This window comes from Peromyscus californicus, unplaced genomic scaffold (genome assembly GCF_007827085.1).
Source record: "Peromyscus californicus insignis strain IS unplaced genomic scaffold, ASM782708v3 Scaffold_21__1_contigs__length_65335640, whole genome shotgun sequence".
NCBI classification, from domain to species: domain Eukaryota; kingdom Metazoa; phylum Chordata; class Mammalia; order Rodentia; family Cricetidae; genus Peromyscus; species Peromyscus californicus.
Window position 1 is genome coordinate 43,373,415 of NW_026294514.1, and position 144,179 is coordinate 43,517,593.

Here is a 144,179-nt window from a genome sequence, read left to right on the forward strand (position 1 = left end):
TTTGTTCTCAATTGTGGGGTCTCTGACTTCAAAGGCAGGTGGTTCCTTGTTGCTGAGGGTCATGCCTGACTAGAACAAGACGTGACTGGAAAAACAAGGTCAATTCTCTCACCTAAGCAAGGGATGGAAAAGGGATGTGAGGCCATTGTGCATAGGGAACAAATGTCCTGATGGAATCTAATGTGATGATCTGCTTCCTGGCAGGGGGACAAAGGTCAAGGCTCTAAGGGGCCATCTGGAGATCTCCCTGCAGTTCAGATGGACAGACAAGAAGTACTGAGTTCTGACCTGCATTCTGATAGCACAGTGTGGGGCATCAGCCAGGTCTGGTCACAAGCATCTGACGATGAAAGTCTGGATGCTTAATATCTCCTGCTGCATGTCCAGTCCATGGAACACTGGGCAACCCAAGAAGTCATTGTGATTGCAGTGTCACAGGAGTCTCCATAGGGAACTAACTCCATTCTCAAGCGCAGAGGATACTGGGAGAGCCATACAAAGCATCTGATGATCAGGCAAGAAGCACTGAGGATGTCTTCAAGCCCTACATGCCAAGAAGAAAATAAACTCATTCTCATGGTACACTAAAGCTGGCCCCCTTTCCCCTCCCTTCCTCTATGTATTCTATGTCCAATCACCCAGAAGACATTTCCTTCTGACAGTCACAGTAGAACCCTACTCCAGATTTTGGAGAACACAGTTAGGATGGGGATCTGAACCTCTCTGTCCTTCCATGTCTGTATGGACATTTAGGATGTGTGCAGTCTCTGGATGGTCCTGTGCCAGCTGTAGGCTGGGCTGAGCTGGGGCTTTGTCACCATCTAATGCAGAAGCCCTTGTGCCAATATGTGATCCTGTTGACAAGGCTGTTCTGCCCGTCAAGCCAATGGGCTGATTCAGCTGTCCCCATATAAAGACAGCCAGCATGCCCTTACCGGGTGCTACTGTCACTATGGAGACACTAAGACAAGAAGGACTGTGACAGTACGAAGTGGGATGGGAAGACATTGTGAGGCCCAGCTGTATCTGGGAACTAGACAGAGAAACCACCGATGCCCTCTTCAGACCTGCTTTCTCTACTACTGTCCTTGTACCGAAGCTCTGCCATAGAGAAGGCAACAATTTCTCCCCGAATCTCCTTCAGCCTTCATTCTGAGTCTTCTAGATGTGAAGAACCTGAAGCAGGGTCTCTCCAGATTTGTCAGAGCGTGGCCCTGTGACCTGGGTCACTGCATCTCTTGGGATTTTGTTCCAGGTGTGGGATGTCTGACAGAGCTAGGCTTACAGCTCTAGCCATGCAGCCTGTTCCTCACTTCCTGGCATGTGCCTGCTCCAGTCTCCCTGTAGCATCATGGGAGCAGTTCTTCCTCTACAGACCTGACCCCATTCTTACCTACAAGGAATGAGAGAGAAGACTGGGTCTGAGGTTTGAGCCCAGCTTCTGGGCTGCCTTTGTGCAATGATCTGAGCTGTTCTTTTGTCAGTTGACACTCGATGGACACGGTCGTGTGCCAGGCCCTCAGTAGGGGCTGGATCCCAGGATCAGTAATCTGGTGGCCACGCCGACCACAGGGATCTGGCACTCTGGCAGAGTCCAGGACAACCAGGAAGACAAAGGTGCTGAGGTAAGTCCACATGAAAACAGGTAAACAGAGTCACGGACATCAGAACGTGCATGGAAGGACAGGGAGTTGGAGGAGACTGTCTTGTGTGAAGGTCACAGCTGGGCAGACCCCGGGAGGATACAATGGATGAGACAGAGGGCCTTGAGAGAAGCCATGTGGCATCCTGCCAGCCTGGATGGCCGCATCTCATGTCTCTCTGTCATAGTGAAGTGCTTATGGGCACTGAAAACAAATTTCTTGCCATTGAACTTTTGATGAAATGGTGTTCTGGAATCTCTCCTGGCTCTCAGGCCCTGGGAGTGTTGGCAGTTCCAACAGGAACAAAGAACTGTAGTACGTGCTGCTCTTTTGCTGGTGATGGAAAAGGCAGGTGAGGGGACAGAATAGTGGGATAAGAGCCCGACGTCATTCTGAGAGGGTAACTGTGTGGACCCCCAGTATTAAGAGGCCATGTTCCTTCTGTGGGACCCCACCATTCTTCACATATACCTGTAGGAGTTTCAGAGTCAGTGATCATTCCAGGTAAAACGTCACCAGGCAGCCCTCCTGGACCTGGGTGATCCCTCAGCCCCTGATGCTGTTTTCTGTTCCAACCAGACCCTCAGTCACCTTGAGGAGACCCGTCACTGTCCAGGATTTTCTCTTTCTACTCCGAAAAGAAGTCCCTGAGTGGGGCAGGTGGGATGCATCACAAATCCTCTCTGCTCTGACCTGCTGTCACTGTCTTCTTTGTGGATGTCACCAGAAACAGCAAAGCAGTCAAGCATCATGAGGCGTCCCTGATGGAGACGTCCCAGGCTGAAGCCGCAGTCAACTGTGCACCTAGGTCCTTCCGTGTTGGTGGCTGGGCAGTCTGAACACAAAGTCTTGCTGTGTCCGTGAGGGCCCGGGCCTGGGACTCTCTACCTTCTTGCTGTAATTGTTGCTGTGTCTGAAGCTCCTGCTGTCAAAACCTACGTCATGGATTTGAAACCATGAGTTTCCAACCTCAAACCTGGACAGTTCTACGTCAGAGAGGACAATGTCTAGATCTGAAATGGAAGACCAGGTGAGGAATGTGGGAAGGTGCCATGAGGCTTTCTCACCTCCATTCCCCATGTTATATGTGCCCCAGTCTAAACTGGCATTAGTTGTAGGAATGAATAAACCCCTGGTGTACTGATGGGGAGTGAGGGATCCCTGGGTGGATGTCTCACGCAGAGTCCATTCAGATCCCTCTGGGTGGTCCTGTTCCTCTTCATTCTTTGAACATCAGGGGGTGTGGACTCTCTCACACTCATTGTCACTTTGCACAGCTGCTCACCAACCACTTCACTTACATGCTCCCAGTTGGTGTTAACTTGTAGATCCCAGCCTCCTTTTCTACAGGGAAGGTTTATTGTGGTCAAACAGGGAATCCCACTAAAACAGTGCAGTGAGTAGCTGGACTTCCCTGATGTCTAGAGCCTGCACCGGACAGGGCACCTGGATCTACACCAGCTGTTTCTCTCCCCAGCAAAGGCCTCGTGATCATTCACTAGCTTGGAAATTTAGTGTTCTCGGGTTCCATCTTCAGTTACCTTGTCTTTTCTGAATGGCCATTGCCTAACCCTAGTGTGGGCCTTCATTATCCAGGAACATGAGGACAGCCTATAATGATGTCTCCTGTGCACTCTCTCTGCTGTGCTCTCCCTCTGAGCACTTTGTCCCCTGAGACTCTCTGTGTGGGCGATTCATCTGTGTTCCCACATCTTCCTTCAGGAAGTCTCTGTTCAGTGTCAGGGCCTCAGGAAGGGATGGGCTGGTTTATGTTGGACTCCTGTCCTTCTCAACCTATGGCTTTCTATCCTCTCCCTCCTCCCTTACAAGTCCTGGTGCATGTGTCCACCTTTCCGGCCATGATCTCTGTCTGCAGGACAGGAGGTCCCAGTTGCTAAGTCAAACAGTCTCATCTGCATCATCACAACCATCTGTAGCAGGGAGGTAAACAGTGTGTGGCCCTCTCTCATCCCCTGCCTGTCACTGTCCAGAGTGACACAGTTCATTCCTTTCAATGCCTAGACCTAGAATTCCTCTGAAGATGGGGTTTGGCGAAGGGCCACCTGAGCAGAGGTCCTGTCTTTTCAGGTCCACCGGTTATTCCTAAATGTGAGAAATCTGGGGATCTGTTTTTTTTTTTCCACATCGGGTGCTTCAAGAGACTACACAAGAGAATCATGGTTTGCCTATAAAAAATGTGCTGCTTCAATCACAAAAGCCCATCCTAGGATTAACAACAAAGTGGTTCCCCTGAAAGAGGCAGGGTGCAGAGAAGAGTGAGGAAATGGGCATGCAGGTATGAGAGGGTACATGTGTGCTTTGCATTTTATTTTCTCTGCCTTTTCATCCAAAAAATAAGAAATATGTATGCTTGTTTTGTGGGGACCAAAGGGGTGTTCAGATGTATTTCTACACCAGCTGGCTTAAACCCTGCCACTTAGCATACCTCCTCAGGAAGATATCCTGCTGGAACATACTCAGGTGGTGTCCGATGTAACTGAACTAGCAGTAGACAACAAAAGACTGTGATCCGAGTGGGGTGGGTGGGGGGTGTTGTGATGTGGAACTGTTGTCCACAGGGAACAGATGTTTATATACCAGACTCTCCTTTGGGATGTAGTACCTTGCAAAATGGCTATGGTCAAAGCCCAAAGGGCCACTTCAATGCCTCCCTACAGATCAACTGGACAGACAGAGTGTGTCAAGACCTGTGAGGCCTGATGTCACATTGAGGAGGTCAACTGTGGGAGGCTGAGCTGGATCCCAGTTCCTGCATACCCTGAACACCCAGTCTAGACGAGATGTCTGCAATATCACAGGACTCTCCACTGTGGCATTCAAGGAACATGCCCTCAAAGGGCAGTGTTGCTTACAAAACATCCATCAGCTTTCCAATCCTCGATCATTCACATCTGAGGAGCCTGGAGGAGGGGACTCTTCTGATTTTTTCATGGCAGCCATGTGACCTAGGTCCTTGCTTTACCTGGGCATTGTGATCTCAATTATGGGGTCTCTGACTTCAAAGGCAGGTGGTTCATTGTTGCTGAGGATCATGCCTGACTAGAAAAAGACTGGACTGGAAAAACATGGTCAATTCTCTGACCTAAGCAAGGGATAGAGAAGGGATGTGAGACCATTGTACATAGGGAACAAATGTCCAGATGGAATCTAATGTGATGATCTGGTGCCTGGCAGAGGGACAATGGTCAAGGCTCAAAGGGGCCACCTGGAGATTTCCCTGCAGTTCAGATGGACAGACAAGAGTACTGAGCTCTGAATTGTATTCTGATAGCACAGAGTGGGTGGGGCATCAGCCAGGTCTTGTCACAAGTATCTGCAGATGAAAGTCTGGATGCTTAGTATCTGCTGCTGCATGTCCAGTCCATGGGACAACTGGCAACCCAAGAAGTCATTGTGATTGCAGTGCCACAGGAGTCTCCACAGGGAACTAACTCCATTCTCAAGAGCAGAGGATACTGGGAGAGCCATACAAAGCATCTGATGATCAGGCAAGAAGCACGGAGGGTGTCTTCAAGCCCTACATGCCAAGAAGAAAATAAACTCATTCTCAAGGGGCACTAATGCTGGACCTATTTCCCCTCCCTTCCTCCATGTACTCTATGTTCAATTATCCAGAAAACATTTCCTTAAAACAATCACGGTAGAACCATACTCCAGATTTTGGGGAACACAGTTGGGACGGGGTTCTGGACCTCTCTGTCCTTCCATGTCTATATGGACATTTAGGATGTGTGCAGTCTCTGGATGGTCCTGTGCCAGCTGTAGGCTGGGCTGAGCTGGGGCTTTGTCACCATCTAATGCAGAAGCCCTTGTGCCAATATGTGATCCTGTTGACAAGGCTGTTCTGCCCGTCAGGCCAATGGGCTGATTCAGCTGTCCCCATATAAAGACAGCCAGCATGCCCTTACCGGGTGCTACTGTCACTATGGAGACACTAAGACAAGAAGGACTGTGACAGTACGAAGTGGGATGGGAAGACGTTGTGAGGCCCAGCTGTACCTGGGAACTAGACAGAGAAACCACCGATCCCCTCTTCAGACCTGCTCTCTCTAATGGTGTCCTTGTCCCGAAGCTCTGTCACAGAGAAGGCAATAATTTCTACCCGAATCTCCTTCAGCCTTCATTCTGAGTCTTCTAGATGTGAAGAACCTGAAGCAGGGTCTCTCCAGATTTGTCAGAGGGTGTCCCTGTGAGCTGGGTCACTGCATCTTTTGGGATTTTGTTCCAGGTGTGGGATGTCTGACAGAGCTGGACTCACAGTTCCAGCCATGCAGCCTGTTCCTTACTTCCTGGCATGTGCCTGCTCCAGTCCCCCTGTAGTACCATGGGAGCAGTTCTTCCTCCACAGCCCTGATCCCATTCTTACCGACAAGAAATGAGAGAGAAGACTGGGTCTGAGGTTTGAGCCCAGCTTCTGGGCTGCCTTTGTGCAATGATCTGAGCTGTTCTTTTGTCAGTTGACACTCGATGGACACGGTCGTGTGCCAGGCCCTCAGTAGGGGCTGGATCCCAGGATCGGTAGTCTGGTGGCCAAGCATTCCACAGGGAGCTGGCAGAGTCCAGGACAATCAGGAAGACAAAGGTGCTGAGGTTAGTCCACATGAAAACAGGTAAACAGAGTCACGGACATCAGAACGTACATGGAAGGACAGGGAGTTGGAGGAGACTGTCTTGTGTGAAGGTCACAGCTGGGCAGATCCCAGGAGGATAGAAGGGATCAGACAGAGGGACATGAGAGCAGCCATGTGGCACCTGAGTAGAGGTCCTGTCTTTTCAGGTCTACCCTTTCTTCCTACTTGTGAGAAATCTGGGGATCTGTGCCTGTCACCTGGGATGCTGCTGCAGACTTCTCTCAGTGGAACGCTAGTGTGAGAGCAGCATGGAGATCCTTCCACCCTCTCTTCTCATTATAACTGCTCCTCCTCGGAAGGTCGGTTTTGGTTCAGTGCTCAGGGCTTCCGAAAGCGCTCCTTTGCTGTCATCTGACATTTTGCATGCACTAACAGAGATTCCCTCACCTCCTTGCCGGGACTCCATAGAGGATTCTTACATTGTACTTGGAGGTCTGAGAATCAGTGTGATTCAGGCAGTGTGCGCCGGATTCCTCTGAGAATGAGTGGAGAGCGGGAGCTCAAAGATGCTGTCGGTCTAAGAGAACATCTGCCCCCTGTTTTCCCTGGGTGGTCAGTGTGATTATCTGGAACAAGACGGTTCAGGTTCATTTCCACTGGGGTGATTTTGACTTACACTTCCGGATTGTAGTCCATTACACAGGGAACTCAGGGCACAAACGCATAGTGGCTAGTCATATTATAGCCACAGTCAAGAACAGACAGAAATAAATGCACACAATTGAGCTTGCTTGCTTGTGTCCACTAGAGATCCCCGCTCTTGTGCAGTCTGGAACCCAAGTCCAGGGAATGGCCCAGCCCTGGAGATGGCTCTGCCCATATCAATTAAGACAATGCAATAGCTCCTCTACAGACACGCTCACAGGTGACCCTCTTGAAGATGATTCCTCAGTGAGGAGTCGAGTCCCAGGTCACTCTGGGCTGCACAAGTTGTCAGTTCAAACCAAGCAGCACAATTGCTCCCAGTGCTCACCACAGCTCCCAGCATTGAAAACTGTCAGCTCCATGACTAGAGGCTTCACTCTCTTTGCTTTGCCTGGGTTCAAAGCTGACACCCAGCAGCACATCCTCCCTTGCCCTCTCAGCTTCTCCCCCAGGATAACTGACCTTCTCTGTGCTCAGCAGACATCACTGGGATGTCTCCACTGTGTCCCGGCCCGATGCTCCCTAGACATAGGTTATTCCCCAGAAGACCGTGCTGCCTCCAGGCTGAATCTTTCCTCTCTTTCCAGCTCTGCCAGGCTCATCTCAAGTTGTGACACCCCTCCTTCCATGAACGGTTAGCGACTTTCAGTCCTTGTTCCTACTACTAGCCTAGGCTTGAGCAGCGTCAGTCGATTTCAGCTCCATCGTGGTATGTATGTTGCCTGCAAACCTTAGCCTTTTGTAGACAGATGGTCTATCTCTGAGAGCCTAGGACACCTTGTCAAGCAGTTAAAATTATTCGTATCTTGTTTCACTTACTTGTCTATTTATTTCCTCCTCTCACCCTGTCTCCTCTCCTTTCCTCTTTGTTGTGTGTGTGTGTGTGTGTGTGTGTGTGTGTGTGTGTGTGTGTGTCTGTGTCTGTGTGTGTGTGTGTGTGTGTGTGTGTGTGTGTGTGTGTGTGTGTGTGTGTGTGTGTGTAGCACCTATGTGCTGTGCCTAGCATCTGGAGGTTACAGGATAATCCTATGGAGTCATTCTCTCCAACCACTTTGAAGGACACAGGGATTGAACACTGTTGCTTACTCCTCCAAATATTTTTGCAGGTGGGGAACCTAATGGACAAGAAGCAGTGTCAGAACTTGCTGGAGAACTCTATGACTGCTCTGGGGAAATGGGAGCCTTGACCTTGGCCCACACTTGTGCTGTTCTCCTTCTTTGGATGCCAGTCAGGACAACGAGATCTCTGTCCCTCAGAATTGCCTTGGTTGTTGATTTAGGCAATCTCCAACATCTCAGCTTAGTTCTCTGGGTTTAGATCTTATTGAATCTTAGCATTCTAGATGATTTGCCCCGTTCTTTATGCCCAGTTTACTTTACCAAACTTAATGTGGCTGTAACAGTAAGTATGTAACGTTTTAGGACATGGCTACCCCCATTGGCATACTCAGAGCCTTTGCCCAAGGGTGCTCTCATTTACCTGTGAGGAGATCAAGTCAGGAACTTTTATCCCTACTCAGGGATGAGAAAAAACTAAATTTCAGAGCATGACTGCCACAGTGTGGTCCCTGAGCCTGGTAGCTCCTGGCTCCACTGGTCAAGCTTCCTTGTTTATTCTGTGTTGGGACCTTTTCCATCCCTTACTTGGTAGTGTCAACAGACCCTTCTATAAAAACTGGAGTCTAGAAAGCCCAGGACAGGCTTTCCAGCAGGATCTTGACCCATGTTGGTTCTCCTGGCTTTCATCCCTGCCTTCATCAATAACACACTCATATCTGTCCTTAGAGCTCTTCTGCTCCTGTGCGCTGCACTCAGTGAGGAGGTTGGGAGCAAGTGTAAAATGAATGAAATACAGGCTCTGGATTCTCTCAGAAACCTGCATCACACCCCTGAAGCTCTGAGAGGCCGACAACCAGTTCAAGAACAAATATTCTCTGAGGACATGAAGACAAGGTAGAGAGTGGGTACCCCAAAGACGTGGGTCAGAGGTCTCCCTCCCTGCCTTACTCAAATCCTCTTTTGTAGGGAACACTAACAAATCCATATAGTCCTATCTCCCGGAAGACAGGTCAAGCTGTTCCTGTCAGAAGGGTGGGTGATATGAGCCACTCAGAACTTCACTATGAAACAGAAAGCCAACGCTCACATTACCTTTCCCACAGTCTTCCTCAGGCTGGTCTTAGAACTGAAGATCACCCAGGACATCCTCGTTTAGCTAAGGTAGGAAGGCCAACTCAGAGGCTCTTAGCTTCTGATGCTAGCACAATGGGGTTCTGAATAGCTATGAGGGGAGAGGGCTGACAGTGCAGCTCTGTCCTGGGGCACATGCCTGGCATAAGTGAGGCCCTGGGGAAATGTCTATAATCTCTCAAAGGGAAGTCCCCACGCAGTCTCAGGTCTCAGGGTCTGTAGCAGAGGCTTTGGCTGCAACCAAATCCTGCCCTTTCCTGAATCGAAGCAGAGGAGGGGTGGATTGAGAGTGGGGGACAAACAGGATGAAGGGGAGAGACAGGGAGGAGAGGAGGGAGGGGAAACTGTGGCCAGGACATAAAATCAATAAATTTTTAAGATGCATACATACTAAAAACAATCCTAAAGCAAATGACCAGCAGGAACCTTCTCTCTGCTGTCCATGGTAAGGGGCTGGTGAAAAATGCTTACTTTGCATACCTAAGCACAAGAGGAGACTCCATTTCCACCTCAGATCTTTCTGCCTCCCTCCTGCCAGCCTTTCTTAGGACCTGCTTTGGGAATGTGATCCAAGGTCCGTGGGTTAAGGTTAGGAGGGTAGAAACATGGCTGCATATGCCCAACCCAAATCCTCTTGCTGGAGCTCTTGTGTGGGATGGTCGCCTCAGTCCTTTCTTACCTTGCGCCATCCAGGTGTTGCTGGAATCATAATCCAATGCTTCTAAACTTTCAGTATGAAGAACAGGGTACTTAGTGTGTTCGGGACTGCCCGGGAAGGGATGTCCATGTGAGGAAGAAATCTGACCACCAGGTGGAAGGCACTCAAGTGACCCCAGGTAGCTTGAGCCATCTTTATTTATACTTCAACAGAGATTTTCTCCCAGGATACATGAACAGTTTTATTACTGTCTCTACTTTTTGACTTTTAAGAAAACATCACATTTTAAGAAAGACATCGTGGTCGTTATATAAGCCCTCATTGCTTCACTTTATGATTCCCCAAACACACTTTCCCAACCCCCACACGACTTCATTCTAGACATGGAGTTTAGCATTTTTGCAGGCTTAACTAAATATCCAGCCACACATATCCTGCTCTCACAGTACTCACAGCAGCTACTTGTAGTTCCAAATTAAAAATTAATAGACATGGGTACAATGCTTTAAGGACAACAGTATCCAAGCTCCAACAAGTATTTCATGACTGTAAGATATGCTTTGAAATAGTTCCCTTTTCTACAAGAGGGTCCCAAGTGTCAATCTCTGTAAAAGGCAGACTTTGGTAAGGCCCTCTTTTCCTGTACTACCACACCACTTTTCTTTCACCAATAGAAGCTCCTGTGTATGGTAAAAATGGAAGCATTCATCCCACATTTTGCATTGCATTTTTTCCTCCTGGAGCATACCAGATCCTACCATTGGCTCTATATGCTTGGTGTCCAGGGAACTTACTCTCAGCAGTTGTCACTGTGTGTGTTTCTGAGGCTTTTTCCCTAGTCTGTGGTAATCATGCCTTACCCTCCTTTCCAGAACGGTAAAATTAAAAACCATCGAAGAATCAACAGTACAATGAGAGAGAAAAGAGCCTACAAGCTGCATGAATTCAGCCAAGTTCTGCAATGCCTGAGGTCCACTGTTCTTTGCCAAGTGAGAGACCATCTCTACAGGCTTTGCCATGCAGAGACCCCTTGGACAGGCATTCATATGCTGATCAGAGACTAGGCTGCATGGCTCCCTACACTGAACACTGTGCCTGTGTCTGAGACCGAGTTAAGGTGCACTGTGTCCTTGTGAGAAAAAGGAAAACAAGGCTGAATAAGGCCTCTCCTGAGGGTGAGTACCTGGGCCACACCAACCAGTCAAGGCTCCCAGGAAAGAGCCGTTTTTATTAGCCCTACTGGACATGCCCCAGACCCGGGATCTCTCCCCCATCCTGACTTGCTTTTCAGAACAGGCTCCCCATCAGACATATCCATTTTAGTCATTCTCACGGCTACCCCCTGGACACACAGTCCTGACCTCAGTCACCTTTCATACACCTCTCCCTTGGTGTGACCCATCCAGACAGTTGCCACATCCAGTGTCCTAACACAGCTCTAGAGTGACCCAGCTCTCACTGCACAGCTAGGTGGCAGGCTTGGCTCTGCAGCCTTGCAGCCAATCTTTTCTCTTCCTTACACTTTCTTAGAAAGTCAGACCTAGGGGATGTTATCCCAGGATGACCCTCCCCTTGTAAGCCTTCACCGCGTCCAGGACCACGTCCTTGGCATTTGGAGGGGAGCTCCGGCACCAACTCCACCCACTGCACACAGCAGCTAAACCACATCCTTTATGATAAACTTATAACATTACACCTAACCACTTATAAGAACATGTTTTGAGCCCACAAACTCCCTTTCTGACTTATTCCAGGCCTTATCTGGCCCCACCTCCTCTACTCACTCCCCTTTTGGGTAGGACATGAAGATGGCTATCACTGCTGCATGTACTTAGATTCATTCCCTCAGATTAGCCTAAAGGTTCCTCATTTGTAGAGTCTTCTCCAGGACTCTGGGAGAAATCTCCTCAGGGCAGGCCCCCAAGGAAATTTTGATATTTGATAGTACAGTATGTCATGGTGGGGAAGCAGGGTAAAGGAGTGAGAGAAACTGGTCACATTGTGTCCACATTCAAGAATCCCAGACAGCTGAATGTTGATGCTCCTGTTGGTTTCTCCATTTTTTTTTTTTTTTTTTTTTACAGCTGGGGATGCAGCTTGAGGAAACATTCCACACAAAACATTTAGGAGGGTCTTACTACCTCAGACACACCTCTCCAGAAACACCCTCAGATATGTGCCCAGTTTTCTTCCTCTTAAGCAAACCTAGTTCCTGCCACAGTACCTAGAATCTAGTCTCAACCTCGGAAGTCATTATTCAGGGCCCTGCTGCCCACAGGGCCTTCACATTCCGGCTGTATTGACTGGTTCTCCAGGAAGAGGTGGATCTCTCTTGCTTGACTGCTGCTCCTTCCTCAAGCCAGGGGACCTCTTTGCTTCATTCACCTGAGAAGAGGCCAATACCACCACACCTACCTTGGCATGGGCAGCAATGCCAGCAGAATTATTAGACTCTCAATGTGACTATTTTAGAGTCCCTCTGAGTGATACCAGGGCATTTTTGGCTATGGAGAAATATCCCTCCCTCTGCAATAGTGACCCCAGGTCACCTCTATATGGGACCGAGAAAAAATGCTCTACTCCCTCAGACATTCTGTCTCATTGCTGAGACCACCAGGGCAGGAGAACAAACCACGATCTGCTGAGCCATCTGCACCTGGCAAGGTCACACTTTCTCTACAAAATAAAGGGCCCTGGAGTCGCCATTGTTTAGTGTGTGTGTGTGTGTGTGTGTGTGTGTTCTCAGTTCTAACAAAGGTAGGCAAAGTACTCTGGCATGGCGCAGGTAAGGCAGTCACATGAGGTAGTGGAGCTGGCACATGGTATACACAGCCCCAGGACATCAAAAGAGGTGAGGCAAGATGAAGGGCAGTTGTCCAGCCACTCGGCCCTCTGTGTACAACAGGAACTTTAGAGGTCCACTTGCCCAGGAGCCTCTCGGGCTGTCCCTGCTGGAGTGAATGAGGAAGGCCCTCTCCTGCCTAGGGTTGTTTACTACAATTAAAATCACATCTTTGTTGGGCACATTATTCTATTGGGTCATAGATTCAAATGTTTGGACATAACTGGTCATGGTTGTCAGTGAAGCTTCCTAAATGCATTTTGTCTTCTCTGAATTCAGACAGGGAAAATTAGACCTGTACCTGTCCTAGGGTCCCCAACGTCAATCAAAGGAAAAGAAGCCCCGATTCTCAAAAAGAGAATGGTTGTTTTGAGGGTGTTCATTTGGAATTTCAGAACAGAGAGGAGACTTAGCTATCAAGATTGTGAAGAACTCTTAACATGAGGGATTCTTTGAATAGAGATTTCATTCTTGTCCTTGGAAAATCCCTCCATGAGTGAGCCAATTGTAGGGAGATCCAAGAGTTTAATCTCCATCCCACGGTGATGCCCAGGTTATCTCAAATAAGAAAAGTTAAATAAAGTACATCTCTCACCAGCTCCCTTCCTTCCTGTACACAGGGCATCTCTCACTGGTTTCCTGCTTTTTTTCCTGTACAAAAGCCCAACTGGAATATGACTTCTCTCTGGGGCCAAGACGTCTCAGACTCAACATCTGTTAAGGAATAAGATCAGGACAGGGTGCAGTAGAAGTTTGGATCCTTCTGTCTAAGTGCTTACTGGTAGATTTTCCAGTTCTTTTGAGAGGGAGATAAAGGTGTGTTGATATATCTTAGAGTTTCCTGTGTTCAGAGACAGGGAAATTTCCTGGACTCTGTAAGTTCTCTCCAGTTCCTAGGCACCCTACATAGCTAACTAGGAGAGTTTCATGGTGTGAAAAGCATTAAAATAGGAAGAAGGGGTGGGAAGCAACCAATAAATTGTGAATATTGCCATGCACTTAACATTTTGCAGTGTTGTGGAATATTTGTTTAGGGTGTGTTACATTCATCTATGCTGTGGAATGTTTGTTTAAGGATGCAAAGATGTGTTGCATTCTTATTCTTTTTTGTGTGTGTGTGGTGCAGCTGAGGATCGAACCCAGGTCCTTGCGCTTGCTTGGCAAGCACTCTACCACTGAGCTAAGTCCCCAACCCCAAAGAGTGTTTTTTTTGTTGTTGTTTTGTTTTTGCTTTTTGGTTTTTTGAGACAGGGTTTGTCTATGTAGCTTTGGTGCCTGTCCTGGATCTCACTCTGTAGACCAGGCTGGCCTCGAACTCATAGCGATCCCCCTGCCTCTGCCTCCCGAGTGCTGGGATTAAAGGCGTGCCCCACCACTGCCCGGCGTGTTGCATTCTTTTTTGTCGCATTTGTTCAACTCTGTGAAGCTGTGTTACTTTGCCTGCCTAAAACACCTGATGGTCTAATAAAGAGCTGAACGGCCAATAGTGAGGCAGGATAGAGGATAGGAGAGGCTGGCATGCAGAGAGAATAAACAGAAGTAAACTAGGGTCAAGAGAAGAAGGGGGAATGGGCAAAAAAGGAGAGGAGGATGCCAGGGGCCAGCCATGGAATAAGAAGAAAAGAAAGATATATAGAATAAAGAAAAGTAGGAAGCCCAGAAGCAAGAGGTAAAGAGAACTGGGATAATGGAAGTCAGAAAAACTGCCAAGAAACAAACCAGGCTAAGGTCAGGCATTCATAAATAATAGTGAGTCTTTGTGTATTTATCTGGGACCTGAGTGGTGAGCTCCAAAAGAGTTTTGTTTATTTTTAAAGAAACAACTACAATACAGGTTGATTTTATTGCCCTATTTAATCTGTCACCAACACTACCTCAGCATATAGGTGTTGGACACTGATGCTACAGAGTTAAGTAACTGCTGGCTGGGGACATAGCCCTTGCTTAGCAGCAGCCCTGAGCTCACTCTCCAACAGAAAGCTGTCGGGGGTGTTAAGGAGGGGAAACATTCATTACTCTGAGAATCACAGATTTAACCCAGGTCCATAGAGCTCTGCTTCGGTCAAGCTCACATAGGTACTATAGAACTAGCAAGATTAAAAAGGTGATTTCCTGGAATGATGCACTCGGGGGTGAGGAATGTCACTGTCTGGGAACCCCAGGAACATGGGTGGCAGGCAGACTGGGACTCCCTGCACATGAGAACTGCAAGTTCGACTGGACTTCAAGACAGCCCAGGAACCTCACCACGTATATGCTATGGGCTGTCACTCTGCTCAACGACTCGTGGAAACTACAATCTTCACTTTGTTATACATTTTTTTTTATTTACATAAACCTTGAACTGGAATGGCCTTTTGAGCAACCGCTCCCTTTTGATTTCAGCTCCTACTGCCAAGGACAATTCCTCAAGTTCCTTAGTTCTAAATCTCAAGTGAACACCTGATTAATCTTACCTGTCTGTTTACGATAGGTCGCTAGTTGCTGTCCCCGTCTTGGAGCTGGAGAGAACACCTGCTCCTTTCCTTAGTGTCTCCATGGTTGTATCGGTCCTGAACCTTTGGTGAACTTAGCTATCCTGTACTGCTTTATGACTACTTTCATACAACAACACAATGACCGTTTTTGGTAAAGTTTCTCTCCTTTATAAATTATACACAAATTAACAGAGATGTGAGTAAAGTGGGTTGAACCCAAGAAATGCACTCTAACCCACCCATCTATATCTGTCTCTCTAGTTTCCATCCTTTCTCTCCCCCCCTTATTTTCTCTCTCCCTTCATCCTCCCTCCTTCCTTTCCACCCCACTCCCAAACCTTTAGCTCTGGGGTTTTCTGTCTTATGCTCATGTCTCTCCCACTCTGTATGAGGGGAAATACCAGGTTCCTCAACCTCAAAAGGATCATATGACAAAACTGTGTATTATTTCCTTCCCATACTCCAACTGTGATATTTATGCCAACCCAGTCAAACCACGCTTCGCATATGATCTCTAAAGTGCCTTGAGTTCACCTGTGCAGCAGACACCACTCTAGAGAGAGCTTGCCTGACCTGCTGTCCATACAGAGCTGCCCTTATTCACATGCTCACCTGGTCCTCCTTCAGCATCCTCACCTGGTCCTCCTTCAGCATCCTCACCTGGTCCTCATTCAGCATCCTCACCTGGTCCTCATTCAGCATCCTCACCTGGTCCTCCTTCAGCATCCTCACCTGGTCCTCCTTCAGCATCCTCACCTGGTCCTCATTCAGCATCCTCACCTGGTCCTCCTTCAGCATCCTCACCTGGTCCTCATTCAGCATCCTCACCTGGTCCTCATTCAGCATCCTCACCTGGTCCTCATTCAGCATCCTCACCTGGTCCTCATTCAGCATCCTCACCTGGTCCTCCCCATCTCCATCCTCCCGGTCCTCATTCAGCATCCTCACCTGGTCCTCCTTCAGCATCCTCACCTGGTCCTCCTTCAGCATCCTCACCTGGTCCTCATTCAGCATCCTCACCTGGTCCTCCTTCAGCATCCTCACCTGGTCCTCCTTCAGCATCCTCACCTGGTCCTCATTCAGCATCCTCACCTGGTCCTCCTTCAGCATCCTTACCTGGTCCTCCTTCAGCATCCTCACCTGGTCCTCCTTCAGCATCCTCACCTGGTCCTCCTTCAGCATCCTCACCTGGTCCTCATTCAGCATCCTCACCTGGTCCTCCTTCAGCATCCTCACCTGGTCCTCATTCAGCATCCTCACCTGGTCCTCATTCAGCATCCTCACCTGGTCCTCCCCATCCCCATCCTCCCGGTCCTCACTCTGTGTAATCAGAGTCTGAGGCAGTGTGGGTTAGAGGAAGATGGCCAGGATTGAGATCTAAAGTTCTTGTCAATAAACCTGTGTCTCTCTGCATAAAGAGATGGGGACAGTCTTACCTGGTTTCGGCTCAACAAAAGGATCCCCGAGGAAGACACACATCCCCAAAGCAATCAACGTGAGACTTATACTTTCTTTGATTGTTTTAATTAAATTTATTTATTTATTTTACATCGCAACTACAGGTTCCCTGTAGGAAAATGACTCCCATTACCTTTCATAATAAAGAGAATCTTCTAAGATACAAAGAACAATAAAGTTCCTGATCTTCCCTTACTGTAGCTTTGTCAAATTTTATACTTCATTCAGAGTTAGGAGTCTTTGGTACCCACCACTCCACTGCCTTTTGGAATTGCCCTCTAAATGTTTCCACCAATGTATTTTTGATCTGCCTTAATTTATCTTTTTTCTGGTATTACCCTGAAACTTCTTCCATGTGGGAGCATGGAACCTGAGGTAATCCGAATCTGTATTTCCTGGGACGTATCAATCAAATTTTGTTCCAGAATTAACTGTCTCTCATTCCCTTTGAGATTAAGAGCTGTAATTTTTGCATTGCTAGAACAGTGACGACAGGTTTTTGGGGCAGAGATGAGGAATAGAAGCCATGGTGCAGGAGCAGGAAACCTTAAAATGCTTGCTGGAAACGACCTGGCCTATCATTGAGTGAGGTGTGGGGTCAGAGTGCCAAGGGTCAGACAAAGGCATGAGGACATGTTGCTATAGCAGCAAGTCCTGGTGCTGCCCTTCAGGCTGTGCTCAACTCTGATTGGTCCATCGGTGGCTAGAAGCTGTGCTCTGAGGGTCTGCTCCAGGGCAGTCCACTTGAAGGAACCTGAAGTGACACACTAGCAGATGCTGGCCACTGAGTTCAACCACACTGGTGGCAGCCATGATGGCCATGCCAGAGGAGGAAGATGGTGGCGTTCTGATCTGAGTTGACTAAACCCTGGGTGTGGAACTCAGTCAGAATGGACCCTAATACCGACCTGAACACATGACATGAGTGAAAAGGTAGGAGGTGCCTCAGGATGGAGAATCTGAGGGTACAGACTCTCTCTTAAACAGAGTTTGTCCAGGCTTGTTCCACAGGGGGCTGGAGAGAAAGCTCACCAGAAGTGCTTTTGCCATGGGCTAGGACACCAATCCCCAGAGCCCCTCATGAGTCATTTAAAGCTAGAGTGAACATTTGAGTACATACTATGTGAAGTCATCTACCAAGTCCATATCCAGGCAGCGGCCACTGGCAGAAACCGTGGAACACAGACCATGGAGCAAGACTCGGCTGCCTCCTGCCTTCCTTAAGTGTGTGGTCAGAGGCATTCCTTGGACAAACATGGAAAATGTCAGTGTACCCCAGATCCGATACTAACATCAGCCTGAAGAAATTATTCTACCCAAGTCGAGCTTGTTCAAGCAGTGTGTTTACTGGAGCTCCTTGCAGAGGTCTGGGTCGGGATCACTTATAAGAAGGTTGACTCAAGGGCAGCTGCATCTCCCCATGCCTGTCCCAGCACTGGCCTCAGCGTAGAAGAGCTGCGTTTCTGGAGCTCTCTGACAAACTGGATATCTTGCCATGCTGGTCATTGTTGTGGTGCATAGGCATCCCAGCTGGGCAGGACTATTTATGCCTTCTTCCTCAACAACCTCCTTCTTAAGCCTGAAATGATCTGAGGTACTCAGCCGCAAAGGCCCCTGACACATCATACTGGCTTAGACTTCTGAATAAGTAAATATTGGCCTCTTTGACCCACTGAGGCAAAAACTACTAAGGTGTCTTAGTTTTTTTTTTTTTTTTTTTTTTTTTTTTTTTTTTTTTTTTTTTTTTTTTTTTTTTTTTTTTTTGCTGTAATAAGACATCATGATCAAGGCCAAAAACTTATAAAAGAGTGTGTTTAATTCAGCCTCACATTTTACACAATTAGTGTCCATGATGTTAGAGCAAAGACATGGTTAAGATCAGCTAAGAGTGCACCCACACCCACAAGTAGGAGGCAGAGAGGGAATCACTGAGAAAGGCATGGGCTTTGGAAACCTCAAAACCCACCCCTAGTGAGACACCAGCTCCAACATGGCCACTCCTCCTAATCCTTCCCAAGCAGTTCTATGAATGGGGACCAAGAAATGAGCTTATGAGCCCAGGGGGATCATTCTCATTCAACCATTCTGTAGATGCTTAGCATTATCATAGGAGAAAAACGGTCCTTGAGGGAAACGTAGAGACAGCTACTGTAGGCTAATTTGAGAAGTGTGCTGTCTATTTCTTGTTCACATGGAGCAGTTGTGAGTGAAAAAGCAGCAGCAGGTAGGTCCGTGGTCTGGGTAGCAATTTTATGCCTATATTCCAGGGAGCAGAATTTTGCAACCTATGGGACTCAGATGTACCTGTGTTGTCTTGGTTTTCAGTTCATGGGTTGAGATTTTCCAAGTACCTCTCAGAAGAGGAGCAACGTAGGGCCTCAACCGTACCACTAGGCCTGCTTGTTCAGAAGGAGACCTCAGGAGTAAGCATGTGGTGCTTCTTAATATAGTTGGGTGGACAACACTCTGAAAATTAACGTACTCTGTCCTCACAGGGTCCCAGGGGGCACAAAATACCTATCCTGGAAAGCACAGAGAAGCATCTGTACTACATTTTTGTCGGAAATGCCCCTTCTCCAGAGGTAACAGCATCCGAATGCAACCTGCCTGTCCCACATCATGATATCATCTGTTTTGACTTAATATCTGAATGTGCTGAGGAGGAAGCTTGATGGCTGCAGGAAGAAGAGGCCCAGACATAATCTGAACAGACCAAAACAGTGATCAAATACTGCCACAAAACAAGGCCTAAAGCACCCACTTGGATGCAGACAGCAAGGTTAGAGTTGGACACTAGGCCTGAGCCCTTCAATGCTCCATAACTCTTTCTCAGAAAAGGATCTGAGGAGAATGATGGGTGGAGTCTGGGCAGGATGCTCCCTGAGTTATGAGCACTGACCACCTCCCCTGCTTAGGGAACACCACTCATAGACGGCAGGACCACATCCTAATAGTGGTACCCGTGATTCCTGGTCATGTGTCTGGGCAGCTGAAAACCCTCAGTCACCAACTTTAGGCAGTTGCACCACAGAAGTCACCCGCTACAAGATATCAGAAACACCCATGGTCCACCAAACATGAACAAAGTTCACAGACTCTTCCAAGTGAGACCTGCCCAGGACACACCCTCTTAGCTGTGTTCTGTGACCTTGGATGTGACTGGAACATCATCTGTGCATCGGTGCAGAAGAGAAATTCTGAGAAAAACACGGGCATGTTTCTCACCCTGAAAGGTTCTGCAGAACCTTAGGCTTATGTGAAGGACCTCTGTAAAGATTGGGACCCTGGCCATAGACCTTCCAATACCACACAAACTCCTCCACTTCTGCTTTTCTCCATAAACCAAGAGCCAGTGATCCTGCCCTTGACCTTTCAGGCATCTTTTCTCAGATTGGCACCTGCCTAAGGACACGTCATGGGGTAAAAGTGTCTTCATGGTTTACATTTTCTTTTGTTGTCCCAAGAAGAGCCACCAGATTGTACCCAGTTCCCCTGAGGCCACAAAAGACTGTCCTTTGCATGAGATTCAGCAAACTCTCAGAAGCAATGCCCTTGCCACCTGGGCAGCACCCTGATTTGCAAACTGCTTCTACATTGAAATAGTCATTTCAGAGGCAGAGGAAGAGAAAGAAGGCATGCCTTTCAGGATTCTTTTGCCACCTGCAGCTCAAAAGAGATGCATACTGGTATCTTCCCCAGATTGATATGGCAAGGCTCTCACACCTGTGTGATAGTGTTTAGAGACAGGCCTTCTGTAGGGAGGCAGGGACAGATTTTGTCCTGAGGGCAGGACTTTCAGCATGCACTTAGGTCCAGCTAGAAAGAATTCCCCAGTATATGGGGACCCAGAGATGGGCAGCCTCTGCAGAGCAGGAAGGGACCTCACAGGAACCCCCTCATCTGTTACCTGATGAATACTAACTGTAAATGCTTTCTCCTCCAGTACCTGAGCTACAGCTGAGGGGCTGAAGCCCAGAACACATCAAAGAAGGGAAAGGGGCCCAGCACAAAGCCGGGACTCTCTCAGAAGAAGCAGGACAGAGGGTAGAATACAATGTTTGACTTTGCAAAACAAGTTTTCCATGTGCTCACAGTGATTCACTGGCAGAAAAAGGCAGACTCCTCCCAAAAGACAGAAAATTATAGGTTCCCTTGAAATGACAATGTTCCCAAAGCTTAACTCAGGATTATCATCTACTTGTCCTAGCTGTTTGAAACAACACCTGAACAAGTCTACTTAGTGACCTAGTAGGAACAGCCTGTTAGCTGCAGTCCACAATATCAGCACCGTAGATATTTGTCTGGAATCAAAGTATAGAACCAGGTCCACACTGCAAGGGCAATGGGGAAATGCAAATGAAGAAAATGGATGGAACTGATCAAAGAGTCCTACAGCCTGCATACCAAAGAGACCCAGAAACCTTATTTGTTGTGTGACCTCAATCAAGCCACTTAATGGGACCTAAACTTCTGAAATTGTAAATAACTTGTCAGAATGCTTGTGCTTCCTCCTCTTGAGAGCTGCAGGTAGAGGATGTCAAAGAGCTTATTCCATATAATTCTTTGTTTAAAATAAAAGCTAGTGTGTATGTGTCTGAGTATCTGTGTCCATACTACAACACAGAGGTCCAAGTGCTCAGCCTGGAAAACACATTCACTCCATGTCATCCATCCCTCCCACTTGTCCCCCAGTGCTGATAGACAGCATTTCAATGCAGGATTCTTCTGACTGCAACCTCAGCTTCCTGAAATCTCTCCACCTTGCACTACTGGGGGTTCAAGCTGAACACAGGCTTAAAGATTGGCCAGGGACTCATCTCACTGCAATTTTGCTTATGCTGTGAAGTACAATGGAATGCTTGGCCTGGGTATCATGCCTGTGTGTGCATATGGAACCCTTTCAGCCTGCCTATGCCAGTTAGCTGGACCCTCCCCAGATCTAGAGAGGCCAGCCTGCAGAACAGGCTTTGACTGCTTTGGTGCTTTGGTGAGGTTTACTAACTTTCCCAAACTCTTAGGTTCCCAGTTATATGTGAAGACTGACTTCAGTGTTCCTCAAGGGTGTATTGGGAGCAGTAGAACCCTTGTGGATTGAATCAAGGCAATAGATGACTCAAACATCATCATGCAGGTGTGCATGTGATAAAGAGAAACAATGCTTAGCTGCAGAATCAATGGGGATTCCAGCAGAAGGAAAGAAACCTCAAAGTGCAGAAGAGTCAGCATAGCATCTTCCTTGCTTGGTGCTATGGGAGGCAGCCATCTGGCCAAGTAAGTGCCATAGCCATGAACCAGGGCATTGAACACAGTGATTTGAAGTCAAAAAACATTCTGCTACAGGAGGCAGGAACAACAAAATGGGTGACTTTGGAGACCAGGCTCTGGACCAGGAGAACCTGGGGACATTCTAATCCCATTCTCCTTCTCCTGAAAGACAGAGAGAGAGGGAGAGGGAGAGGGAGAGAGAGATGGAGAGAGAGAGAGGGGACAGGGAGAGAGAGAGAGAAAATATGAATGAATATGTGGTATTGAATAAGTGATGAACCTGAGGTGGACATCCCAAGTTAGTGTTTTCTTCTTGCTTCAGCAACATTGCCCTCTCTTAGAGGGACCACTTTTCAAGAGTTGCAGCAGAGGACTCAAAGGATGTTTAAAATATTTCCATCTCATCTCCTCCAAAGTAGGAAGCATCTTCCACTGACTGTTAACTGTCCTCCCGAGGTGGAAATCTACAGTGGAACTTCTGAGGAGGAACAAACGTCTGATGATCAGTGACAAATGCTCACCATGTTTTTCTCTTGAGAAAAGAGCCGACTAGGCAAGCAGCACATCCCAGTCCTCTTGACTGACAGTTAAAATGTTCATGGGACCCAAGCATCCTGATGGAATGGAGTTCCATCCAGCCACGGCTGTATCTTGCTGCTCCACCACACACTAAGGGCTCACTTCAAAGTGCTGCCAGCTGGTACAAATGGGAGAAAGATCATCAATGTATTGCTATCACGTGATGTGTAGAGGTGGCAGTAGGCTGCTCCAGAAAGCCCGGATTCTTCCAGGGCTAAAGGAGCCATGGAAACCTGGCTCTTTTGTTCACTACCCTACTCTCCCTCTTAATGCCTGCTACACTCCAGATGAGGAATGAGCTCCTTGGTAGAAGTGTCCTGACTCCTTGCATTTCATCTTTCTGCTTAAAGGGTATCCTAAGTCTAAACCTGGCCTCTAACCACTAAAAGCACTTGCTAGAGGCTGTAAAAAAGGCTCAGTCCATCAGCTGTACAGCAGAAGAGCTCACAAGTTGGAGAGCCAGGTTCATTCACCCAGGACATTTTTAGCAGCTCCTTCTGCAGTATGTATACTATGATTGCCAGGATTCCCTGAGCCCAGATAGATATCATGGTGGAATCCAGCTCAGGTTTTTATAAAGTGCAGTGTCCTGTTATTTCCAACATTATGAAATGAAACCAAGAGGGATGGGTATGCATAGTGTGACAGGGACCTCCTTGTAAGTGACCCCCATTCGAACACACACCAGGCCGAAGTGATGGAGGGAGCTGTTCCCTTGGGACACTGCACATTTTTGGAAACTGCTAGCGGACTCCTGGAGAGGATAGAGTGAGACAGTGGAGGGGAAATGTGCCTGGGACCTAAAATGGAAACAGTCACAGTGTGCTATATATAGCCTACTGTGATTGGTCCATTTCTTGCTCAGACCTCACTGTTAGGGATGAGTGTCCTGTATATAAGGCTGTGGACTGGCCTGCAGTTCTGTCCCTACAGACCAGGGAGCTGATTTCAGTAACCTGTGGAACTTTTTCACTGCGATCTAACTTGTTAGTTGTTGAGTTGCGGCTTCACAAAGATCTGTCTACACAGGAGCACAGTGACCACCTAGCCTCATGGCCTGCCTCTCCTAAAGAGGAACCTGAAAAGTCCATAAAGGGTTCTATTTATTATTGGCAAAGATGCTTTTGGCTCTGTGAAACTGGCCCATCATTTCGTCACAGGCACCCTCTGGCCATAAAATTTATAGACAATGTACAGAAGCACTTCTGGTTCACCTGTCAGATAACAACCCTGGATAAACTACACCATCCTAACATAATTTGCCTCTTCCAGATTCTTATAACACCACAACATTTTTTGTGACTGAAGAAACTTGTTCCAACTAATATTGGAGGAGGGCAGGTTGCAGGAGGAAGAGGCACAGAAAATATTCAGGCAGATCATTTCAACCATCATCAAGTTTTACCATGACTTTGACATTGTCCATCGAGACCTGAATTCTGAAAATATCCTTCTAGATGAGGAGGGCAATGTCAAGCTGACAGACTTTGGTATCACCACCAGCTGTAGAACTGGCACTGTACTGCAAGGGCAATGTGGGACCAAGACCTTTAATGTCCCAGAACTGGTACTAGGAGAGGGCTATGCTGAGAAGAAGGTGGATGTGTAGAGTCTGAGTGTGCTGCTCTATTTTATCACCACTGGGTACCACCCCTTCCAAGAAAATACCCTAGAAAAGGTTGAGGGAAATATCATAAAAGTGACCTATGACATTCCAGCTCATGTCTCTGGGCAACTTGAAAACCTAATTCACCAAATCATCAGAATTACCCCACAGAGGAGGCCCTCGATTGAAGACCTTCAGCAACATCCATCCCTCATGAATGAGAAGAAAACATCCCAAGAGACACCTACTTAGATCCCAATGTCCTAGACACACTGTCATCTTGGCTTTAATATGAATGCCATCTTGTAATCCTTTGTAAATAGAAAACACAATGAAATGATGGGGACATACCTCATCATCAAAGAGCAGTCACACAAGGAGCTGGGGTTTTCACTAGGCTGCACCACCCCAGCCAATCCTGTGGACCTTGGAGTTGTGCCTCCCCCATCACGAATACATCTATGTATGGTCTTCACCTAAAACAAAGGGCCAGTGAGCCTATCTTTGGCCTCTTCCACACCCAGGCCTCACAACAGCACCTGCCTGTTGTTCTGACATCACCATGGCAGGTGACTAGAAGTGCCTCCATGCCTCTATGGTGTCCCCAGAAGAAGAGCCCCACTTGTAGCTATGCCACCCATTCAGAGCTGTGGCAGCCCCAATACCTACAGCAGCATATTGGAAGAAGAAATGTCCCGGCACTTCGGCCAGACTCTGATATGTAAAAGGCATCACCCCTACTGAACATCAGGTGCTTCAAGAGACTACATAAGAGAATCAGGGTTTGCCTGTCAAGAGTGTGCTGCTTCCCTCGGTCTCCAAACACACAAGCCCATCCTATGTTCACCAATGAAGTGGTTCACCTGAAATAGGCACGCTGCAGAGCCTAGTGAGGAATTGGGCATGCAGATATTGCCTAGGCTGGCTTTCCCAGTATGCTTTTCTCTATAGCATCATTGTGTATCAGACTTCATTTCCCAAGCTGCCTTTTCTATTTTGCCATGCCACTACAAACTACCTTTCTCATAGTGCCTCTCATGTCAACCACTTTCATTTCCCTTTACATGGCTAAAGTTTCTAAGTCACATTTCAGCTTTAACATGGGAGGTTTGAGTCAAGATTTTTGCTTTTTCACCACAGGATTAAGGAGATGCCTGTTCTCCCAGGGCTGGCTTTGTTATATGTTTTTCTTTGCTGACACTTTCCCCATGGTGAGTGGTGTCTATTTGAGGAAGGTGCTTTTGTGCCCTAAGGAAAAATCCCTGGGGACTTGCTCATCTCCCCAGGCTAGTCAGTAAAAAGAAGTGAAAGCTCTTTAAAAAAAAAGCGTTCCTACAGTTCCTTCAGAGAGACTCCCTCCCAGACAGCTCTTGGTTTGGTCCCAGCTCATCCTTTTCTTCACAAACAGTCCCCAACACCACAGTGGTGGCTTTGTTCCTCTTCTAACTGCTTCTGGAGGTAGGGGCTTATCTCCTTGAATCTGCCTTAGTGTCCCCCCGCCCCATGCCCTTGCATTCACTGCTCGGAAAACAGACACTGATTTTTCTTTTTGACTTAGTAGGCTTGCTTAGGTCCAGCATGTTTTGGGGAGGAATCTGTCCCTTCCCCATCCTTTCCTGGCTCAGATCCTCCCCAGACAGAGTCCTTTACATGGCAGCACAGGTGCAGACGCACCTCGGCTTTATTGCTTCCTCCTCTTGCACTTTCCCACGTGTATGGCTAAGTTGTAGCTTCAGAGGGATTTCTGGATGCTGTTTTTCTAATATTAGCTTAAAAGAGACAGTGCTAGCAGAGCTATTTGTCTAGTTCCAAGTAGTCTTTTTGTTTTATCTTAGAGTGAACCACAGGTGATTTTTCTGTGCATATCATTACAGGTGTTTCTAATTTTATTCTCACAGAAAGAGAAACTGAGAAAGAAAGTTCTGAAAGGCTTTTTAGTTTTAGAGAGAGATTATGAAGTTTTTCTCAAGAAAGCTTACAGTTTTTGAGAAAAATACCACCAAGTTTCCCCCAAACTTCCTGTTCTCTAAACTTTGGCTTCAGTGGTCAAGAGGAAATTAAATCTGTTGGTACGGTGTTGTACAAGCTTCCTCAGGCCCGGCTGACTGAGCGGGGGTTTCTGTTTCATCTGCATCCACCTCAGAGAAAATTCTCACCTCTGCCACTTGCGACCTAAAGCTTCCCACAGGAATGTTTTTCTCCCTGTTAAGCTCTTCTTTGTTAGATATTTCCTCTGATTTTTCCCAGTTTGCATTCCTAGATCCATAGTTAGAATATTCAGGACATGGTTCCTCTGTGTTGCTGTTTGTCTTTTTCTAAGTTTTACTCTACATTATATTTCTACATTCTACTTTCCTAAGTTTTTCCTACACTATATACTACACTCTAACTTCCTTATTTTTCACAGAATTTTAAGAGAGAGAAAAAAAGAAACGTTATGAGAGAAATCTGTGCTGTAGCTTTACTCAGGGGTCTTTCAACCCCTCATTCTTCCTCCCGAGAAGAAAAACGCCCACATTCACTTTCACTACAAAACCAGACCTGTCCAACTGCTTCAGACATCAGAGATAGGATGGTCATAAAGGCAGGCACTCACCAGAATCCCCAATTGGGCATGACTGTTAAGAGGATAGTGCATTCCATGCTGTAGAAGGGGAGTTGCTTGGCCTCTATCTTCTGTGGGTGTGGTTGTGGGACCTGTTCATGCTAGGTCTTTGTCTGCCTTCCGCAGGTGGAGGAGAGAGGCCATGTCCTCTGTATCTTGTGCAATGTCCTCCCTGAAGGGCTAGTATGCTTCTTCCCTTCCTATGAGTACCTATGCCAGGTACATGTGCACTGAGACAAGACTGGCCTGCTGGCAAGCTTGTCTGTCAAGAAAGAGGTGAGTGCCCCTTAGCCTGTTTATGAGGACAAGGCTACCTGCGACTCTTCTTAGGGTCCCTCAGTTTTGTGGAATTGGCATGGTCCAGAAACTCCCAGATCTAAATCTACCAAGTCTAGACCTGGAACACTGGCCTAAGGGATTCCCCAAAGCTTGATTACATGTTCCATGCTCAGGCTCAAACCCCAAACTGAGGCTCAAGACTCAGTCTTTTGAAGCCTTTTGCTGGGTGGCCTTCTTCCTACAGCTATTCCAAAAGCCCAAGAAAGCAAGCCAGGTGGAGCAGGTGCTGACGGCGTATTCCAAGTGCATGGCAGTGAGAGGTGGAAGTGAGGCTGGATCCACAAGCCCTCTGTGCCTGGCAGCTGGGAACAGCTGTGATCTCCCAGGTTTGGCTCAGGCATTGTGGTGTGGCTCTCCCCCCACAGTGCTGCATTCAGGCAGGAGGCCATCTAACACGGGCCTTGCTCCTCTCTGTGCTTGGAGGGAAGATGAATGAAGGGATCAGCTTCTGATGACCTGGGCTGGTAGGTGTGATGTCCTCTTGTGTGCTGGGGCTGAGGACCTTGGGCCCTACCTGGTGAGCTGTGCCATAGGTTCAGTACCAATGTTCCCTGCTTAGGGTCTGTAGGGTGTGGGTGGAGTGTCTGAAACCTTTCTCCATCTGACTTTGTAGAACATCCAAGTGGGCAACCATGACTTGTATTTACACACAATTAGTTCAAAATCGCAGGTAGTTGATCTCATGTGGATGATGAACCCATGGGTCTTTGTTACTTATGCCATGGTGATTATGGTGATTCCATACCCCAATCGTAAGTCTCCAGAATTGCAAGAGAAGCTGGTCTAATTGGATTAGACCCTTGTGAGTGTCTGTAGTGTTTCAGAAAATTAAAAGAAATGTCTAGGGCAGAAGTGGTGTAGAAAGCCCTGGATGCAAGGACTGCATTCCAACAGCATATTGTACAGATGTTTCATTCCTCCTTAGAGGTTTTAGAGTATACCTCTAGCCACCTTGATCTTCTCCATGAAATATCCTATAGCATGAGATGTTGACTCAGACCCATGCAACCTGACCTTGATCCAAAGCCTTGGATAACAGGCAGGAAAAAGTTGGTTCTGATCTTCCATGTTCTGATTTTTTTTCTTAGTCTAGCACACAAGGTCAGGCCACTCCAGGGAAGTTGTTGGTGGAGAATATGTGTATGAAGGCTGTAAAATAATCCATAGGTGATCTGGGCTGCTGTTGGGGCAGATGGATGGGTTGAGGGAGGAGGGATTTTTCTGCTGCAGTGTCTATTTGAGGAGCAAATGAGGGAGGAGACCCAATGGACATGCAGTATTGGTAGGCAATTGAACTCAAGAGTCCCATCCTGTGTGTGTATCCACGCAGGGCCATTAGGCACCAGAGGGACTTCGCCAGAATTGTGCTCCTGGATCATTGCTGTTCCCACCCTCCTGTCCTGGTGAAGCTGCCAGCCTGGATCTGAGACTGTGTGGAGGTCAAAGCCACATTTGTCCTGCCTTTGCTGCTATGCGGAAGGTTAGGTTTGCTCCCGGTGTCCCAGGCTTCCACAGCGAGAGATGAAGCTTTTCATGGCTTTTCTCTCCCTGCAGTTTCATCGAGAGAAGTCACACCCCTGTCTGGTGTAGGATCCTCTTTTATTCTCGCTGCTTGACTTGACCTTTGCGTTTGGCCTAAGATGGTCAACAGCATATGCAGACTGTGAAGTCTATATCAGCCTTCCAGAGGCAGTGGATTCCAGTGTTGTGACTTCCATAGAAAAGCCACCGGAACAAACGAGTTCATCCTGAAAGAACATGGCCTGAGGTACCTCATTCCCTTGAGACTGATTTTCTCCCCAGCACCTAGCTCAAGTTCAGCTTTCTCTTGGCTTCAGGAGGCTGTGCAAGCAGCAGCTCCCTGCCCTTTTGTGAGACAAGGCCCACCCTGCCATCATCCTGTCTAGGGACAGATAGGTGTTCTTGGCCTTTATATCAAGTCTCAGCCTCAGATGTCCCTATTCAGGGACGTCCTGTCCACAGAGCATCCACATTCAAGCTGTATTGACTGGGTCTCCAGGAAGAGTTAGATCTCTCTTGCTTGGCTGATGCTCCTTCCTCTAACCAGGGGATCTCTTTGCTTCAGCCACCTGAGAAGAGACCAATACCACCACACCTACCATGGCATGGGCAGCAATGCCAGCAGAATCATTAGACTCTCCATGTGACTATTTTAGAGTTCCTCTGTGTGATACCAGGGCATTTTTGGCTATGGAGAAATATCCCTCCCTCTGCAATAGTGACCCCAACTCACTTCTTTTTGGAACCCAGAAATATGCTCAACTCCCTCAGACATTCTGTCTCATTGCTAAGACCACCAGGGCAGGAGGACAGCCCACGATGTGCTGAGCCATGTGCATCTGGCAAGGCCACCCTTTCTACTAAATAAAGGGCACTGTTCACATGGACTGAGGCCTGGAGTTGCCATTGTTTATTGTGTGTGTGTTTTCTCAGTTGTAACAAAGTTAGGCAAAGTACTCTGGGGTGGTGCAGGTAAGGCAGTCACATGAGGTAGTGGAGCTGGCACATGGTGTACACAGCCCCAGGACATCAAAAGAGGTGAGGCAAGACGAAGGGCAGTTGTCCAACCACTCAGCCCTCTGTGGACAACAGGAACTTTAGAGGTCCAATTGCCCAGGAGCCTCTCAGGCTGTCCCTGCTGGAGTGAATGAGGAAGGCCCTGTCCTGCCTAGGGTTGCTGGTCTACAATCAAAATCACATCATTTTTGGCCACATTATACAACTGCGTCATAGATTCAAATGTTTGGACATAACTGGTCATGGTTGTCAGTGAAGCTTCCTAAATGCATTTTGCTTTCTTTGAATTCAGACAGGAAAAATTGAACCTGTATCTGCATTATGGTCCTAGGGAAACCAGAGTTAATCAAAGTGAAAGCAGCCCACTTGAAGGAGCCCAGATTTCCAAAAGAAGGATCGTTGTTTTGGGGGTGCTCATTTAGGAATTTCAGTATATAGAGAGGACCTAGCTATCAAGACTGAAGAACTCTTAACATGGGGGATTCTTTGCATAGGGATTTTATTCCCGTCCTTCATTGATCCCTTCATGATTTTGCCAATCATAGCTCGAATACAGTTGTCTAATCAGCACCTGGAGAATAGGCCCAGATTATCTCAGATAAGAGCAGTTTATTCAACTTATTCAGGGCCATCTCTCACCAACTCTCTCCCTTCCTTCCTCTACACAGGGCATCTCTCACCAGCTCCCTTCTTTCCTCTACACAGGGCATCTCTCAGGAGCTCCCTTCCTGCAGTACACAAGGCATCTCTCACCAAATCCCTTCTTGTACACAGGGCATCTATCATGATCTCCTTCCTCCCTGTACACAGGGCATCTCTCACCAGCTACATATTTCCTGTACACCGGGTACCTCATATTAGGTCCCTTCCTCCCTGTACACAGGACACCTCTCACCAGCTCCCTTCTTTACTGTACACTGAGTATCTCTCACCAGCTCCCTTCTTTACACGGGACATCTTTCACTGACACCCTTCCTCCCTCCCTCTACAAAGGGCATTTCTCAACAGCTTCTTTTCTTCCTGTACACAGGGCATCTCTCACTAGCTTCCTGCTTTTCTGCCTGTACACAAGCCCGTCTGGACATTAAATTCTCTAGGGCCAAGACATCTCAGACTCAACATCTTTTAAGGAATACTCTGATTAGATGGTTAGCCTTATCATAAGAGGAAAAAGGTCGTTGAGGGAAAAGTGGTGACCGCTACTGCAGGCTAATGTGGACAGTGTGGTGTCTATTTCTTGTTCACATGGAGTAGTTGTGAGTGAAAAGAAGCCGGTAAGTCTGTGGTCTGGGTTGGAGTTTCATCCCAATGCTAGAGTAAATCGGTTTTTGCAACCTAAGGAACTCAGATGTACCTTTGTTATCTTGCTTTGCAGTTCTTGGGTTCCGATTTTACCAGGACCTGTCAGGAGAGGAGAAATATAGGAGCTCAACCTCCCTCACTTCTAGGTCAGCATCTTCAGAAAGAGAGCCTTGGGAGTAAGTATGTGGTGCATCATACTATAGTTGTGGGCAACTCAGTAAAATTAGCCTACTCTGGTCTCCTAGGGACGGAGCGGTCACAGATTTTATCCTGGAGGGTATGAAGAAGAATTTGTGTTAGTTTTTTTTTTTTTTTTTTACAGAAATGCCCCTTCTCCAAAGGTCACAGTGTCTGAATGCAGCCTGCCTGTCCCACATCATGATAGCATCTATTTTGACTTAATAACTGAATGTGCTGAGGAGGAAGCTTGATGGGTGCAGGAAGAAAAGGCCCAGACACAATCTGAACATGAACAGTGATCAAATACTGCCACAAAACAAAGCCTAAAGCACCCACTTGGATGCACACAGCAAGGTTAGAGTTGGACACTAGACCTGAGCCCTTCAATGCTCCATAACTCTTTCTCAGAAAAGGATCTGAGGAGAATGATGGGTGGAGTCTTGGCAGGATGCTCTCTGATTTATGAGCACTGACCACCTCCCCTGCTTAGGGAACACCATTCATAGCCTGCAAGAACACATCCTAATGGGGCATCCGATGTTCCAGGTCATGTGTCTGGGCAGCTGAAAACCCTCAGTCACCAACTTTAGGCAGTTGCACCACAGAAGTCACCCACTACAAGATAATCAGAAATACCCATGGTCCACCAAACATGAACAAAGTTCACAGACTCTTCCAAATGAGACCTGCCCAGGACACACCCTCTTAGCTGTGCTCTGTGACCTTGGATGTGACTCAAACATCGTCTGTGCATCAGTGCAGAAGAGAAATTCTGAGAAAAACATGGGGATGTTTCTCACCCTGAAAGGCTCTGCAGAACCTTAGGCTTATGTGAGGCACCTCTACAAAGATTGGGACCCTGGCCATGGACCTTCCAATGCCGCACCAATACCTCCACTTGTGCCTTTCCCCAGAAATCAAGAGCCAGTGATCCTGATCTTGTCCTTTCAGGTGTCTATTCTCAGATTGGCACCTGCTTGAGGACAGGTAACGGCTTAAAAATTTCTTCACACTTTTCAATTTCTTCTGTTGTCCCAAGAAGAGCCACAAGGTTGAACCCAGCACCCCAGTATTCAGAAAAGACTGTCCTTGCCTGAGATTCAGCAAACTCTCAGAAGCAATGGGCAGCACCCTGATTTGTAATCTGTTTCCACACTGAAATAGTAATTGCAGAGGCAGAGGAGGAGAAGGAAGGCATGCCTTTCAGGATGCTTTTGCCATCTGCAACTCAAAAGAGATGCATATTGGTATCTTCCCCAGATTGAAATGGCAAGGCCCTCACACTTGTGTGATAGTGTTTAGAGACAGGCCTTCTGTAGGGAGGCAGGGACAGATTTTGTCCTGAGGGCAGGACTTTCAGCATGCACTTAGGTCCAGCTAGAAAGAATTCCCCGGCATATGGGGACCCAGAGATGGGCAGCCTCTGCAGAGCAGGAAGGGACCTCTCCAGAAACCAACTCATCTGTTACCTGATGAATATTAACTGCAAATGCCTTCTCCTCTAGTCCCTGAGCAATAGCTGAGGGACTGAGGCCCAGGACACATCAAGGAAGGGAAAGGAGCCCAGCACAAAGCAGGACCTCTCTCAGAAGTAGCCTGACAAAGGGTAGAATACAGTGTCTGAATCGACAAAACTACTTTTCCATGTGCTCACAGGGAATCCTCTGGCAGAAAAAGTCAGACTCCTCCCAAAAGACAGAAAATTATAGGTTCTCTTGAAATGACAAAGTTACCAAGCTTAAATCCCAGGATTATCATCCAATTGTCATAGCTAATTGAAACAACACCTGAACAATTTTACTTTGTGACTGAGTAGGAACAGCCTGTTAGCTGTAGTCCACAATATCAACACTGTAGATATTTGTCAGGAGACAAAGTGTAGATCCTGGTACACACTGAAAGGGCACTGGGGAATTGCAAATGAAGAAAATGGATGGAACTGATCAAAGAATCCTACAGCCTGTAGACCAAAGAGACCCAGAAACCTCATGTGTTTTGTGACACCATCAAGCCACTTAATGGGACCTCAAGTCCTTAAATTGTAAATTATTGGTCAGAATGCTTGCTCTTCCTCCTCTTGAGAGCTGCAGATAGAGAATGTCAAAGAGCTTATTCCATATAACTCTTTTTTTAATATAAAATCAGTGTGTATGTGTCTGAGTATCTGTGTCCATACTACAACACAGAGGTCCAAGTGCTCAGCCTGGAAACCATGTCATCCATCCCTCCCACTTGTCCCCCAGTACTGATAGACAGCATTTCAGTGGAGGATTCCAGGCCCTTTTCTTCAGACTCTGACCTCAGCTTCCTTAAATCTCTCTACGTTGCACTTTGGGGTTAAGCCTGAACCCAGGCTTACAGAATACCTGGGGACTTATCTCATTGCAATTTTGCTAAACTGTTAACTACAGTGTAATGCTTGACCGGGGTATCATGCCTGTGTGTGCATATGGAGGCCCTTTCAGCCTGCCTGTTTTGCACAGCTGGATACTCCCCAGATCTAGAGAAGCCAGCCTGCATGATAGGCTTTGGCTGCTTTGGTGAGGTTTACTAACTTTCCCAAACTCTTAGGTTCCCAGTTGTATGTGAAGACTGACTTCAGAATTCCTCAAGGGTGTTTCAGTAGCAGTAGCACCCCAGTGGATTTAATCAAGGCAATAGATCACTCAAACATCATCATGCAGGTGTGCAGGTGATAAATAGAAACAATTCTCAGCTGCAAAATGGTGGTTCTAGCAGAAGGAAAGAACCCTCAAAGTGCAGAAGAGGTCAGCATAGTGTCGTCCTTGCTTGAGGCTATGGGAGGCAGCCATCTGGCCAAGTAAGTGCCATAGCCATGAACCAGGGCATTGAACACAGAGATTTGAAGCCAAAATCATTCTGCTACAGGAGGCAGGAACAACAAAATGGGTGACTTTGGAGACCAGGCTCTGGACCAGGAGAACCTGGGGACATTCTAATCCCATTCTCCTTCTCCTGAGAGACAGAGAGAGAGAGGGAGAGGGAGAGAGAGATGGAGGGAGATGGGTGGGGAGAGTGAGGGAGTGAGAGAAAATATGAATGAATATGTGGTTTTGAATAAGTGATGAACCTGAGGTGGACATCCCAAATCAGTGTTTTCTTCTTGCTTCAGCAACATTGCCCTCTCTTAGAGGGACCACTTTTCAAGAGTTGCAGCAGAGGACTCAAAGGATGTTTAAAATATTTCCATGTCATCTCCTCCAAAGTAGGAAGCATCCTCCACTGACTGTTAACTGTTCTCCTGAGGTGGAAATCTACAGTGGAACTTCTGAGGAGGAACCAACGTCTGATGATCATTGACAAATGCTCACCATGTTTTTCTCTTGAGGAAAGAGCCAACTAGGCAAGCAGCACATCCCTGTCCTCTTGACTGACAGTTAAAATGTTCGTGGGACCCAAGCATCCTGATGGAATGGAGTTCCATCAAGCCATGGCTGTATCTTGCTGGTGCACCACACACACTAAGGGCTCACTTCAGAGTGCTGCTAGCTGGTACAAATGGTAGAAAGATCATCAATGTATTGCTATCACGTGATGTGTAGAGGTGGCGACTAATGGCTCCACAATGCTCAGAATCCTGCAGGTCTAAAGGAGCCATGAAAACCTCCATCTCATGTCCACCACCCTGCTCTCCCTGTGTAAGCCAGCTACAGTCCAGATGAGAAATGAGCTCCTTGGTAGAGGGGTCCTGACTCCTTGCAATTTGTCTTTACGCTTGCAGGGGATCCTAAGTCTAATCCTGCCCTCTAACCACTAAGAGCACTTGCTAGAGGCTGTAGGAAGGGCTGAGTCCATCAGCTGGACAGGAGAAGAGCTCCCAAATTGGAGATCCAGGCTCATTCACTCAGGACATTTTTAGCAGCTCCTTCTGCAGTAGGTACATTATGATTGCCAAGATTCCCTGAGCCCAGATAAATATCATGGTGGGGTCCTTCTCAGTGTTTTGTAAAGTGTGGTGTCCTGTTATTTTTCAGCCTTATGTCTCAGAATCGAGACAAAGAGGGACAGTTTGAAGAGTTTGAGAGGAACTCTTTCTAAGTGATCACCATTGGAGCACACACCAGGCTAAAGTGATGAAGGGAACTGTTCCCTTGGGACACTGCACATGGCTGGAAGCTACTAGGGGACTCCTGGAGAGGACAGAGTGAGACAGTGAAGAGGAAAGGTGCCTGGGGCCTAACATGGAACCAGTCACCATGGGCTATATATAGCCTACTGGTTTTGGTCCATTTCTCACTCAGACCTCACGTGAGAAATGAGTGCCATGTATATATGGCTGTGGGCTGGGCTGCAGTTCCATCCCTCACAGGCACCCAGGTGGCTATAAAAGTTGTAGACAAGGGAGAGCAGGACATTTGGTTCATCGTGTCAGATGGTGACCCAGGATAAACTACACCATCCTAACATCATTCGCCTCTTCCAGGTTACAGTAACACTACAACATTTCTACTTTGTGACTGAGATCACCCTGGGAGGAGACTTATTCCAACTAATAATGGTGGAGGGCAGGCTGCAGGAGGAAGAGGCACAGAAAATATTCTGGCAGATCCTGTCAGACAACAAGTTTTGTCATGACCTTGACATTGTCCATTGAGACCTGAAATCTGAAAATATCCTTCTAGATGAGGAGGGCAACGTGAAGCTGGCAGACTTTGGTCTTGCCACCTGGTTAGAGTTGGCACTGTATTGCAAGAGCAATGTGGGACCAAGACCTACAATGCCCCAGAACTGGTACTGGGAGAGGGCTATGATGGAAGCCCTCCATTGAAGATCTTCATGAATATCCGTGGGTCATGAAATTGGAAGAAAACATCCCAAGTGACACCTACTTAGATCCCAATGTCCTAGATACACTGTCGTCTTGGCTTTAATATCAATGCTGTCTTGTAATCCTTTGTAAAGAAAAAAAAAAAATGATGGGGACATACCTCATCATCAAAGAGCAGTCACACAAGGATCCGGGTTTTTCACTAGGCTGCACCACCTCAGCCAAGCCTTAGGACCTTGGAGTTGTGCCTCCCTCCATCCCCAGTACATCTCTCGATCTCTAATCTTCACCTAAAACAAAGGGCCAGTGAGCCCACCTTTGGCCTCTTCCACATCTAGCCCTCACTACAGCACCTGCATGTTGTGTCAATAGCATCCAGGGCAGAAGGTGGCTAGAAGTGCCACCTGCCTCTATGTTGTCTCCAGAAGAAGAGCCCCACTTGTAGCTCTGCCCCCTATCCAGAGCTGTGGCTGCTCCAAGTATCTACAGCAGCATATTGAGAGAGGAAATGACCCGGCACCTTGGCCGGACTTTGACATGGAAAAGGCATCACCCCTTCAGATCATTGGGTGCTTCAAGAGACTGCACGAGAGAATCAGGGTTTTCCTGTCAAGAGTGTGCTGCTTCCCTTGGGCTACAAACACAAGCCCATCCCATGTTCACCAATGAAGTGCCTCCCCTGAAAGAAGCAACCTGTAGAGCCTAGTGAGGAATTGGGCATGCAGATATTGCCTATGCTCTCTTTCCCAGACTTCATTTCCCTACACTATATACTACACTCTACCTTCCTTATTTTTCATAGATAGAACTTTAAGAGAGAAAAGAAACACAGATAAGAGAGAAATGTATGTTGTGAAGTCACCATACTCATGTGACTCTCAGCCCCTCATTCTTCCTCCTGAGAAGAAAAACCCCACATTCACTTTCACTACAAAACTGGACTTGTCCTTCTCCTTTGCATGGTGCTTTCTCCCTAATTTTTCACCAGCTACTCTGGTCAGGCCCATTTTAGGCACCATTTGAGGGAGACTCCCTATTCCTAAACTCCCCAGGGTACTCTTGAATAGGGAGTAATGAGGAATATGCAGATAGAAATATAGAGGAGAGAGAGACAAGTAGAAAACACAGGATAGCCATGGGAGGGCCTGGGTCCAAACCCACAATAACTTTCTGTCTCTACTAAAGGGCTTTTAAACGAATGCCAAGGGATGAAAAAAAGACCTCCCCCCACTCTAGCCAAGTGTAGGCCATCCTAGGTACTTGGTGACCATGCATGTAGTCTTGCCATCCCATAATGCAGCCCTGCTGTATAAAGCAAGCTCAGATCTCACGAGGAAACATTTGTGGGCTCTCACACTCTCCTTAGACTACTACATATTTTCTAAAGAGCTCCCAGCATCCCATTAATGCAGGATGGAAGAAGGCTAACAATGGGGGGGGGGCTCTCGCTCCTTCCCTGTATCCTGGGAAGGATGCATTTTTGGGCACATCTCTTATGGCATCTCAGTGTTAATTTGTTCTGGATTGTGCCCCTCATGACACTGGGACTTAGGGAGATCTCAGTTCATACCAAAAGTCTGGCTGATTTCTTGGTGCCAGAGATGGGTTGTGTCATAAAGGCAGGCGCTCACCAGAATCCCCAGTTGGGCAAGTCTGTTAAGAGGATTGTAAATTCCATGCTGTAGGAGGGGAGCTGCTTGGCTTCTATCCTCTGTGGGTATGATTTGGGACCTATTCCTGGCAAGCTCTTTGTCTGTCTTCTGCAGATGGAGGAGACAGGCTGCATTCTCCGTATTTTGTACATCATGTTCCCTGGAGAGGTGGTATGCTTCTCTTCCTATGAGTACCTGAGCCAGGTACATGCGCAATGAGACAAGACTGACCTGCTGGCATGTTTGTCTGTCAAGAAAAAGGTGAGTGCCTGGTAGTCTGTTTATGAGGACATTGCTACCTGCAACTCTTCCTAGGGTCCCTCAGTCTTGTGGAAATGGCATGGTCCAGATTCTCCCAGCTTCTAAATCTACCAAGTCTAGGCCTGGAACACTGGCTGCAGGGATTCCACAAAGCTTGATTACATGTTCCATACTCAGGCTCAAAACCAAGACTGAGGCTCTAGGCTCAGTGTTTTGAAGCCTTTTGCTGGGTGACCTTCTTCCTTCAGTTATTCCAAGAGCCCAAGAGGGCAGGCCAGGTGGAGCAGGTGCTGATGTTATATTCCAAGTGCATTACGGTGAGAGGTGGAAGTGAGGCTGGATCCACAAGCCCTCTGTGCCTGGCAGCTGGGAACAGCTGTGATCTCCCAGGTTTGGCTCAGGCACTGTGGTGTGGCTCTCCCCCCACAGTGCTGCATTCAGGCAGGAGGCCATCTGACAGGGGCCTTGCTCCTCTCTGTGCTTGGAGGGGAGAAGAGTAAAAGGATCAACTTCTCTGATGACCTGGACCAGTAGGTGTGGCGTCCGTTTGTCTTCTGGGGCTGAGGGCCCTAGGCCCTACCTGGTGAGCCATGCCATAGGGTCGGTACCCATGAGGCCTGCTTGGGGTCTGTAGGGTGTGGGTGGAGTGTCTGAAACCTTTCTCCAGCTGACTTTGTAGAACATCGAAGTGGGCAGCCATGACTTGTATTTACACACAATTAGTTCAAAATCGCAGGTAGTTGATCTCATGTCGATGATGAGCCCATGGCTCTTTGTCACTTATGCCATGGGCCATGTAACCCACTTCAGGTGTGTGGTGATGGTGGGGATGCCGTACCCCAACCTTAAGTCTCCAGAGTTGCAAGAGAAGATGACCTACTTGGATCAGACCCTTGTGAGTATTGGCAGTGTATTAAAGTGGACAGGAAATGTCTAAGGAGGGAGTTTTGTTGAAAGCCCTGGATGGAAGGACCTGCCTTATGACAGCATAGTGTACAGATGTTTTCATTCCTCCTCAGAGCTTTTAGAGTATACCTCTAGCCCCCTTGATCTTCTCTATAAAATATCCTATAGCATGAGATGTTGACTCAGACCCATGCAACCTGACCTTGATCCAAAGCCTTGGATAACAGGCAGGAAAAAGTTGGTTCTGATCTTCCATGTTCTGTTCTGTTTTTTTTTTTTCCTTAGCCTAGCATACAAGGTAAGGCCCCTCCAGGGAAGTTATTGGTGGAGATTCTGGGTATGAAGGCTATAACCAATGCATAGGTGATCTGGGCTGCTGTTGGGGCAGATGGATGGGTTGAGGGAGGAGGGATTTTTCTGCTGCAGTGTCTATTTGAGGAACAAATGAGGGAGGAGACCCAATGGACATGCAGTATTGGTAGGCAATTGAACTCAAGAGTCCCATCCTTTTTGTCTATCCAGGCAGGGCCATTAGGCACCAGAGGGACTTTGCCAGCATTGTGCTTCTGGATCATCGCTATGCCCGGCCTGCTGTCCTAGGGAAGTTGGCAGTTTGGCCCTGCCTTTGCTACTATGCGGAAGGTTGGGTTGCTCCCAGAGTCCTAGGCTTTCCCAGAGAGAAATAAAGCTTCTCATGTCTTTTATCTCCCTGCAGTTGCATCGAGAGAAGTCACACCCCTGTCTGGTGCAAGATCCTCTTTTATTCTCTCTGCTTGACTTGACCTTTGTGTTTGGCCTAAGATGGTCAACAGCATATGCAGACTGTGAAGTCTACACGAGCCTTCCAGAGGCAGTGGATTTCAGTGTTGTGACTTCCATAGAAAAGCCACCGGGTCAAACCCAGTTCATCCTGAAAGAACATGGCCTGGGGCACCTCATTCCCTGAGACTGATTTTCGCCACAGCACCTAGTTCAATTTCAGCTTTCTCTTGGCTTCAGGAGGCTGTACAAGCAGCAGCTCCCTGTTCTTTTGTGAGGCAGGGCCCAGCCTGTCATCATCCTTTCTAGGGACAAAGAGAGCTGTTCTTGGCCACTATATCAAGTCTCAGCCTCAGATGTCCCTATTCAGGGCTCTGCTGCCCACCCGGCCTTCACATTCAGGCTATATTGACTATGTCTCTAGGAAGAGTTGGATCTCTCTTGCTTGGCTACTGCTCCTTCCTCAAGCCAGGGGATCTCTTTGCTTCAGCCACCTGAGAAGAGGCCAATATCACCACACCTACCACGGCATGGGCAGCAATGCCAGCAGAATTATTAGACTCTCCATGTGACTATTCTAGATTCCCTCTGTGTGATACCAGGGCATTTTTGGCTATGGAGAAATATCCCTTGCTCTGCAATAGTGACCCCAACTCGCCTCTTTTTGCACCCCAGAAAAAATACTCAACTCCCTCAGACATTCTGTCTTATTTCTGAGAACACTAGGGCAGGAAGACAGCCCTTGGTGTGCTGAGCCATGGGCACCTGGCAAGGTCACATTTTCTCTACTAACAAAGGCAAGCAAAGTATTCTGGGGGTTGGATCAGGTAAGAATGTTACATGAGACAATGGATCTGGCACATGGTGTACACAGCCCCAGGACATGAAAAGAGGTGAGACAAGATGAAGGGAAGTTGTCCAGCCACTCGGCCCTCTGTGGACAGCAGGAACTTTAGAGGTCCACCTGCCCAGGAGCCTCTCAGGGCTGTCCCTGCTGGAGTGAATGAGGAAGGCCCTGTCCTGCACAGGTGCTGGTCTACAATTAACATCACATCTTTGTTGGCCACATTATGCAACTGGATCATAGATTCACATGTTTGGATATAACTGGTCATGGTTTTCAGTGAAGCTTCCTGTATCCATTTTGCTTTCTTTGAATTCAGACAGGGAAAACTGGATCTGTACCTGCACTGAGGTCTGAGGGATCCCAGAGTCAATCTAATGAAAACATCCCTCTTGAAGGAGCACAGATTCCCAAAAGGAGGATGATTTTTTATTTGGGAAGGGTTGATTTAGGATTTTCGGAACAGACAGGCGACTTAGTTATAAAGATTGTGAAGAACTCTTTTTTTTTTTTTTTTTTTTTTTGTTTTTCAAGACAGGGTTTCTCTGTGTAGCTTTGTGCCTTTCCTGGGACTCACTTGGTAGCCCAGGCTGGCCTCGAACTCACAGAGATCCGCCTGGCTCTGCCTCCCGAGTACTGGGATTAAAGGCGTGCGCCACCACCGCCCGGCGTGAAGAACTCTTAACAGGGGGTATTCTTTGTATAGGGATTTCATTCCTGTCCTTGTAGATCCCTCCATGAGTGAGCCAATCATAGATAGAACACAGGTGTCTAATCAGCACCTCGGGTGAAGCCCAGATTATCTCAGATAAGAGCAGTTGAATAAAGGGCATGTCTCACCGACTATGTCCATTCCTGTACACAGGGAATCACTCACTGACTCTCTCCCTTACTATACACAAGGCATGTCTCACCAACTCTCTCCCTTCCTTCCTGTACATAGGTTGTCTGTAACCAGCTCCCTTCCTTCTTCTACACAGGGCATTTTGCACCAGCTCCCTTCCCTAATGTACACAGGGCTTCTCTCAATAGCTTCCCACTTTTTTGCCTGAACAAAACGCCCAACTGGAACATAACTTCTCTCGGGGGCCCAGACATCTCAGACTCAACATCTTTAAGGAATAGTCGGATTAGATCCTTAGTATTATCATAAGAGGAAAAAAGTCCTTGAGGGAAAAGTAGTGACAGCTCCTATATGCTAATGTGAGCAGTGTGGTATCCACTTCTTGTTACATGGAGCAGTTATGAGTGAAAAAGAAAGAGCATGTAGGTCTGTGGTCTGGCTTGGGGATTCATCCCTGTGCTCTAGGTACTCAGGGACACCTAAGGGACACAGATGCACCTGTGATGTCTTAGTTTCCAGTTCTTGGGTTGAGATTTTCCCAGGACCTGTCACGAGAGGAGGAAGGTAGGAGCTCAACTTCACTTCTAGGCCAGAATCCTCAGAAAGAGAGTCTTGGGAGTAAGTATGTGGTGCATCTTACTATAGTTGTGGGCAAGACTCAGTAAAATTAGCCTACTCTGGCCTCTCAGGGACTCAGCAGGCACACAAATTCTATCCTGGAGGGAAGGAGAAGCATCTGTGCTACATTTTTGTCAGAAATGCCCCTTCTCCAAAGGTCACAGTATTTGAATGCAGCCTGCCTGTCCCACATCATGATAGCATCTATTTTGACTTAATAACTGAATGTGCTGAGGAGGAAGCTTGATGGCTGCAGGAAGAAGAGGCCCAGACACAATCTGAACAGACCAAAACAGTGATCAAATACTGCCACAAAACAAAGCCTAAAGCACCCACTTGGATGCAGACAGCAAGGTTAGAGTTGGACACTAGACCTGAGCCCTTCAATGCTCCATAACTCTTTCTCAGAAAAGGATCTGAGGAGAATGATGGGTGGAGTCTGGGCAGGATGCTCCCTGAGTTATGAGCACTGACCACCTCCCCTGCTTAGGGAACACCATTCATAGACTGCAGGAACACATCCTTAAGAGTGACATCTGATATTCTAGGTCATGTCTCTGGGCAACTAAAAACCCTCACTCACCAACTTTAGGCAGCTTCACCACAGAAGTCACCCACTACAAGATATTCAGAAACACCCATGGTCCACCACACATGAACAAAATTCACAGACTCTTCCAAATGAGACCTGCCCAGGCCACAACATCTTAGCTGTGCTCTGTGACCTTGGATGTGACTCAAACATCATCTGTGGATCAGTGCAGAAGAGAAATTCTGAGAAAAACACGGGGATATTTCTCACCCTGAAAGGATCTGCAGAACCTTAGGCTTATCTGAAGGACCTCTGTAAAGATTGGGACCCTGGCCATAGACCTTCCAAGGCCGCACCAATAACTCCACTTCTGCTTTTCCCCAGAAATCAAGAGCCAGTGATCCTGCCCTTAACCTTTTAGGCATCTTTTCTCAGATTGGCACCTGCCTAAGGACATGTAAGGGGGTAAAAGTGTTTTCATGCTTTTCATTTTCTTTTGTTATACCAAGAAGACCCATCATGTGTTCAAAAAAGTCTGTCCTTTGCATGAGATTCAGCAAACTCTCAGAAGCAATGCCCTTGCCACCTGGGAAGCACCCTGATTTGTAAACTGTTTCCACACTGAAATAGTCATTGCAGAGGCAGAGGAAGAGAATGAAGGCATGCCTTTCAGGATGCTTTTGCCACCTGCACCTAAAAAGAAATGCATACTGGTATCTTCCCAGATTGAAATGAAAGGCCCTCACAGCTGTGTGATAGTGTGATAGACAGGCCTTCTGTAGGGAGGCAGGGACAGATTTTTGTCCTGAGGGCAGGTCATTCAGCATGTATTTAGGTCCAGCTAGAAAGAAGTCCCCATTATATGAGGACCCAGAATTGGGCAGCCTCTGCAGATCAGGAAGGGGCCTCTCCAGAAACCGACTCATTTGTTATCTGAAGAATATTAACTGAAAATGCATTCTCCTCTAGTACCTGAGCAATAGCTGATGGGCTGAAGCCCAGGACACATTAAGGAAGGGAAAGGGGCCCAGCATAAAGCTGGGCCTCACTCAGAAGTAGCCTGATAGAGGGTAGAATACAATGTCTGACTCAGCAAAACTAGTTTTCCATGTGCTCACAGGGAATCCTCTGGCAGAAAAAGTCAGACTCCTCCCAAAAGACAGAAAATTATAGGTTCTCATGAAATGACAATGTTACCAAGCTTAAATCCCAGGATTATCATCCAGTTGTCAAAGCTGATTGAAACAACACCTGAACAATTCTACTTTGTGACAGAGTAGGAACAGCCTGTTAGCTGCAGTCCACAATATCAACACCGTAGATATTTGTCTGGAGACAAAGAGTAGAACCAGATACACACTGCAAGGGCACTGGGGAAATGCAAATGGAGAAAATGGATGGAACTGATCAAAGAGTCCTACAGCCTGCAGACCAAAGAGACCCAGAAACATCATTTATTGTGTGACCTCCATCAAGTCACTTAATGGGGCCTCACCTCCTTAAATTGTAAATTACTGGTCAGAATGCTTGCTCTTCCTCCTCTTGAGAGGTCCATTTAGAGAATGTCAAAGAGCTTATTCCAAATAACTCTTTAATATAAAAGTCAGTGTGTGTGTCTGAGTATCTGTGTCCATACTACAACACAGAGGTCCAAGTGCTCACCCTGGAAGCCACATTGACTCCATGTCATCCCTCCCTCCCACTTGTCCCTCTTGTACTGATAGACAGCATTTCAGTGCAGGGTTTCAGGCCATTTTTTCAGACTGTGACCTCAGCTTCCTGAAATTTCTCTACCTTGCACTACTATGGGTTCAGCCTGAACCTAGGCTTAAGCAATTGCCAGGAACTCAATTCAATGTGATATTGCTTATGCCCTCAACTACAGCGGCATGCTTGACCGGGGTATCATGCCTGTGTGTGCATACGGAGGCCCTTTCAGCCTGCCTGTTTTGCACAGCTGGACCCTCCCCAGGTCTAGAGAGGCCAGCCTGCAGAATAGGATTTGGCTGCTTTGGTGAGGTTGACTAACTTTCCCAACCTCTTAGGTTCCCAGTTGTATGTGACGGCTGACTTCAGAATGTCTCAAGCATGTTTTGAGAGCTGTAGAATCCCAGTGGATTTAATCAAGGCAATAGATCACTCAAACATCATCATTGGAGTGTTGCAGGTGATAAAGAGAAACAATTCTTAGCTGCAAAATGGTGGTTCCAGCAGAAGGAAAGAACCCTCAAAGTGCAGAAGAGTCAGCATAGTGTCGTCCTTGCTTGGTGCTATGGATGGCAACCATCTGGCCAAGTAAGTGCCATAGCCATGAATCAGGGCATTGAACACAGAGATTTGAAGCCAAAAAACATTCTTCTACAGGATGCAGGAACAACAAAATTGGTGACTTTGGAGACTAGGATCTGGACCAGGAGAACCTGGGGACATTCTAGGCACATTCTTCTTCTCTTGAGAGACAGAGAGACAGACAGAGAGATAGGGAATATGAATGCATGTAGTTTTGAACATGTGATGAACGTCAGGTGGATATTTCAACTCAGTGTTTCCTCTTGCTTCAGCAGCATAACACTCAGGGGCTCATACCCCTCAGCCTGTACTGCATATAATCCAGCCCAGAATACAAGGACGGGCAACAGTAAAGCCTTATGTAGTTGCCAGTCAACTGTGCACGGCTCTTGTGTCCTCAGCATGTGCAATGAAGAGCATCAGGGTGGAACTCTTAATTTGTGGCTGCTGCTTGGCATCAGGCTGCATTCACCCTTTTTTTGAGGAGGCTGTGTTTCCACATGTACCAGTACAGATTCCAGAACCTGTCCAGCCTACAAATGCCTACAAATGTCTACAAGTCTGCTATATCCTGTTGTTTGTAGGTGGCACTCTGGAGCTGGCTGATTAAGTTGTGCTTCAGCCTTGCAGTCAAACATAGTTTAGAGGAACATGGAGAAGGCCCCCAGGGGTGTTTCATTCTTGAGGGCACTGTGGGATGTGATAACAGCACATAAAAGGGCAAGACTAGGGTCCCACCCTATAGACATTTAGCCCAGGCTGAGATTAATGCAGGCCTGGTGCCCATCCAGACCTTCTGCCCACACAGCAAGGCTGTATTCAATCCTTCCTTTTATTCGGAAGCCATGCTTTGAGTCTTCCCTTGGAGAAATGGTTTGGTCCCCGCTGAGGTACCATTCCTTGAGATGCTCATTTCTGCATCCACAGGTGCAGCAGACTTAGAGCACTGCCAGCATCATCCCCTCCAGGTAGCACTCTGAGGTGTGGTCTTCTTCAGTGCCTGGATGTCAGCCTCTACCATAAGAATGGCTTGGCTTGAGGATCCATGTGAGATGGGGAGAGCAGCAGATCCAATGTAAATAACAACAGGAGACAGGCATGTGTCCAGTGTCCTGTTTCAGCTTTGCAGACAGCCTAATGGAATAGGACAGATGAGTCCCAGATCTGCTCCTGAAACCATCTTCATATTCCTTCCTAAGGGCATCATCAGTGACTTTCATCCAGTCCAGGACCTGTGCCATGGGCCAAGTCACCTGCAACCTCACTACTTCCTGCCTTTTGACTGTCTAGCTAGGGAGGGCCAATAGGTTGTGGCCTGAGGTTCTTTCTATGCTCGCTTTGTGCCTTGACTCCACCTGTCACTGAAAGAGTCCAAACTAGCCTGAGTCCCTACCCAACTCCCTCAGAACCACAGGGTTCAGGGTCTCTATGATTTCTACTTAAGATGCCCAGGCCACGGGAAGCCCACAGGCAGCTGTTCTGATATCTTAGGAGAGTTTGTTTGAGGACCACCACCCTGCTGTGCAGAATGTCTCAATGTATCTCCTGCCATCTGAAACAGTGTTCCCTTTGAGCACAGGACTGCTTCCCTTCTGCTGCTGCTCCTGTGCCCTGGTGGCTGGGGATGGCCATTTGGTTCTCCTCCTTTGGGTGTTGAGCTATTAGAAATACCAGGAGGAAATAAGGTCCCTATCTGAGTACCACATCTCCAGCAGTGGGCTACATAATGGAAGTTAAACCCCAGCTTGTGGCAGTTAGGGCTTGCCCATCCCCCAACATTCTGCCCACCAACGACTTTTCTCAGAGGGGGCATGTCTTAGCCTCCCTTCAATATTCATTCTCTGACACCTAAGCATCCACTGCCCCTGATGACCTATGGATAAAGTAGATGTCTGTCCTAGGTTACTTTCTATTGATGTGCCAAACACCAGGACCAAAAGCAACCTGGGGAGGAAAGGGTTTATTTGCCTCACACATCCTGATCATTGACCATCATTGAAGGGAAGTCAAGGCAGGAACTCAAGTAGGGCAGGAACCTGGAGGCAGGAAGTGAAACATATATTGACTGGCTTGCTGAGCTGGCTTTCGTATACAACTCAGACTTCCTGCCTCGTGTTGCCACATCCCTCAGTGGACAACCATCCTCCCATATCAGTCATTAATCAAGAAAATACCAGCCTGGGCAGTGGTGGCCCATGCCTGTATTCCCAGCCCTTGGGAGTTAGAGGCAAGTGAATCTCTGAGTTCAAGGCCAGCCTGGTCTACAAAGTGAGTTCCATGACAGCTTCAAAAACTATCCAGAGAAACCATGTCTCAAAAATAAAATAAAATAAAAATAAATAAAATAAAATAAAATAAAAACCCATCCACTTTCCTGTAGGCTATAGTCAATCTGATAGAGGTTCATCCTCAATCACAGTTCCATCTTTTCGATGCCCCACACACTTTGGCACCACACAAAGGAAAGATCAATCCTATATCCAGAGGAAAAGACACCAAAGGCAGAGTGCTCTGGTAGAACATCTTAGTGTCAGGAAACAGCTGCCGGTTGCTTTGTAGATGGCCAGGACCTGTATGGAGCAGATGAGGACCTGGAGGATTGCCTGCTGGAGCTCAGGAGGGGACTATGTGGACACTGTGCTCTGTCTGGCACAGGTCTGAGAGACGCTCATGGCTCTGATCTGCCTACTAAAGAAGACTGGAGGCAGAGAGAGACCCTGGCTCGATCTCCCTCCTGTCATTCTGATGGTCCCCATCCTGCTTCTGTGTATGGAACAAGGAAGCCTTGAATGAGTGAAGTCCTGAGGAAATGTATATTTAGACTTGGATGGGGCCATCTAGGACTCAGAGGCCAACTGTCCTCCCATCAATAGGCAGAGCCGTCACCCATATGGTCCAGGCTCAAGAGGAATGGCCACGCTTTCCTCAAGAGTCAAGCGTGATTGTTTACCAATGATTGACCAGTGTGTGCAGACCAGCAACTGTAGTTTCCTCCTCCTCCGGGGTGTTTCCAGCCTGAATCTGCTCATTCACAGACCTCTACCCAGTCTAGCTGACCTCCCCCTGTGCTGTACCTAGTGAACAGGCCAATGGTCCCGGTAGCCATAGAACTCATTAGAAAACCCAGCTGACCCCAGCTTCACTGTCTATGTGTCTGTGTGTCTGTCCTTGCTTCGATCCCTCTCCAACATGGGATGCAAGCTGTGAGGGACCTGTCACTCTGGACACATCCTTTACAACCTACACCCTGTCTCTAACCCCACAAAGGGCCAGTTGGTTCTTAAGCACGAGCCATGAACTGTGTAGTCTTCCAGGAATTTAGAGAAACAGATGGGCTGCCTGTTCTCCTGTCAATAAGAACGTCCCAAACCACATTTAGCACACCAGATCCAATCCTTGAGCATGCTTCAGAGATGAAGCAATCAATGGTACCAACAAGAATGGTACCTTGTTTTAGATTTGTTATTTGATTTTTTTCCTGTTTAATTAAATACTCTACTTTGTTATTTTGGGAATTGACTCATACATTTATTAACCTTCCTGTCCCATATCACTCATGAGTTGGTAGTGTACAACTTGGGGAATTTTTAACCTGTGCCTGGAATTGAACATCCTTTGGAACCTTTATTTCATCCACTGGATTATTTCAGAATAATTTACAAAACCTTTAAGTGTACCTAAAGAAACTCTAACCCTTACAAGTTCCCTTGTCCCTGTCCAACACACCAACCCTTCACAAACACTAGGGTCTGGTCAGTATAGATTTGATGATAGCATCTAATCTTGAATTACTTTAGCCTTTGTGAGGAACTAATTGTTTTAAATAGAATAAGTAGTGAAATTTTTTGTCTGAATTTGTCAAATATTAATGGACTGGACATTGTTATATATTAATGGAGTTTTTTTGTCTGAATCTGTCAAATGTTAATGTAAATCTTGACTGTCTATATTGTATATACTTATTGGATACAGTTTTCTTGTATTAGTTATAAGCTTTTTAAAATTTTAGACAAAAGAGGGGAAATGTGGTGATATTGTGTTCCCCAATATATTGGGCACCCTAATTAACTTATCTCGGGTCAGAAAACAGAACAGCCACTAGATACAGAGGCTAGAAAATTGTGGCACACACCCCTTTAATCCTAGCTTTCCAAAGGTAGAGATCAGTCTCAATCTCTGTGAGTTCAAAGCCACACTGGAAACAGCCAGGGATGGTGACATATGCCTTTCATCCCAGGTAGTGAGGGCAGGAAGCAGAAAGGGATATAAGGCATGAGAACCAGGCACTAGACCCTGTTTAAGCTTTTAGGCTTTTAGCAGCTGAGATTCATTCTGGATGAGGATTCACAGGCTTCCAGTCTGAGAAAAGAGGATCAGCTGAGGAATTGGCAAGGAGAGGTGCCTGTGGCTTGTTCTGTTTCTCTGATCATTCAGCATTCACCCCAATGCTCTGGGTTTGGTTTTATTAATAAGAACTTTAAGATTCATGTTACAACCAGTGATGCTGCCCTTGGCATATCACGTGACTGTTCTCAGATTGACACCTGCCTGAGGACAGGTCACAGGGTAAAAGTGTCTTCATGCTTTTCATTTTCTTCTGTTGTACCAAGAAGAGCCACCAGGTTGAGCCCAGCTCTTCCATATTCAGAAAAAACTCTCCTTTGCATGAGATTCTGCAATTTCTAGGAGGCAATGCCTTTGCCACCTGGGCAGTACCCTGATTTGCAAACTGCTTCCACACTGATAGTCATTGCAGTAGCAGAGGAGGAGAATGAAGAGGAAAATGTGCCTGGGGCTTAACATGGAAGCAGTCACCGTGGGCTATATATAGCCTGCAGCAATTAGTCCATTTCTAACTCAGACCTCACTGAAAATATCCTTCTAGATGAAGAGGGCAATGTGAAGCAGGCAGACTTTGGTATCGCAACCAGATATAGAGCTGGCACTGTACTGCAAGGGCAATGTGGGACAAAGACCTTCGATGCCCCAGAAATGGTACTTGGAGAGGGCTATGATGGGAAGAAGGCAGAAGTGTTGAGTCTGGGTGTGCTGCTATATTATATCACCACCGGGGACAACCTCTTCCGAGGAAACACCCTGGAAGAGATCAAGGGTAATATCATAATATCATAAAAGTGACGTACGATGGTCCAGCTCATGTCGCTGGTAACTTGAACACCTAATTCACTAAATGCTGACAGTTGCCACAGAGAGGAGGCCTTCCATTGAAGACCAAAGGCAATATCCCTGGCTCATGAAATGGGAAGAAAACATGTCAAGTGACACCAACTTAGATCCCAATGTCCTATAAACAGTGTCGTGTTGGGTTTAATATCAATGCCAGCTTTTAATCCATTGTAAAGAGAAAATACAATGAAATGATGGGGACATACCACATCATCAAAGAGCAGTCACAAGGAGCTGGGGTTTTCCTTTGGCTGCACCACCTCAGCCAATCTGTGGACCTTGGAGTTGTGCCTCCCCCTTCCCCAGTATATCTCTCTATCTCTGGTCTTCACCTAAAAAAAAAAAAAGGGCTGGTGAGCCCACCTTTGGCCTCTTTCACAACCAGCCCTCACATAAGCACCTGCCTATTTTGCCAACAGAACAAGGGTACAAGGAGGCTAGAAGTGCCTCCATGGCTCTATGTGTCCCCAGAAGAAGAGCCAAAATTGTAGTTATGACACCTCTTCAAAGTTGCGGCAGCCCAAATATCTACAGCAGCATATTGGAAGAGGAAATGACCCAGCACCTGAGCCATACTTTGACATGGAAAAGACCTTGCCATTTCTGAACTTCAGGTGCTTCAAGAGACTGCAAAAGGGAATCACGGTATGCCTGTCAAGAGTGTGCTGCCTCCTTCAGGCTCCAAACACACAGCCTATCCTATGTTCAACAATAAAGTGGATCCTCTGAAAGAGGCAACCTGTGGAGCCCAGTGAGGAATTTGGCATGCGGGTAATGCCTATGCTGGCTTTCCCAGCATGCTTTTCTCTATAGCATGACTATATTTCAGACTATATTTCCCAAGCTGCCTTTCTCTATATTCACATGCCACTACAAACTACCTTTCCCATAGTGCCTCTCATGTCCACCACTTCCATTTCCCTTTACATGGCTAAAGTTTCTAAGTCACATTTCAGCTTTAACATGAGAGGTTTGAGTCAAGATTTTTGCTTTCACAACAAAAGATAGGAGATGTCTGTTCACCTGAGCTGGCTTTGTTCCATGTTTTTCTTTACTGACACTTTCCCCAGAGTGAGTGGTGCATATTTGAGGAAGGTGCTTTTGTGCCCAAAGGAAAAATCCCTGGGGCCTTTCTCATCTCCCCCAGCTACTCAGTAAAAATAAGTCAAAGCACACAAAGCAATGCTTTCCTGCAGTCCCTTCAGAGAGACTCCCTCCCAGACAGCTCTGGGTTTGCTCCCAGGTCATCCTTTTTCTCAAAAATAGCTAGAGGCTGTAGGAAAAGGCTGAGTCCATCAGCTAGACCGCAGAAGAGCTCACAATTTGGAGAGCCAGGCTCATTCACCCAGGAGACATTTAGAAGCTCCTTCTGCAGTCAGTGTATTATGCTTGCCAGGATTTCCTGAGCCCACAGAGACATCATGGTGGGGTCCTTCTCAGGGATTTGTAAGGTGTGGTGTCCTGTTATTTTTCAGCTTTTAGTCTCAGAATCAAGACAAAGAGGGACAGATGTGCAGAGTGTGAAAGGGACCTCCTTGTAAGTAGTCACCATTGGAACACACACCAGACCAATGTGATGGAGGGAGCTGTTCCCTTGAAACACTGCACATGGCTGGAAGCTACTAGGGGATTTCTGGAGAGGACAGAGTGAGGCAGTGAGTGAAGGGGAAAAGTGCCTGAGGCCAAACATGGAAACAGTCACCTTGTGCTAGACATAGCCTACTGTGACTGGTCCATTTCTCCCCCAGACCTCACTGTGAGGGATGAGTGTCCTGTATATAAGGCTATGAGCTGGCCTACAGTTCTGTCCCTACAGACCAGGGAACTGATTTCAGGAATTATGGAACTTCTTCACTGTTATCTAGCTTGCTAGTTGTGGAGTTGCAGCTTCAAAAAGATCTGTCTGCACAGCAGCACGGTGACCACCCAGCCACATGGCCTGTGACCCCTAAAGGAAGAACCTGAAAAGTCTATACATGGTCCTACTTACCATCAACCAGGGTGCATTTGGCTCTGACGCTGACCTATCATCGCCTCACAGGTACCCATTGGTCATAAATGTCATAGACAACTTAGAGCAGGACCTCTGGGTATCGTGTCATATGATGACCCTGGATAAACAACATCACCCTAACATCATTTGCCTCTTCTAGATTCTTATAAAACCAGAAAATTTCTTTGTGACTAAGGAAACTTGTTCCAATTAGTCAGGGAGGAGGGCAGGTTACAGGAGGAAGAGGCACAGAAAATATTCGGGGAAATCTTATCCGCCATCAACATTTGCCATGACCTTGACATCGTCCATCTAGTCCTGAATTCTGAAAATATCCTTCTAGATGAAGAGGGCAATGAGAAGCTGGCACACCTTGGTATAGCCCCCAGATGTAGAGCTGGCACTGGACTGCAAGGGCAATGTGGGACCAAGACCTTCAATGCCCCAGAAGAGGTACTGGGAGAGGGATATGATGGGAAGAAGACAGATGTGTGGAGTCTGGATGTGTTGCTTTATTTATCACCACCAGGTACCACCCCTACTCAGGAAGCACCTTGGTTGAGATCGAGGATAATATCATAAAACGGACTTATGGCATTTCAGCTCATGTCTCTGGGTCACTTGAAAACCAAATTCAGTAAATGCTCACAATTGCCCCACAGAGAGGAGGCCCTCCACTGAAGACCTTCATCAACTTCCGTGGCTCATGAAATGGAGGAAAACATCCAAAAAGACGCCTATTTATATCCCAATGTCCTAGACACACTGTTGTCCTGGGTTCAATGTCACTGCCGTCTTGTAATCCTTTGTAAATAGAAAATACAATAAAATGCTGGGGATATACCTCATCATGAAAGAGTAGTTACACAAGGATCTGGGGTTTTTGCTTGGCTCCACCACCTCAGCAAATTTTTTGGACCGTGGATTTGCATCTCCCCCATCACGAGTACATCTCTCTATCTCTGGCCTTCACCTAAAACAAAGGGCCAGTGAGCCCACCTTCGGCCTCTTCCACATCTAGCCCTGACCACAACATCTGCCTGTTGTGCCAACAGCAACAGGGCAGAAAGTGACCCGAAGTGTCTCCATGCCTCTATGTGGTCCCCAGAAGAAGAGCCCGACTTGTAGCCATGCACCCTATCAAATGCTTTGGCTGCCCCAAGTATCTACAGCAACATATTGGAAGAGGAAATTACCTGGCGCCTAGGCCGGACTTTAACATGGAAAAGGCATCGCCCCCACTGAATATCTGGTGCTTCAAGAGACAGCACAAGGGAATCAGGAATTGCATGTCAAGAGTTTGCTGTTTTTCTCAGGCTCCAAACACACAAGCCCATCCTATGTTCACCCATAAAGTGGCTCCCCTGAAAGAGGCACTCTGCAGAGCCTAGTGAGGAATTGGGCATGCAGGTACTGCCTATGCTGTCTTCCCCAGCATGCTTTTCTCTATAGCATCACTATGTTTCAGACTTCAATTCCCAAGCTGCCTTTCTCTATTTTGTCATGCAACTACAAACTACCTTTCCCATAGTGCCTCTTATGTCCACCACTTCCATTTACCTTTACATGACTAAAGTTTCTAAAGTCATATTTCAGCTTTAACAAGGGAAGTTTGAGTCAAGATTTTTGCTTTTGGACCACAGGATTAAGGAGATGTCTGTTCTCCCAGGGCTGGCTTTGTTATATGTTTTCCTTTGCTGAGACTTTCCCCAGAGCAAGTGGTGCATATTCAAGGAAGGTGCTTTTGTGCCCAAAGGATAAATCACTGGGTGTTTCCTATCTGCCCCAGCCAGTCAGTAAAAACAAGTGAAAGCACTGAAAACAAAGAGTTCCTACAGATCCTTCAGAGATACTTCCTCCCAGACAGCTCTGGTTTGCTCCCAGCTCATCCATTTCCTCACAAACAGCCAGAGGCTGTAGGAAAAGGCTGAGTCCATCAGCTGGACAGCAGAAAGAGCTCCCAATTTGGAGAGCCAGGCTCATTCATCCAGCAGAAATTTAGAAGCTCCTAGGAGACTCCTGGAGAGAATAGAGTGAGACAGTGAATCTAGGAAGCAGTGTTTTCCATTTTCAGGAGAGCCATGCCAGAAGTGGCCAGTTGGTCGTAAGGTTGGATTTGATCTGGGGCAAATGACAGTCAAGTAAAATTAGCTACTTATGGGATCCAATCTGTAGAAGAGTTTTCTGGGCATGGATGACAGAGAGAAGAGACAAGTCTCACTCAAACGAGTTAATAGAGAACTTTTTTTTTTTATTGATCTGAAGCCTTTTCAGGCTGAGTCCTGTATCCTCATAACAGTCAGCATAACACTCAGGGGCTCATACCCCTCGGCCTGTACTGCATATAATCCAGCCCAGAATACAAGGACGGGCAACAGTAAAGGCTTATATAGTTGTCAGTCAACTGTGCATGGCTCTTGTGTCCTCAGCATGTGCAATGAAGAGCATCAGGGTGGAACTCTTTAATTCGTGGCTGCTGCTTGGCATCAGGCTGCATTCACCCTTTTTTTGTGGAGGCTGTGTTTCCACATGTACTAGTACAGATTCCAGAACGTGTCCAGGCTACAAATGCCTACAAATGTCTACAAGTCTGCTATATCCTGTTGTTTGTAGGTGGCACTCTGGAGCTGGCTGGTTGAGTTGTGCTTCAGCCTTGCAGTCAAGCATAGTTTAGAGGAACATGGAGAAGGCCCCCGGGGTGCTTCATTCTTGAGGGCACTGTGGGATGTGATAACAGCACATAAAAGGGCAAGACTAGGGTCCCACCCTATGGACATTTAGCCCAGGCTGAGATTAATGCAGGGCTGGTGCCCATCCAGACCTTCTGCCCACACAGCAAGGCTGTATGCAATCCTTCCTTTTATTCGGAAGCTATGCTTTGAGTCTTCACTTGGAGAAATGGTTTGGTCCCCGCTGAGGTACCATTCCTTGAGATGCTCATTTCTGCATCCACAGGTACAGCAGACTTAGAGCACTGCCAGCATCATCCCCTCCAGGTACCACTCTGTGTGTGGTCTTCTTCAGTGCCTGGATGTCAGCCTCTACCATAAGAATGGCTTGGCTTGAGGATCCATGTGAGATGGGGAGAGCAGCAGATCCATTGTAAATAACAACAGGAGACAGGCGTGTGTCCATTGTCGTTTCAGCTTTGCAGACAGCCTTATGGAATAGGACAGATGAGTCCCAGATCTGCTCCTGAAACCACCTTCATATTCCTACCTAAAGGCATCATCAATGACTTTCATCCAGTCCAGGACCTGTGCCATGGGCCAAGTCAAGTGCAACCTCACTACTTCCTGCCTTTTGACTGTCTAGCTAGGGAGGACCAATAGGTTGAGCACTAGGGCTCTTTCTATGCTCCCTTTGTGCCTTGACTCCACCTGTCACTGAAAGAGTCCAAACTAGCCTGAGTCCCTACCCAACTCCCTCAGAACCACAGGGTTCTGGGTCTCTGTGATTTCCTTGTAAGATGCCCAGGCCACGGGAAGCCCACAGGCAGCTGTTCTGATATCTTAGGAGAGTTTGTTTGAGGACCACCACCCTGCTGTGCAGAATGTCTCAATGTATCTCCTGCCATCTGAAACAGTGTTCCCTTTGAGCACAGGACTGCTTCCCTTCTGCTGCAGCTCCTGTGCTCTGGTGGGTGGGGATGGCCTTTTAGTTCTCCTCCTTTGGGTGTTGAGCTGTTAGAAATGCCAGGAGGAGATAAGGTCCCTATCTGAGTACCACATCTCCAGCAGTGGGCTACATAATGGAAGTTAAACCCCAGCATGTAGCAGTTAGAGCTTGCCCATCGCTCAAATTTCTGCCCACCAACGCCTTTTCTCAGAGGGGGCATGTCTTAGCCTCCCTTCCATATTCATTCTCTGACACCTAAGCATCCACTGCCCCTGATGACCTATGGATAAAGTAGATGTCTGTCCTAGGTTACTTTCTATTGATGTGCCAAACACCAGGACCAAAAGCAACCTGAGGAGGAAAGGGTTTATTTGCCTCACACATCCTAATCATTGACCATCACTGAAGGGAAGTCAAGGCAGGAACTCAAGTAGGGCAGGAACCTGGAGGCAGGAAGTGAAACATATGTTGACTGGCTTGCTGAGCTGGCTTTCCTATACAACTCAGACTTCCTGCCTAGTGTTGCCACATCCCTCAGTGGACAACCATCCTCCCATATCAGTCATTAATCAAGAAAATACCAGCCTGGGCAGTGGTGGCCCATGCCTGTATTCCCAGCCCTTGGGAGTTAGAGGCAGTGAATCTCTGAGTTCAAGGCCAGCCTGGTCTACAAAGTGAGTTCCAGGACAGGCTTCAAAAGATATCCAGAGAAACCATGTCTCAAAAATAAAATAAAAGAAAAATAAATAAAATAAAAGAAAATTAAAAAAAAAAAAAGCCCATCCACTTTCCTGTAGGCTATAGACCATCTGATGGAGGTTCATCCTCAATCACAGTTCCATCTTTTTTATTTTTTATCCTTTACACATACCTCTAGACAATTGTCAGCCAATCAGCATCCTGAACCCTGGAAATGCCCTCATCCTAACCTCTGCTATGATAAAAAACTCTAGCCTTACTGGACTTAGAGCTCTCTCCTCTCACCACTGTGAGGGACAGAGACTGAGCTTGAAAATAAAAGCTCTTTGCTTTTACATGTGAGATTAGATCTCCATGGTGGTCTTTTTAGAGTCCTCATGATCTGGGCATAACAGAGATAGTGTGGATTATCAGTACACACCACCACAAACACAACTGCACTTCACACCACCACCATCATCACTACATCCACTATATTCCTACTAAGGAAAACACTTAACATCCATTACCACAACCACTTTTTATCCTACCGACTTCTTAGAGACACTGCCAGTTCTCAGTCTGCAGAACAGGAAGGAAATAGACTCTGACTGAGAGCGAGAGAGCAAGAGAAACTCCATTTTATTCTATTTTATTTTAATTTTTATTTTTTTCGAGACAGGGTCTCTCTGTGTAGTTTTGTGCCATTCCTGGAAATCACTTGGTAGCCCAGGCTGGCCTCGAACTCACAGAGATCCGCCTGGCTCTGCCTCCTGAGTGCTGGGATTAAAGGCGTGCGCCACCACCATCCGGCGAGAAACTCCATTTTAAAGAAAACTTCATGTCTAGAAGTACTAAGATAAAACCAAGTTTCAGAGACACAAACACCCAGCTAAGACTCAGGACAAGGCGACCCCCTGGCCCCAGGGTGGGTAAGCTGCTGGCCAAGAAATAGCTAAAACACAGGCTTAATCCATCAAAGTCTCCAATAGTACTGAGAGAATCTCCAAATGTATTTGGTTTTCTATAGTTCTTCTCTTGGCTAAATGTTTCTGTTAACTAAAGTATAACCTAAAATGGGAAGGGTTGTATCACCTAGCTTGTAGTTTTCTCCTTTAAAAACCCTTCACTCTGAGAGCTCAGGGCCGTCCTCCTTCACCTGGCTAGCCAGTGTGCTGGACATGGACCAAGCCCGGGCTTATGTGTTTTAATAAACCCCTTTGTACTTGCTGGGGATATTGGCTCTGTGGTGGTCTTGCTTGGGGGTCTCACTACACGGGCACAAGAGGAGGCAGGAATACTGACTGGGTTCTGTCAACTTGACACAAGAGTCACAAGGGAGAGGAAACTGAGAAATCGCCTTCACCACTTTGTCCTGTGGGCATGGCCATGGGCCAGTTCCTTAAACACTGATGAGGCTGTTCCAGCCCACTGTGGGCGATGTCAGCCCTGGGCAGTGGTCCTGAGTGTTATGAGAAAGCAAACTGAGCAAGTCATGCAGAACACGTCAGTAACTTTCCCCCATGAATCTTGTCTCTGCTCCTGCTTGAGTTCTTACCTTGACTATCTTCATTGATGGGCTTTGACTGGAATATACAAGCTAAAGAAATCCTTTCTTCCTAAGATGTTTTTGGTCATGGTGTGGGACAGCTGGCAGCTGGATGTTGGTCCCACCACCCATAAAGAAACCATAAAGTACCCTAGTCCATTGCTTTAGGCGGAGGAGTTGTGGCCTGTGATGGAGAAGATGAGCAGGATCAGGAAGAATGGTCAGGACAGAGTGGCCATTTTACTTTGGTCACTCAGTTCCCACCAGTGCTTATGAGCCAGTTTATGTTTGTCTTGAAGACAACAAGAGCTTGACCTCTGGTTGAGAGACAAGATCCTGTCCCCCAAATGGAGTGAATCTCAGGAACTGTGAGAGAAGAATGACTGGAGACAGTTGGAGAAGCAGACAGGAAGCTGCAACCATGCTCTAGAAGTTGTCCTGGACAATGGTCATAAGGCCAATCAACACCCAGGATCACAGGGGAGAAATTCAGATCTCCTATCTATAAGGAGCCCAGTCAACACAGCAGTTTCCCAGGACTCCTTGAGGTGAACAGGTATGACAGGAGTCTAGAGCCCTTCCCCACTCCCAACCAGCACTACCTCCTCAGCAAGAGCCCATGCCCAGAGACACCATGGGGCCTCCTCCTAATTTCTGGGAGTTCATATTTAAAGTGGCTTTTAGTCAACACTGGAAGCAAACCCCTGGGCCAGGACTAGGACTAAAAGGTTCAGGCTAGAGAGTGGCCAAGCATTCCCCATGCCATGAATCTTTCTGCCTTTAGTCTCCTGCTGATCCCAAGAACAGAAGACTGTAAACATGGCTTTGACAAATCCCTAATGACTTTGCCTCTCTACAGGAGACCTGTTCAAAATGTCTTCATCCTCAAAAAGTCAGAAATGGTTTGAGGTACACAGAAGCCAATGACAAAGGCCACTGAAGACTGTGCTGGCTGTAATTTGTAGATGAGTAAATATCCATCTGTCTGTCTGATCCACTGAAGCAGAAGCTGGTGGAGACTAACCTCATTTTGATGAGAAGGGGAAAGGTACCTGGGGCACAGCATGAAGACAGCCACTGTAGGCTATAGATAGCCTGCTGTGATTGGTCCATTTCTCACTCTGACCTCACAAGGAGCAACTGTGAGGATTGAGGGTCCTGTATATAAGGCCGTGGGCTGGGCTGCAGCTCTGTCCCTACAGACCAGGGAGCTGATTTAGGTGACCTGTGGGACTCTCCTAGCTATCTGGTTTGTTGTTGAGCTGAGACTTCGCCACCACCTGTCTGCACAGGAGCACAGTGACCACCTAGCCTCATGGACAGCCACCCCAACACGAAGAGCCTGAACAGCCAATATATGGTCCTATATCCCATCGGCCACCGTGCATTTGGCTCTGTGCAACTGGCCTACCATCGCCTCACAGGCATCCCGGTGGCAGTAAAAGTGATAGAAACCTTGAGGAGGACCTCCGGTTCATCGTATCTGAGATGATGGCCCTCGAAAAACTGTACCACCCCAACATCATTCGCCTCTTCCAGGTGCTGGTAACACCAGAGCGAATCTGCTTCGTCATGGAGTATGCCCCAGGAGGAGAATTGTTCCAAAGAGTGACGGAGGAGGGCAGGCTGCCAGAGGAGAGAGACAGAAAATATTCAGGCAGATCCTGTCAGCCATCAAGTATTGCCATGACCTTGACATAGTCCATCGAGACCTGAAGCACGAAAATATCCTCTTAGACGAAGAGGGAAACTTGAAGCTGGCAGACTTTGGTCTCACCACCAAGTATAGAGCAGGAACTCTACTGTAAAGGCAATGTGGGACCAAGACCTTCAATGCCCCAGAACAGATACTGGGATTGGGCTATGATGGGAACAAGACTGCTCTACTTTATCACTACTGGGAACAACCCCTTCCAAGGAGACACCATGGAAGAGATCGAAGGGAAGATCGATACAGGCACCTATGACATTCCAGCTCACTTCTCTGGGCAACTGGAAAATTTAATTCACCAAATGTTGACAGTTGCACCAGAGAGGAGGCCCTCCATTGAAGTCCTTCAGCAACATCCATGGGTTATGAAGTGGAAAGGAAATGTATCAAGTGAAACCTTGTTACGTGACAAGGTCCTGGACACACTCTCTGACCTCAGCTTTAATACAAATGACGTTTTGGAATCCCTCCGAAAAAATATTTATGATGAGTTGATGGGGACATACCTAATCATCAGAAAACAGGCACACAAGGGGCTGCCGCTTGAGCTCGGCTGCACCACCTCAGTCAAGCCTGTGGAAGCTGGAGCTGCTTCTCCTGCGTCCCTAGCACATCCCTCTGTCTCTGGTCTCCCCCCAAAACGGAGGACCAGTGAGCCCTTCTTTGGCCTCCTCCACACCCAGACCTCACAACAGAACCTGCCTGTTGTGTCAACAGCACCAGGGCAGAAGGTGGCTAGAAGTGCCTCCATGCCTCTATGATTTCCCCAGAACAAGAGTCCCACTTGTAGCTCTGACACCTATCCAGAGCTGTGGCTTCCCCAAGTATCTACAGCCACATACTGGAAGAGGAAATGATTTTTCACCGGGGCCGTCTTTGACATGGAAAAGGTTTCGCCCCTTCAGTACATCTGGTGCTTCAAGAGACAGCACAAGGGAATCAGGGCTTGCCTGTCAGGAAAGTGCCGCTTCGATTGGGCTCCAAACACACAAGCCCATTCTATGTTCACCAATACAGTGGATCCATTGAAAGAATCAACCTGTAGACCCCAGTGAGGAATTGGGCATGCAGGTAGTGTCTATGCTGGCTTTTCCAGCATGCCTTTCTCTACAGCATCACTATGTATTTTGACTTCATTGGCCATGCTGACTTTCTCTATAGTGGCATGCCACTACAAACTACCTTTCCCATAGTCACTCTCATGTCTACAACTTCCATTTCCCTTTACGTGTCTAAAGTTTCTAAGTCACATTTCAGCTTTAACAGGAGAGGTTTGAGTCAAGATTTTGGCTTTTGGACCACAGGATTAAGGAGATGTCTGTTCTCCCAAGGCTGGCTTTGTTATATGTTTTTCTTTGCTGAGACTTTCCCCGGAGCGAGTGGTGCATGTTCAAGGAAGGTGCTTTGGTGTCCAAAGGAAAAATCACCAGGGACTTGCTCATCTGCCCCAGCCAGTCAGTAAAAACAAGTGAAAGCACTGAAAACAAAGCGTTCCTACAGTTCCTTCAGAGAGACTCCCTCCCAGACAGCTCTGCGTTTGGTCCTAGCTCATCCATTTCCTCACAAACAGCCAGAGGCTGTAGGAAAAGGCTGAGTCCATCAGCTGGACAGCAGAAGAGCTCCCAATTTGGAGAACCAGGCTCATTCACCGAGGAGACATTTAGAAGCTCCTTCTGCAGTCAGTACATTGTGCTTGCCAGGATTTCCTGAGCAAACAGAGACATCATGGTGGGGGCCTGCTCAGGGTTTTGTAAAGTGTGGTGTCCTCTTATTTTTTATCCTCTGTCTAGGAATCAAGAACAAGAGGGACATATATACATAGTGTGAGAGGTACCTCCATGTAAGTAGTCACCACTGGAGAACACACCAGGCAGAAGTGAGAAATGGAGCTCTTGGTAATCTGCACATGGCTGGAAGCTCCTAGGAGACTCCTGGAGAGGATAGTGTGTGACAGTGAAGGGGAAATGTTCCTGGGCTCTAACATGGAAACAGTCACTGTGGGCCATATATAGCCTACTGTGATTGGTCCATTTCTCCCTCAGACCTCACTGTGAGGGATGCGTGTCCTGTATATAAGGCTGGGAGCTGACAGCAGTTCTGTCCCTACAGACCAGGGAGCTGATTTCAGTTACCTGTGGAACTTTTTCACCACTATCTAGCTTGTTACTTGTTGAGTTGGGACTTCCCAAAGATTGATCTGTACAGAAGCACAGTGACCAGCCATTCTCACGGCCTGCCACATCCAAAAGAAGAATCCGAAAAGTCTATACATGTTCCTACCTATCATTGGCCCGAGTACATTTGGCTCTGTAACTGGCCTATCATCGCCTCACAGGCACCATTGTCCATCACCTTTATAGACAGCATAGAGTAGGAACTCTGGTTATTGTGTCAGATGGTGACCCTGGATAAACTAAACTAGCCTATCATAATTTACCTCTTCCAGATTCTTATAAAACCACAACATTTCTTTGTGACTGAAAAACTTGTTCCAAGAGTAAGGGAGGAAGGCAGGCTGCAGGAGGAAGAGGCACAGAAAATACTCCGTTACATCTTGTCAGCCATCAAGTGTTGCCATGGCTTGACATCGTCCATCGAGACCTGAATTCTGAAAATATCCTTCTAGATGAAGAGGGCAATGTGAACCTGGCAGACTTTGGTATCTCCACCAGATGTAGAGCTGGCACTGTAGTGTAAGGGCAATGTGGGACCAAGACCTTCAATGTCCCAGAACTGGTACTGGGAGAGGGCTACATTGGGAATAAAGCAGATGTGTGAAATTTGGGTGTGTTGCTCTACTTTATTACCACCAGTTACCACTCCTACCCAGGAAGCACCCTGGAAGAGATCTAAAAGGGACCTATGAAGTTTCAGCTCATGTGTCTTTTTAACTTGAAAACTTAATTCATTAAATGCTCACAATTGCCCCATAGAGGAGGGCTCCATTGATGGTTTTCAGCAACATCCATGGCTCATGAAATGGGAAGCAAACATCCCAAGTGACACCTACTTAGTTCCTAATGTCCTAGACACACTGTCGTTTTGGGTTTAATATCATTGCCATCTGTTACTCTTTAAAATGGAAAATACAATGAAATGATGGGGACATACCTCATCATAAAGAGCAGTCACTCAAGGAGCTGGGGTTTTCACTTGGCTGCACCCAATCATCCAAGCATGAGGACTTTGGAGTTCCGCCTCTTCATCCCCAGTACATCCCTGTATCTCTGTTGTTCATCTAAAACAAAGGGCCAGTGAGCCTACCTTTGGCCTTTTCCACACCCAGTCCTCAAAGCAGCACCTGTCTGTTGTGCCAACAGCACCAGGGCAGAAGGTGGCCCGAAGTTCACCATGCCTGTACATTGTCCCCAGAAGAGCCCCACTTGGAGCTATGCCCCCTATCCAGAGCTGCGGATGCCCCAAGTATCTACAGCGGCATACTGGAAGAGGAAATGACCAGGCACCTGAGCCGGACCTTACAATGCAAAAGTCATTGCCTCTTCTGAACATGGGGTGTTTCCGGCTTTCTTTGGGCTCCAAACACATAAGCCCATTCTATGTTCTCTAATAAAGTGGTTCCCCTGAAAGAGACAACCTATAGAGCCCAGTGAGGAATTGGGCAGGCAGGTAGTGCCCTATGCTGGCTTTTCCAGCATGCTTTTCTCTATAGCATCACTATGTTTTTGACTTCATTGGCCATGCTGCCTTTCTCTATATTGGCATACCAATATACACTACCTTTCCCATAGTGCCTCTCATGTCCACCACGTCCATTTCCCTTTACGTGGCTAAACTTTCTAAGTCACATTTCAGCTTTAACAGGAGAGGTTTGAGTCAAGATTTTTGCTTTTGGACCCCAGGAGATAGGAGATGTCTGGTCTCCCAGGGCTGGCTTTGTTATATGTTTTTCTTTGCTGAGACTTTCCCCGGAGCGAGTGGTGCATGTTCAAGGAAGGTGCTTTGGTGTCCAAAGGAGAAATCCCTGGGGACATGCTCATCTGCCCCAGCCAGTCAGTAAAAACAAGTGAAAGCACTGAAAACAAAGCGTTCCTACAGTTCCTCCAGAGAGACTCCCTCCCAGACAGCTCTGCGTTTGGTCCTAGCTCATCCATTTCCTCACAAACAGCTAGAGGCTGTAGGCAAGGCTGAGTCCATCAGCTGGACAGCAGAAGAGCTCCCAATTTGGAGTGCCAGGCTCATTCACCCAGGACATTTTTAGAAGCTCCTTCTGCAGTCAGTACATTATGCTTGCCACGATTTCCTGAGCCCACAGAGACATCATGGATGGTTCCTGCTCAGGGTTTTGTAAAGTGTGGTGTCCTGTTACTTTTCAGTCTTCTGTTTCAGAATGGAGACAAAGAGGGACAGTTTTGTAGAGTGTGACAGGGACCTCCTTGTAAGTAGTCACCATTGGAGCACACACCAGGCCGAAGTGATGGAGGGAGCTATTCCCTTGGAACACTGCACATGGCTGGAAGCTCCTCGGAGGCTCCTGAGAGGTTAGAGTATGACGGTGAAGGGGAAATGTGCCTGGGGACAAACGTCGAAACAGTCACCATGGGGGATATATAACCTACTGTGATTGATCTTTTTCTCACTTAGCGCTCAGTGTGAGAGATGAGTGTCCTGTATACAAGGCTGTGGGCTGGCCTGCAGTTCTGTCCCTACAGACTAGGGAGCTGAATTGAGTAACCTGTGGAACTTTTTCACTGCCATCCAGTTTGTTAGTTGTTGAGTTGCGGCTTCACAACGATCTGTCTGCACAGGAGCACAGTGACCACCTAGCCACATGTCCTGCCAGCCCGTAAAGAAGAACCCAAAAAGTCAATAAATGTTCCTATTTGCCATCGGCCAGGGTACATTTCGTTCTGTGAAACCTGCATATCATTGATTCACAGGCACCCATTGGCCATACATATTATAGACAATTTAGAGCAGGACCTCTCATTATCGTGGAAGACCCTGGGTAGACTACAGCGTCCTAACTTCATACGCCTCTTCCGGCTTCTTCGTACAGCACATTTCTTCGTGAGTAAGAAAACTTTTTCCCACAAGTAAGGGATGAGGGCAGGTTGCAAGAGGAAGAAGAACAGACAATATTTGGCCAGATGTTGTCAGGCATCAAGTTTTGCCATGAATTTGACATCATCTATCAAGACCTGAATTCTGAAAATATTCTACCATGTGAAGAGGGCAATGTGAAGCTGACAGACTTTGTTATCTCCACCAGATGAAGAGCTGGCACTGTATTGCAAGCACAATGTGGGACCAAGACCTTCAATGGCCCAGAACTGGTACTGGGGGATGGCTCTGATGGGAAGAAAGCAGATGTGTAGAGTCTGGGTGTGCTGCTCTATTTTAATACCTCCAGGTACCACCCCTTCCCAGGAAGCACCCTGGAAGAGATCAAGGATTGTATCATCAAAGGGACCCATGACATTCCAGCTCTTGTCTATGGGTCACTTGAAAACCAAATTCAGTAAATGCTCACAATTGCCCCACAGAGAGGAGGCCTTCCACTGAAGACCTTCATCAACTTCCGTGGCTCATGAAATGGGAAGATAACATCCCAAGTGACACCTACTTAGATCCAAACATCCTAGACACACGGTCCTGTTGGGTTTAATATGAAGGCCGTCTTGTAATCCTTTGTAAGGAGAAAACACAATGAAATGATGGGAACATACCTAATCATCAATGAGCAGTCACACAAGGAGCTGGGGTTTGTGCTTGGCTAGACACACTCTCTGACCTGGGCTTTAATACGAATGACGTTTTGAAATCCCTGCATCAAAACAGATATTATGAGTTGATGGGGACATACCTCATCGTCAGAGAACAGGCACACAAGGGGCTACCACTTGAGCTCGGCTGCACCACCCCAGTCAAGCCTGTGGACACTTGAGCTGTTCCTCCTGCGTCCGTAGCATATCCCTCTCTCTCTGGTGTCCCCCAAAAATGGAGGACCAGTGAGCCCTTCTTTGGTCTCTCCCACAACCAGACCTCACAAAAGCACGTGCCCGTTGTGCCAACAGCACCAGGGAAGAAGGTGGCTAGAAGTGCCACTATGCCTCTATGTTTTCACAAGAAAAAAAGTCCCACTTGTAGCTCTGACCCCTATTCAGAGCTGTGGCTGCCCCAAGGATCTAGAGCAACATATTGGAAGAGGAAATAATCCGACACCTGGGTCATACTTTGACATGTAAAAGGTTTCGCCCCTTCAGATCATCTGGTGCTTCAAGAGACAGCACAAGGGAATCAGGGCTTGCCTGTCAAGAGAGTGCTGCTTCGCTTGGGCTCCAAACACACTAGCCCATTCTATGTTCACCAATACAGTTTATCCATTGAAAGAAACAAGGTGTAGAGCCCAGCGAGGAATTGGACAGGCAGGTATTGCCTATGCTGGCTTTTCCATCATGTTTTTCTGTATAGCATCACTATGTTTTTGACTTCATTGGCCACGCTGCCTTTCTCTATATTGGCATGCCACTACAAACTACCTTTCCCATAGTGCCTCTCATGTCCACCACTTCCATTTCCCTTAACGTGCCTAAAGTTTCTAAGTCATATTTCAGTTTTAACATGAGAGGTTTGAGTCAAGATTTTTGGTTTTGGACCACAGGAGATAGGAGATGTCTGTTCGCCCCGTGCTGGCTTTGTTATATGTTTTTCTTTGCTGATACTTTGCCCAGAAGAAGTGGTGCATATTCAAGGATGGTGCTTTGGTGTCCAAAAGAAAAATCCCTGGGGACTAGCTCATCTCCCCCAGCCAGTCAGGAAAGCAAGTGAAAGCACTTAAAACAAAGCGTTCCTACAGTTCCTTCAGAGAGACTCCCTCCCAGACAGGTCTGCGTTTGGTCCTAGCTCATCCATTCCCTCAGAAACAGCCAGAGGCTGTAGGAAAAGGCTGAGTCCATCAGCTGGACAGCAGAAGAGCTCCCAATTTGGAGTGCCAGGCTCATTCACCCAGGACATTTTTAGAAGCTCTTTCTGCAGTCAGTATATTATGCTTTCCAGGAATTCTTGAGCCCACAGAGACATCATGGATGGTTCTTGCTCAGGGTTTTGTAAAGTGTGGTGTCCTGTTACTTTTCAGTCTTCTGTTTCAGAATGGAGACAAAGAGGGACAGTTTTGTAGAGTGTGACAGGGACCTCCTTGTAAGTAGTCACCATTGGAGCACACACCAGGCCGAAGTGATGGAGGGAGCTATTCCCTTGGAACACTGCACATGGCTGGAAGCTCCTCGGAGGCTCCTGAGAGGTTAGAGTATGACAGTGAAGGGGAAATGTGCCTGGGGACAAACATGGAAACAATCACCGTGGGCGATATATAACCTACTGTGATTGGTGTATTTCTCACTTAGGCCTCAGTGTGAGAGATGAGTTTCCTGTATAGAAGGCTGTGGGCTGCCCTGCAGTTCTGTCCCTACAGACCAGGGAGCTGAATTCAGTAACCTGTGGAACTTTTTCACTAGTATTCAGCTTGTTAGTTGTTGACTTGCGGCTTCACGACGATCTGTATGCACAGGAGCACAGTGACCACCTAGCCACATGTCCTGCCAGCCCGTAAAGAAGAACCCAAAAAGTCAATAAATATTCCTATTTGCCATGGGCCAGGGTACATTTGGCTCTGTGAAACCTGCATATCATTGATTCACAGGCACCCATTGGCCATATATATTACAGACAATTTAGAGCAGGACCTCTCATTATCATGGAAGACCCTGGGTAAACTACAGCGTCCTAACTTCATAGGCCTCTTCCAGCTTCTTCCTACAGTACATTTCTTCGTGACTAAGAAAACTTTTTCCCACAAGTAAGGGAGGAAGGCAGGTTGCAGGAGGACGAAGAACAGACAATATTTGGCCAGATATTGTCAGGCATCAAGTTTTGCCATGAACTTGACATCATCTATCAAGACCTGAATTCTGAAAATATTCTACCAGGTGAAGAGGGCAACGTGAAGCTGACAGACTTTGTTATCTCCACCAGAAGAAGCGCTGGCACTGTATTGCAAGCACAATGTGGGACCAAGACCTTCAATGGCCCAGAACTGGTACTGGGGGATGGCTATGATGGGAAGAAAGCAGATGCATAGAGTCTGGGTATTTTAATACCTCCAGGTACCATTCCTTCCCAGGAAGCACCCTGGAAGAGATCAAGGATTGTATCATCAAAGGGACCCATGACATTCCAGCTCTTGTCTATGGGTCACTTGAAAACCAAATTCAGTAAATGCTCACAATTGCCCCACAGAGAAGAGGCCCTCCACTGAAGACCTTCATCAACTTCCGTGGCTCATGAAATGGGAAGATAACATCCCAAGTGACACCTACTTAGATCCAAACATCCTAGACACATGGTCGTGTTGGATTTAATATGAAGGCCGTCTTGTAATCCTTTGTAAGGAGAAAACACAATGAAATGATGGGAACATACCTAATCATCAATGAGCAGTCACACAAGGAGCTGGGATTTGCACTTGGCTAGACACACTCTCTGACCTCTGCTTTAATGCGAATGACGTTTTGGAATCCCTGCATCAAAACAGATATGATGAGTTGATGGGGACATACCTAATCATCAGAAAACAGGCACACAAGGGGCTGCCGCTTAAGCTCGGCTGCACCACCTCAGTCAAGCCTGTGGACGCTGGAGCTGCTTCTCCTGCGTCCCTAGTATATCCCTCTGTCTCTGGTCTTCCCCAAAACGGAGGGCCAGTGAGCCCTTCTTTGGCCTCCTCCACACCCAGACCTCACAACAGCACCTGCCCTTTGTGCCAACGGCACCAGGGCAGAAGGTGGCTAGAAGTGCCTCCATGCCTCTATGTTTTCCCCAGAACAAGAGTCCCACTTGTAGCTCTGACCCCTATCCAGAGCTGTGGCTGCCCCAAGGATCTGGAGCGACATATTGGAAGAAGAAATGCTCTGGCACCTGGGCCGGATTTGACATGGAAAAGGTTTCGCCCCTTCAGATCATCTGGTGCTTCAAGAGACAGCAGAAGGGAATCAGGGCTTTCCTGTCAAGAGAGTGCCGCTTAGCTTGGGCTCCAAACACACAAGCCCATTCTATGTTCACCAATACAGTGGATCCATTGAAAGAATCAAGCTGTAGAACCCAGCGAGGAATTGGGCAGGCAGGTAGTGCCTATGCTGGCTTTTCCAGCCTGCCTTTCTCTATAGTATCACTATGTTTTTGACTTCATTGGCCACGCTGCCATTCTCTATATTGGCATGCCACTACAAACTACCTTTCCCATAGTGCCTCTCATGTCCACCACTTCCATTTTCCATTACGTGCCTAAAGTTTCTAAGTCACATTTCAGCTTTAACATGAGAGGTTTGAATCAAGATTTTTGCTTTTGGACCACAGGATTAAGGAGATGTCTGTTCTCCCAAGGCTGGCTTTGTTATATGTTTTTCTTTGTTGAGACTATCCCCGGAGCGAGTGGTACATGTTCAAGAAAGGTGCTTTGGTGTCCAAAGGAAAAATCACCAGGGACTTGCTCATCTGCCCCAGCCAGTCAGTAAAAACAAGTGAAAGCACTTAAAACAAAGCGTTCCTACAGTTCCTTCAGAGAGAATGCCTCCCAGACAGGTTTGGCTCTGTAACTGGCCTATCATTGCCTCACAGGCACCATTGTCCATCACCTTTATAGACAGCATAGAGCAGGAACTCTGGTTATTGTGTCAGATGGTGACCCTGGATAAACTACACTAGCCTATCATAATTTACCTCTTCCAGATTCTTATAAAACCACAACATTTCTTTGTGACTGAAAAACTTGTTCAAAGAGTAAGGGAGGAAGGCAGGCTGCAGGAGAAAGAGGCACAGAAAATACTCGATTAAATCTTGTCAGCCATCAAGTGTTGCCATGGCTTGACATCGTCCATCGAGACCTGAATTCTGAAAATATCCTTCTAGATGAAGAGGGCAATGTGAACCTGGCAGACTTTGGTATCTCCACCAGATGTAGAGCTGGCACTGTAGTGTAAGGGCAATGTGGGACCAAGACTTTCAATGCCCCAGAACTGGTACTGGGAGAGGGCTACAATGGGAATAAAGCAGATGTGTGGAGTCTGGGTGTGTTGCTCTACTTTATTACCACAGGGTACCACTCCTACCCAGGAAGCACCCTGGAAGAGATCTAAAAGGGACCTATGAAGTTTCAGCTCATGTGTCTTTTTAACTTGAAAACTTAATTCATTAAATGCTCACAATTGCCCCATAGAGGAGGGCTCCATTGATGGTCTTCAGCAACATCCATGGCTCATGAAATGGGAAGCAAACATCCCAAGTGACACCTACTTAGTTCCTAATGTCCTAGACACACTGTCGTTTTGGGTTTAGTATCATTGCCATCTGTTACTCTTTAAAATGGAAAATACAATGAAATGATGGGGACATACCTCATCATAAAGAGCAGTCACTCAAGGAGCTGGGGTTTTCACTTGGCTGCACCCCCTCATCCAAGCATGAGGACTTTGGAGTTGCGCCTCCCCATCCCCAGTACATCCCTGTATCTCTGTTCTTCACCTAAAACAAAGGGCCAGTGAGCCTACCTTTGGCCTTTTCCACACCCAGTCCTCAAAACAGCATCTGCCTGTTGTGCCAACAGCACCAGGGCAGAAGGTGGCCCGAAGTGTACCATGCCTGTACGTTGTCCCCAGAAGAGCCCCACTTGGAGCTATGCCCCCTATCCAGAGCTGCGGATGCCCCAAGTATCTACAGCGGCATACTGGAAGAGGAAATGACCAGGCACCTGAGCCGGACCTTACAATGCAAAAGTCATTGCCTCTTCTGAACATGGGGTGTTTCCGGCTTTCTTCGGGCTCCAAACACATAAGCCCATTCTATGTTCTCTAATAAAGTGGTTCCCCTGAAAGAGACAACCTATAGAGCCCAGTGAGGAATTGGGCAGGCAGGTAGTGCCCTATGCTGGCTTTTCCAGCATGCTTTTCTCTATAGCATCACTATGTTTTTTACTTCATTGGCCACGCTGCCTTTCTCTATATTGGCATGCCACTACAAACTACCTTTCCCATAGTGCCTCTCATGTCCACCACTCCCATTTCCCTTTACATGGCTAAAGTTTCTATGTCACATTTCAGCTTTAACAGGAGAGGTTTGAGTCAAGATTTTTGCTTTTGGACCACAGGATTAAGGAGATGTCTGTTCTCCCAGGGCTGGCTTTGTTATATGTTTTTCTTTGCTGAGACTTTCCCCGGAGCGAGTAGTACATGTTCAAGAAAGGTGCTTTGGTGCCCAAAGGAGAAATCCCTGGGGACTTGCTCATCTGCCCCAGCCAGTCAGTAAAAACAAGTGAAAGCACTGAAAACAAAGCGTTCCTACAGTTCCTTCAGAGAGACTCCCTCCCAGACAGCTCTGCGTTTGGTCCTAGCTCATCCATTTCCTCACAAACAGCTAGAGGCTGTAGGCAAGGCTGAGTCCATCAGCTGGACAGCAGAAGAGCTCCCAGTTTGGAGTGCCAGGCTCATTCACCCAGGACATTTTTAGAAGCTCCTTCTGCAGTCAGTGCACTATGCTTGCCAGGATTTCCTGAGCCCACAGAGACATCATGGATGGGTCCTGCTCAGGGTTTTGTAAGGTGTGCTGTCCTGTTACTTTTCAGTCTTCTCTTTCAGAATGGAGACAAAGAGGGACAGTTTTGTAGAGTGTGACAGGGACCTCCTTGTAAGTAGTCACCATTGGAGCACACACCAGGCCGAAGTGATGGAGGGAACTGTTCCCTTGGAACACTGCACATGGCTGGAAGCTCCTCGGAGGCTCCTGGAGAGGATAGAGTGTGACAGCAAAGGGGAAATGTGCCTGTGGACAAACATGGAAACAGTCACCATGGGCGATATATAACTAACTGTGATTGGTCTCTTTCTCACTCAGCCCTCAGTGAGAGAGATTAGTATCCTGTATACAAGGCTGTGGGCTGGCCTGCAGTTCCTTCCCTACAGACCAGGGAGCTGAATTCAGTAACCGTTGGACCTTTTTCACTACTACCCAGCTTATTACCTCTTGAGTTGCGGCTTCACAAAGATCTGTCTGCACAGGAGCACAGTGACCACCTAGCCACATGTCCTGCCAGCCCGTAAAGAAGAACCCAAAAAGTCAATAAATGTTCCTATTTGCCATCGGCCAGGGTACATTTGGCTCTGTGAAACCTGCATATCATTGATTCACAGGCACCCATTGGCCATAAATATTATAGAAATTTAGAACAGGACCTCTCGTTATCGTGGAAGTCCCTGGGTAAACTACAGCATCCTAACTTCATAGGCCTCTTCCAGCCTCTTCCTACAGTACATTTCTTCGTGACTAAGGAAACTTGTTCCCACAAGTAAGGGAGGAAGGCAGGTTGCAGGAGGAAGAAGAACAGACAATATTTGGCCAGATATTGTCAGGCATCAAGTTTTGCCATGAACTTGACATCATCTATCAAGACCTGAATTCTGAAAATCTTCTACCAGGTGAAGAGGGCAACGTGAAGCTGACAGACTTTGTTATCTCCACCAGATGAAGAGCTGGCAGTCTTTTGCAAGCACAATGTGGGACCAAGACCTTCAATGCCCCAGAACTGGTACTGGGATTGGGCTATGATGGGAAGAAAGCAGATGTGTAGAGTCTGGGTATGCTGCTCTATTTTAATACCTCCAGGTACCACCCCTTCCCAGGAAGCACCCTGGAAGAGATCAAGGATAGTATCATCAAAGGGACCTATGACATTCCAGCTCATGTCTATGGGTCACTTGAAAACCCAATTCAGTAAATGCTCACAATTGCCCCACAGAGAGGAGGCCCTCCACTGAAGACCTTCATCAACTTCCGTGGCTCATGAAATGGGAAGATAACATCCCAAGTGACACCTACTTAGATCCAAACATCCTAGACACACCGGTCCTGTTGGGTTTAATATGAAGGCCGTCTTGTAATCCTTTGTAAGGTGAAAACACAATGAAATGATGGGGATATACCTAAACATGAAAGAACAGTCACACAAGGAGCTGGGGTTTGCACTTGGCTGCACCACCTGAGCCAAGCCTGTGGACCTTGGAGTTGTGACTCCCCCTCCCCCTCGTTCTATCTCTCATCTTCAGCTGAAACAAAGGGCCAGTGAACCCACCTTTGGCCTCTTCCACACACATTCCTCACAACAGCACCTGCCTGTTGTGCCAACAGCACCAGGGCAGAAGGTGGCTAGAAGTGCCTCCATGCCTCTATGTTTTCCCCAGAAAAGAGTCCCACTTGTAGCTCTGCCCCCTATCCAGAACTGTGGCTGCCCCAAGGATCTACAGCGACATATTGGAAGAGGAAATGATCCGGCACCTGGGCCGCACTTTGACATGGAAAAGGTTTCGCCCCTTCAGATCATCTGGTGCTTCAAGAGACAGCACAAGGCAATCAGGGCTTGCCTGTCAAGAGAGTGCTGCTTCGCTTGGGCTCCAAACACACAAGCCCATTCTATGTTCACCAATACAGTGGATCCATTGAAAGAATCAACCTGTAGAGCCCAGTGAGGAATTGGGCAGGCAGGTATTGCCTATGCTGGCTTTTCCAGCATGCTTTTCTCTATAGCATCACTATGTTTTTGACTTCATTGGCCACGCTGCCTTTCTCTATATTGGCATGCCACTACAAACTACCTTTCCCATAGTGCCTCTCATGTCTACCACTTCTGTTTCCCTTTACATGGCTAAAGTTTCTAAGTCACATTTCAGCTTTAACATGAGAGGTTTCAGTCAAGATTTTTGCTTTTGGACCACAGGAGATAGGAGATGTCTGTTCTCCCAGGGCTGGCTTTGTTATATGTTTTTCTTTGCTGATACTTTTTCCGGAGTGAGTGGTGTATGTTCAAGTAAGGTCCTTTTGTGACCAAAGGAAAAATCACTGGGGCCTTGCTCATCTCCCCCAGCCAGTCAGTAAAAACAAGTGAAAGCACTGAAAACAAAGCTTTCCTACAGTTCCTTCAGAGAGACTCCCTCCCAGACAGCTCTGGGTTTGGTCCCTGGTCATCCTTTTCCTCACAAAGAGTTAGAGGCTGTAGACAAGGCTGAGTCCATCAGCTGGACAGCAGAAGATCTCCCAATTTGGAGAGCCAGGTTCATTCACCCAGGAGACATTTAGAAGCTCCTTCTGTTGTCAGTGCATTATGCTTGACAGGATTTCCTGAGCCCACAGACATCATGGTGGCGTCCTGCTCAGGGTTTTCTAAAGTGTGGTGTCCTCTTATTTTTTATCCTCTGTCTAGGAATCAAGGACAAGAGGGACATATATACAGAGTGTGACAGGGACCTCCTTGTAGGTAGTCACCACTGGAGCACACACCAGGCCGAAGTGAGAAAGGGTTCTGTTGGGACTCTGCACATGGCTGGAAGCTCCTAGGAGACTCCTGGAGAGGATAGTGTGTGACAGTGAAGGGGAAATGTTCCTGGGCCCTTACATGGAAACAGTCACTGTGGGTCATACATAGCCTACTGTGATTGGTCCATTTCTCCCTCAGACCTCACTGTGAGGGTTGAGTGTCCTGTATATAAGGCTGGGAGCTGATAGCAGTTCTGTCCCTAAAGACCAGGGAGCTGATTTCAGTTACCTGTGGATCTTTTTCACCGTTATCTAGCTTGTTATTTGTTGAGTTTCGACTTCACAAAGATTGGTCTGTACAGAAGCACAGTGAAGACCCACTCTCATGGCCTGCCACATCCCAAAGAAGAATCTGAAAAGTCTATACATGTTCCTACCTATCATCGGCCAGAGTACATTTGGCTCTGTAACTGGCCTATCATCGCCTCACACGCACCATTGTCCATCACCTTTATAGACAGCATAGAGCAGGAACTCTGGTTATTGTGTCAGATGGTGACCCTGGATAAACTACACATTCCTATCATAATTTACCTCTTAAAATTTTATAAAACCACAACATTTCTTTGTGACTGAGAAACTTGTTCCAAGAGTAAGGGAGGAAGGCAGGCTGCAGGAGGAAGAGGCACAGAAAACACTCAGTAACATCTTATTAGCCATCAAGTGTTTCCATGGCTTGACATCGTCCATCAAGAGCTGAAGCCCGAAAATATCCTCTTAGACGAAGAGGGAAACGTGAAGCTGGCAGACTTTGGTCTCGCCACCAAGTATAGAGCAGGAACTCTACTGCAAAGGCAATGTGGGACCAAGACATTCAATGCCCCAGAACAGATACTGGGATTGGGCTATGATGGGAAGAAGACGGATGTGTGGAGTCTGGGTGGGTTGCTCTACTTTATCACTACCGGGAACCACCCCTTCCAAGGAGACCCATGGAAGAGATCCAGGGGAAGATCGACACAGGCACCTATGACATTCCAGCTCACGTCATTGGGCAACTGGAAAATTTAATTCACCAAATATTGACAGTTTCCTCAGAGAAGAGGCCCTCCATTGAAGACCTTCAGCAACATCCATGGGTTATGAAGTGGAAAGAAAATATCCCAAGTGAAACCTTATTAGATCCCAAGGTCCTAGACACACTCTCTGACCTCAGCTTTAATGCAAATGACGTTTTGGAATCCCTCCGAAAAAATATTTATGATGAGTTGATGGGGACATACCTAATCATCAGAAAACAGGCACACAAGGGGCTGCTGCTTGAGGTCGGCTGCACCACCTCAGTCAAGCCTGTGGACGCTGGAGCTGCTCCTCCTGCGTCCCTAGCATATCCCTCTGTCTCTGGTCTTCCCCAAAAATGGAGGGCCAGTGAGCCCTTCTTTGGCCTCCTCCACACCCAGACCTCACAACAGCACCTGCCCTTTGTGCCAACGGCACCAGGGCAGAAGGTGGCTAGAAGTGCCTCCATGCCTCTATGTTTTCCCCAGAACAAGAGTCCCACTTGTATCTCTGCCCCCTATCCAGAGCTGTGGCTTCCCCAAGTATCTACAGTGACAAATTGGAAGAGGAAATGATCCGGCACCTGCGCCGCACTTTGACATGGAAAAGGTTTCGCCCCTTCAGATCATCTGGTGCTTCAAGAGACAGCACAAGGCAATCAGGGCTTGCCTGTCAAGAGAGTACTGCTTCGCTTGGGCTACAAACATACAAGCCCATTCTATGTTCACCAGTACAGTGGATCCATTGAAAGAATCAACCTGTGGAGCCCAGTGAGGAATTGGGCAGGCAGGTATTGCCTATGCTGGCTTTTCCAGCATGCTTTTCTCTATAGCATAACTATGTTTTTGACTTCATTGGCCACGCTGCCTTTCTCTATAATTGGCATGCCACTACAAACTACCTTTCCCATAGAGCCTCTCGAGCCTCCTACTTCCATTTCCCTTTACATGGCTAAAGTTTCTAAGTCACATTTCAGCTTTAACAGGAGAGGTTTCAGTCAAGATTTTTGCTTTTAGACCACAGGAGATAGGAGATAGGTTTTTAGTTGCCCAGAGACATGACCTAGAATATCAGATGTCACTCTTAAGGATGTGTTCCTGCAGTCTATGAATGGTGTTCCCTAATCAGGGGAGGTCGTCAGTGCTCATAACTCAGGGAGCATCCTGCCCAGACTACACCCATCATTCTCATCAGATCCTTTTCTGAGAAAGAGTTATGGAGCATTGAAGGGCTCAGGCCTAGTGTCCAACTCTAACCTTGCTGTCTGCATCCAAGTGGGTGTTTTAGGCTTTGTTTTGTGGCAGTATTTGATCACTGTTTTGGTCTGTTCAGATTGTGTCTGGGCCTCTTCTTCCTGCAGCCATCAAGCTTCCTCCTCAGCACATTCAGATATTAAGTCAAAGCAGATGATATCATGATGTGGGACATGCAGGTTGCATTCGGATGCTGTTACCTTTGGAGAAGGGGCATTTCTGACAAAAATGTAGCACAGATGCTTCTCTGTGCTTTCCAGGATTTCTTCCTGAGGAGGTATGCTAAGTAGCAGGGTTTGATCCAGCCGGTGTAGAAATACATCTGAACACCCCTTTGGTCCCCACAAAACAAGCATACACATTTCTGATTATTCGGATGAAAAGACAGAGGAAATAAAATGCAAAGCACATATGTACCCTCTCATACCTGCGTGCCCAATTCCTTGGGCTTTTCATTCTGTCTCTTTCAGGGGAATCACTTTGTTGTTGAACATGGGCTGGACTTGTGTCTTTCGATCCCCAGAGAAGCAGCATAATCTTGAGAGGCAGGCCCTGATTCTCTTGCGCAGTCTCTGGAAGCACCCGATGTTCTGAGGGTTCAGTGCATTTTCCATGTCAGAGTCAGTCCCAGGGGACGGGAGGGTTTCCTCATCTCATATGCTGCTGCAGACACTTGGAGAAGTCTCGCCTCTGGATGGGGTGGCAGAGCTAATAGTGGGGCTCTTGTTCTGGGGACAACGTACAGGCATGGAGGCACTTCTGGCCACCTTCTGCGCTGGTGCTGTTGGCACAACAGGCAGGTGCTGTTGTGAGGGCTGCGTGTGGAGGAGGCCTAAGATGGGCTCCCTGGCCCTCCGTTTTTGGGGAAGACCAGAGACAGAGGGATGTGCTAGGGACGCAGGAGAAGCAGCTCCAGTGTCCACAGGCTTGACTGAGGTGGTGCAGCCGAGCTCAGGCGGCAGCCCCTTGCCTGCCTGTTCTCTGACGATGAAGTATGTCCCCATCAACTCATCATAAATATTTTTTTGGAGGGATTCCAAAACGTCATTTGTATTAAAGCTGAGGTCAGAGAGTGTGTCTAGGACCTTGGGATCTAATAAGGTTTCACTTGGGATATTTTCTTTCCACTTCATAACCCATGGATGTTTACTGAAGGTCTTCAATGGAGGGCCTCTTCTCTGGGGAAACTGTCAATATTTGGTGAATTAAAATTTCCAGTTGTATCAGGCCCTCCGAATGGGTGAGACAGTTGATTGGCTTGATCTGTTTGGGAGGCATCCAGGCAGTGGGACCAGGTCCTGTGCTCATTGCATGAGTTGGCTCTCTGAAACCTGGGGCCTATGCAGGATTGTTTGGCTCGGCCTGGGAGGAGGGGACTAGACCTACCTGGACTGAGTCTACAAAGTTGACCTTAGTCTGTGGGGAAGGCTTTGCCTTGGAGGAGATGGGAATGGGGGGGGGGGGGGTTGGGGGGAAGGTGAGGGGGACTAGAGGGGGTAGAACAAGGGAATCCGTGGCTGATATGTAGAACTGAATTGTATTGCAAAATAAATTAAAAAGAAAAAAAAAACTGAAAGGCATGCCTTCTTTCTCTTCCTTTGCCTCTGAAATGACTATTTCAATGTAGAAGCAGTTTGCAAATCAGAGTGCTGCCCAGGTGCCAAGGGCATTGCTTCTGAGAGTTTACTAAATCTCATGCAAAGGACAGTCTTTTGTGGCCTCAGGGGAACTGGGTACAATCTGGTGGCTCTTCTTGGGACAACAGAAGAAAATGTAAACCAGGAAGACACTTTTACCCCATGACGTGTCCTTAGGCAGTTGCCAATCTGAGAAAAGATGCCTGAAAGGTCAAGGGCAGGATCACTGGCTCTTGGTTTATGGAGAAAAGCAGAAGTGGAGGAGTTTGTGTGGCATTGGAAGGTCTATGGCCAGGGTCCCAATCTTTACAGAGGTCCTTCAGATAAGCCCAAGGTTCTGCAGAGTCTTTCAGGGTGAGAAACATCCCTGTGTTTTTCTCAGAATTTCTCTTCTGCACCGATGCACAGATGATGTTCCAGTCACATCCAAGGTCACAGAGCACAGCTAAGAGGGTGTGTCCTGGGCAGGTCTCACTTGGAAGAGTCTGTGAACTTTGTTCATGTTTGGTGGACCATGGGTGTTTCTGATATCTTGTAGTGGGTGACTTCTGTGGTGCAACTGTCTAAAGTTGGTGACTGAGGGTTTTCAGCTGCCCAGACACATGACCAGGAATTACGGATGCCCCATTAGGATGTGGTCCTGCCGTCTATGAATGGTGTTCCCTAAGCAGGGGAGGTGGTCAGTGCTCATAACTCAGGGAGCATCCTGCCCAGACTCCACCCATCATTCTCCTCAGATCCTTTTCTGAGAAAGAGTTATGGAGCATTGAAGGGCTCAGGCCTAGTGTCCAACTCTAACCTTGCTGTCTGCATCCAAGTGGGTGCTTTAGGCTTTGTTTTGTGGCAGTATTTGATCACTGTTTTGATCTGGTCAGATTGTGTCTGGGCCTCTTCTTCCTGCAGCCATCAAGCTTCCTCCTCAGCACATTCAGATATTAAGTCAAAGCAGATGATATCATGATGTGGGACATGCAGGTTGCATTCGGATGCTGTTACCTCTGGAGAAGGGGCATTTCTGACAAAAATGTAGCCCAGATGCTTCTCTGTGCTTTCCAGGATTTCTTCCTGAGGAGGTATGCTAAGTAGCAGGGTTTAATCCACCCGGTGTAGAAATACATCTGAACACCCCTTTGGTCCCCACAAAACAAGCATACACATTTCTGATTTTTCGGATGAAAAGACAGAGGAAATAAAATGCAAAGCACATATGTACCCTCTAATACCTGCGTGCCCAATTCCTTGGGCTTTTCATTCTGTCTCTTTCAGGGGAATCACTTTGTTGTTGAACATGGGCTGGACTTGTGTCTTTCGATCCCCAGAGAAGCAGCATAATCTTGAGAGGCAGGCCCTGATTCTCTTGCGCAGTCTCTGGAAGCACCTGATGTTCTGAGGGTTCAGTGCATTTTCCATGTCAGAGTCAGTCCCAGGGGACGGGAGGGTTTCCTCATCTCATATGCTGCTGCAGACACTTGGAGAAGTCTCGCCTCTGGATGGGGTGGCAGAGCTAATAGTGGGGCTCTTGTTCTGGGGACAACGTACAAGCATGGAGGCACTTCTGGCCACCTTCTGCGCTGGTGCTGTTGGCACAACAGGCAGGTGCTGTTGTGAGGGCTGCGTGTGGAGGAGGCCTAAGATGGGCTCCCTGGCCCTCCGTTTTGGGGGAAGACCAGAGACAGAGGGATGTGCTAGGGACGCAGGAGAAGCAGCTCCAGTGTCCACAGGCTTGACTGAGGTGGTGCAGCCGAGCTCAAGCGGCAGCCCCTTGTGTGCCTGTTCTCTGACGATGAAGTATGTCCCCATCAACTCATCATAAATATTTTTTTGGAGGGATTCCAAAACGTCATTTGTATTAAAGCTGAGGTCAGAGAGTGTGTCTAGGACCTTTGGATCTAATAAGGTTTCACTTGGGATATTTTCTTTCCACTTCATAACCCATGGATGTTGCTGAAGGTCTTCAATGGAGGGCTTCTTCATTGAGGAAACTGTCAATATTTGGTGAATTAAATTTTCCAGTTGCCCAGTGACGTGAGCTGGAATGTCATAGGTGCCTGTGTCGATCTTTCTCTGGATCTCTTCCATGGTGTCTCCTTGGAAGGGGTGGTTCCCGGTACTGATAAAGTAGAGCAACCCACCCAGAATCCACACATCCGTCTTCTTCCCATCATAGCCCAATCCCAGTATCTGTTCTGGGGCATTGAATGTCTTGGTCCCACATTGCCTTTGCAGTTGAGTTCCTGCTCTATACTTGGTGGTGAGACCAAAGTCTGCCAGCTTCAAGATTCCCTCTTCGTCTAAGAGGATATTTTCGGGCTTCAGCTCTCGATGGACTATGTCAAGGTCATGGCAATACTTGATGGCTGACAGGATCTGCCTGAATATTTTCTGTGTCTCTCCTCCTGCAGCCTGCCCTCCTCTGTCACTCTTTGGAACAAGTCTTCTCCCTTGGCATACTCCGTGATGAAGCAGATTAGCTCTGGTGTTACCAGTACCTTGGAAGAGGTGAATGATATTGGGGTGGTGCAGTTTTTCAAGGGCCATCATCTCAGATACGATGAACCGGAGGTCCTCCTCAAGGTTTTCTATCACTTTTACTGCCACCGGGATGCCTGTGAGGCGATGGTAGGCCAGTTGCACAGAGCCAAATGCACGGTGGCCAATGTTATATAGGACCATATATTGGCTGTTCAGGCTCTTCGTGTTGGGGTGGCTGTCCATGAGGCTAGGTGGTCACTGTGCTCCTGTGCAGACAGGTGGTGGCGAAGTCTCAGCTCAACAACTAACCAGATAGCTAGGAGAGTCCCACAGGTCACCTAAATCAGCTCCCTGGTCTGTAGGGACAGAGCTGCAGCCCAGCCCACGGCCTTATATACAGGACCCTCAATCCTCACAGTTGCTCCTTGTGAGGTCAGAGTGAGAAATGGACCAATCACAGCAGGCTATCTATAGCCTACAGTGGCTGTCTTCATGCTGTGCCCCAGGTACCTTTCCCCTTCTCATCAAAATGAGGTTAGTCTCCACCAGTTTCTGCTTCAGTGGATCAGACAGACAGATAGATATTTACTCATCTACAAATTACAGCCAGCACAGTCAAACATAAACTAGCTCATAAGGACTGGTGGGAACTGAGTGACCAAAGTAAAATGGCCACTCTGTCCTGACCGTTCATCCTGATCCTGCTCATCTTCTCCATCACAGGCCACACCTCCTCCGCTTAAAGCAATGGACTAGGGTACTTTATGGTTTCTTTATGGGTGGTGGGACCACCATCCAGCTGCCTGCTGTCCCACACCATGACCAAGAACATCTTAGGAAGAAAGGATTTCTTTAGCTTACATATTCCAGTCAAAGCCCATCAATGAAGATAGTCAAGGTAAGAACTCGAGCAGGAGCAGAGACAAGAATCATGGGGGAAAGTTACTGACTTGTTCTGCATGACTTGCTCAGCTTGCTTTCTCATATGACTCAGGACCCCTGCCCAGGGCTGACATCACCCACAGTGGGCTGGAACAGCCTCATCAGTGTTTAAGAAACTGGCCCATTTCTCAGTTTCCTCTCCCTTGTGACTCTTGTGTCAAGTTGACAGAACCCAGCCAGTATTCCTGCCTCCTCTTGTGCCCGTGTAGCGAGACCCCCAAGCAAGACCACCACAGAGCCAATATCCCGAGCAGTACAAAGGGGTTTATAAAAACATAAAGCACAGGGTTCTTCTTTACGGGCTGGCAGGACATGTGGCTAGGTGGTCACTGTGCTCCTGTGCAGACAGATCTTTGTGAAGCCGCAACTCAAGAGGTAATAAGCTGGGTAGTAGTGAAGAAGGTCCAACGGTTACTGAATTCAGCTCCCTGGTCTGTAGGGAAGGAACTGCAGGCCAGCCCACAGCCTTGTATACAGGATACTAATCTCTCTCACTGAGGGCTGAGTGAGAAAGAGACCAATCACAGTAGGTTATATATCGCCCATGGTGACTGTTTCCATGTTTGTCCCCAGGCACATTTCCCCTTTGCTGTCACACTCTATCCTCTCCAGGAGCCTCCGAGGAGCTTCCAGCCATGTGCAGTGTTCCAAGGGAACAGTTCCCTCCATCACTTCGGCCTGGTGTGTGCTCCAATGGTGACTACTTACAAGGAGGTCCCTGTCACACTCTACAAAACTGTCCCTCTTTGTCTCCATTCTGAAAGAGAAGACTGAAAAGTAACAGGACAGCACACCTTACAAAACCCTGAGCAGGACCCATCCATGATGTCTCTGTGGGCTCAGGAAATCCTGGCAAGCATAGTGCACTGACTGCAGAAGGAGCTTCTAAAAATGTCCTGGGTGAATGAGCCTGGCACTCCAAATTGGGAGCTCTTCTGCTGTCCAGCTGATGGACTCAGCCTTTTCCTACAGCCTCTAGCTGTTTGTGAGGAAATGGATGAGCTAGGACCAAACGCAGAGCTGTCTGGGAGGAAGTCTCTCTGAAGGAACTGTAGGAACGCTTTGTTTTCAGTGCTTTCACTTGTTTTTACTGACTGGCTGGGGCAGATGAGCAAGTCCCCAGGGATTTCTCCTTTGGACACCAAAGCACCTTCCTTGAACATGCACCACTCGCTCCGGGGAAAGTCTCAGCAAAGAAAAACATATAACAAAGCCAGCCCTGGGAGAACAGACATCTCCTTAATCCTGTGGTCCAAAAGCAAAAATCTTGACTCAAACCTCTCCTATTAAAGCTGAAATGTGACTTAGAAACTTTAGCCATGTAAAGGGAAATGGAAGTGGTGGACATGAGAGGCACTATGGGAAAGGTAGTTTGTAGTGGCATGCCAATATAGAGAAAGGCAGCGTGGCCAATGAAGTCAAAAACATAGTGATGCTATAGAGAAAAGTATGCTGGAAAAGCCAGCATAGGCACTACCTGCCTGCCCAATTCCTCACTGGGCTCTACAGCTTGTCTCTTTCAGGGGAACCACTTTGTTAGTGAACATAGAATGGGCTTATGTGTTTGGAGCCCGAAGAAAGCCGGAAACACCCCATGTTCAGAAGAGGCAATGACTTTTGCATGGTAAGGTCCGGCTCAGGTGCCTGGTCATTTCCTCTTCCAGTATGCCGCTGTAGATACTTGGGGCATCCGCAGCTCTGGATAGGGGGCATAGCTCCAAGTGGGGCTCTTCTGGGGACAACGTACAGGCATGGTGCACTTCGGGCCACCTTCTGCCCTGGTGCTGTTGGCACAACAGGCAGATGCTGTTTTGAGGACTGGGTGTGGAAAAGGCCAAAGGTAGGCTCACTGGCCCTTTGTTTTAGGTGAACAACAGAGATACAGGGATGTACTGGGGATGGGGAGGCGCAACTCCAAAGTCCTCATGCTTGGATGAGGGGGTGCAGCCAAGTGAAAACCCCAGCTCCTTGAGTGACTGCTCTTTATGATGAGGTATGTCCCCATCATTTCATTGTATTTTCCATTTTAAAGAGTAACAGATGGCAATGATATTAAACCCAAAACGACAGTGTGGCTAGAACATTAGGAACTAAGTAGGTGTCACTTGGGATGTTTGCTTCCCATTTCATGAGCCATGGATGTTGCTGAAGACCATCAATGGAGCCCTCCTCTGTGGGGCAATTGTGAGCATTTAATGAATTAAGTTTTCAAGTTAAAAAGACACGTGAGCTGAAACTTCATAGGTCCCTTTTAGATCTCTTCCAGGGTGCTTCCTGGGTAGGAGTGGTACCCTGTGGAAATAAAGTAGAGCAACACACCCAGACTCCACACATCTGCTTTATTCCCAATGTAGCCCTCTCCCAGTACCAGTTCTGGGGCATTGAAGGTCTTGGCCCCACATTGCCCTTACACTACAGTGCCCGCTCTACATCTGGTGGAGATACCAAAGTCTGCCAGCTTAACATTGCCCTCTTCTTCTAGAAGGATATTTTCAGAATTCAGGTCTCGATGGACGATGTCAAGCCATGGCAACACTTGATGGCTGACAAGAAGTAACCGAGTATTTTCTGTGCCTCTTCCTCCTGCAGCGTGCCTTCCTCCCTTACTCTTGGAACAAGTTTTTCAGTCACAAAGAAATGTTGTGGTTTTATAAGAATCTGGAAGAGGTAAATTATGATAGGCTAGTGTAGTTTATCCAGGGTCACCATCTGACACAATAACCAGAGTTCCTGCTCTATGCTGTCTATAAAGGTGATGGACAATGGTGCCTGTGAGGCAATGATAGGCCAGTTACAGAGCCAAATGTACTCGGGCCAATGATAGGTAGGAACATGTATAGACTTTTCAGATTCTTCTTTGGGATGTGGCAGGCCGTGAGAATGGGTGGTCACTGTGCTTCTGTACAGATCAATCTTTGGGAAGTCCCAACTCAACAAATAACAAGCTAGATAGCGGTGAAAAAGTTCCACAGGTAACTGAAATCAGCTCCCTGGTCTGTAGGGACAGAACTGCTGTCAGCTCCCAGCCTTGTATACAGGACACTCAACCCTCACAGTGAGGTCTGAGGGAGAAATGGACCAATCACAGTAGGCTATATATGACCCACAGTGACTGTTTCCATGTTAGGTCCCAGGAACATTTCCCCTTCACTGTCACACACTATCCTCTCCAGGAGTCTCCTAGGAGCTTCCACCCATGTGCAGAGTCCCAACAGCTCCCTTTCTCACTTCTGCCTGGTGTGCGCTCTAGTGGTGACTACTTACAAGGAGGTACCTCTCACACTATGTATATATGTCCCTCTTGTTCTTGATTCCTAGACAGAGGATAAAAAATAGGAGGACACCATATTTACAAAACCCTGACCAGGACCCCACCATGATGTCTCTGTGGGCTCAGGAAATCCTGTCAAGCATAATGCACTGACAACAGAAGGAGCTTCTAAATGTCTCCTGGGTGAATGAGCCTGGCACTCCAAAGTGGGAGATCTTCTGCTGTGCAGCTGATGGACTCAGCCTTTTCCTACAGCCTCTAGCTGTTTGTGAGAAAATGGATGAGCTAGGACCAAACCCAGAGCTGTCTGGGAGGGAGTCTCTCTGAAGGAACTGTAGGAACGCTTTGTTTTCAGTGCTTTCACTTGTTTTTACTGACTGGCTGGGGCAGATGAGCAAGTCCCTGGTGATTTTTCCTTTGGACACCAAAGCACCTTTCTTGAATATGCACCACTCGCTCCAGGGAAACTCTCAGCAAAGAAAAACATATAACAAAGCCAGCCCTGGGAGAACAGACATCTCCTTAATCCTGTGGTCCAAAAGCAAAAATCTTGACTCAAACCTCTCATGTTAAAGCTGAAATGTGACTTAGAAACTGTAGGCACGTAAAGGGAAATGGAAGTGGTGGAAATGAGAGGCACTATGGGAAAGGTAGTTTGTAGTGGCATGCCAATATAGAGAAAGGCAGTGTGGCCAATGAAGTCAAAAACATAGTAATGCTATAGAGAAAGGGATGCTGGAAAAGCCAGCATAGGCAATACCTGCCTGCCCAAATCCTCGCTGGGCTCTACAGCTTGATTCTATCAATGAATCCACTGTATTGGTGAACATAGAATGGGCTTGTGTGTTTGGAGCCCAAGCGAAGCAGTACTCTCTTGACAGGCAAGCCCTGATTCCCTTGTGCTGTCTCTTGAAGCACCAGATGATCTGAAGGGGCGAAACCTTTTCCATGTCAAAGTCCGGCACAGGTGTCGGATCATTCCTTTTCCAATATGTCGCTGTAGATCCTTGGGGAAGCCACAGCTCTGGATAGGGGGCAGAGCTACAAGTGGGACACTTGTTCTGGGGAAAACATAGAGGCATGGAGGCACTTCTAGCCACCTTCTGCCCTGGTGCTGTTGACACAACGGGCAGGTACTGTTGTGAGGTCTGTGTGTGGAGGAGGCCAAAGAAGGGCTCACTGGTCCTCCGTTTTTGGGGGAGACCAGAGACAGAGGGATATGCTAGGGACGCAGGAGGAGCAGCTCCAGCGTCCACAGGCTTGACAGAGGTTGTGCAGCCGAGCTCAGGCGGCAGCCCCTTGTGTGCCTGTTCTCTGATGATTAGGTATGTCCCCATCAACTCATCATATCTGTTTTGATGCAGGGATTCCAAAACGTCATTCGTATTCAAGCTGAGGACAGAGAGTGTGTCTAGGACCTTGTGATCTAACAAGGTTTCACTTGGGATAATTTCTTTCCACTTCATAACCCATGGATGTTGCTGAAGGGCTTCAATTGAGGGCCTCCTCTCTGGGGCAACTGTCAACATTTGGTGAATTAAATTTTCCAGTTGCCCAGAGAAGTGAGCTGGAATGTCATAGGTGCCTGTGACGATCTTCCCCTGGATCTCTTCCATGGTGTCTCCTTGGAAGGGGTGGTTCCCGGTAGTGATGAAGTAGAGCAGCACACCCAGACTCCACACATCCGTCTTCTTCCCATCATAGCCCAATCCCACTACCTGTTCTGGGGCATTGAAGGTCTTGGTCCCACATTGCCTTTGCAGTAGAGTTCTTGCTCTATACTTGGTGGTGAGACCAAAGTCTGCCAGCTTCAAGTTTCCCTCTTCATCTAAGAGGATATTTTCGGGCTTCAGGTCTCGATGGACTATGTCAAGGTCATGGCAATACTTGATGGCTGACAGGATCTGCCTGAATATTTTCTGTGTCTCTCCTCCTGCAGCCTGCCCTCCTCCGTCACTTTTGGAACAATTCTCCTCCTGGGGCATACTCCGTGATGAAGCAGATTCGCTCTGGTGTTACCAGCACCTTGGAAGAGGTGAATGATATTGAGGTGGTGCAGTTTTTCAAGGGTCATCATCTCAGATACGATGAACCGGAGGTCCTCCTCAAGGTTTTCTATCACTTTTACTGCCACTGGGATGCCTGTGAGGCGATGGTAGGCCAGTTGCACAGAGCCAAATGCACCGTGGCCGATGGGATACAGGACCATATATTGGCTGTTCAGGCTCTTCGTGTTGGGGTGGCTGTCCATGAGGCTAGGTGGTCACTGTGCTCCTGTGCAGACAGGTGGTGGCGAAGTCTCAGCTCAACAACTAACCAGATAGCTAGGAGAGTCCCACAGGTCACCTAAATCAGCTCCCTGGTCTGTAGGGACAGAGCTGCAGCCCAGCCCACGGCCTTATATACAGGACCCTCAATCCTCACAGTTGCTCCTTGTGAGGTCAGAGTGAGAAATGGACCAATCACAGCAGGCTATCTATAGCCTACAGTGGCTGTCTTCATGCTGTGCCCCAGGTACCTTTCCCCTTCTCATCAAAATGAGGTTAGTCTCCACCAGCTTCTGCTTCAGTGGATCAGACAGACAGATGGATATTTACTCATCTACAAATTACAGCCAGCACAGTCTTCAGTGGCCTTTGTCATTGGCTTCTGTGTACCTCAAACCATTTCTGACTTTTTGAGGATGAAGTACATTTTGAACAGGTCTCCTGTAGAGAGGCAAAATCATTAGGGATTTGTCAAAGCCATGTTTACAGGCTTCTGTTCTTGGGATCAGCAGGAGACTAAAGGCAGAAAGATTCATGGCATGGGGAGTGCTTGGCCACTCTCTAGCCTGAACCTTTTAGTCCCAGTCCTGGCCCAGGGGTTTGCTTCCAGTGTTGACTAAAGACCACTTTAAATATGAACTCCCAGAAAGCAGGAGGAGGCCCCATGGTGTCTCTGGGCATGGGCTCTCTTGCTGAGGAGGTAGTGCTGGTTGGGAGTGGGGAAGGGCTCTAGACTCCTGGCATGCCTGTTCACCTCAAGGAGTCCTGGGAAACTGCTGTGTTGACTGGGCTCCTTATAGATAGGAGATCTGAATTTCTCCCCTGTGATCCTGGGTGCTGATTGGCCTCATGACCATTGTCCAGGACAACTTTTAGAGCATGGTTGCAGCTTCCTGTCTGCTTCTCCAACTGTCTCCAGTCATTCTTATCTCACAGTTCCTGAGATTCACTCCATTTGGGGGACAGGATCTTGTCTCTCAACCAGAGGTCAAGCTCTTGTTGTCTTCAAGACAAACATAAACTAGCTCATAAGGACTGGTGGGACCTGAGTGACCAAAGTAAAATGGCCACTCTGTCCTGACTGTTCTTCCTGATCCTGCTCATCTTCTCCATCACAGGCCACACCTCCTCCGCTTAAAGCAATGGACTAGGGTACTTTATGGTTTCTTTATGGGTGGTGGGACCACCATCCAGCTGCCTGCTGTCCCACACCATGACCAAGAACATCTTAGGAAGAAAGGATTTCTTTAGCTTTCATATTCCAGTCAAAGCCCATCAATGAAGATAGTCAAGGTAAGAACTCAAGCAGGAGCAGAGACAAGAATAATCGGGGAAAGTTACTGACTTGTTCTGCATGACTTGCTCAGCTTGCTTTCTCATATGACTCAGGACCACTGCCCAGAGCTGACATCGCCCACAGTGGGCTGGAACAGCCTCATCAGTGTTTAAGAAACTGGCCCATGGCCATGCCCACAGGACAAAGTGGTGAAGGCGATTTCTCAGTTTCCTCTCCCTTGTGACTCTTGTGTCAAGTTGACAGAACCCAGCCAGTATTCCTGCCTCCTCTTGTGCCCGTGTAGTGAGACCCCCAAGCAAGACCACCACAGAGCCAATATCCCCAGCAAGTACAAAAGGTTTATAAAAACATGTAAGCCCGGGCTTGGTCCATGTCCAGCACACTGGCAGCCAGGTGAAGGAGGACGGCCCTGAGCTCTCAGAGTGAAGGGTTTTTAAAGGGGAAAACTACAAGCTAGGTGGTACAAGCCTTCCCATTTCAGGTTATACTTTAGTTAACAGAAACATTTAGCCAAGATAAGAACTATAGAAAACCAAATACATTTGGAGATTCTCTCAGTACTATTGGAGACTTTGATGGATTAAGCCTGTGTTTTAGCTATTTCTTGGTCAGCAACTTACCCAACCGAGGGGCAGGGGGTCACCTTGTCCTGAGTCTTAGCTGGGTGTTTGTGTCTCTGAAACTTGGTTTTATCTTAGTACTTCTAGACATGAAGTTTTCTTTAAAATGGAGTTTCTCGCCAGATGATGGTGGCGCACGCCTTTAATCCCAGCACTCAGGAGGCAGAGCCAGGCGGATCTCTGTGAGTTCGAGGCCAGCCTGGGCTACCAAGTGATTTCCAGGAATGGCACAAAACTACACAGAGAGACCCTGTCTCGAAAAAAATAAAAATTAAAATAAAATAAAATAAAATGGAGTTTCTCTTGCTCTCTCACTCTCAGTCAGAGTCTATTTCCTTCCTGTTCTGCAGACTGAGAACTGGCAGTGTCTCTAAGAAGTCGGTAGGATAATAATTGGTTGTGGTAGTGGATGTTAAGTGTTTTGCTTAGTAGGAATATAGTGGATGTAGTGATGATGGTGGTGGTGTGAAGTGCAGTTGTGTTTGTGGTGGTGTGTACTGATAATCCACACTATCTCTGTTATGCCCAGATCATGAGGACCTCAAAAAGACCACCATGGAGATCTAATCTCACATGTAAAAGCAAAGAGCTTTTATTTTCAAGCTCAGTCTCTGTCCCTCACAGTGGTGAGAGGAGAGCGCTCTAAGTCCAGTAAGGCTAGAGTTTTTTATCATAGCAGAGGTTAGGATGAGGGCATTTCCAGGGTTCAGGATGCTGATTGGCTGACAATTGTCTAGAGGTATGTGTAAAGGATAAAAAATAAAAAAGATGGAACTGTGATTGAGGATGAACCTCCATCAGATTGTCTATAGCCTACAGGAAAGTGGATGGGTTTTCTTTTTAATTTTATTTTATTTTATTTGTTTTTCTTTTATTTTATTTTTGAGACATGGTTTCTCTGGATAGTTTTTGAAGCTGTCATGGAACTCACTTTGTAGACCAGGCTGGTCTTGAACTCAGAGATTCACTTGCCTCTAAATCCCAAGGGCTGGGAATACAGGCATGGGCCACCACTGCCCAGGCTGGTATTTTCTTGATTAATGACTGATATGGGAGGATGATTGTCCACTGAGGGATGTGGCAACACTAGGCAGGAAGTCTGAGTTGTATAGGAAAGCCAGCTCAGCAAGCCAGTCAACATATGTTTCACTTCCTGCCTCCAGGTTCCTGCCCTACTTGAGTTCCTGCCTTGACTTCCCTTCAATGATGGTCAATGATCAGCATGTGTGAGGCACATAAACCCTTTCCTCCCCAGGTTGCTTTTGGTCCTGGTGTTTGGCACATCAATAGAAAGTAACCTAGGACAGACATCTACTTTATCCATAGGTCATCAGGGGCAGTAGATGCTTAGGTGTCAGAGAATGAATATGGAAGGGAGGCAAAGACACGCCCCCTCTGAGAAAAGGCATTGGTGGGCAGAACTTTGGGTGATGGGCAAGCCCTAACTGCTACATGCTGGGGTTTAACTTCCATTATGTAGCCCACTGCTGGAGATGTGGTACTCAGATAGGGACCTTATCTCCTCCTGGCATTTCTAACAGCTCAACACCCAAAGGAGGAGAACTAAAAGGCCATCCCCAGTCACCAGGGCACAGGAGCAGCAGAAGGGAAGCAGTCCTGTGATCAATGGGAACACTGTTTCAGATGGCAGGAGATACATTGGGACATTCTGCACAGCAGGGTGGTGGTCCTCAAACAAACTCTCCTAAGATATCAGAACAGCTGCCTGTGGGCTTCCCATGGCCTGGGCATCTTAAGTAGAAATCATGGAGACCCAGAACCCTGTGGTTCTGAGGGAGTTGGGTAGGGACTCAGGCTAGTTTGGACTCTTCCAGTGACAGGTGGAGTCAAGGCACAAAGGGAGCATAGAAAGAGCCCTAGGACTCAACCTATTGGCCCTCCCTAGCTAGACAGTCAAAAGGCAGGATGAGGTTGCACTTGACTTGACCCATGGCACAGGTCCTGGACTGGATGAAAGTCATTGATGATGCCTTTAGGAAGGAATTCGAAAGTGGTTTCAGGAGCAGATCTGGGACTCATCTGTCCTATTCCATTAGGCTGTCTGCAAAGCTGAAACAGGGCACTGGACACATGCCTGTCTCCTGTTGTTATTTACATTGGATCTGCTGCTCTCCCAATATCACGTGGATCCTCAAGCCAAGCCATTCTTATGGTAGAGGCTGACATCCAGGCACTGAAGAAGACCACACCTCAGAGTGATACCTGGAGGGGATGATGCTGGCAGTGCTCTAAGTCTGCTGTACCTGTGGATGCAGAAATGAGCATCTCAAGGAATGGTACCTCAGCGGGGACCAAACCATTTCTCCAAGTGAAGACTCAAAACATAGCTTCCGAATAAAAGGAAGGATTGTATACAGCCTTGCTGTGTGGGCAGAAGGTCTGGATGGGCACCAGGCCTGCATTAATCTCAGCCTGGGCTAAATGTCTATAGGGTGGGACCATAGTCTTGCCGTTTTATGTGCTGTTATCACATCCCACAGTGCCCTCAAGAATGAAGCACCCCGGGGGCCTTCTCCATGTTCCTCTAAACTATGCTTGACTGCAAGGCTGAAGCACAACTTAATCAGTCAGCTCCAGAGTGCCACCTACAAACAACAGGATATAGCAGACTTGTAGACATTTGTAGGCATTTGTAGGCTGGACAGGTTCTGGAATCTGTACTGGTACATGTGGAAACACAGCCTCCACAAAAAAAGGGTGAATGCAGCCTGATGCCAAGCAGCAGCCACGAATTAAGAGTTCCACCCTGATGCTATTCATTGCACATGCTGAGGACACAAGAGCCATGCACAGTTGACTGACAACTATATAAGCCTTTACTGTTGCCCGTCCTTGTATTCTGGGCTGGATTATATGCAGTACAGGCCGAGGGGTATGAGCCCCTGAGTGTTATGCTGAGTGTTATGAGGATACAGGACTCAGCCTGAAAAGGCTTCAGAACAATAAAAAAAAAAAAAGTTCTCTATTAACTCGTTTGAGTGAGACTTGTCTCTTCTCTCTGTCAGCCATGCCCAGAAACCTCTTCTACAGATTGGATCCCATAAGTAGCTAATTTTACTTGGCTGTCATTTGCCCCAGATCAAATCCAACCTTACGACCAACTGGCCACTTCTGGCATGGCTCTCCTGAAAATGGAAAACACTGCTGCCTAGATTCACTGTCTCACTCTATTCTCTCCAGGAGTCTCCTAGGAGCTTCTAAATTTCTCCTGGATGAATGAGCCTGGCTCTCCAAATTGGGAGCTCTTTCTGCTGTCCAGCTGATGGACTCAGCCTTTTCCTACAGCCTCTGGCTGTTTGTGAGGAAATGGATGAGCTGGGAGCAAACCAGAGCTGTCTGGGAGGGAGTCTCTCTGAAGGAACTGTAGGAAAGCTTTGTTTTGAGTGCTTTCACTTGTTTTTACTGACTGGCTGGGGCAGATAGGAAACACCCAGTGATTTATCCTTTGGGCACAAAAGCACCTTCCTTGAATATGCACCACTTGCTCTGGGGAAAGTCTCAGCAAAGGAAAACATACAACAAAGCCAGCCCTGAGAGAACAGACATCTCCTTAATCCTGTGGTCCAAAAGCAAAAATCTTGACTCAAACTTCCCTTGTTAAAGCTGAAATATGACTTTAGAAACTTTAGTCATGTAAAGGGAAATGGAATTGGTGGACATGAGAGGCACTATGGGAAAGGTAGTTTGTAGTTGCATGACAAAATAGAGAAAGGCAGCTTGGGAATTGAAGTCTGAAACATAGTGATGCTATAGAGAAAAGCATGCTGGGGAAGACAGCATAGGCAGTACCTGCATGCCCAATTCCTCACTAGGCTCTGCAGAGTGCCTCTTTCAGGGGAGCCACTTTATGGGTGAACATAGGATGGGCTTGTGTGTTTGGTGCCTGAGAAAAGCAGAAAACTCTTGACATGCAATTCCTGATTCCCTTGTGCTGTCTCATGAAGCACCAGATATTCAGTGGGGGTGATGCCTTTTCCATGTTAAAGTCCGGCCTAGGCGCCAGGTAATTTCCTCTTCCAATATGCTGCTGTAGATACTTGGGGCAGCCAAAGCATTTGATAGGGTGCATGGCTACAACTTGGGCTCTTCTTCTGGAGACAACATAGAGGCATGGAGGCACTTCGGGGCACTTTCTGCCCTGTTGCTGTTGGCACAACAAGCAAATGTTGTGGTCAGGGCTAGATGTGGAAGAGGCTAAAGGTGGGCTCACTGGCCCTTTGTTTTAGGGGAAGGCCAGAGATAGAGAGATGGACTCGTGATGAGGGAGACGCAAATCCACGGTCCAAAAAATTTGCTGAGGTGGTGGAGCCAAGCAAAAACCCCAGATCCTTGTGTAACTACTCTTTCATGATGAGGTATATCCCCAGCATTTTATTGTATTTTCTATTTACAAAGGATTACAAGACGGCAGTGACATTAAACCCAAGACAACAGTGTGTCTAGGACATTGGGATATAAATAGGCATCTTTTTGGATGTTTTCCTCCCATTTCATGAGCCACGGATGTTGCTGAAGGTCTTCAGTGGAGGGCCTCCTCTCTGTGGCAACTGTCAGAATTTAGTGATTTAGGCTTTCAAGTGACCCAGAGACATGAGCTGAAATGCCATAAGTCCGTTTTATGATATTATCCTCGATCTCAACCAAGGTGTTTCCTGAGTATGGGTGGTACCCGGTGGTGATAAAATAAAGCAACACACCCAGACTCCACACATCTGCTTTCTGTCCATCATAGCCCTCTCCTAGTACCAGTTCTGGGACTCTGAAGGTGTGGTCCCACATTGCCCTTGCAGTACAGTGCCAGCTCTACATTACATGGTGATACCAAAGTCTGCCAGCTTCACATTGCCCTCTTCTTCTAGAAGGATGTTTTCAAAATTCAGGCCTCATTGGATGATGTCAAGGTCATGGAAAACCTCATGGCTGACACGATCTGCCTGAATATTTTCTATGCCTTTTCCTCCTGCAACCTGCCCTCCTCCCTCGCTCATTGGAACAAGTTTTCTGACACAAGAAATATTGTGCTGTTGTAAGAATCTGGAACAGGCAAGTTATATTAGGATGGTATAGTTTATCCAGGGTCGCCATTTACACAATAAGTAAATGCCATACTCTATGTTCTCTATTACATTTATGGCCATTGGGTGCCTGTGAGGAGATGATAAGCCAGTTTCACAAAGCCAAATGCACACTGGCTGATGGTATGCAGGAAAATGTATTGACTTTTCAGGGTCTTCTTTTAGGGCTGGCAGGTCATGTGGCTAGGTGGTCACTGTGCTCCTGTGCAGACAGATCTTTGTGAAGCCGCAAATCAACAACTAACAAGCTGGATAGCAGTGAAAAAGTTCCAAGGTTACTGAAATCAGCTCCCTGGTCTGTAGGGACAGAACTCAGGCCAGCCCACAGCCTTATACACAGGAAACACATCCCTCACAGTGAGGTCTGAGGGAGAAATGGACCAATCACAGCAGGCTATATATAGCCCATAGTGACTGTTTTCATGGTAGGGCCCAGGAACATTCCCTTTTCACTGTCTCACTCTATCCTCTCCAGGTGTCCCCTAGTAGCTTCCAGCCATGTGCAGCATCCCAAGGGAACAGCTCACTCCATCACTTCTGCCTGTTGTGTGCTCCAATGGTGACTACTTACAAGGAGGTTGTCACACTCTGCAAATCTGTTCCTCTTTGTCTCAATTCCCAGACAGAAGGCAGAAAAATGATAGGACACCACACTTTACAAAGCCCTGAGCAGGACCCCACCATGATGTCTCTGTGGGCTCAGTAAATCTTGGCAAGCATAATACACTGACTCTTCATTTCCTCTTCCAATATGTCGCTGTAGATACTTGGGGCAGCCGTAGCTCTGAACAGGGGGCATAATTACTAGTGGGGTTCCTCTTCTGGGGAGAACGTACAGGCATGGAGGCACTTCTGGCCACGTTCTGCCCTGGTGCTGTTGGCATAACAGGCAGGTGCTGGTGTGAGGGCTGGGTGTTGAAGAGACCAAAGGTGGGCTCACTGGCCATTCCTTTTAGGTGAAGACCAGGGATAGAGAGATGAACTGAGGGAGGTGGAGGTGCAACTCCAAGGTCCACAGACTTGCCTGAGGTTGTGCAGCCAAGGGAAAAACCGGCTCCTTGTGTGACTGCTCTTTGATGATGAAGTATGTCCCCATCATTTCATTGTTTTTTTCTCTTTACAAGCCGGCATTGATATTAAACCCACCACGACAGTGTTTCTAGGACATTGGGATATAAGTAGGCGTCTTTTTGGATGTTTTCCCCCCATTTCATGAGCCACGGATGTTGCTGAAGGTGTTCAGTGGAGGGCCTCCTCTCTCTGGCAACTGTCAGCATTTAGTGAATTAGGTTTTCAAGTTACTCAGAGACATGAGCTGGAATGCATAGGTCCCTTTTATGATATCCTCCTCGATCTCTTTCAGGGTGTTTCCTCGGAAGGGGTGGTACTCGGTGGTGATAAAATAGAGCAGAACACTCAGACGAGACATCTGCCTTCTTCCCGTCATATCCCTCTCCCAGTACCTCTTCTGGGCATTGAAGGTCTTGGTCCCACATTGCCCTTGCAGTCCAGTGCCAGCTCTACATCTGGGGGCTATACCAAGGTGTGCCAGCTTCTCATTGCCCTCTTCATCTAGAAGGATATTTTCAGAATTCAGGACTAGATGGACGATGTCAAGGTCATGGCAAATGTTGATGGCGGATAAGATTTCCCCGAATATTTTCTGTGCCTCTTCCTCCTGTAACCTGCCCTCCTCCCTTACTAATTGGAACAAGTTTTCTTAGTCACAAAGAAATTTTGTGGTTTCATAAGAATCTAGAAGAGGCAAATGATGTTAGGGTGATGTTGTTTATCCAGGGTCATCATATGACACGATACCCAGAGGTCCTGCTCTAAGTTGTCTATGACATTTATGACCAATGGGTACCTGTGAGGCGATGATAGGTCAGCGTCAGAGCCAAATGCACCCTGGTTGATGGTAAGTAGGACCATGTATAGACTTTTCAGGTTCTTCCTTTAGGGGTCACAGGCCATGTGGCTGGGTGGTCACCGTGCTGCTGTGCAGACAGATCTTTTTGAAGCTGCAACTCCACAACTAGCAAGCTAGATAACAGTGAAGAAGTTCCATAATTCCTGAAATCAGTTCCCTGGTCTGTAGGGACAGAACTGTAGGCCAGCTCATAGCCTTATATACAGGACACTCATCCCTCACAGTGAGGTCTGGGGGAGAAATGGACCAGTCACAGTAGGCTATGTCTAGCACAAGGTGACTGTTTCCATGTTTGGCCTCAGGCACTTTTCCCCTTCACTCACTGCCTCACTCTGTCCTCTCCAGAAATCCCCTAGTAGCTTCCAGCCATGTGCAGTGTTTCAAGGGAACAGCTCCCTCCATCACATTGGTCTGGTGTGTGTTCCAATGGTGACTACTTACAAGGAGGTCCCTTTCACACTCTGCACATCTGTCCCTCTTTGTCTTGATTCTGAGACTAAAAGCTGAAAAATAACAGGACACCACACCTTACAAATCCCTGAGAAGGACCCCACCATGATGTCTCTGTGGGCTCAGGAAATCCTGGCAAGCATAATACACTGACTGCAGAAGGAGCTTCTAAATGAGCCTGGCTCTCCAAATTGTGAGCTCTTCTGCGGTCTAGCTGATGGACTCAGCCTTTTCCTACAGCCTCTAGCTATTTTTGAGAAAAAGGATGACCTGGGAGCAAACCCAGAGCTGTCTGGGAGGGAGTCTCTCTGAAGGGACTGCAGGAAAGCATTGCTTTGTGTGCTTTGACTTATTTTTACTGAGTAGCTGGGGGAGATGAGAAAGGCCCCAGGGATTTTTCCTTTGGGCACAAAAGCACCTTCCTCAAATATGCACCACTCACTCTGGGGAAAGTGTCAGCAAAGAAAAACATGGAACAAAGCCAGCTCAGGTGAACAGACATCTCCTATCTTTTGTTGTGAAAGCAAAAATCTTGACTCAAACCTCTCATGTTAAAGCTGAAATGTGACTTAGAAACTTTAGCCATGTAAAGGGAAATGGAAGTGGTGGACATGAGAGGCACTATGGGAAAGGTAGTTTGTAGTGGCATGTGAATATAGAGAAAGGCAGCTTGGGAATTGAAGTCTGAAATATAGTCATGCTATAGAGAAAAGCATGCTGGGAAAGCCAGCATAGGCATTACCCGCATGCCAAATTCCTCACTGGGCTCCACAGGTTGCCTCTTTCAGAGGATCCACTTTATTGTTGAACATAGGATAGGCTGTGTGTTTGGAGCCTGAAGGAGGCAGCACACTCTTGATAGGCAATCTGTGATTCCCTTGTGTAGTCTCTTGAAGCACCTGAAGTTCAGAAATGGCAAGGTCTTTTCCATGTCAAAGTATGGCTCAGGTGCTGGGTCATTTCCTCTTCCAATATGCTGCTGTAGATATTTGGGCCGCCGCAACTTTGAAGAGGTGGCATAACTACAATTTTGGCTCTTCTTCTGGGGACACATAGAGCCACGGAGGCACTTCTAGCCTCCTTGTACCCTTGTTCTGTTGGCAAAATGGGCAGGTGCTTATGTGAGGGCTGGTTGTGAAAGAAGCCAAAGGTGGGCTCACCAGCCCTTTTTTTTTTTTAGGTGAAGACCAGAGATAGAGAGACATACTGGGGAAGGGGGAGGCACAACTCCAAGGTCCACAGATTGGCTGAGGTGGTGCAGCCACAGGAAAACCCCAGCTCCTTGTGACTGCTCTTTGATGAAGAGATGTCCCCGTCATTTCATTGTATTTTCTCTTTACAATGGATTAAAAGCTGGCATTGATATTAAACGCAACACGACACTGTTTATAGGACATTGGGATCTATGTTGGTGTCACTTGACATGTTTTCTTCCCATTTCATGAGCCAGGGATGTTGCCGTTGGTCTTCAATGGAAGGCCTCTTCTCTGTGGCAACTGTCAGCATTTAGTGAAATAGGTGTTCAAGTTCCCCAGCGACATGAGCTGGACCATCAGAGGTCACTTTTATGATATTATGATATTACCCTTGATCACTTTCCAGGGTGTTTCCTCGGAAGAGGTTGTCCCCGGTGGTGATAAAATAGAGCAGCACACCCAGACTCAACACTTCTGCCTTCTTCCCATCATAGCCCTCTCCAAGTACCATTTCTGGGGCATCGAAGGTCTTTGTCCCACATTGCCCTTGCAGTACAGTGCCAGCTCTATATCTGGTTGCGATACCAAAGTCTGCCTGCTTCACATTGCCCTCTTCATCTAGAAGGATATTTTCAGTGAGGTCTGAGTTAGAAATGGACTAATTGCTGCAGGCTATATATAGCCCACGGTGACTGCTTCCATGTTAAGCCCCAGGCACATTTTCCTCTTCATTCTCCTCCTCTGCTACTGCAATGACTATCAGTGTGGAAGCAGTTTGCAAATCAGGGTACTGCCCAGGTGGCAAAGGCATTGCCTCCTAGAAATTGCAGAATCTCATGCAAAGGAGAGTTTTTTCTGAATATGGAAGAGCTGGGCTCAACCTGGTGGCTCTTCTTGGTACAACAGAAGAAAATGAAAAGCATGAAGACACTTTTACCCTGTGACCTGTCCTCAGGCAGGTGTCAATCTGAGAACAGTCACGTGATATGCCAAGGGCAGCATCACTGGTTGTAACATGAATCTTAAAGTTCTTATTAATAAAACCAAACCCAGAGCATTGGGGTGAATGCTGAATGATCAGAGAAACAGAACAAGCCACAGGCACCTCTCCTTGCCAATTCCTCAGCTGATCCTCTTTTCTCAGACTGGAAGCCTGTGAATCCTCATCCAGAATGAATCTCAGCTGAACTGCTGCTAAAAGCCTAAAAGCTTAAACAGGGTCTAGTGCCTGGTTCTCATGCCTTATATCCCTTTCTGCTTCCTGCCCTCACTACCTGGGATGAAAGGCATATGTCACCATCCCTGGCTGTTTCCAGTGTGGCTTTGAACTCACAGAGATTGAGACTGATCTCTACCTTTGGAAAGCTAGGATTAAAGGGGTGTGTGCCACAATTTTCTAGCCTCTGTATCTAGTGGCTGTTCTGTTTTCTGACCCGAGATAAGTTAATTAGGGTGCCCAATATATTGGGGAACACAATATCACCACATTTCCCCTCTTTTGTCTAAAATTTTAAAAAGCTTATAACTAATACAAGAAAACTGTATCCAATAAGTATATACAATATAGACAGTCAAGATTTACATTAACATTTGACAGATTCAGACAAAAAAACTCCATTAATATATAACAATGTCCAGTCCATTAATATTTGACAAATTCAGACAAAAAATTTCACTACTTATTCTATTTAAAACAATTAGTTCCTCACAAAGGCTAAAGTAATTCAAGATTAGATGCTATCATCAAATCTATACTGACCAGACCCTAGTGTTTGTGAAGGGTTGGTGTGTTGGACAGGGACAAGGGAACTTGTAAGGGTTAGAGTTTCTTTAGGTACACTTAAAGGTTTTGTAAATTATTCTGAAATAATCCAGTGGATGAAATAAAGGTTCCAAAGGATGTTCAATTCCAGGCACAGGTTAAAAATTCCCCAAGTTGTACACTACCAACTCATGAGTGATATGGGACAGGAAGGTTAATAAATGTATGAGTCAATCCCCAAAATAACAAAGTAGAGCATTTAATTAAACAGGAAAAAAATCAAATAAAAAATCTAAAACAAGGTACCATTCTTGTTGGTACCATTGATTGCTTCATCTCTGAAGCATGCTCAAGGATTGGATCTGGTGTGCTAAATGTGGTTTGGGATGTTCTTATTGACAGGAGAGCAGGCAGCCCATCTGTTTCTCTAAATTCCTGCAAGCCTACACAGTTTATGGCTCGCGCTTAAGAACCAACTGGCCCTTTGTGGGGTTAGAGACAGGGTGTAGGTTGTAAAGGATGTGTCCAGAGTGACAGGTCCCTCACAGCTTGCATCCCATGTTGGAGAGGGATCGAAGCAAGGACAGACACACAGACACATAGACAGTGAAGCTGCGGTCAGCTGGGTTTTCTAATGAGTTCTATGGCTACCATGACCATTGGCCTGTTCACTAGGTACAGCACAGGGGGAGGTCAGCTAGACTGGGTGGAGGTCTGTGAATGAGCAGACTCAGGCTGGAAACACCCCGGAGGAGGAGGAAACTACAGTTGCTGGTCTGCACACACTGGTCAATCATTGGTAAACAATCACGCTTGACTCCTGAGGAAAGCTTGGCCATTCCTCTTGAGCCTGGACCATATGGGTGCTCTGCCTATTGATGGGAGGACAGTTGGTCTCTGAGTCCTAGATGGCCCCATCCAAGTCTAAATATACATTTCCTCAGGACTTCACTCATTCAAGGCTTCCTTGTTCCCTACACAGAAGCAGGATGGGGACCATCAGAATGACAGGAGGGAGATCCAGCCAGGGTCCCTCTCTGCCTCCAGTCTTCTCTAGTAGGCAGATCAGAGCCATGAGCGTCTTTCAGACCTGTGCCAGACAGAGCACAGTGTCCACATAGTCCCCTCCTGAGCTCCAGCAGGCAATCCTCCAGGTCCTCATCTTCTCCATACAGGTCCTGGCCATCGACAAAGCAACCGGCAGCTGTTTCCTGACACTAATGTTCTACCAGAGCACTCTGCCTTTGGTGTCTTTTCCTCTGGATATAGGATTGATCTTTCATTTGTGTGGTGCCAAAGTGTGTGAGGCATCGAAAAGATGAAACTGTGATTGAGGATGAACCTCCATCAGATTGTCTATAGCCTACAGGAAAGTGGATGGGTTTTATTTTATTTTATTTATTTTTCTTTTATTTTATTTTTGAGACATGGTTTCTCTGGATAGTTTTTGAAGCTGTCATGGAACTCACTTTGTAGACCAGGCTGGCCTTGAACTCAGAGATTCACATGCCTCTAACTCCCAAGGGCTGGGAATACAGGCATGGGCCACTACTGCCCAGGCTGGTATTTTCTTGATTAATGACTGGTATGGGAGGATGGTTGTCCATTGCGGGATGTGACAACACTGGGCAGGAAGTCTGAGTTGTATAGGAAAGCCAGCTCAGCAAGCCAGTCAACATATGTTTCACTTCCTTCCTCCAGGTTCCTGCCCTACTTGAGTTCCTGCCTTGACTTCCCTTCAATGATGGTCAATGATCAGAATGTGTGAGGCACATAAACCCTTTCCTCCCCAGGTTGGTTTTGGTCCTGGTGTTTGACACATCAATAGAAAGTAACCTAGGACAGACATCTACTTTATCCATAGGTCATCAGGGGCAGTAGATGCTTAGGTGTCAGAGAATGAATGTTGAAGGGAGGCTAAGACACGCCCCCTCTGAGAAAAGGCATTGGTGGGCAGAACGTTGGGGGATGGGCAAGCCCTAACTGCCACAAGCTGGGGTTTAACTTCCATTATGTAGCCCACTGCTGGAGATGTGGTACTCAGATAGGGACCTTATTTCCTCCTGGTATTTCTAATAGCTCAACACCCAAAGGAGGAGAACCAAATGGCCATCCCCAGCCACCAGGGCACAGGAGCAGCAGCAGAAGGGAAGCAGTCCTGTGCTCAAAGGGAACACTGTTTCAGATGGCAGGAGATACATTGAGACATTCTGCAAAGCAGGGTGGTGGTCCTCAAACAAACTCTCCTAAGATATCAGAACAGCTGCCTGTGGGCTTCCCGTGGCCTGGGAATCTTAAGTAGAAATCATAGAGACCCAGAACCCTGTCATACTGAGGGAGTTGGGTAGGGACTCAGGCTAGTTTGGACTCTTCCAGTGACAGGTGGAGTCAAGGCACAAAGGGAGCATAGAAAGAGCCCTAGACCTCAACCTATTGGTCCTCCCTAGCTAGACAGTCAAAAGGCAGGAAGTAGTGAGGTTGCAGGTGACTTGGCCCATGGCACAGGTCCTGGACTGGATGAAAGTCACTGATGATGCCCTTAGGAAGGAATATGAAGGTGGTTTCAGGAGCAGATCTGGGACTCATCTGTCCTATTCCATTAGGCTGTCTGCAAAGCTGAAACAGGGCACTGGACACACGCCTGTCTCCTGTTGTTATTTACAATGGATCTGTTGCTCTCCCCATCTCACATGGATCCTCAAGCCAAGCCATTCTTATGGTAGAGGCTGACATCCAGGCACTGAAGAAGACCACACCTCAGAGTGGTACCTGGAGGGGATGATGCTGGCAGTGCTCTAAGTCTGCTGTACCTGTGAATGCAGAAATGAGCATCTCAAGGAATGGTACCTCAGCGGGGACCAAACCATTTCTCCAAGTGAAGACTCAAAGCATGGCTTCCGAATAAAAGGAAGGATTGCATACAGCCTTGCTGTGTGGGCAGAAGGTCTGGATGGGCACCAGGCCTGCATTAATCTCAGCCTGGGCTAAATGTCTATAGGGTGGGACCCTAGTCTTGCCGTTTTATGTGCTGTTATCACATCCCACAGTGCCCTCAAGAATGAAGCACCCCTGGGGGCCTTCTCCATGTTCCTCTAAACTATGTTTGACTGAAAGGCTGAAGCACAACTTAATCAGTCAGCTCCAGAGTGCCACCTACAAACAACAGGATATAGCAGACTTGTAGACATTTGTAGGCATTTGTAGGCTGGACAGGTTCTGGAATCTGTACTGGTACATGTGGAAACACAGCCTCCACAAAAAAAGGGTGAATGCAGCCTGATGCCAAGCAGCAGCCACGAATTAAGAGTTCCACCCTGATGCTATTCATTGCACATGCTGAGGACACAAGAGCCATGCACAGTTGACTGGCAACTACATAAGGCTTTACTGTTGCCCCTCCGTGTATTCTGGCCTGGATTATATGCAGTACAGGCTGAGGGGTATGAGCCCCTGAGTGTTATGCTGCTGAAGCAAGAGGAAACATTGAGTTGAAATATCCACCTGACGTTCATCACATGTTCAAAACTACATGCATTCATATTCCCTATCTCTCTGTCTGTCTCTCTGTCTCTCAAGAGAAGAAGAATGTGCCTAGAATGTCCCCAGGTTCTCCTGGTCCAGAGCCTAGTCTCCAAAGTCACCAATTTTGTTGTTCCTTCATCCTGTAGAATAATGTTTTTTGGCTTCAAATCTCTGTGTTCAATGCCCTGATTCATGGCAATGGCACTTACTTGGCCAGATGGTTGCAACCCATAGCACCAAGCAAGGACGACACTATGCTGACTCTTCTGCACTTTGAGGGTTCTTTCCTTCTGCTGGAACCACCATTTTGCAGCTAAGAATTGTTTCTCTTTATCACCTGCAACACTCCAATGATGATGTTTGAGTGATCTATTGCCTTGATTAAATCCACTGGGATTCTACAGCTCTCAAAACATGCTTGAGACATTCTGAAGGCAGCCGTCACATACAACTGGGAACCTAAGAGGTTGGGAAAGTTAGTCAACCTCACCAAAGCAGCCAAAGCCTGTCCTGCAGGCTGGCCTCTCTAGACCTGGGGAGGGTCCAGCTGTGCAAAACAGGCAGGCTGAAAGGGCCTCCGTATGCACACACAGGCATGATACCCCGGTCAAGCATGCCGCTGTAGTTGAGGGCATAAGCAATATCACATTGAATTGAGTTCCTGGCAATTGCTTAAGCCTAGGTTCAGGCTGAACCCATAGTAGTGCAAGGTAGAGAAATTTCAGGAAGCTGAGGTCACAGTCTGAAAAAATGGCCTGGAACCCTGCACTGAAATGCTGTCTATCAGTACAAGAGGGACAAGTGGGAGGGAGGGATGACATGGAGTCACTGTGGCTTCCAGGGTGAGCACTTGAACCTCTGTGTTGTAGTATGGACACAGATACTCAGACACACACACTGACTTTTATATTAAAGAGTTATTTGGAATAAGCTCTTTGACATTCTCTAAATGGACCTCTCAAGAGGAGGAAGAGCAAGCATTCTGACCAGTAATTTACAATTTAAGGAGGTGAGGCCCCATTAAGTGACTTGATGGAGGTCACACACACAATAAATGATGTTTCTGGGTCTCTTTGGTCTGCAGGCTGTAGGACTCTTTGATCAGTTCCATCCATTTTCTCCATTTGCATTTCCCCAGTGCTCTTGCAGTGTGTACCTGGTTCTACTCTTTGTCTCCAAATATCTACGGTGTTGATATTGTGGACTGCAGCTAACAGGCTGTTCCTATTCTGTCACAAAGTAGAATTGTTCAGGTGTTGTTTCAATCAGCTTTGACAACTGGATGATAATCCTGGGATTTAAGCTTGGTAACATTGTCATTTCATGAGAACCTATAATTTTCTGTCATTTGGGAGGAGTCTGACTTTTTCTGCCAGAGGATTCCCTGTGAGCACATGGAAAACTAGTTTTGCTGAGTCAGACATTGTATTCTACCCTCTATCAGGCTACTTCTGAGTGAGGCCCAGCTTTATGCTGAGCCCCTTTCCCTTCCTTGATGTGTCCTGGGCTTCAACCCATCAGCTATTGCTCAGGTACTAGAGGAGAAAGCATTTTCAGTTAATATTCTTCAGATAACAAATGAGTCGGTTTCTGGAGAGGCCCCTTCCTGATCTGCAGAGGCTGCCCAATTCTGGGTCCTCATATAATGGGGACTTCTTTCTAGCTGGACCTAAATACATGCTGAATGACCTGCCCTCAGGACAAAATCTGTCCCTGCCTCCCTACAGAAGGCCTGTCTATCACACTATCACACAGCTGTGAGGGCCTTTCATTTCAATCTGGGAAGATACCAGTATGCATTTCTTTTTAGGTGCAGGTGGCAAAAGCATCCTGAAAGGCATGCCTTCATTCTCTTCCTCTGCCTCTGCAATGACTATTTCAGTGTGGAAACAGTTTACAAATCAAGGTGCTTCCCAGGTGGCAAGGGCATTGCTTCTGAGAGTTTGCTGAATTTCATGCAAAAGGACAGTCTTTTTTGAACACATGATGGGTCTTCTTGGTATAACAAAAGAAAATGAAAAGCATGAAAACACTTTTACCCCATTACATGTCCTTTGGCAGGTGCCAATCTGAGAAAAGATGCCTAAAAGGTCAAGGGCAGAATCACTGGCTCTTGATTTCTGGGAAAAAGCAGAAGTGGAGGTATTGGTGCGGCATTGGAAGGTCTATGGCCAGGGTCCCAATCTTTACAGAGGTCCTTCAGATAAGCCTAAGGTTCTGCAGATCCTTTCAGGGTGAGAAATATCCCCGTGTTTTTCTCAGAATTTCTCTTCTGCACCGATGCACAGATGATGTTTGAGTCACATCCAAGGTCACAGAGCACAGCTAAGATGTTGTGGCCTGGACAGGTCTCATTTGGAAGAGTCTGTGAACTTTGTTCATGTGTGGTGGACCATGAGTGTTTCTCATTATCTTGTAGTGGGTGACTTCTGTGGTGAAGCTGCCTAAAGTTGGTGACTGAGGGTTTTTAGTTGCCCAGAGACATGACCTGGAATATCAGATGTCACTCTTAAGGATGTGTTCCTGCAGTCTATGAATGGTGTTCCCTAATCAGGGGAGGTCGTCAGTGCTCATAACTCAGGGAGCATCCTGCCCAGACTCCACCCATCATTCTCATCAGATCCTTTTCTGAGAAAGAGTTATGGAGCATTGAAGGGCTCAGGCCTAGTGTCCAACTCTAACCTTGCTGTCTGCATCCAAGTGGGTGCACTAGGCTTTGTTTTGTGGCAGTATTTGATCACTGTTGTGGTCTGTTCAGATTGTGTCTGGGCCTCTTCTTCCTGCAGCCATCAAGCTTCCTCCTCAGCACATTCAGATATTAAGTCAAAGCAGATGATATCATGATGTGGGACATGCAGGTTGCATTCGGATGCTGTTACCTTTGGAGAAGGGGCATTTCTGACAAAAATGTAGCACAGATGCTTCTCCTTCCCTCCAGGATAGAATTTGTGTGCCTGCTGAGTCCCTGAGAGGCCAGAGTAGGCTAATTTTACTGAGTCTTGCCCACAACTATAGTAAGATGCACCACATACTTACTCCCAAGACTCTCTTTCTGAGGATTCTGGCCTAGAAGTGAAGTTGAGCTCCTACCTTCCTCCTCTCGTGACAGGTCCTGGGAAAATCTCAACCCAAGAACTGGAAACTAAGACATCACAGGTGCATCTGTGTCCCTTAGGTGTCCCTGAGTACCTAGAGCACAGGGATGAATCCCCAAGCCAGACCACAGACCTACATGCTCTTTCTTTTTCACTCATAACTGCTCCATGTAACAAGAAGTGGATACCACACTGCTCACATTAGCATATAGGAGCTGTCACTACTTTTCCCTCAAGGACTTTTTTCCTCTTATGATAATACTAAGGATCTAATCCGACTATTCCTTAAAGATGTTGAGTCTGAGATGTCTGGGCCCCCGAGAGAAGTTATGTTCCAGTTGGGCGTTTTGTTCAGGCAAAAAAGTGGGAAGCTATTGAGAGAAGCCCTGTGTACAGTAGGGAAGGGAGCTGGTGCAAAATGCCCTGTGTAGAGGAAGGAAGGGAGCTGGTTACAGACAACCTATGTACAGGAACGAAGGGAGAGATTTGGTGAGACATGCCTTGTGTATAGTAAGGGAGAGAGTCAGTGAGTGATTCCCTGTGTACAGGAATGGACATAGTCGGTGAGACATGCCCTTTATTCAACTGCTCTTATCTGAGATAATCTGGGCTCCACCCGAGGTGCTGATTAGACACCTGTGTTCTATCTATGATTGGCTCACTCATGGAGGGATCTACAAGGACAGGAATGAAATCCCTATACAAAGAATACCCCCTGTTAAGAGTTCTTCACAATCTTTATAACTAAGTCGCCTGTCTGTTCCGAAAATCCTAAATCAACCCTTCCCAAATAAAAAATCATCCTCCTTTTGGGAATCTGTGCTCCTTCAAGAGGGATGTTTTCGTTAGATTGACTCTGGGGTCCCTCAGACCTCAGTGCAGGTACAGATCCAGTTTTCCCTGTCTGAATTCAAAGAAAGCAAAATGGATACAGGAAGCTTCACTGAAAACCATGACCAGTTATATCCAAACATGTGAATCTATGATCCAGTTGCATAATGTGGCCAACAAAGATGTGATGTTAATTGTAGACCAGCACCTGTGCAGGACAGGGCCTTCCTCATTCACTCCAGCAGGGACAGCCCTGAGAGGCTCCTGGGCAGGTGGACCTCTAAAGTTCCTGCTGTCCAGAGGGCCGAGTGGCTGGACAACTGCCCTTCATCTTGTCTCACCTCTTTTCATGTCCTGGGGCTGTGTACACCATGTGCCAGATCCATTGTCTCATGTAACATTCTTACCTGATCCACCCCCCAGAATACTTTGCTTGCCTTTGTTAGTAGAGAAAAGGTGACCTTGCCAGGTGCCCATGGCTCAGCACACCAAGGGCTGTCCTCCTGCCCTAGTGTTCTCAGAAATAAGACAGAATGTCTGAGGGAGTTGAGTATTTTTTCTGGGGTGCAAAAAGAGGCGAGTTGGGGTCACTATTGCAGAGCGAGGGATATTTCTCCATAGCCAAAAATGCCCTGGTATCACACAGAGGGAATCTAGAATAGTCACATGGAGAGTCTAATAATTCTGCTGGCATTGCTGCCCATGCCGTGGTAGGTGTGGTGATATGGGCCTCTTCTCAGGTGGCTAAAGGAAAGAGATCCCCTGGCTTGAGGAAGGAGCAGTACCCAAGCAAGAGAGATCCAACTCTTCCTAGAGACACAGTCAATATAGCCTGAATGTGAAGGCCGGGTTGGCAGCAGAGCCCTGAATAGGGACCTCTGAGGCTGAGACTTGATATAGTGGCCAAGAACAGCTCTCTCTGTCCCTAGAAAGGATGATGACAGGCTAGGCCCTGCCTCACAAAAGAAGAGGGAGCTGCTGCTTGTACAGCCTCCTGAAGCCAAGAGAAAGCTGAAATTGAACTAGGTGCTGTGGCGAAAATCAGTCTCAGGGAATGAGGTGCCCCAGGCCATGTTCTTTCAGGATGAACTGGGTTTGACCCGGTGGCTTTTCTATGGAAGTCACAACACTGGAATCCACTGCCTCTGGAAGGCTGGTGTAGACTACACAGTCTGCATATGCTGTTGACCATCTTAGGCCAAACACAAAGGTCAAGTCAAGCAGAGAGAATAAAAGAGGATCTTGCACCAGACAGGGGTGTGACTTCTCTTGATGCAACTGCAGGGAGATAAAAGACATGAGAAGCTTTATTTCTCTCTGGGGAAGCCTGGGACTCTGGGAGCAACCCAACCATCCGCATAGTAGCAAAGGCAGGGCCAAACTGCCAACTTCCCTAGGACAGCAGGCCGGGCATAGCGATGATCCAGAAGCACAATGCTGGCAAAGTCCCTCTGGTGCCTAATGGCCCTGCCTGGATAGACAAAAAGGATGGGACTCTTGAGTTCAATTGCCTACCAATACTGCATGTCCATTGGGTCTCCTCCCTCATTTGCTCCTCAAATAGACACTGCAGCAGGAAAATTCCTCCTCCCTCAACCCATCCTTCTGCCCCAGCAGCAGCCCAGATCACCTATGCATTGGTTATAGCCTTCATACCCAGAATCTCCACCAATAACTTCCCTGGAGGGGCCTTACCTTGTATGCTAGGCTAAGGAAAAAAAAAACCAGAACAGAACATGGAAGATCAGAACCAACTTTTTCCTGCCTGTTATCCAAGGCTTTGGATCAAGGTCAGGTTGCATGGGTCTGAGCCAACACCTCATGCTATAGGATATTTTATAGAGAAGATCAAGGGGGCTAGAGGTATACTCTAAAAGCTCTGAGGAGGAATGAAAACATCTGTACACTATGCTGTCATAAGGCAGGTCCTTCCATCCAGGGCTTTCAACAAAACTCCCTCCTTAGACATTTCCTGTCCACTTTAATACACTGCCAATACTCACAAGGGTCTGATCCAAGTAGGTCATCTTCTCTTGCAACTCTGGAGACTTAAGGTTGGGGTACGGCATCCCCACCATCACCACACACCTGCAGTGGGTTACATGGCCCATGGCATAAGTGACAAAGAGCCATGGGCTCATCATCCACATGAGATCAACTACCTGCGATTTTGAACTAATCGTGTGTAAATACAAGTCATGGCTGCCCACTCCTCTGCTCCACAAAGCCAGATGGAGAAAGGTTTCAGACACTCCACCCACACCCTACAGACCCCAAGCAGGCCTCATGGGTACCGACCCTATGGCATGGCTCACCAGGTAGGGCCTAGGGCCCTCAGCCCCAGCACACAAGAGGACACAACACCTACTGGTCCAGGTCATCAGAGAAGTTGATCCCTTCACTCATCTTCCCTCCAACCACAGAGAGGAGCAAGGCCCCTGTCAGATGGCCTCCTGCCTGAATGCAGCACTGTGTGGGGAGAGCCACACCACAGTGCCTGAGCCAAACCTGGGAGATCACAGCTGTTCCCAGCTGCCAGGCACAGAGGGCTTGTGGATCCAGCCTCACTTCCATCTCTCACCGTAATGCACTTGGAATATACCATCAGCACCTGCTCCACCTGGCCTGCCCTCTTGGGCTCTTAGAATAACTGAAGGAAGAAGGTCACCCAGCAAAAGGCTTCAAAACACTGAGCATAGAGCCTCAGTCTTAGTTTTGAGCCTGAGTATGGAACATGTAATCAAGCTTTGTGGAATCCCTGCAGCCAGTGTTCCAGGCCTAGACTTGGTAGATTTAGAAGCTGGGAGAATCTGGACCATGCCAATTCCACAAGACTGAGGGACCCTAGGAAGAGTTGCAGGTAGCAATGTCCTCATAAACAGACTACCAGGCACTCACCTTTTTCTTGACAGACAAACATGCCAGCAGGTCAGTCTTGTCTCATTGTGCATGTACCTGGCTCAGGTACTCATAGGAAGAGAAGAAGCATACCACCTCTCCAGGGAACATGATGTACAAAATACGGAGAATGCAGCCTGTCTCCTCCATCTGCAGAAGACAGACAAAGAGCTTGCCAGGAATAGGTCCCTAATCATACCCACAGAGGATAGAAGCCAAGCAGCTCCCCTCCTACAGCATGGAATTTACAATCCTCTTAACAGACTTGCCCAACTGGGGATTCTGGTGAGCGCCTGCCTTTATGACACAACCCATCTCTGGCACCAAGAAATCAGCCAGACTTTTGGTATGAACTGAGATCTCCCTAAGTCCCAGTGTCATGAGGGGCACAATCCAGAACAAATTAACACTGAGATGCCATAAGAGATGTGCCCAAAAATGCATCCTTCCCAGGATACAGGGAAGGAGCGAGAGCCCACCCCCCCCCCATTGTTAGCCTTCTTCCATCCTGCATTAATGGGATGCTGGGAGCTATTTAGAAAATATGTAGTAGTCTAAGGAGAGTGTGAGAGCCCACAAATGTTTCCTCGTGAGATCTGAGCTTGCTTTATACAGCAGGGCTGCATTATGGGATGGCAAGACTACATGCATGGTCATCAAGTACCTAGGATGGCCTACACTTGGCTAGAGTGGGGGGAGGTCTTTTGTTTCATCCCTTAGAGAAAGTGTGGCCTTGCCAGGTGCAGATGGCTCAGCAGATCGTGGGTTGTCCTCCTGCCCTGGTGGTCTCAGCAATGAGACAGAATGTCTGAGGGAGCAGAGCATTTTTTCTCGGTCCCATATAGAGGTGACCTGGGGTCACTATTGCAGAGGGAGGGATATTTCTCCATAGCCAAAAATGCCCTGGTATCACTCAGAGGGACTCTAAAATAGTCACATTGAGAGTCTAATAATTCTGCTGGCATTGCTGCCCATACCAAGGTAGGTGTGGTGGTATTGGCCTCTTCTCAGGTGAATGAAGCAAAGAGGTCCCCTGGCTTGAGGAAGGAGCAGCAGTCAAGCAAGAGAGATCCGCCTCTTCCTGGAGAACCAGTCAATACAGCTGGAATGTGAAGGCCCTGTGGGCAGCAGGGCCCTGAATAATGACTTCCGAGGTTGAGACTAGATTCTAGGTACTGTGGCAGGAACTAGGTTTGCTTAAGAGGAAGAAAACTGGGCACATATCTGAGGGTGTTTCTGGAGAGGTGTGTCTGAGGTAGTAAGACCCTCCTAAATGTTTTGTGTGGAATGTTTCCTCAAGCTGCATCCCCAGCTGTAAAAAAAAAAAAATGGAGAAACCAACAGGAGCATCAACATTCAGCTGTCTGGGATTCTTGAATGTGGACACAATGTGACCAGTTTCTCTCACTCCTTTACCCTGCTTCCCCACCATGACATACTGTACTATCAAATATCAAAATTTCCTTGGGGGCCTGCCCTGAGGTGATTTCTCCCACAGTCCTGGAGAAGACTCTACAAATGAGGAACCTTTAGGCTAATCTGAGGGAATGAATCTAAGTACATGCAGCAGTGATAGCCATCTTCATGTCCTACCCAAAAGGGGAGTGAGTAGAGGAGGTGGGGCCAGATAAGGCCTGGAGTAAGTCAGAAAGGGAGTTTATGGGCTCAAAACATGTTCTTATAAGTGGTTAGGTGTAATGTTATAAGTTTATCATAAAGGATGTGGTTTAGCTGCTGTGTGCAGCGGGTGGAGTTGGTGCCGGAGCTCCCCTCCAAATGCCAAGGACGTGGTCCTGGACGCAGTGAAGGCTTACAGGGGGAGGGTCATCCTGGGATAACATCCCCTAGGTCTGACTTTCTAAGAAAGTGTAAGGAAGAGAAAAGATTGGCTGCAAGGCTGCAGAGCCAAGCCTGCCACCTAGCTGTGCAGTGAGAGCTGGGTCACTCTAGAGCTGTGTTAGGACACTGGATGTGGCAACTGTCTGGATGGGTCACACCAAGGGAGAGGTGTATGAAAGGTGACTGAGGTCTGGACTGTGTGTCCAGGGGGTAGCTGTGAGAATGACTAAAATGGGTATGTCTGATGGGGAGTCTGCTCTGAAAAGCAAGTCAGGATGGGGGAGAGATCCTGGGTCTGGGGCATGTCCAGTAGGGCTAATAAAAACGGCTCTTTCCTGGGAGCCTTGACTGGTTGGTGTGGCCCAGGTACTCACCCTCAGGAGAGGCCTTATTCAGCCTTGTTTTCCTTTTCCTCATAAGGACACAGTACACCTTAACTCGGTCTCAGACACAGGCACAGTGTTCAGTGTAGGGAGCCATGCAGCCTAGTCTCTGATCAGCATATGAATGCCTGTCCAAGGGGTCTCTGCATGGCAAAGCCTGTAGAGATGGTCTCTCACTTGGCAAAGAACAGTGGACCTCAGGCATTGCAGAACTTGGCTGAATTCATGCAGCTTGTAGGCTCTTTTCTCTCTCATTGTACTGTTGATTCTTCGATGGTTTTTAATTTTACCGTTCTGGAAAGGAGAGTAAGGCATGATTACCACAGACTAGGGAAAAAGTCTCAGAAACACACACAGTGACAACTGCTGAGAGTAAGTTCCCTGGACACCAAGCATATAGAGCCAATGGTAGGATCTGGTATGCTCCAGGAGGAAAAAATGCAATGCAAAATGTGGGATGAATGCTTCCATTTTTACCCTACACAGGAGCTTATATTGGTGAAAGAAAAGTGGTGTGGTAGTACAGGAAAAGAGGGCCTTACCAAAGTCTGCCTTTTACAGAGATTGACACTTGGGACCCTCTTGTAGAAAAGGGAACTATTTCAAAGCATATCTTACAGTCATGAAATACTTGTTGGAGCTTGGATACTGTTGTCCTTAAAGCATTGTACCCATGTGTATTAGTTTTTAATTTGGAACTACAAGTAGCTGCTGTGAGTACTGTGAGAGCAGGATATGTGTGGCTGCATATTTAGTTAAGCCTGCAAAAATGCTGAACTCCCCCCTGTCTAGACTGAAGTCGTGTGGGGGTTGGAAAAGAGTGTTTGGGGAATCATAAAGGGGAGCAATGAGGGCTTATATAATGACCACAATGTCTTTCTTAAAATGTGATGTTTTCATAAAAGGCGAGGGTCGAGGTAAAGAGAGCTTGGGGGAGCGGGAGATCCCAGCTGGATCAACAACAGAGAGGGAGAACAAGGAATAGGAGACCATGGTAAATGAAGACCACATGAGAACAGGAAGAAGCAAAGTGCTAGAGAGGCCCACAGAAATCCACAAAGATACCCACACAACAGACTGCCGGCAATGGTCGAGAGACAGCCCGAACTGACCTACTCTGGTGATGGGATGGCCAAACACCCTAATTGTTGTGCTAGAAACCTCATCCAACTACTGAGGGATCTGGATGCAGAGATCCATGACTAGGCCCTGGGTGGATCTCTGGGAGTCCAATCAACGAGAATGAGGAGGGTTTATATGAGCGAGAATTGTTGAGACCAAGGTTGGATAAAGCACAGGGACAAATAGCCAAATGAATGGAAACACATGAACTATGAACCAATGGCTGAGGGGTCCACACTGGATCAGGCCCTCCGAATGGGTGAGACAGTTGATTGGCTTGATCTGTTTGGGAGGCATCCAGGCAATGGGACCAGATCTTGTGCTCATTGCATGAGTTGGCTGTTTGAAACCTGGGGCCTATGCAGGATTGTTTGGCTTGGCCTGGGAGGAGGGGACTAGACCTACCTGGACTGAGTCTACCAGGTTGACCTCAGTCTGTGGGGAAGGCTTTGCCCTGGAGGAGATGGGAATGGGGGGGGCGTTGGGGGGAAGGTGAGGGGGACGGGAGGGGGGAGAACAAGGGAATCTGTGACCGATATGTAGAACTGAATTGTATTGCAAAATAAATTAAAATAAATTAAAAAAAAATGTGATGTTTTCTTAAAAGTCAAAAAGTAGAGACAGTAATAAAACTGTTCATGTATCCTGGGAGAAAATCTCTGTTGAAGTATAAATAAAGATGGCTCAAGCTACCTGGGGTCACTTGAGTGCCTTCCACCTAGTGGTCAGATTTCTTCCTCACATGGACATCCCTTCCCGGGCAGTCCCGAACACACTAAGTACCCTGTTCTTCATACTGAAAGTTTAGAAGCATTGGATTATGATTCCAGCAACACCTGGATGGCGCAAGGTAAGAAAGGACTGAGGCGACCATCCCACACAAGAGCTCCAGCAAGAGGATTTGGGTTGGGCATATGCAGCCATGTTTCTACCCTCCTAACCTTAACCCACGGACCTTGGATCACATTCCCAAGGCAGGTCCTAAAAAAGGCTGGCAGGAGGGAGGCAGAAAGATCTGAGGTGGAAATGGAGTCTCCTGTGGTGGTATTTTACTTGTACTGAAATGTGATTTTAATTGTATTTTAATAAATAAAGTTGTCTGGGGGTCAGAGCTATTAGAGTCATAGCAAGTGCATGGCGGCGGTGGCGCACGCCTTTAAGGACCTGGAGGGCGGTACATTCAGGCAGTGACGAGGCAGTCACATGTTTGGGTTTACAACCAATGAGAAGGCAGAACAGGAAGACTTTAAAGACAGACACACAGGAAGTAGGTCCTTTTCGGAGAGCTCTCTTGGCTGGAGAGGATCCCTGAATCAGGAAGGGTGAGGCTCTTAGCTCTGACCTCTTGGCTTTCTTCTCTGAATTGGCTCTGTGTTTCTTATTTTATAAGACCTTTGGTTACATCTACATTTGGCGCCCAACGTGACAAGAATCCATTAAAAACCGCTTAACTTGGCTTGGCGGCAGGTCCGGTCTCCCGCCAGGGCGGCCAGCAGGTCCTGTTTCCGCCAGGGCGGCCGGCAGGTCCCGTTTCCCGCCAGGGCGGCCGGCTCCCTAGCCCGGGCCCAGGTCGGCTTGGCCTCAGGCCAGACTAACTTTGAGCTACTTGCTTAAAGCCGGTGCTACAGACAATTCAGGCCTGCCCTGCCGAACAGGGCCCCTGCCTGTAAAGCCAACACACGTGGTTGGGGCTTAAGGTAGCCAGAGCCAAGGCTTGACTAGGCTCAAGCGGGAACACGTGGCTGGATTCAAGTTCTTAGGCAGAACTTGTGGCTACGGTTCTTGCGTGTTCTTTCTCTCTCTCTCTCTCTCTCTCTCTCTCTCTCTCTCTCTCTCTCTCTGGATTCACACCTCGGACACTAGGAGGCTGTTTTGAAATTCCCTTGGATTGGTACTGTTCTACGAGGACTTGGTAAGTCATTTAACATATCGAATATTTTAAAGGAAACTATTTAAAAGAGAAATTTTTTCCACATTTAAAAAAAAATGGGTTTTCTGTGTTCATTGGAAGAAAATTGGGCTTTGTTTGCAATTTTAGACAGTCTGACAATGGAACAGCTATATGAGAAGATTAATGTTGACCGAATTATGCTTTTTATTACTATGCTTATTCTCATTTTACAATTTAAAAAGATAATCAATTTAAATGCCAGGATGACAGCTTTAGAAAAACTTGATAAACCTGTAAAAACTCAGACAGAAGAAACTAACAGTGAAGTTGCTTCAAGATTGGATCATAGGGTTACAGAAAGAAAGCCTGTGTTCACACAGTCACCCTTAGTTTGTCCAGTAACCATACAGCAGTTGCCTGATCAAATGACTACACAAAATATTTGGGCTCCAATTGAAATGTTAGATTTACGAAGGTTTAAGGAGGCAATAGTATCTTATGGCATGCATTCCCCGTATGTAAAGCAAATGTTAAACTCTTGGTCAACATATAATAGGATTGTACCACAGGATTGGCGGGAGCTGGCACAAGCTGTTCTTGAACCCAGTCAAAGGCTTCAGTGGCTAACTTGGTTCAAGGATGAAGCTAAAAACATAGAAAAACAGTGGAGGGATAAAGGAATACAAGTCTGCCAGGATCAGCTTATTGGAGAAGGTCAATATGCTTCAGCACAAGCACAATGTTTATATGATGTCCAAACCCTAATTTTATGTCGAACAGCAGCCTTGAATGCATGGGACAGAGTTGAGGAACCAGGAAAAAAAACTGAGTCATTTACAAAGGTTGTACAAGGCCCAAAAGAATCTTTCACAGATTTTTTACAAAGACTGGCTTCAGCAGTAAAGAGAATGGTCCCGGATTCAGAAGCTGGTAAGATAATAATTGAAACTTTGGCCTTTGAGAATGCGAATGCAGCATGCAAAACAATAATCAGGCCGTTAAAGGCAAGATCTGCACCTTTGGAAGATTGGATTAGAGACACGGTTAATGTTGAAGCTCATGAGCATGATGATACATGGGTAGGAGAAGCAATTTCAAGAGGTTTGAGGAATGTTAGATGTTTTGGATGTGGAAAGCAAGGACATTTGAAAAGGGACTGTAAACAGGTCATTCCTAGAAACAATGTTTCTTCAAGGAACAATGGCAACAGACTGCCCCTTCCTTCTGGAGTATGCAGAAGGTGTGGTAAGGGAAAACACTGGACCAACGAGTGTAGATCAACAAGGGACAGACAGGGTAATCCTTTGCCTCAGTCTTCAGGAAACTCACAGAGGGGCCTCATGCAGGCCCCAATAGCAAATCCAGTTCAAACCTTTCCTGCAGTCGTAGAGGAAGCCCCTACTCAGAGCAATTAAATAACCAAATGCCTATTGGAATAAGTCATGCTGGTCAGGATGATGAAACAGAGAGAATAGAAAATTCAGGAGAAAACATAAAGAAAATTTTTTGGCAAACTTCTATTAATGAACAAAGACCAAAATTATCGATAAAAATAAATGGTGTTTTGTTGTCTGGTCTGGTAGACACAGGTGCGGACGTTACCATAATTGCACCAGAATTTTGGCATCCAACTTGGCCTCTTCAGGAGGTAAACATTCAACTGTTAGGAATTGGGACATTATCTCAGGTGAAACAGAGTGCAAGATGGCTCGAATGTATAGGTCCAGAAGGACAGAGAGCAAAATTAAAACCATATGTGGCTAACATAGCTATGAACCTGTGGGGTCGAGACTTGTTACAACAATGGAATACTCAGATTAACATCCCACCAATCTCAGAAACAAATCATAAACTAGCACATGTTTCTGAGAGAGATATTAGAAGGCATTATTCTGAGTGGTCACCAGCCATCCATATGATACAAGAACAGGGCACAACAACTGATGATCTTCCAAAGACATCAACAGCTCTACCTTTAAAATGGTTAACAGACAAGCCTGTATGGGTCCAGCAATGGCCTTTAACAACAGAGAAACTCCAGGCTTTAGAAGAGCTGGTAGAAGAACAGTTAAATGCTCAGCATATTGAAGAATCAACCAGCCCTTGGAATTCTCCTGTATTTGCTATTAAGAAGAAATCTGGTAAATGGAGAATGGTAACAGACCTTAGAGCAATTAACAAAGTAATTCAGCCAATGGGCTCTCTACAATCTGGAATTCCTTTGCCTACTCTGTTACCAAAAGGATGACCTCTCATAGTTATTGATTTAAAAGACTGTTTCTTTTCAATACCCTTACAAGAAAAAGACAGAGAAAGATTTGCTTTCACAGTACCTACTTACAATAATTCTCAACCAGTTAAAAGATTTCAATGGAGAGTCCTCCCACAAGGAATGTTGAATAGCCCAACTCTGTGCCAATATTTTGTACAACAGCCATTGGAAGTGATACGTAAAAAATTTCCTAAATCTATAATTTATCATTATATGGATGATATTTTACTAGCTGACTCAAATGCAGATACTTTAGAAAGAATGTTTGAAGAAGTAAAGAAAATTTTGCCTTGCTGGGGATTACAAATTGCTCCTGAAAAGATACAAAGAGGAGATTCTATTAATTATTTAGGATATAAAATAGAGCTACAAAAAATTAGACCCCAAAAGGTGCAAATTAGGAGAGATAGACTACAGACTCTTAATGACTTTCAAAGATTATTTGGAGATATTTCTCATCTAAGAACTATTGTTGGGGTAAAAAATGATGAACTGCATAATTTGTTCAAAACCTTAGAAGGTGACAAGGACTTAAATAGTCCAAGAGAATTATCACCTGAAGCTGAGAAAGAATTGGCCTTGGTAGAAAAGAAAGTACATGAAGGACACGTGGATCGTATTGATCCAAAGCTGGATTGCATTTTGGTTATTTTACCTTCTAGGCATTCTCCAACAGGAATATTAATGCAGAGGGAAGATATTATATTAGAATGGATATTTTTACCAAATAAACCAAATAAAAAATTAAAAACTTATGTGGAAAAAATCTCTGACTTGATTTGGAAAGGAAAATTGAGACTTCGTCAATTAGCAGGAATAGACCCAGCAGAAATTGTCGTACCTTTAACTAAGGAGGATATTGAAAAATTATGGACAGAAAGTGAACCTTGGCAAAGAGCTTGCAGTAATTTTTTGGGAGAAATTAACAGCAAATATCCCAAAAGCGATAGAATTGATCTTATAAAGAGAGCTGATTGGATCTTGCCTCGAATTGTGAGGAAAAAACCCATATCTGGAGTTCGTACATTTTATACAGATGCCAACAAACAAGGAAAGGCAGGTTACAAATCAGAAAATTTAAGTAAAGTGGTTCAAAGTCCTTATAATTCAGTTCAAAAATCAGAATTGTATGCTATTCTGTTGGTATTAATGGATTTTTCAGAACCTCTCAACATAGTAACCGACTCTCAGTATGCTGAAAGAGTAGTATTACATATTGAAACTGCAGAATTTATCCCTGATGCTTCAGAATTAACTTCACTATTTATTCAATTACAAGATACAATCAGGAAAAGGAGTCATCCTTTATATATAACTCACATTCGATCCCATACCGGTCTGCCAGGCCCTCTAGCACAAGGCAATGATGAGATTGATAAACTATTGATAGGAAATGTGCTGGAGGCCTCAGAATTTCATAAAAAACATCATGTCAATAGTAAAGGTTTAAAAAAGGATTTTTCCATAACCTGGCAACAAGCCAAAGAAATAGTAAAGAAATGTCCTACTTGTTCCTTCTACAATCAAACGCCATTACCAACTGGATGTAACCCAAAAGGTACTCAAAGGAATGAAATCTGGCAGATGGACGTGTTTCACTTTGCAGAATTTGGAAAACTGAAATATGTACACCACACTATCGATACTTATTCAGGATTTCAGTGGGCAACTGCTTTGAGTTCTGAAAAAGCTGATTCTGTAATCACTCATTTGCTCGAAGTTATGGCCATCATGGGTATACCTGCACAAATCAAAACTGATAATGCTCCATCATATGTCTCTGTTAAAATGAAACAGTTTTAGTGGAATCGCTTTGAGTTTCTCTCCATTTAATTTGATGTTGGCTGTTGGCTTGCTGTAAATTGCCTTTATTATGTTTAGGTATGTTCCCTGTATTCCTGATCGCTCTAATACCTTTATCATGAAGGGGTGTTGGATTTTGTCAAATGCCTTTTCTGCATCCAGTGAGATGATCATATGGTTTTTTTGTTTGAGTTTGTTTATATGGTGTATTATATTGACAGACTTTCGTATGTTGAACCACCCTTGCATCCCTGGAATGAATCCTACTTGATCATGGTGGATAATTGTTTTGATGTGTTCTTGGAGTCTGTTTGCCAGTATTTTATTGAGTATTTTTGCATCAATGTTCATGAGGGAGATCGGTCTGTAGTTCTCTTTCTTTGTTGTATCCTTGTTTGGTTTAGGAATTAGGGTAATTGTAGCCTCGTAGAAGGAGTTTGGTAATGTTCCTTCTGTTTCTATTGTGTGGAACAATTTAGAGAGTATTGGTATTAACTCTTCTCACTCATAGCAGGATACTAGACATGAAACAAGGATGAATTGTCTGCTACTCACATCACCAGGGAGGCTACCCGGAAAACAGGACCCCAAGAAAGACACAGGGATCGCCCAATGACAGAGAAATGGAATGAGATCTACATGAACAGCCTGGACATGAGTGGGGGTAATGAAAGGCGAGGGTCGAGGGAAAGAGAGCTTGGGGGAGCAGGAGATCCCAGCTGGATCAACAACAGAGAGGGAGAACAAGGAATAGGAGACCATGGTAAATGAAGACCACATGAGAACAGGAAGAAGCAAAGTGCTAGAGAGGCCCACAGAAATCCACAAAGATACCCACACAACAGACTGCCGGCAATGGTCGAGAGACAGCCCGAACTGACCTACTCTGGTGATGGGATGGCCAAACACCCTAATTGTTGTGCTAGAAACCTCATCCAACTACTGAGGGATCTGGATGCAGAGATCCATGACTAGGCCCTGGGTGGATCTCTGGGAGTCCAATCAACGAGAATGAGGAGGGTTTATATGAGCGAGAATTGTTGAGACCAAGGTTGGATAAAGCACAGGGACAAATAACCAAATGAATGGAAACACATGAACTATGAACCAATGGCTGAGGGGTCCACACTGGCTCGGGCCCTCCGAATGGGTGAGACAGTTGGTTGGCTTGATCTGTTTGGGAGGCATCCAGGCAGTGGGACCAGATCTTGTGCTCATTGCATGGGTTGGCTGTTTGAAACCTGGGGCCTGTGCAGGATTGTTTGGCTTGGCCTGGGAGGAGGGTACTAGACCTGCCTGGACTGAGTCTACCAGGTTGACCTCAGTCTGTGGGGAGGGCTTTGCCCTGGAGGAGATGGGAATGGGGGGGGGGGGGCGTTGGGGGGAAGGTGAGGGGGACGGGAGGGGGGAGAGCAGGGGAGTCCGTGACTGATATGTAGAACTGAATTGTATTGCAAAATAAATTAAAATAAATTAAAAAAAAAAAAAAAGAAAAAAGAAAAAAAAAATGAAACAGTTTTTTGCTTATTACGATATAAAGCATATTACAGGCATACCACATAATCCTACAGGTCAAGCAGTTATAGAAAGATCAAACAGAACTCTAAAGGATATGCTAAATAAACAGAAAGGGGTAACAAAGACCCCCAGAAACAGACTGCATAATGCTCTATTAACTTTGAATTTTCTTAATGCCAATGAGAAAGGAACAACAGCTGCAGAGAGACATTGGATAATAGAAAAAACTACAGAATTAAATCAGCCTATATACTTTAAGGATGTGCTGACCTCAGAATGGAAACCAGGGTATGTGTTACGTTGGGGACGAGGTTTTGCTTTTGTTTCTACAGGAGAAGATAAGTTGTGGGTACCATCAAAATTGATAAAGGTTCGATTTGAACAAGAGAAACCTCTTAATTAGAGGAGGTAATAATTCTTCAACAAGCATGAACATCCAATTTAAACTAACTTATACCAGTAACACATGTCTTTTCATTTAATCAGATAACTTGCCAAAAGGGAACATCCCCAAAATTAGTCTTGGGGAAAGGTTTTTGTTTTTGTCTTTTAGGAGAATGAAGGTTAAGGAATCTGAAGAACACTGGACAAATGAGACAACTGAAGAAAAGGGACAAATCATCTATCCCAAGAAACAGAGTGAAACGGCATATGGGTATATATTATTTAAAAAATTTTATGTCTTCCTAAATGTTTGTTTCTGCTTTTCTCTAAAAATTTAACACTATTGGTCTTCTAATAGTCCCAGTTCAATTAAAATTTAAAGCTGACTTTGGAGTTGGAGAATGGCTCTCTCCTTCTTTAAACTCAAGCATGTTGTTAAAAGGAAAATGCAAACCCCCTGTATCATGCCAGAATAAAAGAGCCATCTTCTGCTATGGGACAGGAGAAAAGCCAAATTAACTAAGGGACTATTCTATTACTAATCTCAACTCTTTGATTCTATTCTGATTCTTTAAAACTTTTCTTAAAGTATAAATTTTATATCAAAATTTACAAGATTAATATATAGATATATAGATATATATACATTTTAACCTTTGTTAAGATATGAATGGTCATATAGAGTATTAATTAATTCTAGAAAAAAGGCTTCAATTAGCTGCATATATATGTCTTTGTGTTCGAGTCTCTTATCAGTTTTCTGCAGGAAATCACGGCCAGGCCTAACATCAACTGAAGTCTCCAGGAAGAAGTTGGGGCCCCACAACAACAACAATTCCACGTGGACAATAATAACATCATTAAGCTGACAAACATCATCTACAGATCAGCTTTGAACTACAAGGTGCTCAGAGCAATTTTGAGATGACTAGCTGAGATGATCCAGTCTCAAAGACTACTTGAATAAGGACTTGAGATAAACCCTGAACTTTGGCATTATACACAGACTGGATAATGAAGGATATGGTTACCTTTCCTAGAATTTGACAATTAACCTAAAATTTTTCTTTCAGGATAAAGATAACTTCGCCCATACCCAGCAGGAAGAAATTTTAAGAATACGACGCCCACATTCCCAAAGAGGTGGTGTGGGGTGGGTGGTTTTTTGGTCTTTTTAATGGGTTTTGGGTCTGGGATAATTTTCATTGTTTAGGGGAGTTGGTTACAAGTTGTTGTCAAGGGTTAGGAAAAAGGCTAAGCAAAAGAGATTAGATTTAAGGTTCTTGTTTAAAAAAAAAAAAGAGAAAGAAAGAAGAAGAAAAAGACAATTACTAGTTTTAAATACTTTACATTGGATTGGATTGTTTTATATTGTATACAAATTATATATATTGAAATTGATATTGTTAGAAAATGCTATATGTATATCTCTAATTGTACTTATACCATTCATTTAACAATGCAATTTTCTGATCCTTGAATGTTATTATTACCAACTATTAGGATATAAAGAAATGAAAGTTAGTAGTTAGACATTACAACAGAACTTGTAGTCACATTAGATATGTTTTAAAAATTGAGCAGATATATTTTAGACAGGTCATCTTCAAACCCTTCAGAGATTTACAGAATATGGCATTTAAAATGTTTTAATAACTTAGAAAATTTTTCTTTTTTGTTATGATTATGAGACATGTCGGCTTCTGGCAGTACCAATCTACTTCAGAGAAAATATGGGCATTGAAGAAACTGCATATGGAGTTAACTTTCATTGTGGCAAAAGTTAGCCACTGGACAACAAAGTATCCTTGAATCAACTGCTGACAAAATGGACAGACAGGACATGAAACAAAGGACTACTGATTCTTGCCAAAACAAGTGTGGTTATGGCTTTATCAAAAGGCATCTTCTGAGGCCAGGACAATATGGCACCATCCCTGAAATGGCCTTCGCAATTCGGAAAAGGTACAGTGCCCTTTTCTTCGAAGGCAGCTGAATAGGCAGTGGGCCGATGGCTTCTGATGTGCAATGAAACAGCAGCTGAAACAGTTATTCTTGAAGAGTAACTAAGCTCACGCCTCGCAATAGTAAACTGGCATTTGACAGAGGGATGTGGAGAAGAATGGGATGCTGAGATGAAGCCATATATACACAGCCAAGAAGAATGGACAGCTGAATTAAAAAACCAACAACAATTTCCAGAATTTAAAATCCTGAATCATGACATGACACTAGTGGAATTCAGGTGTTTCTGGTACATGGACTGCTCTCACCCAATGTGAGGTTGAACTGTTGACCTTGTGTACATCCTACTTCACAAATGAGTCTGTCAGATATGCTAAGCCTATAGGCTGAAGATGATGCCCCAACACTGTGGAGAAACCTCAGGTGACTGTCCAGGCAGCTGGCTGTTTCTGTCAACTCACAAATTTTTTGGAAGTTGCTTGCATGCACTTTCTGTTTTTATTTTTGTTAGCTAATATTATTTCCTTCTTGGGTCTCTGAGGGAGTTGAAGATTAGGTAGTTATAGTTGAAGGTTAGTTAGTTATAGTTGAAGATTAATTAGGATAGAAAGTGAATTAGATACATTTTGGACTTAACAAAATAGGATAGATAATGAAATTATTTTCTCTGAATTTGTCAAATACAAATGGACTAGACATTGTTTAGACATTTATTACTTGTATATATTGTATATAGTCATTGTACTTTTGTATATAGTTTTTCTTTTGTTAGTTATAACCTTTTTCTTTTTTTTCCTTTTTATTAAAATAGAAAAGGGGAAATGTGGTGGTATTTTACTTGTACTGAAATGTGATTTTAATTGTATTTTAATAAATAAAGTTGTCTGGGGGTCAGAGTCATAGCAAGTGCATGGCGGCGGTGGCGCACGCCTTTAAGGACCTGGAGGGCGGTACATTCAGGCAGTGACGAGGCAGTCACATGTTTGGGTTTACAACCAATGAGAAGGCAGAACAGGAAGACTTTAAAGACAGACACACAGGAAGTAGGTCCTTTTCGGAGAGCTCTCTTGGCTGGAGAGGATCCCTGAATCAGGAAGGGTGAGGCTCTTAGCTCTGACCTCTTGGCTTTCTTCTCTGAATTGGCTCTGTGTTTCTTATTTTATAAGACCTTTGGTTACATCTACAGTCTCCTCTTGTGCTTAGGTATGCAAAGTAAGCATTTTTCACCAGCCCCTTACTACAGACAGTAGAGAAAAGGTTCCTGCTGGTCATTTGCTTTAGGATTGTTTTTAGTATGTATGCATCTTAAAAATTTAGGGCCGGGCTGTGATGGCGCACGCCTTTAATCCCAGCACTCGGGAGGCAGAGCCAGGAGGATCTCTGTGAGTTCGAGGCCAGCCTGGGCTACCAAGTGAGTTCCAGGAGAGGCACAAAGCTACACAGAGAAACCCTGTCTCGATAAAACCAAAAAAAAAAAAAAAGGAAAAATTTATTTATTTTATGTCCTGGCCACAGTTTCCCCTCCCTCCTCTCCTCCCCGTGTCTCCCCTTCATCCTGTTTGTCCCCCACTCTCAATCCACCCCTCCTCTGCTTCGATTCAGGAAAGGGCAGGATTTGGTTGCAGCCAAAGCCTCTGCTACAGACCCTGAGACCTGAGACTGCGTGGGGACTTCCCTTTGAGAGATTATAGACATTTCCCCAGGGCCTCACTTATGCCAGGCATGTGCCCCAGGACAGAGCTGCACTGTCAGCCCTCTCCCCTCATAGCCATTCAGAACCCCATTGTGCTAGCATCAGAAGCTAAGAGCCTCTGAGTTGGCCTTCCTACCTTAGCTAAACGAGGATGTCCTGGGTGATCTTCAGTTCTAAGACCAGCCTGAGGAAGACTATGGGAAAAGTAATGTGAGCCTTGGCTTTCTGTTTCACAGTGAAGTTCTGAGTGGCTCATATCACCACCCTTCTGACAGGAACACCTTGACCTGTCTTCCGGGAGATAGGACTATGTGGATTTGTTAGTGTTCCCTACAAAAGAGGATTTGAGTAAGGCAGGGAGGGAGACCTCTGACCCACGTCTTTGGGGTACCCACTCTCTACCTTGTCTTCATGTCCTCAGAGAATATTTGTTCTTGAACTGGTTGTCGGCCTCTCAGAGCTTCAGGGGTGTGATGCAGGTTTCTGAGAGAATCCAGAGCCTGTATTTCATTCATTTTACACTTGCTCCCAACCTCCTCACTGAGTGCAGCGCACAGGAGCAGAAGAGCTCTAAGGACAGATATGAGTGTGTTATTGATGAAGGCAGGGATGAAAGCCAGAAGAACCAGCATGGGTCAAGATCCTGCTGGAAAGCCTGCCCTGGGCTTTCTGGACTCCAGTTTCTATAGAAGGGTCTGTTGACACTACCAAGTAAGGGATGGAAAAGGTCCCAACACAGAATAAACAAGGAAGCTTGACCAGTGGAGCCAGGAGCTTCCAGGCTCAGGGACCACACTGTGGCAGTCATGCTCTGAAATTTAGTTTGTTCTCATCCCTGAGTAGGGATAAAAGTTCCTGACTTGCTCTCCTCACAGGTAAATGAGAGCACCCTTGGGCAAAGGCTCTGAGTATGCCAATGGGGGTAGCCATATCCTAAAACGTTACATACTTACTGTTACAGCCACATTAAGTTTGGTAAAGTAAACTGGGCATAAAGAACAGGGGCAAATCATCTAGAATGCTAAGATTCAATAAGATCTAAACCCAGAGAACTAAGCTGAGATGTTGGAGATTGCCTAAATCAACAACCAAGGCAATTCTGAGGGACAGAGATCTCGTTGTCCTGACTGGCATCCAAAGAAGGAGAACAGCACAAGTGTGGGCCAAGGTCAAGGCTCCCATTTCCCCAGAGCAGTCATAGACTTCTCCAGCAAGTTCTGACACTGCTTCTTGTCCATTAGGTTCCCCACCTGCAAAAACATTTGGAGGAGTAAGCAACAGTGTTCAATCCCTGTGTCCTTCAAAGTGGTTGGAGAGAATGACTCCATAGGGTTATCCTGTAACCTCCAGATGCTAGGCACAGCACATAGGTGCTACACACACACACACACACACACACACACACACACACACACACACACACACACACACACACAACAAAGAGGAAAGGAGAGGAGACAGGGTGAGAGGAGGAAATAAATAGACAAGTAAGTGAAACAAGATATGAATAATTTGAACTGCTTGACAAGGTGTCCTAGGCTCTCAGAGATAGACCATCTGTCTACAAAAGGCTAAGGTTTGCAGGCAACATACATACCACGATGGAGCTGAAATCGACTGACGCTGCTCAAGCCTAGGCTAGTAGTAGGAACAAGGACTGAAAGTCGCTAACCGTTCATGGAAGGAGGGGTGTCACAACTTGAGATGAGCCTGGCACAGCTGGAAAGAGAGGAAAGATTCAGCCTGGAGGCAGCACGGTCTTCTGGGAAATAACCTATGTCTAGGAAGCATCGGGCCGGGACACAGTGGAGACATCCTAGTGATGTCTGCTGAGTACAGATAAGGTCAGTTATCCTGGGGGAGAAGCTGAGAGGGCAAGGGAGGATGTGCTGCTGGGTGTCAGCTTTGAACCCAGGCAAAGCAAAGAGAGTGAAGCCTCTAGTCATGGAGCTGACAGTTTTCAATGCTGGAAGCTGTGGTGAGCACTGGGAGCAATTGTGCTGCTTGGTTTGAACTGACAACTTGTGCAGCCCAGAGTGACCTGGGACTCGACTCTTCACTAAGGAATCATCTTCAAGAGGGTCACCTGTGAGCGTGTTTGTAGAAGAGCTATTGCATTGTCTTAATTGATATGGGCAGAGCCATCTCCAGGGCTGGGCCATTCCCTGGACTTGGGTTCCAGACTGCACAAGAGCGGGGATCTCTAGTGGACACAAGCAAGCAAGCTCAATTGTGTGCATTTATTTCTGTCTGCTCTTGACTGTGGCTATGATATGACTAGCCGCTATGCGTTTGTGCCCTGAGTTCCCTGTGTAATGGACTACAATCTGGAAGTGTAAGTCAAAATCACCCCAGTGGAAATTATCTTGTTCCAGATTATCTTGTTCCAGATAATCACACTGACCACCCAGGGAAAACAGGGGGCAGATGTCTGATGGTTCTCTTAGTCTGACAGCATCTTGGAGCTCCGGCTCTCCACTCATTCTCAGAGGAATCCGGCGCACACTGCCTGAATCACACTGAATCTCAGACCTCCAAGTACAATGTAAGAGTCCTCTATGGAGTTCCGGCAAGGAGGTGAGGGAATCTCTGTCAGTGCATGCAAAATGTCAGATGACAGCAAAGGAGCGCTTTCGGAAGCCCTGAGCACTGAACCAAAACCGACCTTCCGAGGAGGAGCAGTTATAATGAGAAGAGAGGGTGGAAGGATCTCCATGCTGCTCTCACACTAGCGTTCCACTGAGAGAAGTCTGCAGCAGCATCCCAGGTGACAGGCACAGATCCCCAGATTTCTCACAAGTAGGAAGAAAGGGTAGACCTGAAAAAACAGGACCTCTACTCAGGTGCCACATGGCTGCTCTCATGTCCCTCTGTCTGATCCCTTCTATCCTCCCGGGATCTGCCCAGCTGTGACCTTCACACAAGACAGTCTCCTCCAACTCCCTGTACTTCCATGCACACTCTGAGGTCTGTGACTCTGTTTACCTGTTTTCATGTGGACTTACCTCAGCACCTTTGTCTTCCTGATTGTCCTGGACTCTGCCAGCTCCCTGTGGACGGCTTGGCCACCAGACTACCGATCCTGGGATCCAGCCCCTACTGAGGGCCTGGCACATGGCCGGGTCCATCGAGTGTCAACTGACAAAAGAACAGCTCAGATCATTGCACAAAGGCAGCCCAGAAGCTGGGCTCAAACCTCAGACCCAGTCTTCTCTCTCATTCCTTGTAGGTAAGAATGGGGTCAGGTCTGTAGAGGAAGAACTGCTCCCATGATGCTACAGGGAGACTGGAGCAGGCACATGCCAGGAAGTGAGGAACAGGCTGCATGGCTAGAGCTGTAAGCCTAGCTCTGTCAGACATCCCACACCTGGAACAAAATCCCAAGAGATGCAGTGACCCAGGTCACAGGGCCACCCTCTGACACATCTGGAGAGACCCTGCTTCAGGTTCTTCCCATCTAGAAGACTCAGAATATAGGCTGAAGGAGATTCGGGGAGAAATTGTTGCCTTCTCTATGACAGAGCTTCGGTACAAGGACAGTAGTAGAGAAAGCAGGTCTGAAGAGGGCATCGGTGGTTTCGCTGTCTAGTTCCCAGGTACAGATGGGCCTCACAATGTCATCCCATCCCACTTCGTACTGTCACAGTCCTTCATGTCTTAGTGTCTCCATAGTGACAGTAGCACCCGGTAAGGGCATGCTGGCTGTCTTTATATGGGGACAGGTGAATCAGCCCATTGGCTTGACGGGCAGAACAGCCTTGTCAACAGGATCACATATTGGCACAAGGGCTTCTGCATTAGATGGTGACAAAGCCCCAGCTCAGCCCAGCCTGCAGCTGGCACAGGACCATCCAGAGACTGCACACATCCTAAATGTCCATACAGACATGGAAGGACAGAGAGGTCCAGATCTCCATCCTAACTGTGTTCCCCAAAATCTGGAGTATGGTTCTACTGTGACTGTCAGAAGGAAATGTCTTCTGGGTGATTGGACATAGAATACATAGAGGAAGGGAGGGGAAAGGGGGCCAGCTTTAGTGCCCCATGAGAATGAGTTTATTTTCTTCTTGGCATGTAGGGCTTGAAGACATCCTCAGTGCTTCTTGCCTGATCATCAGATGCTTTGGATGGCTCTCCCAGTATCCTCTGCTCTTGAGAATGGAGTTAGTTCCCTGTGGAGACTCCTTTGGCACTGCAATCACAATGACTTCTTGGGTTGCCCGGTGTCCCATGGACTGGACATGCAGCAGGAGATATTAAGCATCCAGACTTTCATCGTCAGATGCTTGTGACCAGACCTGGCTGATGCCCCACACTGTGCTATCAGAATACAGGTCAGAACTCAGTACTTCTTGTCTGTCCATCTGAACTGCAGGGAGATCTCCAGATGGCCCCTTAGAGCCTTGACCTTTGTCCCCCTGCCAGGAAGCAGATCATCACATTAGATTCCATCAGGACATTTGTTCCCTATGCACAATGGCCTCACATCCCTTTTCCATCCCTTGCTTAGGTGAGAGAATTGACCTTGTTTTTCCAGTCACGTCTTGTTCTAGTCAGGCATGACCCTCAGCAACAAGGAACCACCTGCCTTTGAAGTCAGAGACCCCACAATTGAGAACAAAATGCCCAGGAAATGCAAGGATCTAGGTCACATGGCTGCCGTGAAAAAAATCAGTAGAGTCCCTTCTCCAGGCTCCTCAGATATGAAAGACTGAGGATTGGAAATTGATGGATGTTTTGTAATCAACCACTGTCCTTTGAGGGCATTCTCCTGGAATGCCACAGTGGAGAGTTCTGTGATACTGCAGACATCTCTTCTAGACTGGGTGCTCAGGGTATGCAGGAACTGGGGTCCAGCTCAGCCTCCCACAGTTGGCCTCTTCAGTGTGATATCAGGCCTCACAGGACTTGACACACTCTGCCTGTCCAGTTGAACTGTAGGGAGACATTGAAGTGGCCCTTTGCCCTTTGACCATAGTCACTCTGCTAGGCCCTAGATCTCCAAGCAAAGTCTTCTATATGAACATCTGTTCCCTGTGGACAACAGGTCCACATCACAACACCCCCCAACCATCCCACTCCGATCACAGTCTTTTGTTGTCTACTGCTAGTTCAGTTATATGGGACACCACCTGAGTATGTTCCAGCAGGATTTCTTCCTGAGGAGGTATGCTAAGTGGCAGGGTTTAATCCAGCTGGTGTAGAAATACATCTGAACATCCCATGGACCCCACAAAACAAATATATACCTTTCTGATATTTCAATGAAAAGGCAGAGAAAATAAAATGCAAAGCACTTATGCACTTTCAAACCTGCATGCCCAATTCCTTGGGCTTTTCATCCTGTCTCTTTCAGAGGAGCCACTTTGTTGTTGAACATGGGCTCGACTTGTGTCTTTCGATCCCCAGAAAATCAGCATAATCTTGAGAGGCAAGCCCTGATTCTCCTGCGCAGTCTCTGGAAGCACCCGATGTTCTGAGGGTTCAGTGCATTTTCCATGTCAGAGTCAGTCCCAGGGGACGGGAGGGTTTCCTCATCTCATATGCTGCTGCAGACACTTGGAGAAGTCTCGCCTCTGGATAGGGTGGCAGAGCTAATAGTGGGGCTCTTGTTCTGGGGAAATCATAGAGGCATGGAGGCACTTCTGGCCACCTTCTGTGCTGGTGCTGTTGGCACAACAGGCAGGTGCTGTTGTGAGGTCTGGGTGTGGAGGAGGCCAAAGATGGGCTCACTGGCCCTCCGTTTTGGGGGAAGACCAGAGACAGAGGGATGTGCTAGGGACGCAGGAGGAGCAGCTCCAGCGTCCACAGGCTTGACTGAGGTGGTGCAGCCGAGCTCAAGCGGCAGCCCCTTGCGTGCCTGTTCTCTGACGATGAGTTATGTCCCCAAAAACTTATCATATTTGTTTTTTTGGAGGGATTCCAAAACAACATTCTTATTAAAGCCAAGGTCAGAGAGTGTGTCTAGGACCTTTGGATCTACAAAGGTTTCACTTGGGATATTTTCTTTCCACTTCATAACCCATGGATGTTGCTGAAGGACTTCAATGGAGGGCCTCCTCTCTGGGGCAACTGTCAACATATCATGAATTAAATTTTCCAGTTGCACAGAGATGTGAGCTGGAATGTCATAGGTGCCTGTGACGATCTTCCCCTGGATCTCTTCCATGGTGTCTCCTTGGAAGGGGTGGTTCCCCGTAGTGATAAAGTAGAGCAGCACACCCAGACTCCACACATCCGTCTTCTTCCCATCATAGCCCAATCCCAGTACCTGTTCTGGGGCATTGAAGGTCTTGGTCCCACATTGCCTTTGCAGTAGAGTTCCTGCTCTATACTTGGTGGCGAGACCAAAGTCTGCCAGCTTCACGTTTCCCTCTTCGTCTAAGAGGATATTTTCGGGCTTCAGGTCTCGATGGACGATGTCAAGTTCATGGCAATACTTGATGGCTGACAGGATCTGCCCGAATATTTTCTGTGCCTCTTCCTCCTGCAGCCTGCCCTCCTCCGTCACTCTTTGGAACAAGTCTCCTCCCGGGGCAAACTCTGTGATGAAGCAGACTTGCTCTGGTGTTACCAGCACCTGGAAGAGGCGAATGGTGTTGGGGTGGTGCAGTTTTTCGAGAGCCATCATCTCAGATACGATGAACCGGAGGTCCTCCTCAAGGTTTTCTATCACTTTTACTGCCACCGGGATGCCTATGAGGCGATGGTAGGCCAGTTGAACAGAGCCAAATGCACCGTGGCCGATGGGATATAGGACCATATATTGGCTGTTCAGGCTCTTCGTGTCGGGGTGGAAGTCCATGAGTTTAGGTGGTCACTGTGTTCCTGTGCAGACAGGTGGTGGCAAAGTCTCAGCTCAACAACTAACCAGATAGCTAGGAGAGTCCCACAGGTCACCTAAATCAGCTCCCTGGTCTGTTGGGACAGAGCTGCAGCCCAGCCCACGGCCTTATATACAGGACCCTCATACCTCACAGTTGCTCCTTGTGAGGTCAGAGTGAGAAATGGACCAATCACAGCAGGCTATCTATAGCCTACAGTGGCTGTCTTCATGCTGTGCCCCAGGTACCTTTCCCCTTCTCATCAAAATGAGGTTAGTCTCCACCAGCTTCTGCTTCAGTGGATCAGACAGACAGATGGATATTTACTCGTCTACAAATTACAGCCAGCACAGTCTTCAGTGGCCCTTGTCATTGGCTTCTGTGTACTTCAAACCATTTCTGGCTTTTTGAGGATGAGGTACCTTTTGAACAGGTCTCCTGTAGAGAATCAAAGTCATTAGGGATTTGTCAAAGCCATGTTTACAGTCTTCTGTTCTTGGGACCAGCAGGATTAAAGGCAGGAAGATCCATGGCATGCATGGGGAGTGCTTGGCCACTCTCTAGCATGAACCTGTTAGTCCCAGTCCTGGCCCAAGGGTTTGCTTCCAGTAATGACTAAAAGCCACTTTAAATATGAACTCCCAGAAAGTAGGAGGAGACCCACTGGGGTCTCTGGGTATGGGCTTACTCTCTTGCTGAGGAAGTAGTGATGGTTGGGAGTGGGGAAGGGCTCTAGACTCCTGTCATGCCTGTTCACCTCAAGGAGTCCTGGGGAACTGCTGTGTTGATTGGGCTCCTTATAGATAGGAGATTTGAATTTCTCCCCTGTGATCCTGGGTGCTGATTGGCCTTATGACCATTGTCCAGGACAACTCCTAGAGCATGGTTGCAGCTTCCTGTCTGCTTCTCCAACCGTCTCCAGTCATTCCTATCTCACAGTTCCTGAGATTCACTCCATTTTGGGGACAGGATCTTGTCTCTCAACCAGAGGTCAAGCTCTTTTGTCTACGAGACAAACATAAACTAGCTCATAAGGACCGGGGGGAATTGAGTGACCAAAGTAAAATGGCCACTCTGTCCTGACCCTTCTTCCCGATCCTGCTCATCTTCTCCATCACAGGCCGCACCTCCTCTGAAAGTAATGGACTAGGGCACTTTATGGTTTCTTCATGGGTGGTGGGACCACCGTCCAGATGCCTGCTGTTCCACACCATGACCAAAAAAATCTTAGGAAGAAAGGATTTCTTTAGCATGCATGTTCCAGTCAAAGCCCATCACTGAGGATAGTCAGGGAAAGAACTCAAGCAGGAACAGAGAGAAGAACCATGGGGGAAAGTTACACGCTTGTTCTGCATGAATTGCCCAGCTTGCTTTCTCATAACACTCAGGACCACTGCCCAGGGCTGACATTGCCCACAGTGGGCCAGAATGGCCTCATTAGCGTTTAAGAATGTGCCATACATTTGTAAACCTCAGCTTTTCCCTATGATCCCTTCATGTCTTGAAAACCATTATCTACTGATTATATGAGTAAATCTTAAATTACACAGTTTAGCTGCCAGAACAAGGTATAATCTTGTGTATAAAAGTATTGAGGTACAACTTTAATATTTATCAAATACCTTATTTATTAAACATATATAGCCATCTATTTAAATTCTCTAGAAGCTTACTCTTGAACACTTAGCAAAAACATAAGTACTCAGGTATAAGTCTCTAAGTTAGGGTTTTGTTAACTTGAATAGAGCTTTATAACCTTTAGTAAAAGATGGTTGCCAGCCACATGGCTGGCTGCCTATGAGGTCACCAGACAAGATGGACCAAAGCCACATGCTTGCTGTTTAAGACATGTTTTTCTAAACAATAATTACTTGCACACATATGCACAGTTGGATCCAAGTTACATACACATCAGTACAGTTAAAGCTAGCTTACATTCACACATACAGTTAAATCCAAGTCACATACATTTACATACACACACAAACACAAACACACACACACACACACACACACACACACACACACACATATATATATATATATATATCCATTTTTAACATAAAGAGTTTAGAGAATCATCAGCTAATTTTAAAATGGAAACCAACCATAATTAACTTTTAAATTCAGTATTTGCAGGTATAAGAAACCACAACAAACATAGTTGGCATTCCCTGTGATCTTCTATAACCTTCCATATTCACAGCATACCCCCTCTGACCTTCTATAACCTCCCATGTTCCCTCAGTCCATTTAGGCATTTACTTCAGACAAATTACTCTCTTCCTTTTTTAAACATGGAAACTCTTACCAAAGTCTTTCTTGTGATTTCCCTCAGTAGTTTAGTATATAATATAAAGCTGCAATATTTTAAACAAGAACAGAAATACATGCATATACCATAACAAGTATAACTCTGTTTGCATCAACATTGTACCAATGTGAAGCGTCTGTAACTAGCAGTAGTTTTTTTAATCAATAATACTTTATAACCAACCCTTTTAAATGATGACAAATATTTATAACCGATTGAATCTGAATGCTGCAGCATTATAACACGGTGCACTGTAGCTTAACAACCATAGGCAGTGATACTCCACTCTGTCCTAGAAGCCAATCCTCCCTTAGGCCCCAGGGCTGGTCATGTGAGCCTCAGCCATCAGCATGGGAGAGGAAGGGGATAGCACACAACACGGGACAAAAGATTGTTATTAAACCCAGATTCTCAAGTACACTAGAGAGGCTGACTCAAAGTGACTCCATGGCCCGGCTGGGCCCTCTGGACGTGAAGGCCACTCCTCGAGTGTGACCCTGGAGGGGCAGTTCTCCAACAGCCCCCTCCAGGCTCAGGCATGCTCTGAGCTCCTTGAGGCCCAATCTGTTCCCAAAGGCTGTCCATGCACAGCTTCCATCAGGAGTCATAACACACATACAAGCTCAGACATAAAACATGCATACCTGTGGCCACTTTCTTACACATTCACACATTCGTATAGGTAGGACATTCCAACACAATGGCAAACAAAACTTTTAAGACAACAGAACAGCTCTCCTGGCACCTGGAGACAAAAACAAAAACTAAAAGACACCAGCTTCATGCCGGTCCCATGGGAGAGACCCATGTCGTCTATACAAATCAAATGCCTGCAGGTAATTACAAATTTTGGGCACTTACAAAAGGATATCCAAATGGCCCAGAGGCCCACTTCTAAAAGCATATTCCAAAAGCTCATTTACAAAAGGATATCCAAACGGAACCAAAGGAAAGTAAACACAGAAAACACCAAAGTAGACACAGGTAAACACAGACACACAGAAAACACACAGGCCAGGTTCAGACTCTATGTGTGGTAGTCCAGTGGGCTTGAGGAATATGGGAAAAACCCCCAAATATTATGCCCAGATTGCAGTGACCCCCGAAAGACCACCACAAAGACTGAATCTTGCTTATAAAAGCAAAGAGCCTTTATTTTCAAGCTCAGGGGCTTGGTCTGTGTCCTACACAGCAGAGAGGGCAGAGAGCCCTAAGCCCAGTTGTTGGTTAAGAGGTGGTGCTCATGGCTGGCCACTGCCTGCGGTGGCCATGCTGACGGATGTTGAGGTGGAAAAGAATTACAAGCCATGGTAACCTTTCTAGAGCTTTATTGAGACAGTCACACACACACACACACACACACACACACACACACACACACACACACACACAGAGAGAGAGAGAGAGAGAGAGAGAGAGAGAGAGAGAGAGAGAGACCATGAAGAGGGGAAAGAATACAGAAGGACAGAGTGCGGAAAGAGAGGGCACTCCCACTTTTTAGGCTGGAACGCTTTAGCAGGCTGGTGACAAAATTAAGGACATAATCCTTACATCCCAGATTTTGCTTATTATTAAAAAAAAAAGCAGGTAGATGGGAATAGGGGCATCATTTCTCTCAAAAGCTGCTTCCAGCTGACTATTGGACATCCATTGGCTCTTGGGGGAATGGGGAAGGGGAACCTTCCGAGGTAGACAGGTGTTGTGGGATTCTGTCTGCCATTTGTTGTTCTGGAGACATGTATCCCTCTTGGCTCTCGCTGGGAATCTTCTGTCTGACAAGATGCTGGTGACACAGAAAAAAGCTTAGAGAGAAAAGAATCATTATTTTATGTTGACATTTATCTGAGGTAGATCCAGCCTGTCCAGATGGATTTTGAAACATGTTAAGGTTTATCTCAGACCGATTAATTTGAAGCACCTGTTTCCTTTACTAGTTCATCATCCAGGAGACAGGTGATCAATTGTTAAAAGCATCTCACAATAATAGATGTTTGCATTAAAGTCTTTTTTGTAGTGCCGAGACACTTTTGGGTCTGGGGGTGTAAATACCTTTTAGCTGTTACAGTTTCTTACTTGATGATCTCTGGACTCCGGTTCTGTGGTGGTCCTGTATCATTTGCTGAACAGTGAGTTAGACCAGGGAACTGGGAAGAGAAAAGCTTGTGGTACATGAGAACTTATTTTTTTGAATTAGGGACAAGGCAAAGATCAGGGCCCTGTCTGTGTGCACGTGAGAAACACAGGCAGCAGATCTGGAGTGAGACAATGAGCTCTTCTCTTAGCTGGAAATCTTTTTCTATTCAGTAACTCTGAAAGTGCAATTTAATCTGGTGAGGTAGGTAAGCCTGTCCTCTGTACCCAACAATAGAGGCGAGGTGGCATTCCAAAACTCCCAGGACTGAGTCAGTTGTTTTGGTGTCCAGAAGGAAAGAAACGAATTGCTTCCCTGTTGCATTCTGGGTTCCCTGTCATGTCTGTAGCCAAGCCTAGGTCTGCTGGAGGACTTAGCTTGATGTATCCATGTGTCTTGGCACCTGGGGGCAGTCAGCTGACTGGTTGTCATTATAGGCAGCACTTTTAACAAGGCTGTTGATGGCCTGGCAGGGCCCTCGCTAGCCCTGGCCTTTTCCTCACTTAAAACAGGGACCCAACAGCTTTTGGGAGTCAGCGAGTGCCAGCACTTGGCAATTTTGTTTTTGGGCTTTTATCTCTTGCCTGGCACACCTTAAATGCCACAGATGACTCTTTTGCCTGTGGGGTCAGGAGCCTTGCTCTCCAGATGCTTAAGTTTTAGTTGGGGAGGTCTGGGGAACAAGAGACGGATTTTACTCTGTGTCCTGAATTTTTTTTTTTTTTTTTTGATGATTGTTGGCTCAAGGACAGCTTTTGAAAGATCTGCCAGGAGGCAGACTATAAACCAATCCTTTTGGAAGACTTGTCTGAGGCTATAAGTTGATTTTTTTGTCTTAAGAGCCGTCTTGACTACTGTAAACTTAATTGTATGGATCTTAACCACTACCAGACTCATCTGTGTTTCTCAAGGCAGTTTGAGAATGAGTGGGTGGAGTTAAGGTGAGTTAGGGCAAAAGTCAGTAGAAACCACCCACACCTGCCCGTTTGAGCCCGCCCACTGCAGGTCAAAGTCTGACAGGAAAGGTTGCATGTGGCAGAGGCAGAAAGGGGGAGGGAGAAGGAGAAGGGTTCAGAGCTTTAGCAGAAAGCTTGGGGATAAAGTAACTCTTTTATTTTCCCATTCGCTGGCAGAAGTTCCCGCAAAGGTGTTATGTGGCCAGATTTACCGGTAACCGCCCCTATCCGCCAATGTAAGTGGTAAATGTATCCGCCCCTTTGTCCCATGTCTGTAGCCAAGGGAAAAATAAAAAATTAAAATAACAAACCGGGATTAGATTCCAATCCCGGGTGTCCCTGAGGAATGAAGAAAGATCTATGAATCAGCTCGTTAGCCATCCTCTTCATCAAGGGATGCTAAGGGCTGCAGCTGTGCTGCAGGTGGTCCACGGTGGACCTGAGACAGCATTGACACCCTCATCAGGAGTGAAAAATGTGTCTGCCATTGCCAGCGCAGCCCGAGGACAATCCCCGGGGTGTCCGACGCAAAGAATATAGCTCAGACAAGAGCCGCGAGTATGGTGGACTCACTCACTGTGGTCAAGAATCATGGCGGTAGTAGTAGTGGTAGCTGTGTGTGGGTCCAGTGGAGGCGAGGGACACGAGTGCGTTCCCAGTCTCCCTGGATGGGGGAGGAGGCAGCAAGTGGCAGCAGGTCCTCCTTGATGTATCTGAGTCTGAACAGCACGAGATGTTGGTTAAGTGGTGGAGCTCATGGCTGGCTACCATGGGCGGCGGCCGTGTGGACAGATGTTGCAGTGGCGGAAGAATCACAAGTCATGGTTACCTTTCTAGAGCTTTATTGGGGGGGAGAGAGAGAGACCGAGACCGTGTGGAGGGGAAAATACAGAAGGAGAGAGTGCAGAAAGAGAGGGCACAGTGAGGGCATGCCCGCTTTTTAGGCTGGGATGCTTTAGCAGGCTTTTGACATAATTAAGGACATCATCCTTACACCAGTTAGGGTGGGGTTTTTATCATAGCAGAGGTTGGGGTGAGGGGATGTCCAGGGTCCAGGACTGACTGGTTTACAATTCTCTAGGGTATCTGTAAAACAAAAATAGGTGTGTACTAGACTAAGGGACATCTGGCCACCTTATCTAATGGTTGGAATATTTGGGATGTTAGGTACTTCCTCATCACTCAGTGGATCCCTGGGTGGTGTTAGCTCACCGCTTTTCCTGGATCTGGGTGTTGCTTGCCAGTAAGCCTGTCACAGAAGCTGTGTCTGAGCCCCTAAGCCTGTCATGGCTGCTGCGTGGTCACATTGATTTGGGGCCCATCCACATCAGCAACATCTTCCCCTGGTAGGAGCTGACTCAGCCCCTCTGCAGCTTTCCCAGATCTGCCTTCTGTGCCTGCAACTACCCTCTTTAAGCCAGCATTTGGCTTGACCTGAAGTGGTCTTTCTATACTTGGAATTCTTCTCTTTAAGCACACCTTGACTTCCCAGACCTGTCCCTGCTCTGGGTAGTGGCAATATCTAGGTTTGCTTGGGAGGCATAAATCTGGGGACATATCTGAGGGTGTTTCTGGAGAGGTGTGTCTGAGGTAGTAAGACCCATCCTGAATGTTTTGAATGGAATGTTTCCTCAGGCTGCATCGCCAGCTGTAAAAAAAAATGGAGAAACCAACTAGAGCATCAGCATCAGCTGTCTGGGATTCCTGACTGTGGGCACAATGTGACAAGTTGCTTTCAGTCCTTTACCCTGCTTCCCCACCGGGACATACTGTGCCATTAAATATCAAAATTTCCTTGGGGATGGGGCCTGCCCTGAGGAGATTTCTCCCAGAGGCCTGGGGAAGATGCTATGAAAGGCAGGGGCAATCTGAGGGAATGAATCTAAGTACACGAGCTCTTTTGTCCATCCACTTTATTCCTCTGAGATAGAATTCTATCTACACAGCTTCAGTTCTGTTCTCATGCTTAGCTCCTCTCTGTCCCTTTTCCTCCTGTCCTATCCTAGTTCTAACTAAGCTCTGTTTGCCTCATCCTGTCTTCATCTTCATTTCTCTCCATCTTGGTTCCTTCCTGTTCCTCTTCCAGAACTGGTCTATGACATTGCAAGCAGTAACTCTCACAATACAATGACCTTGCAAGCAGTAACTCTCACAATACAATGACCTTGAAAGCAGTAACTCTCACAATACAATGACCTTGCAAGCAGTAACTCTTACAATACAATGACCTTGCAAGCAGTAACTCTCACAATAAATGACCTTGCAAGCAGTAACTCTTACAATACAATGACCTTGCAAGCAGTAACTCTCACAATAAATGACCTTGCAAGCAGTAACTCTTACAATACAATGACCTTGCAAGCAGTAACTCTCACAATACAATGACCTTGCAAGCAGTAACTCTCACAACACAATGCAAGGCTTCCAAGGTCCCCACAAGAGCAGTGATAGCCAGCTTCACTGGCAACCCAAAGGGGGAGTGAATAGAGGAGGTCCGGATAAGGGCTGGAATGAGTCAGAAAGGGAATTTATGTGATCAAAATATGTTCTTATAAGTGGTTAGGTGAAACGTTACAAGTTTGTGATAAATTTGCTCAAACTACAATCTTACAGGTGGTTAGGTAAGAGAGTGTATAAGTCACTAAAATGTAACTGCCTCTCTATTTCTATATTGGCGTATAATGGAGGGGAGGGGTGACTCAGCTCAGAGCTAGGAAACCTGCCTCATGGCTACACTGCACCTGGTAGGCAAAAAAGCCTTGTGTTCTGAGTCAAGTGCTCTGAAATGTTGTTTGGACTGTAAGACAAAGGAGGGTCTGAGCTACATTTGCACAAGAAACAAAGCTATGCACCTAAGTTTCCCTGTCTCCTAAGCCATAAGGGTGTTTACCTTAATTCAGGAGACTCATTGAATGTTCAAAAATGCTTTGTCTTGTCTGCCTTTTGGCTTTGGATGGTGGAGAAGTAGATCAGATAAAAATACACTGTTAGAAGTGCTTGGGGAAGGTATGAGAGCACACAAGAAATTCATAGCAGGAAACAACTGATATATTAAAAGCCCAATAACACCAAATACTCCTTGAGATTTGGGTTCCTCTGGAAGAATTCCCTAATTCTTCTAGATATAGCTTTACCATATTCAGCTGAATTCTTACTACATTCTTGTGCTTATAGCAATCAAAGTCTGAGCAAGAACACATCCTCCTTCTTAGGTTGCTTTTTCTTCCCATAGCAAAAAGAAAAGTGAGTCACAGAAGTCCCCATCAAAGCTGGAGTCATTCCTCACAATCTGCTTCCTTTCCCTTTTCCAAGTCACAAACGGATTACCAATGTGGAGATCCCCAGTTGGGCAAAGAACCCACCCCTTTGAGATCACACACTATCCCACTGATTTTTCTCTCCTTCTTTCTCCTGGTACCGACCCTGAGGCAAGTCTGCTGAAGACCCTGACTTAGTTCCACATTTGAGGAGGGGAGAGCAGAGTGCTCACATCTGGAGCTGAATTTCCCCCTGGGCTGCTGTGTCTAACTGTGTGTGTTCGTCTGCACATGTGCTTGAGGGTCTTACAGGCACGAATGCCCTAAACAGGGAGGCAGCTGGCCTGCTAGAGAACTGGACTGAACACAGCTAGTTAGTGATTTCCTCATTCTGCCCTCAAATATCTAATATTCAGATATCAAGGGTGGAACATGATCACTTCAGAGACTAGGAAGACCTAACACTAGGCAGGCAGCAAGACTCAAAAGCAAGGCAGCCCTCTCCATTAAGCTCTTCACTTCCAGTTGTGGATACAGTGCTGAGAAGTCATGAGCCCTTCCGTCATCACAGGAGTCCCACCTGTGCCCTCTCAGTCACGGCCCATGGAGGGAATGCAGAGTTTAGCAGAGGGGGAAGGATGGGTTGGAGCTCCAGCTGAATCATTGAGGGTCATGGCAGTGGGTCCCTGTATGTGTCTTGGGAAAGCATCAGGAAGAGAACTGAAATACAGAGGCTTGTTTGTCCAAGACACTGGAGAAGGTGTTGGGATGTGTGTGTGCTCCTGTGCCTGGATGTATATGTATGTGTGTCCCACTCAATGAGGTCCAGACATCCGTGAACATGGTAGATGCACAAGAAGGTTGAGAACATCCTAGAGCCCTCTGACTTCCTGCAATAAAGACAACTGCCAGGGGCCAGCCTAAGTAATTGACAGGTTCCAGAGAGGAGGCAAGGTGTAGGTGAGATAAGAATTGAGTCAGGCCATTGGTGGTCAGGGTTCAAGATTCTACAGAACTCAATTAGCAGTTCCAAAACATAAATCATATCATTTCTATCCCTGGACATGTGCTTAACTTTGTTTTGCATGAGGTCATATGTTTAGTAATATAATATTTAGTAATATATTTTGACGGGAGCCATATGCCTAAGTGACCCTTGACACATGCTGCCATATTTGGGCTTCTCTCCTCTTTTCTTAGATCAAGGCCTTGCTTAAGTCTCCATAGCACCAGAGCCTCTTCTCACAAATACCAGAACCTCTTCTCAGATATCAGGTGAATGAGCTGCCATTAGGCAATTAGGCAGTTAGACAAGGGTAGATAGATAACCCCCAGAGCAACATTCCCTGCTGGCCCAACAGCCCATAATTAAGTCCCTTCCTGCTTGCAACCCCCTTTGCCTACTATATATGCCTTGAGAGAAAAATAAAAATTTGGAGCGTGATTAGATATCCTGTCTTGCTCTCATTCTTTGTGTCTCTTGTCCCTCTCATTCACCTGCCCTCCCTTGTCCCCATTGAGACCCTGCTGGCTGGGACAATATTTAGTAATATACCGTTAATAAACGGTGACAGAACAAAGAGTTTATCTTTTACCATCACATTCCCTCATCAACCACATAACCCAACTTCTAGGACACTCTGGCTGTTAAAAGGGTGCTAGACAGACAGAAAATCTCCAGGCAAGCATGGGCAGATTGCCAAGTCCCAAGCAGTGTATTATGAACTCTGAATGGTCAGAGTGCCAATTGTCAATAGGCCTAAGAAAAATCCTCAGGCCAAAGCTGATGAATTCATTATCAATTTCTGGCATAATACAGCACTTACATTTTTATATCCATATAGAACTTATTTATATGGCTAATCCTGATAATCTTTTGTTTCTACAAACCTATCAAAGATTTATTGACAAAGAAACCAGGAAATCCAATCCTGCTCACAATCTTTTCAGAAGAAAAAATATAAATAAGCCTAAACAATGAGATGAAAAGTATGTACATAAAGAAAATATCCAGAAGCTGTAGAGACCGAAAAAGATTCTGGAAGATGGAATGACTTCTTGAGCTTGTGGCTATATTGCTGGGAGTAATCTGCTGATAAAGCTCAATCTGCACTGAGACTCCAGTTACATTCTTCACAGACAGAGAAGAAAATGTTTCCATATGGAAACCCAAAAGTCCTGGAAGAACCAGAGTAGTCCTAAATCAGAAGACAGTCCTGCCGGGAGTGTTGGCACACGCCACAAATCCCAGATGAAGTGTGGGATCCTTGAGTTTAAGGACAGCCTGGTCCACATGGTGAGTTTCATGACAGAGAGCTGCACAGTGAGACCTGCCTCAAAAAAAAGAGAGGTGTAGAGTAGAAGAGAAGGAGGAAGAGGAAGAAGATGATTAAGAGGTGGAAGAAGAGGAGGAGAAGAAATCACGGTGCTGGCAGGATCACAACAATACAGAGCCAAAGAATCAAAAACAGTGTGGTAGTGGCACAGGAACACACCTGCAGGTCACTGGAATACAATGGAGAATCTAAAAATGAACCCACAAGCAAGAGTCACCTAAATCTATGTAAAGTTGGTGATGGACATCTGTAGGAAAAAAAGGGCACCTTTGTCAACAAATGTTGCTGGGAAAACTGAATATCAACACGTAGAAGACAGAAATTCATGTGAGCCCACATTAGGATCATTCCAAATGAATCAAAGATAAGACCTGAGGTGCTACAGGAAATCAGCACACACTTTACCACATAGTCGAGGAAATACCTCGGGAACTGACAAGTGCCCTTATGTGACATCAAAAAGCTTCTGCACACCAAAGGAAATTTGACCAAAGTGAAGGGACACCTGCAGAAAAGGCAAGAAACGAAAACAAAAGTTGTTAGCAGGAGATCTGATGGATACTTCAAACACATGGAAAGCTGTAAAATGACACAAGAAAAATCACTTCAGCTAATCCTCAAACAGCAGAGTGAACTGAAGAGATAGATGGTCCTCAAAAGAAGTAACACAAACTTGAAACAGTGTTCACCATGCTCCTCATCTGGGACATGGAATAAAACGTCTTTAAGTGACCTCTCACCCCAGTCATAATGGCTAGGATCAAGAAAACCCAGGCCAGCAGATGCTGAGCAAGGTGCGGAGAAACCTGGATGCTTACACACTGCTAGTGGGAACTGAAACTGGGGCAGCATGCTGGCTGCCACCATGAGGTTCCTCAGAACAACTAATATAGGACAGCTGTCTAACCCATCAATGCATGGCAAGAATGCTTACACACCCAGCTTCATTGTTGCACTGCGCACAACAGCTCCGAAAAGGAACCAGCCAGGATTTCCACCAACACAAGAATGGGGAAAGAAACCCATCAGTAGCTGCAAAGAAAATGAGATAAGCAGGAATAGGTAGACCTGGAGATCATTATGTTAAGTGAAATAAGATATGCTAAGAGATAAGTGCCAGGTTTTCTGTAATATGCAGAAGCCAGATGTGTGTTTCTGTATTCTGTGTGTGAATGTGACTCTGTGTGTGTGTGTGGGTGTGTGGGAGTGTGTGTGTATATATATGTGTGTGTGTGTGTGTGTGTGTGTGTGTGTGTGTGTGTGTGTGTGTGTGTGACTTTTTGTCTATGCTTAGGACATAAAAGCAAGTGTGGACAAGTGTGCGATGGGAAACGGAAGAAGAGCTGCTGTGGACAAGAAGCAGGAGTCATAGTATGTAATACATAAAGTACAAATTTGAAGGAGGAAATACTTGGAGATGGAAGGAAACTCACAAAGAGGCGTCAGGAAGAGCAAACAGAATGGAAATAAGAAATGTGATAGTGCACGCACTCACACACAGACACAACCTCAATGAAGCCCATTTCTTTTTAAATTGGTTTGAAAAAATAACCTAAAATATAAGATAATAAAAAGTATTTATAAAAATGTGCATGGTTGAAAAGAGAGGAAGGATATAAACAGGATGGTTGACCAAACCCAAGGACACCTTTTACATTCCCAGATCCCAAGTAAAAAGCTTTACTGGGTGTCACACAAAATCAAGTCCCTACAGCAAAGTGGAAGTGGGAGAGAGAATGGTCTGGATGGTCCCAGGCCAGCTAGACTGACATATGCAGCCCAAAACGAAACAACAGACTCTGGATCAACAAGTGTAGAAGGAGAGAACTTACTGATTTCTTCTGACCACCACATGTGTGCCTTGGCATGTAAGTGCCCAGCAAACGAAAACATATACTCACATGCACAAGCTACCCACTTGTACATGCACACACTCACATGCTCACGCATGCACACCCTCAAAGGCTAAAGTAATTCGAGATTAGATGTTATAATCAAATCTATACTGACCAGACCCTAGTGTTTGTGAAGGGTTGGTGTGTTGGACAGGGACAAGGGAACTTGTAAGGGTTAGAGTTTCTTCAGCTACACTTACAGGTTTTATAAATTATTCTGAAATAATCCAGTGGATGAAATAATGGTTCCAAAGGATGCTCAATTCCAGGCACAGGTTAAAAATTCCCCAAGTTGTACACTACCAACTCATGAGTGATATGGGACAGGAAGGTTAATAAATGTATGAGTCAATCCCCAAAATAACAAAGTAGAGCAGTTAATTAAACAGGAAAAAAATCAAATAACAAACCTAAAACAAGACCCAGGCCTGTTGGTACCACTGAGTGCTTCATTTCTGAAGCATGCTCAAGGATTG

General features: G+C 46.7%; 1 protein-coding gene and 1 pseudogene across 1 annotated transcript; both read right to left on the minus strand.

The window, feature by feature from the left end:
• Positions 1-15,707: 15,707 nt before the first annotated feature.
• Positions 15,708-80,186, minus strand: LOC128118040 (putative serine/threonine-protein kinase SIK1B). Its single transcript, XM_052750608.1, has 2 exons — positions 79,497-80,186; positions 15,708-16,427 (listed from the first exon to the last, which is right to left on the minus strand). The coding sequence occupies exons 1-2, from the start codon at positions 80,184-80,186 to the stop codon at positions 15,708-15,710; spliced, it is 1,410 nt and encodes a 469-aa protein (XP_052606568.1).
• A 49,217-nt stretch (positions 80,187-129,403) lies between these two features.
• Positions 129,404-130,795, minus strand: LOC128118041 (putative sperm motility kinase W; annotated as a pseudogene).
• Between the last annotated feature and the right edge of the window lie 13,384 nt (positions 130,796-144,179).

Coding starts and splice junctions, on each gene's coding strand:
- LOC128118040 (XM_052750608.1), bottom strand. CDS start 80,186: ATGGACAGCCACCCCAACACGAAGAGCCTGAACAGCCAATATATGGTC. Junction 16,428..79,496: donor CCTATGACATTCCAGCTCAC/GTCACTGGGCAA, acceptor CTGATTACACAG/AGTGAGGACCGGGAGGATGG.